We start from the raw sequence: 144,179 nt of genomic DNA on the forward strand, positions 1-144,179 counted from the left end.
CCCTGGGTCTCTGAGCACTGCGAGAAGCTGCATCCGGGCTGGACGGTCTCTTGCCTGATCCACTGGGATCCATTGTGGTCCAGAGCGAGGGGGGGGACTATTCCTCAGAGGGCGTCAGCAGCACCTAAGGAAAAGTTCGAAGAAGTTTTTATTCTCCTCTTTGAAAACATCAGGTTTTCCCTTTTTTTTGTTCCGATCAAAGGCCACATTGGAAACACCTCCATCACTGTTTGGAGAGGAAAGTTTCAACCCTCTGCTAATTGAGAAAGAGAAAGTTAGTTACCGCCTATCTGCATAATGATGAGGGTTAAAGTTGGAGGAAGAGACGCTCTGCGCTGCGCAGCTGCAGGCTGATCAGAAAACCACGTGACCAAACCGGGCTGCCGGTAAACCTTACTCAAAGTTACACAGAGAGGGTTCAACAGACGATAGAAGTATGAAACTTCATCCTACCAGCTTCAGTCCGCAGATCTGCTCGCGCGGAGGAGGAAAACTAGAGCTTCCACATCCGCCTCGGCCTGGTGACCACGTGACTCTCTGTGTGTGCTGCGTTCAGGTCCGGGTGGAACATTTCAGACTTCAGCAGTTTGCTGAAAAAAAACGGCAAAACTATTTAACCCACCTTTTCTTTTTATTTTTCTTAAGTTATTCCATACCTCCGGAAAGTACATCCCGAAGATTAACTGGAAACACGGACATAAACATTTAACAGACTTTCCGACGCCATTAAAGCCAAACCGAAACTCGAACACCGTAAATCATCAAGCCAACTTTGATCAGAGTAACCTGGTGAGGAATAAACAAAATGTACACATCAAAATGTCATTTTGAAGCTAAAAGAACATTAAATAAGCATTGTTTCATGAAACAACGGGCTAGTTTTATTTCACTCATACCCAGGGTTTATACAAGTGCATCTCAATGAATCAGAGTTTGTTGGGAAAGTTTATTATTTCATTAGTTTAATTTAAAAAAGTGAAATTCATGTACAGCTTCCAGGCCAGTATTCAAGTTTTAAGCAAAAGCAGAGGAAACTTACAGATGAAATATAGTTTATTTTATTTAAAACAAAATAAAATAGAAAAAAATCAAAATGAAACCTTTTTAAAGTTGTTATAATGGGGTGGTGTTTGCAGAATTATGAGTATTTTTATTTTGTTTTATTTTATTTTATCCCTTTTTTTTTCATTTTAGAGTGAGGCTTTAACATAAAAAAGTGTGGAATAAGTGAAGCGCTGTCCACACTTTCCAGATGCATTGTATGCAACCACACTTTTTTAGTTGTTAGGTTTAAAAAAGACTCCAGTTTGTCTTTTAATTGACTTCTGCAGACTATAGGCCACATTAAGATGAAAAGGTTCTGAGGTTATTTATCTTGGTCTTAATTTTTACACCACATCAGCCACATCACAAAAGGGGTGCGTCAACTTTTATACTGCATTTGGTTATATAACAAGACTGACATTAGAAGTGTGTTAGTTTTAACCACTCGGGTATAAGACTCCAAAGTTGTGTTTATATGTCACATTATCTGCACTCTTAGTTACATTTGTTTGATAACACAACTGTTTTTCTGTGTATTTGTACATTTTTGTGAGCATCTGGCTTCTGTGCATCATTTTCCTCTTTATTTGGTCATTGGTCCTACATGACGTCTGACTTGCACTTCTCATTACAAAGAGCTGAAATGCTGCTGAAAATTTTAATTCCCAAGATTTTTCATCCCCTGCACCCCAAATGCTCCTTGTCAATCCTGGACCACACCCACCAGACAACCCCTGGTAAAAATGATGGAATCTCCAGTCTTGAAGGGTCTTCATTCAGTTTAATTAAATAGAACAAAAAAAAAAAAAAAAAAAACAGATTACAGACATGACACAAAACTTCTTGACACAAAAATAATTTCAAACGGTTACTCTCTAGCTTAAAAAAATGAGACAAAATAAAATAAAATGAATAAATAAATCAAGAAGAAATATTGTGGTAGTCAGTAACAGTTTCTTTTTTAGACCAAGCAAAGGGAAAAAATATGGAATCACTCAGTTCTCCACCCTATAGGCCTCAGTCTTCCTCTTTTCCTCCAAACCTCAGCTGGAAGACAAAGGAAGCAGATATGTGAGTGAATCTGAACAATATGAACATTAATGTGAAACATTAATGTAAACCATTGGTAACACCAGGTACAAAAAAGTAGGACAAGAAATTTTTATAGTATTATAAAAACATATTAAAATACATTAAGCTCTAATTTATGTTGATTCATAACGCTAAGTGATTAACTGTTATGAAACTATGTTTTGGTTTGCAAAAAAAGATGCAAAAAAATATAAAATTGCTGCTCAGAAAGCCACCATTTTCGTATAATGACCCATTTATAAGATTTGATTTGTACTTTGTTTGGATTAAGTCATCTGAATCCATCCACCAAAAATGCCAAGACCTTACTGCAATAAAACCTATGGCTTCTGGAGTCATGTGTTTAAATGTGCACTTCATCATCATTTGTTCAATGTGCCAAAGCCATCCTTCACATAGTTTTTTTTAACAAGTAAACTCTAAATTTGACTGAAAGTAGTGCAAAGACTGAGTACATGGACGTTCACAAACATGATCATAATCACAATCATCCATCCATCACTCAGTTCGTTGCTAGGCGCTGCCCAAGTAGCTGCCTGTTGCAGTAGCTCGCTCGTCTTTGTCCGTTTCTTGTAATTTTTTTTGTCTCTTATTAGTCATCTTTGTATTTGGAGTGGATCATCACTTTGTATGGTTCATTGTTGGTCATGGACACCAAACTTTTTGTGGCTTTAGTGATATTTTTACTAATTTCCTCCTGTGTTTGTCTGGAGATCCTACATGTAACCATGGCTGCATTGTTTACATGTGAAATTAGCTGTTAGCAGCCTGTAGCATGTCAATGCTAACTGGTGTAGGGCTTGATGATTTCCCTCGAGGTGAGGAGGAGGAGGTGAGGACGACGTGCTGGTTCTCAGGTGTGAGCTGAGAGGTGACGACGTGGACCTGTCCTTCCATCCATTGTTGTTGTGAACGTGGGATCTATCTCCTGTGGGATGGAGGAGCTAGCCGTGCTAGCCCAGCGGCATCGTGCTGTTCACGGACGTGGCTGACGGAGCTGACATCGGACGCCAGCGCCACATTGGAGGAGCTTCGCCTGCTGTGAGCAGACAGGATCCAGGAGACAGAGACTGAACAGACTGCTGGGGAGGCTCAGTCCTGGACCCTGTGGAGGTGGAGACTGGCTGGGCTGGAGAGTGGTGGACGGGCTGTCGTCATTTATTTTCTTGTGGACCTTTTTGCACTTTCTTACTTTAGTTTTCGTGATTGCTGCTGTGACTCCTGAATTTCCCCTCAGGGATAAATAAAGTATTTTCTATCTGTCTATCTATCTATCTATTAAACAACAGCACTCGGCAAAGCCAGGGGCCCAGTTCCTGGAGTTTAGATGTTGACTCTGTAATGATAAGTGCTAACAAAGGTGTCACCAGTAGGTGGCAGTATGTCATCAGGAGGTCGCACATAAAGCAAATGTTTTGTAACAGGAAGTGTGGAAGTTACATGAGAGTTATCCACCACGAGCTGATGAATAAACAGCTAGCTGAAGCTAGCATAATGTTCTAAAGTATACTTATTAATGTATAGACACGAACATTACATGGTACCAGGAGTCGGGTCAAGAAAGAGAAACACAACAACATGGATGCAGTAAAACCGCCAGGTCCGTTGAAACTGACTGAAAACATGGATGCAAATTGGAGGACCTTCAAACAGCATTTCCAGCTGTATATTGCGGCAGTCGGAGTGGATCAACGAGCAGAGGAAAGAAAAATAGCCATGCTGCTCACGGTCGCCGGCTCAGAAGCAATGGAAGTCTTCAACACGTTTGTGTTTGCTCAACCTGACGACAAAGACAAGTTTGACATGGTCGTGAAGAAATTTGATGAGCACTGCCTGTCAAAGAAAAATGAAACGTACGAGAGGTACGTCTTTCGCTCACGCTTACAGCACCAGGATGAGTCATTTGATAATTTTCTCACCGACCTTAAGATTAAAGCACAGTCCTGTAATTTTGGCGATCTCAGAGACTCTATGATTAGAGATCAGATAGTTTTTGGGACTAATGAGAAAAAGCTCCGGGAGAAACTTTTGAGGGAGACAGACCTCACGCTGGACAGTGCTATAAAAATATGCCACGCCAGTGAGCTTGCACGGCAACAGGTACTGACTTTCAGAGAGCCTGCGCAAGGAGCAGCATACCAAGGAAATGAAGCAGTGAACGCCGTGGCAGTGAAAAGAAAACAATGGAGCAAAATTAAAAGTGACAGAGTGAAAACCAAAACCAGTGATAAAGAGATGTTCAACTGCAAAAGATGTGGTGAGAAGCACGGACCTAGACAATATCCTGCCTCTGGAAAAATGTGTGCAAAATGCAAGGGACAAAATCATTATGCCAGAATGTGTCTCTCAAAGAAGGGACAGGGTGTACACACAGTGCAGAAAGACACAGATGACAGTGATGATTTGAGTGAAACATTTTTCATAAAGATGGTGTCACAAGATGAAGATGTTATCACACCGTCATCAAAAGCCAGTGATACAGTTCAGACTGTTAATTCAATAACTAAAGATAAATGGACTGCTCCACTATTAGTTAATGGGACTATTGTAACATTTAAGATTGACACAGGGGCCAAAGCTAATTTGATCAGTGAGGAAGATTTCAGGACACTGACTGAGAAGCCTAGAAAATTCACAGAAAAAGTCACACCCCTGAAGGCTTATAATAATCAGCCAATACAAACGAAAGGTGGATGCAGACTAAAGGTGACAGCTAAAGGCAAACAGCATAACCTGCTGTTCACCATTGTGCCTAATGGACATGAGTCGCTCTTAGGAGACAAGGCATCTGAGGACCTAGGTCTAGTAAAGAGGATTTATCAGATAAACATAGACAGCATGAAAATAGTCAAACAAGACAAAAGACTGGAAAACCAACAGAGCCAGGGAGCCACAGACATCGTGGAAAAGTTTCATTCTGTTTTCAAAGGACATGGGACATTACCTTACACTTACAAAATTCAGCTCAAGGATGATGCCAAGCCCGTAGTGCATGCCCCAAGGAGAGTGCCAGCACCACTGAGAGTTGGCTTGAAAAAAGAGCTGAAAAGGATGACTCAAATGGGTGTCATTGAGAAAGTGGAAGAACCCACAGACTGGGTGAACTCCATCACATGTGTCAAGAAGAAGACGACAGGTGCCATAAGAGTCTGCCTTGATCCCAAAGATCTAAATGAAAACATTAAAAGAGAGCATTATCAAATCCCAAAACGGGAAGAGATAATGAGTGAAATGGCAGGTGCTACATTTTTTAGCAAATTAGATGCTTCACATGGGTTCTGGCAGCTGAGGCTGGACCCAGAAAGCAGCAAATATACCACCTTTAACACGCCATTTGGACGTTACTGTTTCCTGAGGCTCCCATTTGGCATCAAATCAGCACCAGAGATCTTCCACAGAGCAATGGAGTCTGTAATAGAGGGTCTGGAAGGTACCAGAGTCTATATAGATGACTTGGTTGTTTGGGGAACAACACAACAGCAGCATGACAAGAGACTGGAGAAGCTCTTAAAGAGAATTTAAAAAAGTGGACTAAAACTAAACAGGGACAAGTGTCTCTTCAGTGTCACAGAGATGACCTTCTTGGGAGACAAGGTCACAAGTGAAGGGGTGGAACCTGACCAGTCAAAAGTGCAAGCCATATTGGACATGCCTGCCCCCACTGACAAAAAGGGTGTCTTGCGAGCCATGGGAATGATTTACTTCCTGGGCAAATTCATCCCTAATCTTACAGCCAAGACAGCATGTCTCAGAGAGTTGCTACAGCACAACACTGTGTTTGAGTGGACAGTACGACATGAGAAAGAGTGGAAAAAATTAAAGGAAACTGTAACCACTGAGCCAGTCCTCACATTCTTTGATCCATCAAAACCAACAAAAATCTCCACTGATGCCTCGAAAGATGGCTTGGGAGCCGTACTGCTCCAGATGCATGAAGATAAATGGCAGCCTGTGGCATATGCGTCTCGATCAATGACAGAGACAGAGCAACGCTATGCTCAAATTGAGAAAGAGACTTTGGGCTTAGTGTTTGGGTGTGGAAAGTTTCACAGTTATGTGTACGGACTGCCAACCTTTACCGCAGAGACTGACCACAAGCCGCATATTTCAATCAAAAAAAAGAACCTCAATGACATGTCACCCAGAATCCAACGCATGATGATGGCATTGCAGCGTTGTGACTTTGACCACATTTACACACCAGGAAAACACATTGAACTGGCAGACACTTTGTCACGAGCACCAGCACCAAGCAGTGACGTGCTGGTCAGCCCTGTGTCTGATGATGCTGAAACACATGTAAACATGGTGACTGCTTCTCTCCCAACATCAGATGTTATACTGCAGCAAATTGTGCAGGAGACAGCGAAAGATCTACTGCTGCAAAAGGTGGCCCACCATATCCAAAATGGATGGTCAAGAGGAGCCTGCCCAGGTTTCTACCCTGTGCGCGCAGATTTGTGTGCTGCTAATGGACTGCTGCTGAGACAAAACAGAATTTTCATCCCACAATCCATGCGCCAAGACATGCTTCAGCGCATCCATGAGGGACATCTGGGAGTGGAGAAATGCAAAAGGAGAGCAAGAGAAACGGTTTATTGGCCAGGCATCAACAAAGACATAGAGGAAATGATACAGAAATGTGAAACATGCCTCAAGTTTCACTACAAACAAACAAAGGAGCCAATGCTTGTTGCAGAGCTACCCACTGCACCATGGCAAAAAGTAGGCACTGACTTATTTCATCTGCATGGCAAGGACTATCTTCTGGTGATGGACTATTATTCTAACTACCCAGAAGTTGCACAGCTTGACAGAACATCAGCACAGTCTGTCATCACACACATGAAAGGGTTTTTCTCCAGACATGGAATTCCACAGTGTGTAGTCAGTGACAACGGTCCACAGTATGACTGTAGTGAATTTCATGAGTTTGCAAAGCAATATGGATTTAAACACGTCACCTCCAGTCCCTTGTATCCACAGGCGAATGGACAGGCGGAAAAGGGGGTCCAGATTGTAAAGAGACTGTTAAAAAAGGCAAGAGAGGGTAAAGCTGACCCTTACCTGGCTTTACTGAGCTACCGGGCTACACCTCTGGAATGTGGAGCATCCCCTGCTGAGCTGCTCATGTGTCGTAAGCTGCGCACCACACTTCCATGCATTCAAACAAACAAATCAAACGATGACTTGACTGACAAAAGGATGAGACTTAAGCACAGGCAAAAGATGAACTACGACAAAATGGCAAGGGATCTGGATCCTCTGCAGGAAAAGGATGTTGTGAGGATTGAAGGCCAGAAAATGTGGGACAGAAAAGCAACAGTCCTCAGTGAAGTAGGACCCAGGTCATTTGTTGTTAGAACGGAGAATGGACAAATGTTACGAAGAAACAGGAGGAGTCTGTTAAAGACTCAGGACATTGAGAGTCAGAAAGAGGAGACCGTCTCTGAAGGTGTTACACAAGAAAGTGTTACACCAGCTATGCATCACAGTGAGCCTCCTTCACCTTCCCCGGCGACTGTCATACTCAGACGGTCTACCAGACAGAGGAAGCCTCCTGAGAGGCTCATAGAACAAGGATGAATTGTTCAACTGATAAACTGTAGCACAAAGTTCTAAAAAAAAAAAAAAATGTGTTGAATTTGATATGTTGTGAGTTATGTGTGAAGAGCTATTCAGTATTACAGTGTTTGAGGCTCATTTGCTCTGACCAGGGAGATTTATGTAATTTTGAAATACATACAAGCTAGAAGCAAGAATATATATTTTACTTTGCACTGTGTTCATATGTGTAGTTACAGAGAAAAGCTGAGAAGTGTAGTTTGTTCTGCTATTTGTGACGTGAATGTTCAGACTGTTGAGATTTACAGAATAACAGTACAGTACTTGAAGAGTTGTGATTGATGTTATTCTCACCTGTTTGGAAGGGGGATGTAATGATAAGTGCTAACAAAGGTGTCACCAGTAGGTGGCAGTATGTCATCAGGAGGTCGCACATAAAGCAAATGTTTTGTAACAGGAAGTGTGGAAGTTACATGAGAGTTTTCCACCACGAGCTGATGAATAAACAGCTAGCTGAAGCTAGCATAATGTTCGAAAGTATACTTATTAATGTATAGACACGAACATTACAGACTCGTTCCTGCCTGGTAGAAGATTTTCACAGTTCAGAGTCTCCTTTGTCTTCTTTCTCATTTCATGATTCTGCTAATGTTTTCAAAGGCTGACAAGTTGGGACTGCATTTGAATCATGACAAAAATTTAATGTCAAATAATCAAATGTTTTCATTTTCATCTTCATTTTCACATTATATGATATTCAAATTTAAATGAAAAGGCTGGTTTTGTTTTAAAAATATTTTTAAGAAATGGTCCTCTAAATACCGGCTGTATTTGGTTTCTTCATTTAAGCCACATGGGAAAGTATATCATTTAAACAGTCAGCAAAAAATTTTCACATTTTAGTTACCTTGAGTGAATTTCTATAACTCAGCGGCAGTAATTGTTCAGCGTTTTTGTTTTTTTTTAATCAAAAAATTCAAATTGATGTGATACAATCATTCACTGCCACAACCTCCAGGTAGCAGAAGAATTATCAAACATGCATACTACCAAAAAATGGGTGTAGGCTATGCTCATTTCCACACACAGATCGGCATTTATCAATCTGAACATGGACTAGGGTACGCCAAAATCCCACGCCAGATCAGTCTGTGTACGCATGTTTCATGCCAGAGGTGAGCATGTTGCAGTGGGGAAAATCTGTTTATGGAGAATTATTAGTAAGAGAGTATCATGAGAGTGCAAAGCATTTTCAGACAGACTAACAGAGATACACAGAGTAATATTTAAAGTAAAAAAAAAAAAAAGATATGACACCAAGAATGTATCTAACTTTTCACTCTTCTGCCAGTCTGTAAAAAAAATAGTTTATGAAAGAGCAGTGCGAGCTATCAGCTGGTTTCTTAGCCTAATGAACGTATGTTTTGTTCATCAGACTCATTCACCAAAGTGTTAGACATGATAAACCTCTGGAGTTTGAAGTATGTTTGAGCTTGATTTTCAGATCATGAGACTGAGAGATGTGTTAAAATATTTAGTGAACCACTCTCCCATGGCATCAGCTACAACTTCATTCTGAACTGTTTGCCGCCATTCTTTAAGCCCTGCCTCATTCATCTACCTATTAACCATCACCATGCTTCTCACCTTCATCCTCACCACTGAGGAGAACTGGAGGACTTTTGAGTTACCAGACAGTGCACATGCTATTTTATTTTATGCTTATATTCAAGTGAAGTGGCCATTTGAATAGGCTTTGTTCCGTGAATCCATTGTTGAGGCGGCCGATCTGAGCTGTGGCGGTAAGGTGGTGGACTGCCCTCTCCGGGTCGGGGATGAGATCCTGCCCCAAGTGGAGGAGTTTAAGTATCTCGGGGTCTTGTTCACGAGTGAGGGAAGGATGGAGCGAGAGATCGGCAGGAGGATCGGTGCGGCGTCTGCAGTAATGTGGACTCTGCACAGGTCTGTCGTGGTGAAGAGGGAGCTGAGCCAGAAGGCGAAGCTCTCTGTTTACCGGTCGATCTTCGTTCCCACCCTCACCTATGGTCATGAGCTTTGGGTAGAGACCGAAAGAACAAGATTGCAGGTACAAGCGGCTGAAATGAGCTTCCTCCGTAGGGTGGCCGGGCTCTCCCTTAGAGATAGGGTGAGAAGCTCGGCTATCCGGGAGGAGCTCAGAGTAGAGCCGCTCCTCCGCGTTGAGAGGAGCCAGATGAGGTGGCTCGGGCATCTGATGAGGATGCATCCTGGACGCCACCCTGGTGAGGTGTTCAGGGCACGTCCCACCGGGAGGAAACCCTGGGGCAGACACAGGACACGCTGGAGAGACTACATCTCTTGGCTGGCCTAGGAACGTCTTGGGATCCCCCCGGAAGAGCTGGGTGAAGTGGCTAGGGAGATGGAAGTCTGGGCTTCCCTGCTTAGGCTGCTGCCCCCGCGACCCGACCCTGGTTAAGCAGAAGAAAATGGATGGATGGATGGTGGCCATTTGTTTTGGTCTCTGTGCTCCCAACCAATGATTCAGACATGCAAAAGTTTTTCTTTTAGGGTTTAATATGAGATCAATTTTGTTTGCGGACAATATTTGTTTTAGTGGATTTTTCAAGTTTACTAAATTCCGAAAAAAGTGAATTTTAAGTGAAGTCTCTGTGTCACATTTGGCTTTTAAGGGTTTGTTTTTAACTTTGCTGAAGGAATATTCACATTGAACATTCTCATCAGGATTAAAATACACAAATTTATTTTATCATACTAGGTGAAGGCACCGCCAGTATTTTCAAGATTCATGAGACATTTTAAAGGTTTAAAAGTCAGTAATTTTCATGTAGTTACACAGGTAAGCACAGTTAGCATAAAAAAAAAAAAAAACTACCCAAAGCCTTGACCATGTTACAACCCCCTTCTATTTTTACTTCTATAGTTGCTAGGCGCCGCCCTGTTGGTTATGGCTGCCTTTTGCAGCAGCTCTCTCTTCTTTGTCAATTTCTTGTAACTTTTTTCGTGTCTTTCTCGTAATCTTTGTATTTGGAGTGAGTCAGTGTTGTTGGTCATGGACACCAAACTTTTTGTGGCTTCAGTGAAACTTTTTACTACTTTTCTCGTGTGTTTGTCAGGAGATCCTACATGGCTGCATTGTTTTCATGTGAACTCAGCGGTTAGCAGTCTGTAGCATGGCAAAGCTAACTGGTGTAAGACCTGATGTCTTCCCATAAAGTGAGGAGAAGGATGTGAGGATGACGTGCTGGTTCTCAGATGTGCTAAGAAGTGACGACATGGACCTGTCCTTCCATCCATCGTTGTTGGGAACATAAGATCTATCTCCAATGAGATGGATGAGCTAGCTGTGCTAACCCAGCAACAGAGGGAATACCAGGGGGCAGAGTAGCATCATGCTATTCACTTACATGGCTAACGGACCTAACACCAGACACTAACGCCATGTTGGAAGAGCTTCACCTGCTGTGAGCAGACAGGATACAGGAGACAGAGATGGAGCATGACTGAAGAAGCTCAGTCCTGGACCCTGTGGAGGTGGAGGCTGGCTGAACTGAAGAATGATGGACAAGCTGTCAGCATCTATTTTCTTATGGACCTTTTTGCACTTTCAATACACTTTCTTACTTTTGTTTTCTTGATTGCTGCTGTGACTTCAATTTTGTTGTTCTTGTTACAATGACAATAGAGTTCTATTCTATTCTATTCTATTCTATTCTATTCTATTCTATCATTGTATTGTTTTAATATTTATATCCCTACATGGGTCAGGTCACATGTTACACTTAAAATGAAGAATGAAATGTGGATTAAGCAAACTCAGGACCTACAATATTAGGGTTTGTATCAGTCAAAGATAATAACATGCAGCTAGCTTTTTCTTTCTTTCTTTCTTTCTTTCTTTCTTTCTTTCTTTCTTTCTTTCTTTCTTTCTATATGTGTGTGTGTGTGTGTGTGTGTGTGTGTGTGTGTGTGTGTGTGTGTGTGTGTGTGTGTGTGTGTGTGTGTGTGTGTGTGTTGGGGGGGTGTTGTTAAATGTTACCTAGCATTTTTAAATGATAGATATTTAGTCAAGCATTTGGGTTTTGCCACTAGCTCTGAGGGGCTTTACATCAGAGGGTTTTTTTATTTGGTTGTACAGTAACTATCAGTTTGAAACAAGTTTGTTGTTGTTGTTGTTTTGTTTAACGTGACTTTATGCACAGAATGTTGCTGCTGCATTTTGTCAAATATACAAGAAATTAATCAATTAAACATAGTCAGTTTGAGTTTGGGTTGTGTGAGTTTCTTTATTCTGTTGAATAGATATCTGAATTCTGTTTCTTCAGGAGCTGCTCATCTTAAATCTTATCTATAACTGCTTTTGTATCTCGTGCTTTCAGGTGATGACTTCAGTCTTGCTAAAATCTTAATCGATGCTCAATTAATGCTAAACAGGATGTAGTTAATTGGAGTGTTCCCAGCTTAGGTGTTACCTAAGGTGTAATACGTTACACTTTACAATTAGGGCTTAAAAAGCATTCAGTAGTAGTTAACCATGGTTAACCCATGGTGACACAAGTGTCACAAGACCTTTAAATGTTCTGGAAAGTTCCTTGAACAGCTTTAGCCGTGACTTTAACTCAGGAAGTCCCTGAGTGAAGCATGCTTAACATCAGGATGGGTGGTGTAACAGGTCATGTGATTTTGTGTTACAATGACAACATTTCCAAGATGGCCGTGTGCCAGGCTTACACATGTGTGGGAACTAGCTAAACTTAAAAAGCTTATTTTTGGTAGCTAAAGGTAATATTTAAATGATTTAAGACTTATAATGACTTCATTACATGTTCTTTACTGTATTTAAGCTGTTGTGAACAAATTGGTATAAAACAAATAAGATCAATATCGTTGTGACACATATGTCACATCGGGCCTTTAACCTTGAAATTGTCATGGAAAAACCAATGTGACATATAAGTCACAATAAGAAAAAAAAGTATGATTTGCACAGATAATGTAGTTGATTCTATAATATTTTGTTATAATATTTCATATTGTTCAGTGCAAAATATATTACAAACAAAAAACTCATTATATTAATTACACTATTAACAAAACTTATTTGGAAACCATTTTCCCCTTTCAAAAAAACAATAAATTGACAAAAAGAAATTCTACCTTATATTGGTCAAATTTTAATGTCAGTTATTTTATTCTTTTGGATAACAAGAAGTCCACAAGCCACTGAAAGAAAAGCTTCAAGGCAGAGGTCGCAGCTGGCCTTATTACCCTGCATTCACAAACGGGTCACCCACATCTCCACCACTACCTCCCTAAAGAGTTTGTGTTGGAGCACCAGATGATGTTTGTGTGGACCAGGTTGCATACTGGCCCTTGAAATGTGACAAGCCGGGCTGTTGCATATCCCTAAAAAGCAATGCAACTACCATCTGAGAAATGTGACGTGAAGGGATGGGTACCGAATTAGGTAGTTTTATAGGTACTGACCAAATTCTGTCAAAAGTACCAGGTACTGATTCATTTTAGACCAAAAGGTACCATGTTTAGGTACCTAAATGCATCCTTGTGACTGTGAGGGAGTGGATGAGTAGGTGATTTCCCATGTTGGACACGAACACAGCAGTGCAAGGTTATATATTGAAGAATGAATATGTTTAATTAAAAAAAAAAGTTTAATTATTAAACAAAATGATCATTTCTACCACATAAACACAAAATAGTACAGAGTTTTTTACCGCTGAGTACAATACCAATCGTCGGGTACAGGGCATCGGTACTGTATTGTTTCAAATGTGATAGGTACCCATCCCCAGTGACGTGGGTTTTTGTTCCACTGAGAAGACACATTGTTTCAAATGTTTCTATTTGCCTCAGGTGAAACCGACAGATGGTTGAAACATGGTGTTAAGGATAAAATTTTTTTTGTTTCAACAATGTTCTTTTCAAGTTTGCATTATAAGCATGTTGCTTATTTTTCTACAGCTACAGTTGTTAAGAAGACCTCAAATAGAAGACAATCTAATTTATTTTTATTCAGTTCGCAAATTTCTGTGTTGTAATACAAATCCAAAAAAGAGATTCTGTTGTTAAGCCTAAAAAGTAGTTTCAATTGTGTGGAATTCAAATTATAAGACTAAATCCACTTTTTTTTTTTTTTTTTTTGCCTAACAGAAAAAGTCTGTGGTGCTGACTTATTTTTACTTAGGGACGGGGAAATGTACTTACTGTTAAGACCCAATGGGACGTATACATAACTTTATAGGTCTTTCACACTGGTGGGTAGTATTTTGAAAAATAAAAGCCAGACATGTGTTCCAAGTGACCTATTTAGTCTGCTTTATGACACCCATAATGTTCCTTGAAAGTGAAGTGGGCCCAGGTTCTTTGTGCCCAATGTGACATATATGTCACTTTTCAGAAATGTGACACTAGGGGGTGGTATTCAGAAAAAAAATCTTCCAAAATGTGTTTAGTCTGTTTTTTGCCAACCATAATTTTCCTTTAAGGGGAAATGGGTCTGGGTTCTTATTTAAGTAATGCTTATAAGGCACTTCTATACATTTAATTTAGATTAATGTCTGGTTACGGATGTTAAAGGATAACGGAATACATAATTTAACTTTTACTACTGCTTAATGATGTATTAACTCTGAACAGTAGACATTAATTAACTGCTTTTTATTGCTTTAAGGTTAGGTAACACATTATAATGCTTCATAAAATTAGAATTGATGCTTAGTAACGCCTAAACTGACATTAATTAAGGGACTCACATAGTAAAATGGTACCTTTCTTGGTTTATTTTTATTTTTGTAATATGATTGCGCACAACTCATATTCTTTACTGGAGATTGTAACCTAAATGAAATACTCATTCATTCAATACATATCATGATAACTTGTTCAACATTTTTGCATGTGAAGACTAATGGGATGAGCTAATGACTTAATGTTTTGGGGGTCGAGACTGTTCAACTAAGACCTATGATAATCCATTTTGATCAACATGACAGAATAAATTGATAATGTTGGAAACAGCACAGACTCATCTCCAGCTGCATGGCAACTTGTTTGTGCATTCACAATCGAGACAATGTGGTGAGAGGTGTGTGCAGCTCTCCATAGGTCATTGTGATCAAAATCTGCAAACAGAAAGCTAGCATAGCAGTAATAAATAGGGTCTGTGCTGGCTTTTCTCTTAAAATTGTAAACATGGGCATACCGTTTTAAGTTCTATTTTGTTTTATGTTTTTTTTTTTTTTTTTTTTTTTTTTTTAAAGTTTTCAAAGCTTGTAACTATTCCATCTTGGTGTTTTATTTCCATAGGTATATATCTCCTTTGTTCCAGATCATGTCTGCTCCTGTAGCTCCTTCAGTAGACATATCCTTTGTAAAAACATAACAGTGTTTAATAAACATTGCAGTCATTCCTGTTTCTTTCATGTTTTCTTGTATGTCAATATTTAAAGATTTTTATGAAACAAGCACATATCTGTTAAGTAAAGTATTTTTTCAGATTTTTAAGAAAAGGAAATCATAAAGTTCGAAAACTTGACATGATAGCGATAAACTGAGATCAGGTTTGAATTCCACACCCAAAAATTATTTAAAAAAACAGCTGTCAGACCAAACTCAACAAATTGAGTTCCCTAGTGATGAATCATTTTTATGGATGTCTCAAAGCATTGCAACTTGTTCAGAGAAATGAGAAACTGTTTTTTAATGTTGACAAGTGACACAATGATGAAGATTAAACAGGTAGTTTGGAGAAGTGAACCAAAGCCACTGAGAATCACTGTGAGGTACGTAACTCAGCTCACTGTTTCATCAGGAGGTGGCAGCAGTGCTCTGGTATTGCCTGTAGCTGGCAGTTTCAGATACATGTCCATCACATTCAGGTCCATCACATGCTAAATCACAGTTTTATCAACCCTCTCTGCACAAATTCTGGTACATGAGACACAGTGACCACAACTTGTAACCCATGCACCAACCCCATGAACCAGTACTGCTAAACTACAAACACAATTTCTGCTTTACATTCAAACTGCAATTTCTAAAACAAATCTTTTTTTTTTTTTCAAAACATGTCACACAATTCTCTGCATTTGACTCAATTTTCATGTAGAAAATCTCTTCATTTCCACGCAGGTACCCTGTGCCTGGGGGGCTGAGCAAAGGGTGAGTCAAATTGAGCAGGTAGCATCCATCATCCGGACTTTCTGAGAATGGGAATAGATAAGAAATCTACTCTCACCAGAAAATTACAGTACTGCATATCATTGCTTAGTGAGTACAGTAGGACAGAAGGACCTTGTAGGACAGTAGGACTGTTCTGTAAGATGTGATAATAAAGTTTGTGTATTTGGAAAATGTATTCCTTCACAGTTTTTACATTATTTTACTGTTTGTATCTCTGAACTGAAAAATTACCAACACCAGGTGGTTGGGAACGTCTTCTGCTCCCTGAGCAAGAAACTGACATGAAAAAGAAAATGTGTGTAAACAATAGAGGAAAAACTGTGAAAGCAGAAATGAGCCTCTCCATAAAGCTTGTCAGCAGAAGGAAGTGCAAAGCCTTGGGCTTTGACATTTCTTGGTAAACAGCTGCGAGTGGTTCTCCACCCTCCCTCTAGGCCCTGGGTCTTTGGGTACATCAGAAGAGATTCTGTAGGTGGGAGTCCCAGCCCAGACAGCCTTAGTGTAAACTGTCATGGCTTCTGGTCTATCACAGCCTGAGACTGATGTGATAATGGATCTACTGGTAAATTGCGCTCACCGTAGGCTCCCGTTCTGATCTTAAAATAAAAAAAGGGATCAAAAATCTGTGGTTGAATGATTAATTTATTTAGAGGTGCATTTACTGTATAAAGACCCGTCTGTTGTTGGCGGCTTTTCTGTGAAGGCTGTTTTGGTTGCAGAACAGAAAACTTACTTGTTCCGGCAAAAATTCTCATAACAGTGAGACTATAAGGTGAGGATATACTTAACTCTTGTTTTAAAATAAATATTGCCTTGAGATCATCTTCATTGCACCTGCTGAAATGATGAGGTCATCAAGTAAAAATCGACTGCTCCTAAATCTACTAAAGCTCCACTCCCAACTGGCCCCAAGAGGGCTGGCCAATCAGAGGGAAGAGGGTTTGTGGAGTAGGGAGCCTTACAGAGACAGCAGCTAACACAAAAAGTCTTAGGCTCAGTTTACATATGACAAGAACACAAAAACTGCAGTGTCAAATTCTGCACTTACACAGAAAATGTGAGAGGCTGATAACGTTGTAGTATGCATGGCAGGCCTGTAGTTGGTGCTATAACGGGTACTCAGCAATTCAGCACACTCAGCAGCACAAACACAACATGGTTCTGTTTCCCTTATGGCAATTTAAGTTACCACAATGAAAGTGTAATGCACAAAGTGTAGTGTGAGGCCAGTGATTCCACTGAAAACTCCAGCTTACTGTTTACATACAAACGCAACAATACTTACTTTCATCCTAATAATACCCCTTTTTTTTCAAATAACAATGATAAACTAAGCATTTTGTTTGTTTGTTTTTGTGTTTTTAACACCTAATCTTAGGCTCTAATTTAAATTGTAATACAATGTGTGATAATATTCTATAACAGGAGAATGAAAAGAAATATGGATTAAATTATGAAAGGAAAAAGGAATGTAACCCATGATTTTTGTATGTTTGAAATGAAATCCTTTAATCTCCCAGAAGGGACATTTGTTTAATTTGCTTCGTGAAGTGATGAAAAAAGAAAAGAGATCAGAAAATATCTGTCTCTGGAAGAAAGAGAACATCAGTGTTTTTACAGATTTATTGAAACTTGCAACAATCAGAACAATAAATAAATATCATGTCGACTCTTTGACTGTTTGATATATTTAAAATAAGTGATTAAGATGATGGATGGAAACCACAACAATAAGGATTGAAAAAAAAGTTTTGTAAAGATTAAAAAAAAATTAGGCACAGATGTTAAGAGAGTTGCAGGAAAAATAGTTTTTCCTTTTTTCTCCCCACAGCAAATATTTGGGGTGAATGATATGTTTGTGCAAAGAAAGCATTCACAGAGGTTTGTCCAAAACTACTACTTGGACATGCAGGACACAATCTGCTAAGGTGGGACACAGATTTGTCCACATGGGGGCGCCGTCACAAACTGAAAGATCCTCACAGGAGTGCCAAAGGAAATCTACGCCCAGCATGCCATCGCAGCATTTCACCAGCAGAAGCAATCCAATGTTTTAATGACAGACTGCTCAGACTGCTCAGACTGCTCAGACTGTCACTGTAAGGTTACAGTAAAACGTTCTTCAGTGTTGGAAACAGATTTTTCTCTTTTAGTGAGTGAAAACTATCTGTATGTTAAAGGTGTGTTTTTGGTAATTAGTTTGTGGACATCACTTCTGAGCATGCATATCACAACAGTACTTCAGCCAATCTAGATCAGGTTTTTTTTTATAATTCCAAAACTCCATGAAAACGACACAAACTTGGAATCTGAAAACCTAGAAACCCCTGACCTTAGGAAATGAAAACCATCCACTCAGTCTGAATATTAAAACAACAACATGAATCTTTGTGAAAATAACAATGATTCCATCCGTTAATAATGACACAAAGGGTAATTTAGTGATGGGCTTCAAAACAAAGGCAGACATGTCAGACATAAAAATGACAGCACGGTCGCCACTGACCAGATTTCTTGACCACTCATAGATGGAAACAGGACTCCTTTCCAAAGATCAAAGAATAAAATAAGGCCCCTCATCTGTCCTCTCCTTCAAAGTGCTGACAATAAAAAACAAGCACAAATGATTTTTTAAAATGGAGCATAACTTGAGTTTGATGAGTCAAAGTCCTTGTTCACTGAGCAGCAGATTTCAGGGTCAGTTTACTTTGAATTCAAATAAAAACCCCATTCCTTTGATAAAAAAATCCTACCAACTGAAACCCAGGGATCTTTAAGAACTTTAAAACCCTCTGTTACATTAGGCTCCTGTTTTCTGGGAACCATCTTTACCACATGGGTAACACCTTGATTAAAAAAGAAGAACTATCATTCGTTCAATTTTGAAACATTTTGGCAACTTGTTGCCTGAGCTGCTGCAGTGTTCACGGTTTATGTTGATTTTAAAGTTGATCATCATCCAGGAAGAGATGCTCTGCTTCTTCACTGTCTTCATGTGTTGCAGCTCTCATCGTAAGTAGGAGGAGCCTCTGTATAATACACACACACACACACACACACACACACACACACACACACACACAAACACACACACACACACACACACACACACACACACACACACACACACACACACACACACACACACAGAGTTATAGTTTCTTCATTTTAACATAAAGTCTATGGTTGTAAATAAATGAGTAAGGAAGTAGAGTGGGAAAGTAACTATGTAAATAAATGGAGTTGCTCTGGAAAAAATGTTTTGTTGCTGGCTTAATATTTTTGTTTGTCTGTTTCGTTTTCAGAGCAAGTGTTAGGGCTGATCCCAATCGTCAACTGCCCCCCCAACTGCTCCTTTGCCTACCCCAAAAGGGGTTAAAATCCCTTTGAAACAAGACACCACTCGATCCCCACTATGTCATCGTCCTTAGTCTCTCTCTGGCTGTCAGAGTCAGAGTGACTGTTTCTTCTCTTCCAGAGAGAGCGCATTTTTACAAAGTGAAGATAAATTGATGTCAGATTACAAGCAACACAAACACAGCAAACAGACCTTACTACCATGATGCACTGCATCAATGAGACAGCTAGGCTATGAAAAGCCAACGTTAAGCTAATGTTACAGTACTCATGACATGCAATTTTAAAACACAATCAACTATTCAAAACATGGCTAATACTAACATGGAGTAGCAAAGGACTGGGTATCTGATGAAAACATGAGTGTCATGGGAAATTTGTCATACCCCTTGGTTGCAAGTGACGTCCTGGTTTTGTTTTTGTTTCAAGGGCTGTGTAGCTCTTTACCCTATTTACAAGATGAGCACGCACAAAACCAAGGAGTAAAACTGGGATTGGCCCCTGGAACTTCAGCACATGAAGCTCACATTTCAAGATCTTTCCAGGACAGATAAACTTAAAGCAAGAGTAAAGTTCAGCTGATAAGCTGAGTGGGCCCTCTTTTCTTTAGATCCTGGCTGGTACACAAGCTGCGTTCCATTTGTGCTCAGAACTGGGAAGTCTGGAGTTGGAGTGACGTCATCTCTGAGTTCAGTGTTCCAGTTGACAAGTCGGAAAAACTTGCCTGAACAGGATTATTTCTGTATAAAAACATCAAATAATACTATATATACGGCTGATTTATTGCGACAAACGCCAGCCAGAGATTCTAAAATAAACGGAGTATAACAGGGGTTCAATTACTGTTTACCCCTCAACTTGGAATTTCCGACGGGGAACTCGTGGGTGGGGTGGCTGCTTCAACTTAGAAGTCGGAAATTCCGATCTCCCGGGGTGTTCCTGCTCAGAACTTGGAAATTCTGACTTCTGAGCACAAATGGAACACAGCAACAGACACATGTGCAAACTGACCTTGAGGATAGGATGAGTTGCTGTAGTCTGGAGGCAGGATGTGTGGTGATGGCATGGCAGGGCCCCCAGCTGCAGGGTATGGTGCCGTGGCCACTGTGGCCCCACTAGGTGCTGTACCAGGCCCGTTCTGCTGGTTCTGAGGGAAGAAGAGACCAGGAGCGTAGCTGAAAGCGTGAGGGGACACCAGCTGAGACTGGCGCTTGTTGAGATAACCGTCGTTCATGTGAGCCCCCCCCTCGGCCCCCTGCTCAACTGGAGGAGCACTAGGGGAGGACATCCTGTTGCGAGGGGTGGGACGAGGAGCAGGTTTTGGGGCAGGGCGAGGTGGCAGTGAGGGGGTGCTGTCAGAAGGTGTGAGGGGGGCTGAGGTGTTTGGGATAGTGTCGGATGCTGGTGCAGGGTTGGGGGCTGGAGCAGCCTCAGCTGCGGGGGAGGAGGAGGGAGCCACCCTTTTGGAAGGTCGCAGTTTTTTGTCCAGCGAAACGTTCCCGATGTGAATGGGTAGAGTCAACATGACGTCTGGAGACTTCAGATTAACCTGATCCAACAAAAGAGAGAGGACAGAGTTCAGGAATGAGACGATGTTAGGACAGCTTAACCTCAAGACACTGTTTATCATATTTCAAACACACCATGTAAAATGTTGCTTGAATTGTCAAATGATGACTTGAGTCTTTCAGTCATGAAGGTCCTGGCTTCAGGTAGTGTTTGATGGGGTGACTAATGTTTGGGGACAACGTGTGCAGCAGTCACTCAGCAGGATATCAGATGTTAATCTAAGGGAACACACACTCCATGCTTTCTACTTGACATGTCTTATAAACAGGGTGGCTTATTAAATTTACTATCCCCAATCCTCAAACTGAAGTTTGACCTCTGACCAGTAGACGACTCTGAAGGTAAGAAAACACCAACACATTCAGGAAAAAGCCTAATAATGCACTTTACAGAGCCGAGCACAGGATCACAGATACAGCAGGTAAACTGTGTCAAAGAGAGTTAGCAGAGTGGGGCTAACGTTAGCAGAGCTAGAACCACCAGCCCCCAGTGTCCTCATGCCTGCACTGGTTCCTCATTGCTTCAGTCAGGTGGTTTTATGTCAGTTTAAATAGAGACAGCCTGCATACAACTTTGCCTCCATTTACTAGATCAACACAAACTAATCATCAGTGCATCAATGTTTTTCCAGTAACAAGTAATCTAATTAATCACTATTTCAAACGATATGACGGTTACCATTACCAATGAGACACATTACTATGCATTCAACCTGGCTCAGTCAGCCAGGCACAAGAGAGGAACTGTAAATAAAAAGTGGGGAAAAGTGGCAGACACACAACTAACGCTGAGAACAATCATGTTGACACGTCTTTAACATAGAGCTGAGACTAAAGTCAACTTTTCAGCAAGAAATATCACACAGCTCCCTGTCTGTGTGAGTCTGTGTAATCTGCAGTCACAGAGGATCTCCTGCAGCATCTTTGGATCAAACCAATTTCAGGGAGAGGGGGGGATGCTTTTCCAGGTTTAAATGTTAGGCACAAGTGGCTGACTTGTTTTGACTTGGAAAAAAACTCTCCAAACCAGAAGAAAAAACATTTCTCAGTAGGACTCAGTATTGAGCAGCTTCACCGTTCTTATTAATCACTTCAAAAATTTGTTTGGGCTTGCTTGATGCAAGTGTTTCAAGGAAGCTTTTGGGAACATTGCTCGAAGAGGTGAAGATGGCTTCACAAAGTGGTTTTTGTGTAATTTGATGGTGGTATTCACTATTTTACCTAATTCATGTTCTCAATTTGACAAATATGTATCCATTTTGCATAAATATAGCAGCAACAAAGGTAACACCTAAAACAAAAGTATGCAAACTTAGAAAAAAATGGGCATTTTCATGTGGGGATGATTCCTCAAACACTGAATAAAACGGTGGAAAAAAAACAAATCCAAATGTTTTTTGTCACACTTCCTCTTCTTACTTTTGCATATTGTAGCTCTACTTAAAACCTAATTAAAGTCCAAATGTGCAAAATGCATATTCTAGCAATTTTTCAACTGATCTAAAGATTTTGATCAGGTCTGTATTTATAAAGGCTTAAGGCTAAAACACAAGCTAAAGGCTAACACATGAGCTAAAGGCTAAACCCTGTGTTAATGTGTTTGAGCTAATGTTGGCTCCAACCCACAGTCAGGAGTTATTCTGCAGTGGTCGTCTGTCAGTAAAATGAAGAGCCAGGTTACGTTAGCTCTGCTTGGTGAGGTTGGAGTTGGTAGATGAGCTCTGGTAGGACAGAACCAGGATTCACTAACATTACACATTACAGACACGTCTCAGAGCAGCGGGCTGTGAGTAGAGAGAATTATAGCTGGATACTAAACTACGCTACAAACTGACGAAGTTAGCTTGTTGTCAGGTTTCAAAGCGTAGCTCTACCTAACTGTTGATAAATACCTTACCTGGTGGAGTTGGATCTGGTAAAAAGTTGACTTCAACAAAGAAAAAGTAGAGTTAAAAAGAAGATCTGATTTCCATTCATTTCCAAAACAAACACACTCCTTGTTCAGAGTCACGTCTTCACCACAGTGTGTGGGAGACTGTGACAGAGTGACTCCTTCACTGCAGCAGACGGTGCAAACACACATGGATTTGATTGGCTGGTCTCAAGGAAACTGAGCAAAGGGGAGCCCTCCTGCCCCAGCAGAACGTTTGCAGCCGAGTATATGATTGACTCCTGGGTGACTTGGAGGACCGTATGCCTGTCGATCCTTTCCGTCGAGGATGTTGAAGATGTCTATGTCTATATTTGGAATTATGATATCAGGCTCTCTGCTGTTTGGAGCAGTTTCCTGATATATCGCAAACTTCAGAAGGTGCAGACAGTACCTTTGGCAAATGACAAGCAGACGGTCATTGAGGGATTGTGCAGGACTGTCAACACTCAGACTCAAGTGACATGCAAACTTAATCGCAGGCTGGATAGGATGAATAACAACTTGGAGAAGTTGTCAGCTCGGCGGTAACGGGCCATCAAATTAGGTCATTTGGCAGAGATGACCAGAAAACTCTAAGGAACGAGAGTTTCAAATTGCACAGGCTGCGATTAAAGAAAAAAAAAGTTTAATGTAGTAGATGGCGGTAATGCACCTTTCAGCTGGTTTGCGGGCAAAAAATCACAGAGGTAGAATGAGCCACGTGCGGGGGGTGAAGTGAACAACTCCAGCCACGCTGAGTTTTGAATAGTTGTTTTGTTTTTGACATCTTTAAAGTGGCCTCATCAGAAGAACCGAGCGTGGACACAGAAGAGGCCACTTTGGTACCAAAGAGGAATAGCACGTCAGTTGTCTGGAGATATTTTGCATTTCGAAAAGAAGATTCGGCACAGTGTAAGGTATTGTGCAAAACATGCCTAGCTACCGTAGCTACAACAAAGGGCAACACTACAAACCTGTATCAGCATTTCAGAAAGCACCACAAGGCTATGTATGACGATTGCATGGCTGAAACCCCCACCACCAGTGTGTCAAGTGGGCCGAAACTCCCCCGACAGGGTTCACTGACTGACATGTTCGCGAGCCACACTCCATATGAGCGAGATTCAAAACGAGACAGCGAAATAACTCGGGCCATAGCTGAGTTCATAGGGAAAGATATGATGCCCCTCAACACTGTGACTCAGGCTGGGTTTATGGCTTTGGTGAAGACGCTGGATAAGCGTTACAACATGCCATCCCGCACAAATTTTAGCCAGGCTGCCATACTGGAGCTGTACCAAATGTGTAACGGAGTTAAAAATGCATTTTATTTTCTATATATTTTTGTAATTTATTTTTAAGAATTTGTATTAAATTTCTTTGAATATTTTAATGGGTATTTGTGAATTTTATCAATCAGTTATTTTTATTTGGAGTTATTTTATTTCTCCTGCAGAAATTGCCATTTCGGCCTTTCATGCTTTATGTACCTCCTAAGTTTCCGTAGCTCCTCCGCTATGCCCCTCACAGTGCTAATCCGCATTGATGAGGGTAAGTTGTATGTAAAAATGCTCCGATATCATTCTGCTGTTTATATTATGAAATAAGCTATATAAACTGTACATTTTAGTGTGTAGTGCTGCCTGTTCATAATATTAGCTTGTCCTGTTGTTTTGGCGCTGTTTTGAACAGTTTAAAATAGAGTTTAGACGATCTTTTCACATTAGTTTTAGGCGCGATTCCCTGTACTGCGTCCCGCCAGAAGCTTTGTTTTCATTCAGAGCAGATTTACCGTTTAATTTACTGTTTAACATCTGTCGTTCAGGAGCTGACGAGCAGAGTGAGGTGCAGAAAGAAAATGGTGTGTTTTGTGTCTTCTGCAGGTATGATTTTTGTTCGATTTCTTTTTATTTTCTGGTGCATCTGTGTAGTTTTCCTTCCACGGTTTTTCTTTCTACTTTATCCACAAGGTGTCGCTGTTTCATTAACATAACTCCAGTGTTTTGGCCACTCACTACATCTTGCCATTAGTACGTCGACTACTTTTATTTTGTGTGTGTGTGTGTGTGTGTGTGTGTGTGTGTGTGTGTGTGTGTGTGTGTGTGTGTGTGTGTGTGTGTGTGTGTGTGTGCGTGCGTGTGTGTGTGCGTGTGTATGCGCGTGCTCGTGTGTGTGTGCGCGCGTGTGCATGTGTGTGTATGTGTGTGTGTGTGTGTGTGTGTGTGTGTGTGTGTGTGTGTGTGTGTGTGTGTGCGCGCGTGTGTTGAGAGAGAGAGAAAAGGAGAAAGATTAAAAACAGAATGGTTTACTGAATGATTACATTTGTTTTCTAGTGTAGTTGTGTGTGTTTGTGTGTGTGCCAGCTTGTGATAGCATGCTTGTGAATGTGTTTCAGAAAACTCAATGAAGGATGACAGAGTGACAAGAGCTACAGTGCTGTGCAAGAAGCTGGTGGGGCACTTCTCCCACAGTTGGAAGAAGAAGGCTGCCATGACGGAGGTACAGAGGGAGCTCAAGCTTCCAGAGCACTCCCTCATAACAGAGTGCCCAACAAGACATGGGGCTCCAAAGAACTGATGATAGCAAGAGTCCTGGAACAGATCAAAGTAATATTCCAGGTCTTGTCAGGAGATCGCAATGCTCGCCACCTCGTCCCAACAAGAGGATATTGACATGCTGGTGTCAATTTACAAGGCACTACATTCCCTCCAGGTATTTACAGATGCTCTCTCTGGTGAAGAGTACGTCAGCATCTCCTACCTGTTCTCCATCTTCTGGCCACATCAGAAGATGATGAGGACACCGAGCTGACCAAGTCCATTAAAACCAAGGTCTTAGCATACCTCAGTGACAAATACAGTGACTGTGACACCCAGGAGCTTTTGGACATTGTGTCATTTCTGGACCCAAGGGTCAGAACACAATACATCAAGGCACAACACATCCCTGCCATCAAGACCCGACTGAAGACTGAAATAGAACAGTCAGCAAGACAGGTGAGATAAAGTTTATTAATAATAATAATAATAATAATAATAATAATAATAATAATAATAATAATAATAATAATAATAATAATAATAATGTCCATATGCTACTCACACTATTATCCTCATCCCTTATTGCAACTATTTTTTAATCTGGCAGGAGAAGAGGTCCCGTAGTGAACCTGACCCAAAGCCTCAAAGTGCAAATCCCTCTGTGGAAAAAGCTAAAAAGACTCTTGGCAGCTTTTTCAAGACCAGTGTAGCATCTCCTGCTCTACCTGTGCTACTGGAAGATGTCGTGAAGGTTGAGCTGAATAGCTACCTATCGACCCCTACCATTGATGGAGAAGAAAGCCCCCTGGCCTGGTGGAATGTGCACAAGATAAACTTTCCTCATCTGAGCAAGCTTGCCCTCATATCTTTGTGTACCTACCACAAGGTCACCCTCAGAACGCCTGTTTGGCACTGGAGGGAATATAGTAACCTGTAGGCGCTCATCTTTAAAACCAGCAAAAGTTAACATGCTGGTTTTTCTGGCAAAAAAACCTTTGAGCCACACAGCTCAATAAAAAGAAATCAGTAGAATGTTTGTGGCTGGCAGAGCCATACTTCCTTTCACTTTATTCTTTGTGGTTTTATTTCTCTTACTGACTGGAGGTCAGTAAAATTGAAGTTTTCATTGTTGATTTTCAATCAAAGTGCAATCCATATATTTACATATGTCTTTTTGAGCCAAAACTTTGTTTTTATTTGTATTTGTGCACTTTAAACAGCTGAGGTCATTTGTCCCATCAGCTGTTGTTTTTTTAAATAAGTTCTAGACATTTTGATACCATTGCATAAATTATGGTTGTTGGGCCTTTTAAACAACAAAGATAATATAGACAAATGCTGCCTTTCGTACACATTGCATATTGTTCTTAACTAAACAGTGCTGTTTTTTTATCTATTTACTCTTACTTTTTAACTCACTGTCCATGATATGATCCATGAGTTAGACTAACCTATACATGTATGTTTTTTCTTGTTTGTTTGCTTGTTTCTGTGGATGTATGTACTACGGCTGCAAAACAAATCATCCCTCTGATACAATAAAGGTTTTCTAATCTAATCTAATCTAAATTTTTTGTTTTATCATTGATAAGTAGTCAGTAAGAGTTTTATACATTTTCTATTTACATTAATGTTCATACAGTTTCTTTTTCATTTTATAAAAAAAAAGTTCAAAATTCTGCGCTTTAATTTGTGTGTTTTTTTTATATAATTGTTCTATTTTGCTGCAGTGCTTTGTTCCTTTTTTGATATTATTTAAGCTAATTAATGATAATCATATTAAATATAAATGCAGCATTTTATCTAATTTCATTATAACATGTAGGCCTGGCCTACAGGAAAAGAACTGTTTGTATGTTTACAGTACCCTTTGTTGTGTTGGTCAAACTACAGAATGATTCTTTTGCTTGTGTTAAGCGAATAATGCACAAGATAAACGTCCCCCCCAAAAAATCGCATGCAAAATCTTTTTTTTGGTCCAAAAAAATCGCAATAAGATTATTTTCCAAAATCATTCAGCCCTACTGTGAACCTGTCTCTGGATCAGAACTCTTCATGGTCATCTCCACAACAATGGCTGTGGCCTTGCCATCATCAGACGACACGAACAATGTTGAGTCTGGGTGGGGATGTAGTCCATGGGCTTACACATTCGCACACATGAAGTCACATGGCACACACACAACCTTAAACTCAATGCCTTCTTTGGTTCCGTTACAGTTTAGCTGCTGAGGGTTGATGCACACGTGCCAGAGTAAGGCTGCGTGTGCATCAACCCACGGTGTCTATGCAGTGATATATGTGCAGGTCCTTGAGTTTTTTTTTCATTTCTTGTTCATGTGCTTATATGCTGAGGTTTTTTTCCCTTATCTCAAACTATGCCCTACTCTTAGAGAGTATAGTCTAAAATTGGCACTTTTTCTCTTCTCTGCCTGCCTCTTGTATTCCCTTTTCTCACCTGAATGGGGCGCTGCGCACGCTGCTGTCACCGCAGTTCTCCCGCTCTCTTGGAAGTAACAGAGTGAGCAGTGAGCAGAACCCCGCTACAGAGACTCCAGGCCAAAAGGTGGCGCTGCAGTCCAGTTAAAACAGATCCTCCTCACAGCATCTTTAAATCTTCCTTACAGTTGTAAAATGTTGTAAAAAGGTCAATTTCAAACACTGCTGGTGTGAAAGATGAGCATCTTTTCTTACCTTGACATAATATTCAATCTTGATAATATCACAGCCCACGAGGGAGGACTGAGGGAGAGGAGGGATGATGATCTGCTCCTTCCACTCCACCTCCTTCCCAGCTTTCACCACACCACCCTCCACCTCTGCTATGGCTCTAAGATCATGGACTGGCTTCTTCATCTCGTAGGTCACCCTCTGAAAAACAAACAAGAGTTGGCTAAAGATAAGCTATTGTAGAAAATGTTCCTCATGTTTTTCCTTGTTTTTCTCTAGAGCCTGCAAACAGAGCTCGAACTAACTCGACTCAGCTCTGCACCTTCATCTGCTTTGACTACCGTGTTGTTTCCACATTCAGTGTGTTTGGTTTACACAGCCACAGGTGAGGTTATTGACACATGAAGCTCTACAGTAACACACACATTGACAGCTCACAGAAAACTAAGAACACAACTCAGAGCAGAAAAAGTTAAAAACTAAACTCAGAAAAAAGGCAGTGAAGAGACAAAGCTGTCTCTTTAGAGGAGACCTAGGTGGTTGTTAATGTTTGGACGATGTTCTCTGACACATGGTTTGACTAGGAAAACAACCTGTGGGTGGAACTGAAGTAAGTGTTTACCTGCATGAGGCTGGCGGCCATGTTGCCTGTGTTCTTCCCTGACTGGTTGTGTATGGAGGCCGTCACCTGGATGACCTGTCCAGGTGTGTAACCCTTCATGTCAGTCTGAGCCTTCATAACCACTGTGCCTGTTTTCATCAGCATGTAGGTGAACTGCTGAGTCACTGCAGACGAACAGGTGCCCTGTGCAGAGGAGAAGCAGTGTGAACACAGCATGACTCATCAAAAAGACACTGAAACACACTCATACTAAAGACTATTATAAGCCCAACCCCTCTATAAGCCAAGTGACTGTTATTGGTAACAGTTCCTACCCTGTGCTCCTCCTGGGTGAGATCAGAATTTTTTTTAATTTAGCATACTTATTATGATTATAAAACCTTGCAATGCTGTGTCCTGTGTGGAAAATCACCAACTCTTCCATTTCCTTACAGTCACAGGGATGCATTTAGGTACCTAAACATGGTACCTTTTGATTTTATGTGAATCAGTTCCCAGTACTTTTGACAGAATTCAGTCGGTACCTATAAAAGTACCTAATTTGGCACCCATCCCTACAGCCTTATTTGATCATACGCCCTCTTCTGGTAAAAACAGGGTCAGTTTTGGACTTATGCCCATACTCAACACATTTTTCAATTTTTAGAAACAAGACAATAAAACTGGGAACAGAATGTTTGATGTTGTCTAATGTTTTTTGTCACTGTTCAGTGATTCAGAGAGAATCTGAACCTCAGTCCAGACATTCTGAAGCTATAACTAGTGAAAAGTAATTGTCTATTAATGATCATATAAACACACGTTTTACTGCATGTGTTTTTTGTTTTTTTTTAGATTTCTGCTTAAATGTTTAATGACAAGAGAAATGACTGTTGTCATGCCAGCCCACCCTGTCAGCAGTGATGGTGTAAAAGAAGAAGATGGTGGTTGATGTAAATCTGCAGACTGTTATGGCTGTTAATTTTTTGGTAAACACACTTCTTAGAATTTCTATGACCACCAATGGGGAAATGAACCAAAAACTGCAACATCATAGTTTTGTTTTTAATGCAAAAATGAAAAATTGGAAAAAAGTCACTGAAGTAGTAAAGTCTTGTTTTGTCCTACTACAACAACCTAAGGTTGAACATTCGAATTTCACGGTACCCTTTTTTCATTGAACTGCTGCTGGTGCTAGTTCCAGGCCCGGCCTGACTTGGCCCTGGTTCTTTGTGTTTCCACTGACAACGAACTGGCTCCAGGGGCTCCTAACCTGTGCTGAGCAAGCACCAACTCTTTGTTGAGCCAGAACTGAGCACTGACTACGTGGGGGGGAGGGGCTATAGTGACCAGCGATCAGCGTGAAACACGGTCATTGTTAAAACTGCTGGGAGAGTCGTCCATTGTTTTGAGTTTCCTCATGATTTGAGATGGAGGCAAAATGAAAACACTAACGCCTTTCCTCTCTCATCGATCAGGGCCATACCTTATTATTTTAGCAAAGAGACTAAACAGCCTGATGTTATTTATCTTATTCACATGACAGGGGTCACTTTTGCGCGTTCAGATTTCTCCCCTGCTCTGTATTACACAAACACATGCGCACAGACACACAAACACACACATAGAAAGAGAAAGGGAGGGACAAGCAGACTCTGTGTTACAGACATTGGGAAAAATGTAATGTAGAAACTAATCTTTGCCTATTTGTTAACGCTCCCAGCGCCAACTTTGTTGGATGCCGCCTCCTCCCAAGAGTGGTTACGTATGCAGTGATGTACTGACATTTTACAGTGACCCAATGACATGGCCCGGGTCAGAAGAGGTTGAAATACGTTCAAATGGAATACTTCGTCTGATTAATATGGGTACACCCCTGGCTTTAGAAGAGAAGGTTGAATGATATGTTTGTGAGATCCAACTACATTTCACTTTCCCCTGCTCTGCGTGTTTGATATGTGTCTCTTGTAAAAAAAAAAAAGACATCTCCGGATAACGATTTTAGGTGTGAGAAAACCTTGCCTCTCTTTAAATTTGACCTTGGGCCTCTAACATTCCAGCTAAGCAGCGTGAAGCTGCCACTAAGTGGCAGTGTGGGAAAGCAACTAGCAGACACAGACAAACAGTGAGATTACATTAGTGTAGTGGAGGCCGAGAACAATACAAGCAATAATGAAAGTGGGAAAAAAAAGAGAAAACAAGCAAACAAACAACAACAACAACAAAAAAAACACCCACATACAGAAACAAACTGTGATTCCTTCCCTCCCCTTCCCTCCAAGGGAGCTTAGCAGGGAAAAGAAGGCCATGTTCAATTCCCGCACCCCTGAGTTTCTTCTGTGCCACATCAAAGGCACGGCCCTGCTCAGTGACTTCGGGTGAGAAATCCGGGTACATGCTGATCCGGGCTCCGTTGTAGGATAGAGGAGACTGCAGACGGGTAAGTTTCAGAATTTCCACCTTCTCTGGAAAATGGTGTATCTTTGCGATCATGAAGTGTGGACGTGTCGCTGAAGTAAGGATGGGTACCTTTCACACCTTTCTCAGCTTTTTCTGGTAAGCCGGTAATTCTTACATTTGAGTAACCTGGATCGGCTCTCGAGATCAATAAGCTTACGCTTAGTTAAATTGCTCGTCTCCATTAACTCTGCACACCGCTTCTCAAGCTCTGTTATGTGGGACTCGTGGTCAGCTGCACATCCCTCTAGGTCACTGATGCGTGCAGTATGGTCAGCCAGGGAAGTCTGGACTTGGTGGAGCTTTGAGTCCAGTGTATTGAATCAGGAGCGCCCCCCTCCCTGGAGTAATGGTTGATGCATTGGACATCAACAATGGACATCAACATGGGACACTAGGCTGTGCTGAGAAAGACCAGAGGAGCTGGAGATCCAGGTCACAATGTGGCTCAGTGGTAGAGGCGTTGTCTCTCAACTGAAAGGTCGAGGGTTTGACCCCAAGCTCCTGCAGTAATACACCTAAGTGTCCTTGAGCAAGACATGGAACCCCAAATTGCTGCCACTGTTGGTCAGTGGTGTGTGGCTGGGTACGAATGGCTTAAATAAAATCGATGGTTCCTACCGTAGAACTCTATCTGCTATTATATCAGTGTGTGAATGTGGTGTGGATGGGTGAAAAAGACTAGCAGTGTTTGAGTGCTCAGAGACTAGAAAAGCACCCTATAAATACGGATCCACTTGCCACAAACTGTTTTGGAAAATATCTACCGACAAAATAAACCAAAGCAGTTTGGTGGTTTTTTTTTACTTTGGTGGACATCTTTACATCCAGAACTCCTCTGGCCACCAGGAAGAATGTGCTGATAATTATTCTATTGTACTGTATACCATGGGTAGACGCCCTTTCCATGACTTGCCAATTAAAAATACTCCAAATTCCAAAGAGCCGATACTTCCTTCTTTCATAAAATCATTGACACTTGGTAGCTAAGTCTCTATTATGTATTCCCTGTCAGTGAACAGTTTTCCATGTTTTGCCATGCAGTAAGACATGTTAACTTCTTTCTGTGGCCTGGTGTTTAATAGTACAGAACATTTTGAATGTGTTGCTCTGTTTAGCGTACTTTGTAAATACCATTTTTACTGACTCCTATTTATCTCATTTATCTCTGTCTCATCTCTCAAGTTTTTTTCGTGTTTGGTCTCAAAAAGACGCTGTGCACTTGATGTCCTAACATACCACACTTTCACAACAAATGGTTTATATCCCTTGATTGCTGTCAATCTCTGGCAATGAATCCATACTCCCTTGTCCACCTATGTTGGAAAGAACAATTGGAACACGGTCTGTTTGCCTGCAACACTATGAAATAGATGCAATTGTGAGCTAGCTGACTGATCTCCCAAGAAATTTGCAGTGATGCAAAAGCAGGTCACATTCAAGCACTTGTAACGTCACACTTTAAATTTGTTATGTAAAGTTATTTGTCAAAATTTTACAAAAAAAAAAAAAAATTCAAAGTGCGCTCATTTCTTGTGAAGTTTTACGTAGAACATAATGCAATAGTTTGTTATAATTTATTTTATCTATTTATTTATTGATTTTGTCATCTGCCTGTGCCCTAAGTTGCCTACCCCTGCTGTTTACTGGCATGCTATATTACTTTGGCACTGGTGTTTTGCAAAACCAAAACTTTTGTTGTGTCCTAAATTGTGTACCTCTGTTTTTCCCCTCTCTTTTTAAAGCTGGTGCACTCAGATCAGTCAGAAAGCTGGAACGGTGAAAACTTTTCACACACAGCAGTCGTCATATTGGCTACGTAGAGGAACAGGCAGGAATTGATGGAATGAAAGTTGATGGGTGTGACTAATGAATAATAGAAGAACACCACAGTTGTGACATAGGATGATAGTTTTTTGGTGAGTGCGAAGCCACACGGTTTGATCTTGGACAACACCACCTTGTAAGATTCAGTGCAGTGTTCCAGTCAGAGCAGAATGTACACAGTGCACTTTGTGTAAATGTACTTATGGATTTATACAATTTGAGTCACAGCGTATATGTGAAATATATATCTACATAACAGAAACACAGTCAGTGGTGATGGACAGCAAACCTCAATGAGGCTCCACATCTGTGTTAAAGTGACAGGAAATATTATAAAGGCCCCGTGTTCCTCTGTAATGCAAGTCAAAAATCAGCATGATCTTAGTTGACGAGTTCTTGACTTACAGATTTATTATCACATACTCGCTGCACAGATGTGCTCTGAAATCATGGGGGAGGAGACAGCTTCACATGTGTTGATGTGTCAGGGTTCCTTTTAGGATAACACTGTTACACATTCAGAGATGCCAGAGTACATGTGCAAAATGTCCAGTCAGTGCAGGTACTCTAAGATAACTTTAATCACATGCCAGTCTGAGGACTTCTCTGCCAAAGTGTGGCCCAGCCTGCAGTCAGTTGCTGTTATCTTTAAGCTGTTGTTCACTGCTAAGAGGCTTTGCTCACTCCAAAATGGTGCTGTTGACTTTTGTGATGCTGTGGTTGACTTTCAGTTATCTGATCTGCTGCACCTGTATGACCTTTACTATACTGCACCTTCATCACCAATCAAGATAGCTTCCCGCTCCTCACACCTGAAACATCATTCATACCCTGGTTCTCCAGTCTGCCCACTCTCCCCTAGCTCTCCCTCAGACCTTGAGCCTGGTGGTGGCAGCTCAAGGTCACAGCTCTTGAGTGATATTTGAACTCCATTTGACACAACATGTAGGTTACTTTTGATGTGTTATATTATGTGCCCTCTGGTACGGTGGCCGGTGGGTGTCAGATGATATACAAAAGCGACAACACAAATACCAACGCCACAACACAATGGAAGTATGGCCACAATGGAAGTAAAAAGAGGTTAGTTATCCAAACGAACACAGAAAAGTTGTAAAGTAAGTAAATGATTAACTTCACCTATGATAAATATAGCTTCGTAAGGGTGTCTCTCTGTGATATCCTTCATAGGACTAATATTTCTTTATATACTTTAGCTTTAGAGTTATATTCATCACAGCTTAAAAAATAAAACAATCATTACCTTACTTTCACAACCTTTCTTTCTTTTACAAACTTTTTTTGTGTCTGTTAGGATAAATGTCTCCTAACTTCTGTTGTGGCAGTGCTTCCATTGTGTTGTGGCTTCTGCATTTGTGTTGTGGTATTTGCATATCATCTGACACGAGAAACGTTGCAGTGAAATAAAAAATGACTGACTGATTACTGATGCACTGCAGGCTCTATGAAATGACTCTACCTTTGGGATGGAGGAGGCTGAGAGGATCAGTCAGTGCAGCCACTCACAGGAGTTAACCCTTTATAAAGGCACTTGTTTACTCCTTTTCCACCAGTGCTCGTTCGGTGCTAGTGCCAGTGGGTTTAAACCACGTTCATTTTAAGGACCGGTTTGGTTTTCCATCGGCAAAGAGCCAAGTCAGAACAGTCGCTATCTCATTGTAACAGGCCATATTTTATCGAAACATGTAACTGTCTTGAACATTCATGCACCTAACTTTGATGACCCTGGATTTTTCAGGAAAGTATTAAATCTTATTCCAGATTTAACAGCCACTCACCTGACAGCAGGCGGTGACTTCAATGCAATAATAGACTGCTTTCTAGACCGACTTTCTACTCACCCTGTTACTCCATCTAATTCTACAACTGCACTAAATAACCTAATTACTTCAATGAACCTTGTTGACATCTGGAGACTACAGCACCCAACTGATAAAGACTTCTCTTTCTTTTCAAATGTACACAAATCATATACAAGAATCGACTACTTCCTGACTGACGGCAATTTGACCCCCAATATAATTTCTTCCAAATACCACAATATATCTCTGATCACTCCCCTGTTGAATTGAAAATAGATTTTGGAATGACAAAACCTGCATTCAACTGGCGGTTTAATCCTTTGCTACTCAATGACGTACAATTCTGCCAACAAACAGCCAACATGATATCAGGTTATTTTTCCCACAATGACAACTCTGAAGTAAGCGACTCCACTCTTTGGGAAGCTTTCAAGGTTGTTGTGCGAGGACATATCCTGGTTTACGAAGCCAAACAGAAAAAAGATAGACAAAAAGAACTATCTGAAATCACCACTCAGCTCTCAGTGCTTGAAAGCGATTATCAGGCCAATGCCTCACCTTCCAAGCTATGTGAAATAATTAAGTTGAAATACAAATACAACTCTATTCTTTCCAACTGTGTCAGTTTGATGCTATTTAAGGTTAAACAAAAAAAAAACTTTGAACTAGCTGACGAGCCTGATAAATTATTAGCACGCCACCTTAAGTTCAATCAGGCATAGAGGATGAGCATGAGGTCTTAGAGGTCTTTCAGTCTGGTTTTAAAACTCTTCATAGCACCGAGTCAGCTTTATTGAGAGTTTTTAATGACATTCTTCTTGCTAATGACTCTGGTCACTAGTCATTCTCGTTCTGTTGGACCTAACCGCAGCCTTTAACACTGTGGACCACGATACCCTAGTGGCTCGGCTAAGCCATTTAGTAGGTATTGGTGGTACGGCATTGCTGTGGTTCAAATCATATCTGGCTGATAGGAGCCTGAGTGTAAAACTTGGTAACTCCGAGTCCAGCCCTGCCCCTCTGCCGTATGGGGTACCACAGGGGTCGATTTTAGGGCCCCTGCGTTTCTCTTTGTATTAACTGCCCCTGGGCTCTATTCTCAGGAAGCATGGCATCTCTTTTCACTGCTATGCTGACGATAGTCAGATATATGTGGCGTTGAAAAAGAGTGACACTTTCTCTGTCACACCACTTCTGGCATGTCTTGAAGACATCAAAGCCTGGATGTCTTTGAACTTTTTAAATTTTAACGAGGAAAAGACAGAAGTAAGGTGTTTGGCCCCAGTGGCCCGTGTGACCCTCCTCCTGTTGACTTGGGCCCTTTGGCAGACTATTTAAAGCCAACAGTGTCAAACTTGGGTTTTAAGATGGACAGTGATTTTAAATTGGATCGTCAGATTAGCTCAGTGGTGAAGTCCAGCTTCTTTCACATAAGGCAGCTGGCTAAAGTGAGGCCTTTTCTTGCACAGCAGCACTTTAATACAGTAATCCACGCTTTTATTACATCTCGGCTGGATTACTGTTACGCACTGTACCTGGGAGTCAATCAGGGCTCCCTCGCACGTCTCCAGTTACTGCAGAACGCAGCTGCTCGGCTTCTGACTGGAGCACGTAAGAGGGAGCACATAAGACGAGCCCCCTCACTGTCCGCTTTTAAAACAAGTCTTAAAACCCATTTTTATTCTTTGGCTATTAACCCACCTTGAGACTCTGCTCATGTTTTATTGTTTTTACGGTTTGTTTTAGTTTTTTATTAATTGTTTCATTGTTTTAAATTATTTTTAGAACAATGTCACAATTTATTTTACTATGTGCACCTTTGTTTTAATGATTTATTTGTTTTATTTACTCATTTATGTCTGCACTACTTTTATGTACAGCACTCTGTTCCAGCTGAGGTTGTTTTAAAGGGCTTCATAAATAAAGCTGAGTTGAGTTGAAAGTTGAGTATAGCTACCATCGAGGACCTTTATATAAATAAACTTTTTCCCACTTTCTCTCAAATTAAATACATATATAATCTACCTGGTACACATTTTTTCTGCTTCCACCAGATTAGGGACTTTATCAGCAAGAATATTTTTCATTTTGAATCAATGCCAGCTGCTGTTGAACTTGACACCCTTATGAACCAGGACCCCGACTCAAAAAGACTCATCCCCAGACTTACTCAACTTTTCTCATCATACAGTGCTGTTTCCACACAACATATAAAGCTAGTGAGGGAAAAAGACCTGGGTCCAATAATCAATGACAAGGACTGGGAAACTTATCTCAGTTATATTCACATCCGCTCTATAAATTCCAGACATCAGCTCATTCAGTTTAAAGTTCTCCACAGGCTTCATTATTCTTGCACCAAACTACAGTCTTTTTATCCCTCTGTCTCTCCAACTTGTCCAAAATGCAAGTCAGCTGAGGGCACTCTCGGTCATCTTTTCTGGTTTTGTCCCAAACTAAATCAGTTCTGGTCTGATAACTTCAAGTGTTTTTTTGAAGAGTATAACTCTATCATTCCTCCTGACCCTCGCATGTCAGTCTTTGGTGACACTCAACATCTTTCTGTTCTTACTCACACCGGAGAACAATACAATATGGCATGGTCATTGCAAAAAAAAATGTCTTAACTCAGTGGAGGGGTGAAGATGTCCCTTCATGGCTGCATTGTTTACATGCAAAATTAGCTGTTAGCAGCCTGTAGCATGTCAATGCTAACTAGTGTAAGGCTTGATGATTTCCCTCGAGCTGAGGAGGAGGAGGTGAGGACGACGTGCTGGTTCTCGGATGTGAGCTGGGAGGTGACGACGTGGACCTGTCCTTCCATCCATCGTTGTTGGGAACGTGGGATCTAGCTCCGGGGGATGGATGAGCTAGCTGTGCTAACCCAGCGGCATCGTGCTGTTCACGGACGTGGCTGACGGAGCTGACATCGGACGCCGGCGCCACATTGGAGGAGCTTCGCCTGCTGTGAGCAGACAGGATCCAGGAGACAGAGACTGAACAGACTTCTGGGGAGGCTCAGTCCTGGACCCTGTGGAGGTGGAGACTGGCTGGGCTGGAGAGTGGTGGACGAGTGGTGGACGGGATGTTGTCATCTAATTTCTTATGGACCTTTTTGCACTTTCTATACTCTGTCTTACTTTTGTTTTCTTGAATGCTGCGGTGACTCCTGAATTTCCCCTCGGGGATAAATAAAGTAATTTCTATTCTATTCTATTCTATTCTATTCTATTCTATTCTATTCTTTTAAGACTTGGCTGGCAGAAATGACCAATCAGTTACACATGGAGAGGATCAGGCACAGTTTCTCTCAACTCTGCAACCTTTGACAAGATGTGGCAACCATTTCTGTCTTACCTATCAGGGAAAATTTAAAGTAACTATTTTTATATGATATGCCTTCTCTCTATTAGAAATGTATAATGTATAGGGTTATATACCGTTAGAGCAGGTTATTTATTTATTTATTTATTCTCTTGAGTTCATGTGTAGGTATGTTTATGTATGAATTTATGCTTGCTTTATTTACCTGCCTCTGTTTTTCTTGTTGTTCTTGGTCTAAACATTGAAAATCTATAAATAAAAAATATATATAAAAAAAGATGAAAATAAAAAATTAAAAAAACAGTACTCCAGGGAGAGGACAAAAGACAATGAAGCACGTCATGCTTCGGGGCAGGGCTACCTTGTGACTGACAAGTCATCATGGCAAAGAGGTGTCAGCCATTATAGAAACATAATTATATGTTTCCACCATAATTAAGGCCACTTTACTTCAAGCACCAGGACATGTGGTCCACAGAGGGCTTAACCAAAGCATCCTCTCCTTTTCATAGATTCTATCTAATGAGACACCAACAAAAAGTGAAGTTAGTGTTTTTGGACTGATCTGTATCTTTCTTTGTCCTCAACAGTTAAGAATAAATCTGGCCTGGTGAAGAGGATACCTTTAATCTGTGTTTTAGTTTCACTCACACACTGCTCTGCAAATCTCCTCAAAGAGATAAGAATCCTAGTCTTTTTGGGCTCACTCAGAAAAACTGTGTTTTACCTCAGTAACAGCTGTTTGAAGTCTCTGTTGTTTTGATACCTACTGTCTTTAAAAGGGTGTGTGGTCCTTTCTTAAGGCTAAATACTGTCCCGTTAGTACCACCATAGTATCTAATTTAGTCTCTGTCAGAAACACTTTGTTTAAGCTGCTGTCTCTTTAAGGCTCTGAAAACCCTCTTCCCTCTGATTGGCCAGCCCTCTAGAGGCCTGCCCTACCACCGTGTCATGAACCAGTTAGAAGATTCTTATGCAATGACACCAACAAGTCCTGTTAGGATCAGGTGAAAATCTCACGACAGTCTGGTGCTTTTAGATCAGTGTTTTGATCAGTTCACAGACAGATTCAGGGATTTCTGCAACATATAAATATGTAGAGGTTTAAAAAATTGCACATGCTCAGTCTAAACATCCAGCAATAGTACTTTAGATCCATCTTTAAAATATGTGAAAGCAGAATCTCCCCTCTCCAAGGTAGCACAGGAACAAAAACGAATGACTTGGTCTACTTTTGAGCCATTTTGACCCAGATAAACATCCTAATTTTAAAAGAGTGGCGCCATCTACTGCCATGAATGACATACAAAAGTCTAACCCCTGGTTTTAAGACTGTCCCTGTTTGTCTGATAATAGATATGATTCTGCTCTCACCCATATGTCTGGCACTTCATTCAGGTTTAGAAGACGCAGCATGTAGAACGGTTTTTCTGCGCTGTAGTCCTTTGAAAACCGGGGCGTGTCGATAAACGCCCTGACTCTGTAGATGATCCGGCCGTAGTTCCCTTCAAAAGATGTTGGAGCCGTTTCTGTGGGAAAGAAACAGAAAATGTGTATCAACTTGATACCACAATGACAAGTACAAAACCTACTGGAAGATAATTATGCAACAGAATTTCTGGCAGACGTTCATTTTGTTATGTAAACATCATGAAAACCAAGTCCTGAGAGAATGGACGGTTTAAATACACAACAGTTGGAAAACCTTTCAATGAAAACATGTTGTTCAAACTCAACAGGTCACATAGTTTTGTGACTTTTTATTTTGTGCGTGGAAAAAAAAACTCCAGGAAGTTTACTGACACGTCCGCTCTCACTGTCATGGTAAAAACTTGTGCTGTCTTTAGATTTACAGAACCAAACAGACTGGTTGAGTCGCTTCTGAGTTTCACTGTTCTCTCTCTTCAGACTACAAACAAGGCTTCACCTGGAGAGTAAGTGACTGAGCAAAGGGTAAAAATGAGGATCGGCCTCTGTTGTGCATAAAGGACATCACAGTGAGTGACTGAAAGAAAGGGACAAGGTGTACACTTATCCAACACTCCATCATGACTGTGCCCAATAAAATCAGAATCTAAATACTGAGTTTGAATTCAGAAACATTTAAATTAGTTAATAACTCATCGTAATAACACACACAACTGTCTTTCCCAGTTTGACGTCAGTTTGTTCAAAAGAATCCAGGTTACAGGTTTCAATTAAAAACATAAACATCTGAAACTAAGCCCTGGTGTCAAACTGCATTCTTGTCGTTTCCTGACATGTCATCAAGGAGTGCTTCCTCATCACCCTCTCATGAGAGAGTGGATCAAAGTGACAGCAGCTGAGATCACTGTGGACGTTAGGAACAAAGTGACAGCAGCTGAGATCACTGTGGATGCCAGGTGACAGGAAGTGCGGTTGGCAGATAAAAACCATGAGGAGAACCAGCACCATGAGAGTTACACCCATCTCTGATGACCACGGTGGCACCAAAATATCATAGTGAGGATAAGAAGCTCAAATCCTGTCGTCATATCTGACAACTTCATCACAAAGGTCATGTGACAAATGATTTTACTGCATCTTAACTGATCAGATGATGAAAGTCATTTTTAAAGGTTTCTTTGTTAGAGGCTTGACCATTACAGGACTACAAGCTCAATTTTTAGCTGCAGACCGGTGAAAGCGCTAACCACCAAATTAACCCTTTAACTTTCACTTTATAAATGCAAAAGATATTTTTAACAAATAACTTTTCATACAGTTATTTTTGATGTTGTTGGAGCACGAAGAAAACTACAGAAGAGAATTAGGGACACCAGAAAAAAAAAAAAAGTAAGCTTACATTTTTCTATTCTTATTGCTTTAATTCTGAAAAAAGTCAGAATTCAGAGAAAAAAAATAGAAATTAATTCAGAATTTAGAATTTTTCCAGGATAACAATAAAAAAACATTCAGATTTTTTTCCTCCAGTGGCCCTAATTGTCTTCTGTAGATAAGAAACAAAAAAGTATCAGAAAAATGATTCCAAGCTGTAGAGCTGACCCAATCAGGTTTTACTTTTGGTATATTATTAATGCATAGCGACTCAAAAAGTGCTCTATCAAACATTTGAGCAGCAAGTTATAGGGTTAGAAGTAAAGGAGCATCAAACCCTGTTATCTCTGTTAAATAGAAACCCCAAGATCAACTTGTCAGCTGCTGAAAGATGGAAAGTGTCATCCTAGTTTTTGCTTTATTTTTCATGAAAAATTATGGAATCAAATAGCTCTTTATTTATCTTTTAATTCAAAATATACAAGCCTTTTTTTGGGAAGAGGTACATTCAGCTAAAAGAAGCCAGTTAGCAGCATCACTCTGCCAGCTCAAATAATCTTTGGCCAGAGATTTGAATCAATCAGTGCGTTTATATGCAGGTTGAAAGAGATGTTGGTGGCCAGAAGTCCCACTCATTTATACATAGACAAGGTTTAGGTTAAAGCTGGTTCACATTACAGGATTCTCGAGACCTTCAAACATTTACAGACCACACACTTGATGATTACAAAAGACGGATCGCACAAGATCTTTCTCTTCTGATCTTACAGTGTGTGGTCTGCACTCTGAGGACACCACACACTAACAGATTCTTCAGCAGAGCTTCAGCTTCTTCACGCTCACTATTCCAAATCTTGACAGCTGAGTCAGCTCGTGTCTTGATTGGCTTTGCTCCGGTACATGTGACATTACACACTGTACATGCGCGGCTCCTTAGAGCGCCCCCCACACTGCAGGATTTTTAGTCACAAATATGAAACATGTGCATCATCTACCATCTGTAAATCGGAGGCCTTCCAAGCAGCTCTGACCAGAAAAAATCACTTTTAGCACACCCCACACCACAACAAAATCCCACATGATGTCATTTGCAGACATCAGACGATCGGGCCTTTGCTGCCTTTGAGCAGGACAAAAATCAGCCCCATTATCCTGTAGTGTGTACCTGCCTTTGGAGCTATGAGCTTTGTTTGCCCGCTGTGTCCAAACATGCTAAATGAAAAGTAACATTTAGAGACATTTCTAGAACAAGCACAATGTATTTTGTGAAGATAGTCCACCTTGGGAAGAGAAAAAGGGTGCATGCTGCAGGAAGTAAAGCAAACTTTAAGCAACAGATTATCCCGACGTTAAACTATGACTGTGTAAGTTTCATAGTGGCTCATAAAATCATACAGCATGGGAAGGGGGACGAGAATTAACACTAAAATGGGCTATCAAATAACCAAAACCGAGAGCTCCAAAACAAACTGAAGACAAAGTTGAACACACAGTAGGAATGGGTAACTTTGACATTTGACACAATACAGTACCAATACCCGGTACTTGGCAATTGGTACCGGTACTCAAGGGTACCAATTTTCAGTACTTCTTTTTGGGTTTATGTGGTAAAAAATATAAATCTGTTTAATAATGAAATATATATATATTTTTAACTTAACATATTTATTCCTTAATATGTAATCTTGCAATGCTGTGTTCATGTCCCTACTTTTCCACTTTATCACAGTCTTAAGGATGCATTTAGGTACCCAAACATGGTACCTTTTGATTCTACGTGAATCGGTACCAGGTACTTTTGACAGAATTCAGTCGGTACCTATTAAAGTGCCTAGTTCAGTACCCATCCCTAACGCACAGATCTGGAAGCCGTCGGCTTAGACCCCAAACGGGTTAAATATAGCTCCTTAAGGGATTTGACTTATAAACTGTCCAATTGTCAAAATCCTTGCTGTGCCCTGCTCACATTCACAGCTCCCTGTCTCTGAGGCACTTGACCACTCACACTGCACGCCACTCTGTGCAAAACAGCAGGTGAGATGACAGGTGCTTCAACTTTCCAAGTTGTTGCATTTAATGTGGTAAAATGTATCAATGGATGCTCATTTAGATCCATTAGTAATCTGATTGGGCGTAGACAGGAAACTCTACTGTGCATGTGCGCATGGTGATAAAAGATGTAGGAGATGCAGAGCCTCCGTCAGCGCACAGCGCTCTCTGGGAGTGGAGATTTTTCCTCATCAATATTCCTCACGTATGAACTTAGTGATCTTTTCCCATGAAAGTATCCAATAACACAGCACCTCATGCTGTGAACTGAAGTTACAAATGAGTATTACCCCCTGGTGTTTGATTTCACCATGTGACAACAACAATAAAAACAAAAATACAATGCGTCGGCTACTAAAATTTGCGTCGATGAATTTTTATCGTCGACATGGTCGATTATGTCGACTAATCGTTGCAGCCCTAGGTCGCAGCGAATGTATGTCATCGATCATATGGAGTGTCTGCGTTTGTGAGCATGCATGAAGTGTACCGTGCTGAAGCCCACCTCTCCTAAGGTGCCAAAGAGAAGAGAGTCTTGTGGTCACACTGGTCAAACAAAATGGACTGTGAAGAGTGTATGAAAACAGTTCAGATAGCCAGTGTGACCGCGACGAGAGACTGCTGCGAGCGAGACGTCCTTCTGTGATGTGTGAGTGATTTTGGGTAGGGGAGGGGCTCAGCACGTGCGGCTCGTTGACAAGCAGCTGATGCAGATCAATATGTGCTTTCATATCAGTCTCCAAACTCCAGAACAGAAAGTAGATTTGTTTTCAGTCGCTATTTTATTTTAAAAAGAGGTAGCTTGAGGGGTATGAAAACTCTCTAAATAGGCCGTCAGCTCTATTTGAAATACCACTCTTTGATCTTTTTTAAAATTTAACAGTTCTTCAAGGTGGAGAAAATCCTTCAAGCATTTTTTGAAATCGAGTACCTCGAATTATTCAAGGAATCGTTTCAGCTCTAGTTGAAATGATACCTTGTAGCCCAACCTTCCAATCATCCACGTTTTATGGTTGTAACCTGCGCCTCCAAAGACTAAGCTGGAAGAGGCTCAGCTACAAAAATCAACAGTAACAGTAATAGGAGGGTCAGATCCTGACATCTCACTGAGGATCACTGAGGATCACTGAGGATCAGCGAGACAGACCCTATGTGCTCTTCAAAAACAACATCTGGTGAGAGTTCATGGGAGCTCTGAATACCTGACAGGTTTAAACAAATACTGTAAACCAGTGTTTTACTCGGCGCTCTGAAAACCCAGTGAATGATGGGATAAGAGTCCAATCCCCAGCAATCTACTGTCAGCACATGAGGGTAAATAGCAACAGGCTAGGACTTGTCCATCAGATCGAAAACACAAACAAAAGACAGAATGAGAATTTATCCCATCACTCCCAGCCCTTACCTGGTATGAGAAACTTGAAGGGGAAAGTGTGTTCTCCCAGCTTCAGGGTTCCTGTACAGGAAACAAAGAGCACAGATAACATCCATCAGTGGAAACAAGAACAATAGTTGCACTGTTTCCCACCAAGCTGATCTGCCCCGTGGCTGTATGCAGAATCCACAGTGGAAAATGGGTACCTTCGGTCCACAGACTTTGTGTCCCTTTTTTATTTCCAACTCTTCACAGAGAAAAGGGAAAATGCTGTTCCTCTGGTTATTCAAGTTCTCGAGAGTGTGTTTCTTTCCAATTCTCATTAATTTAATTCTCATTAAAAGCCAGGTCACTCCTGTGATGTGACCAAAGAGGATAAGCTCTAAATAAATAAACTGCCCCTGCATCATTCTTCCTACAGCATAGATCACAGTGAACATACCTTTGTCTGCTACAGAGACGGTGCTATTGAAGTACTGCTCCTCCATGGCCCAGGCCGTGTCGTTTACCTTGTTAGTGATGCCACAATAACCATTGCAGTTCACTTTCACAGCTGCAGATAAGACACAGACAGGAGGTTTGAATATTTCATCAGTGTCTTGTTTGGTAGAGCCAGATTCAAACCAGACACCAAAAACACAGGGTCACTGAGTCAAACGTGACAAGAAACAGAATGTGATTCTTTGCAGAAAATTGTAAACAGGTAAAACTGAAGTGAAACTGCAGAAAAATAAAAAAATAAAAAATATAAAGTAGAACCTGAGAATATTGACTGATTCTTGAAAACTCAATAGTCATTCTGAATTTAATGTAAGATATAGGTGTAAAAAAGCTGGTATACCAGGCATAAGGCAGTGGAAATGTTAAAAACAAGCACACAGGTGTAATATCCAATGATTACTGAAGCAGGTGGGTTACATGAGTGGGTTTAAAAAGGGGGTTCTTTGCCTTTCAAAATACAACTTATACAAATTCATTTGTTAAAAAAAAATCCCTTACTTTTTCTGATCTTCACTTGCTATAATAACAAGGTCATCACATCAGGATCTTGTGACAGATTCAACACACTAAAGCAGGGATCTCCAACTCCTACCCTGGAGGGCCAAGAGGCTGCAGGTTTTCTTGTAACCAAAAACTGCCCATACAATTTGCTGGGAGGACTAGGAAACTGCTGCTATGATGTGGTCAAATGACCAAATGTCGTGGAGATTGAACTCACATTCAGGAAAATTTTAATTCTGATGTGAGAAATGCACCAAAGCCACTGAGGAAAACTGTAAAACAACAGGTCTGTGGGTGACTTCTCTTTGGCCTAAACCTGAGTCCAAAACAGACAGAGACAAAGTGGGGAAACTACCAGTGGGCTGCCCAATCCAAACTTGACACTCTTTTTGGAAAGCATGGACACCATGTCATCTGCTCTAAAGAGAAGACAGAAATCACCCACATGGCTCTTTGGTGCTACATGGACCCTGCCAAGTGGCAACAAGACTAAGTGTGACCCCTGTAAAGTAGTAATACACTCAGCCTCTTGTATGTTGTTAGGCTGCTGTTCTCGCAATATTTTGGCGTTGTCTCGCGAGAACTCATGGGTCACGTGAGAGTAGCCTCATGTGGTTTAATCATGGTGGAGCAGTTAGATGGGGAGGCAGTGAGGAAGTGGTGTAGTGGGCTGCAGCAGATGTATGACAGGACTTGAACAGAGTGGTCTGAAGTGAACAGGATTTCAGATTGATCACCTGGAGTTGGCCGGGTTTTTTATCCTTCCCTGGAAACAAAGACTTGATGAATCTTGATGGCGAGCTACCCAGAGCCCAAACTGTGAACTACAATCATCATCATCATCATCATCATCATCTTCTCTGGCTTTGTGTTCGGAGGTATTGAGCCTGTGCCCCACTACACATCTTTTGCACATGCATTCAGACAAACTCTCATAAGGACCTTTGAATAACAGACAAACACTAACTCACAAATCAACTCTGAATCTCATGAACCTTGGGGAGGGATTATTTATTGATTTGGTTCCACTGGTTTTTGGTGGTTGTGCTGCCCATTGTTGTATCCTGATACAACTTCAACTGATCATGATCAAATTTAGAAATGTAATATCTGACTCCATTCCATGTGTGTCATATATTTTCCCTGCATACACTTTGAGACTCATTTTGTGTTTATTATATTGGTCTTAAACCTCCACAAGGGAACTCCTAGTCCCTGATTTTAGCCCAACTTCTTATTAATACTTACCTAAATTATAACATGACTTGGAGTAAGTGCTACATCAGCCAAACACCATTCTGTGCAGATTACACAGGGCTCGAGACTGCAACCAAAATGCAACCTTTTTTTCAGCATGTGCAAGTCAAAATCTAATCGGGCCGCGCTTGTGCAAGTACATAGCCTATGTCTTAATACTCCATCTATCACGAGCACTGTATAAGACATTGTGGATTTAATTCGCCTTCCCTTTCACTGGGTCAGTCAGTCTCCTCCACCTGCACTCTCTCCTGTTCGGAAGAGAGACCGCTGTCACGTACTCGCCTAGCGCGTATATGCATCACACACTGAAGACAGACAGAACTTCACAACGACACTCGTTTCACTATTTTAGAGTCAGCCTCCTCACTATAAGATTCATGCTGCTCTAAACTGTTCTGATCAAAGAGGGTTCTACGTTAGAGCAGAGCTACGTTACTTGAACTCACATGTCATTTCAACGCCAAAGAAGAAAGATAGAAAACGGATAAGGCTCTGATAAACTCTTCATCAACGAGTGCTGTAAGGCTGCAGCTATCAAATATTTTAGTATTCGACTATTCTACTGAAAATTCCACCCAATAATGGAGTAAAACCAGATAAAACACATTTTCGTGTACTTAAACAGCAGTTATTTTCAAATGGAAATTTGTTTCAATCAAGTGTAAAATCAAGTCACTTTGGGTGATAAATTTTAAATTCTGACTGTGACATTGTTACTAGGAATAAGACATTCTTGAAAGATTTTGAGTCTTTGCAGTGTTCAGACTAAAATGATGACCCCTGCTGTATTGGAGCACATGTGGTTCCATTACTACTTGATATTTGTACCCTTCATTGACCTGTGAGCTAAATTTGACACCTGCCCAGTTAGCTCTATTATAGTTGCTATTTTTGTTTTTTAATCTTCTTCACTCTTTAGTGCTGTGTTTGACAGATTATATACAACACTAAATGACATCAACTAATTTGCATAACAAGTCATTTGCATGTAACGTTTGTGGACACTGATGGAGAGAGGAATAACATGGTATGAGGGACGGAAAGCGTATAATAACACACCAGTGTTTCCCCTGGGTTAACGGTTTGGGGGGGCAGCGACATTGTCATCAGCGGAGAAAGCGTTGGGAGATTTTTCTTGTAGTAGTGTGGTTTATGTGTCCTCTATAGGGAATGAGCTTGTCTGTGTGTAATTGCACGCATATGTTCGTGTGTCTGTGAACACGTTGGAGCAGAATTTCGCCATGTGCTAAAGATCACACGCTCTTTCACGCACGGTGAAGTTCTGCGAGGAGAAATGTGAACCCAACGATGTAGAAACAACATCCAGTCATGAAAATTAGATTAGTAACATCAGGCTATTTAGTCTGTTAGATTAAGAAACAATGTATAGACCTGATTTATGAGAGAGGGAACTCTGAATCACTTCTGCTGTGATCTGGCGCTGTATGGCAAAAAAAATTAACTCGACATTCAGGGGGGCCGCGCCCCTTATGTAATAATAGGGGAAACACTGCACACTGTTAATGTGTTTACACAATGATGCGCAGAGAACCCTGCAACAACTTCAGTGTCTTTTAGGCTCATATTAAGTCGTTTAGGTGGGACACAGCCCTCTAAAACCCTGCTGTGTTTAAAATGACTGTTGAGAGAAGCTGTTGCAGCGAATGTATGTCATTGATCATATGGAGTGTCTGCGTTTGTGAGCGTGCATGAAGTGTACCGTGCTGAAGCCCACCTCTCCTAAAGTGCCAAAGAGAAGAGAGTCTTGTGGTAACACTGGTCAAACAAAATAGACTTTGAAGAGTGTATGAAAACAGTTCAGATAGCCAGTGTGACCGCGACGAGAGACTGCTGCAAGCGAGACGTCCTTCTGTGATGTGTGAGTGATTTTGGGTAGGGCTCAGCATGTGTGGCTCGTTGACAAGCAGCTGATGCAGATCAATATGTGCTTTCATATCAGTCTCCAAACTCCAGAACAGAAAGAAGATTTGTTGTCAGTTGCTATTTTGAAAAAGAGGTAGCTTGAGGGGTATGAAAACTCTCTAAATAGGCCGTCAGCTCTATTTGAAATACCACTCTTTGATCTTTTTTAAAATTTAACAGTTACTCGAGGTGGAGAAAATCCTTCAAGCATTTTTTGAAATTGAGTACCTCGAATTATTCAAGGAATCGTTTCAGCTCTAGTGTGCTGCACAGTTATCTGTCTCTGTCTCTGAGGTGTCCTGCAGCGTCTTTGTATCAAACCAACTAAGAGAGACAGGGGTGGATGGTTTTTGAGGTTTTTCATATAACGCCCAAGTACAGGACTTGATTGACTTTGAAAAATAATAGCGATCACAGGAACATACTTAAAGTAGGGGGATAATCAGGAGAAATCACAAGCCAGGAGAACAGCGGAGGAAAGGGTTAAAAAATGGGAGACTCCCTCCATAATCAGGAGTGTTGGCAGCCTGCCAGCACTCCTGATTAGTAAAAGTAACGAGTTTATGTAAGACGAAAAGACGAAAACTAGAGATGTGTTCTCTATCATTTGAAGTTATTTTTGAAGTTAAGTTTTGTAAACTCACTAAATGATTTTAGTCTTTTTTTTATTTTTTATTTTATTTTTTCAACGAAAATGTTTTTAACTATAATAACCCTGATATGAACAAACATGCATGTCTGTTGTTATTGTTATCTTTTATTTAAGAATCATTTTTATTGTCTTCTTTTTAAGTTACATAAAAGAAATAACCTGTTTTGTCAGCCAGAGCTTGTTGCAGACAAACTTCATATTTACAGTAAAATATTTAGCAAAATCATAGCTAGAGTAACTGCACAGAAATAAATAAATAAATAAATAGATAAATAAACAAACAGATAAATAAAGAAATGGTGCAACCAACTTATGTGCTGGTGTGACCAACTGAGAAGGTTGGTTTCACCAGTGCTACCACCAGTGAAAAAGTTCGTGTAGACCCCTGTTACAGTATGTGCCCATGGCAGGAGAGGAGTCTCTGTATAAAAGTTGTTTGTGCAATGAACAGGACCTGAAACTTGTCTACGCCACCTTTTACATTTAGTTTGTGATTTATTAAAGATGAGAAGGTTTGCAGCCGTAGGCAAGAAGTGAGGTGGAGGTGAGAGGGTGAGCTCAAGTCAGATCATTCTTGATGCGCGCTCCACATCTTATTTAATGAAATATCAGCAGATTCATAGACCAACGTCATGGTATTCACTGAAATCAGCAAATTCTACTTGAACATGGAACTGTGGCTAAAAGGTTGAGAGATGGAGGAATGGCTTGGCTTGGCTGTAACAACACACACACACACACACACACACACACACACACACACACACAGACACAGACACAGACACACACACACACACACACACACACACACACACACACACACACACACACACACACACACACACACAGGGGCCCCTTCATTTCTGTGTTGTAGCTTAATTTTCACCACCTTCATCTCTGCTGTTTCTGTAAGTCGCCATCAATGGTGGCAAGGTGTTAGAAGGGCAGAGCATGAGGCTGAATCACATGTGCATATTCCCTACAGTTTGTGATTTATAAAGAGAAGACTGCATGAAGAAGTGAACGCATTGGGTTTTAAAAATCTGTTTTTTTTTCTCTTTTTCAAATGAAAACAGATGAATGAAAATTTGTTTGGTTTTCAATGTCACGTTTGTTCATATAGGTCAAATAAAGGAAAGTTGAGTTATAGGTGAAGATATAGATCATTTTCTGACTGATATTTCCTGATATTGCTGTGTATCTGGCTTTGAGAGAAATTCAGCTTCTTCCATGCTCTCCCCGTCTGTTGTGTTCACCATCTTACACTGATGTCACTCTACAAAATCCCAGAGCGCACATGGCTACTTAATATGCATGTATTGATTTGCATTGACCATATATGGTTATGTTTGGGCGTGCTGAAGGCGGGAAAAGAGGTGTTGTTCACATCACCACATTCACACCTTTCTCAGCGCGGTGTGATTTATCACGGGGAATAGTGTGCAGCCGTGTGTACGCAGAGTCTGATAGATCTGAAAAAAGTGTATATGTTTTGGTTGTATGCACGTTTTGCCTTTTCGTCGTAAGTGAAATTTAAGAGGACTTTCACACGCTGTAATAAATGAGGCCCCAGGTGAGGAGAATATGATATAAAAAGCCGTCAGCTCGTTGGTATGGTAACAGGTGATTGTACTGTGTGCCTGCACTGAGTCTGAGGATGCGGTCACACTGGCCAATCATGCCGTGCCTGAGCACGCTTCAGCCGTAAAGCACGTTTGGAATGGCCAGTGTGACCGCAACTGTACCGTGCTCAAGCACGATTCCCTACCGTGCTTCGGCACGCTTCTAAGAGGTGGGCTTCAGTCCGGTTTACTTCATGCACGAGCACAAGCACGAGGACAGCGCGTGCGATCCATTACGTATAATCACCACGAGCGCATCTCTCGACAGTCATTTCAAACAAAGCGGGGGTGCTGGAGGGTTTTGTCGGGCGAAAACGACTTAATATAAGTCCGAAAGTCTCTAAAGTTGTAGCAGTGCTCTCTGTGTCTCACTGTGCTGACTCTGATGAGATTGCGCTTCATGTAAACAAATGCTTCACGATGACGTAAGCCGGCTGTGCGCGTGTCTGATACCCGCTAAAGTCTGGTTCATATTGGGGTAGTGTGACCGCCGGCCGTACTCTCCAGCTGGGGAACAGCGCTGCAGGAGGGCAATCGTGCTTAAGCACGACACGTTTTGGAGGGCCAGTGTGACCACGTCCTGAATGCGCGGTGATAATGAAACAGTGTGGCCGCTCTCGTCACTGAAACTCTGGAACCGAGACATGCTCGGTGCAGTCATTCCTCTTCCCAAGAAGGGAGGCAGAGAGCGCAGTGAGATACTGTGTCCACGGCCGCAGTTAGCATGGGCGCTATTGCACAAAAAAGAAGTTCCACTTACTTCAGAGTCAGACGTCCCGCTCCACAGGGGGCCGCCACAGTCTCATTGATTAATGGGAAACACTGAAGCTGTAGGTGTGACATGAAACTCAAAGAGTAGGAAGGTTCCAGAAAATGAAGATGAGACTGTGTGGATTATCTTCATGAGGATAACACTGTATGAATCAGCACTCATATGTCAGTATTATCTTGTAAACTGTTACCATTCCCACACAGAACTACTCTCACACGTCATTGATGTCATTGATGTCATTGATCATCCTGAACAGTCACTTTAGCCCTGCTGATCTGCACAGCCAACTATTTTCACCAGTAGAAATGTTTTACTGTATTTGAGACAGCAGGATTTAATGAGGAGTCTGCAGATTTCATTAGCATTAGCTTTCTTTTTTTAGACCGGGTTCCAACAGGCAACAGTTTGTGTAAAAAGACATTCTAACAACATAATCAGAGTCATGTGAATGGCAGAAACACACACACAAACCATGAGACTGGAGAGAGGGAGGAAACCACGGACACAAAACACACTGCAGTCTGAACTGTCTCTGATTGTTATACCGTCAAGATTTCCTTCATTAGAAAACAAAGTACAGACCAGGGGTTAACTTCCTCCAGCGTGATGTCCATGTTTGTCCAAAACAAATGCTGAGGACCATGGGCACTACCACGGCTATTAACAAATAAGATCCTGCTGCCCAAAATAAAACGCCAACATTTCATCCTTTATCTCCATCTACAGAAATCATCAGTGGAACCTGAGTGTTTGTAATCAAGACAAGCCACAAACATGTATACAAATCATTTTAACCTGCAGGCTTAAAACTTCTCCAGACCTGATTCATTCAGTGTTTTATCACTTAAATGTCTGCGGAGGTTTGGTCCGTTTGTTTGGAGAGGGTTATTTCTGTGGTTCAATCAGCAAACAACAAATGATGAACACTGTAGACACAAATACAAACTGATATAGGGCTACAAAGAACGACTGTTCTCAATGTTGACTAATCTGTTTTTTTTTTTTAATTGGTCCATTTATCAGCGTTATTTTGAGTACATGACCACTGTGGACTCCGTTTTACCTCAGTGGCTTTGGAGTGCACACCTGTAAAATTCAACCTGTGTAACTCACCCCATGGTAATGAATTTTAATGTTATTTCTCCTTCCTTAAATGTCAAATATTTAGCCCCAAATAATTGAACAGATAATTCAGCAACTGACATTACATAATCAAATAGTGTTATAAACAAGGATCACTTATAGTGGTCCAACTCATCAACGTATAAGACCAGGATAAGTTTATCAGTTATTGTTGCTCATCTACAACACAAAGTGGTGGTTAATGACTGAATATAGCGATATCTACCAGGTGTTAACCCTTTAGACCCCAAAGTTTTCATTCTATAAAAATTTTTAATCGTAGAGTCGGATTATATAGTTTTGTTGATTCATACAGTTTAAAGTATTTTTACAGTATTTCCAGGGAGAAATATTCACATAACTCTGATAAGTATTTGTATTTTAGGAGGTTTGAACATTTTTCCTACAGCACCTCATATCTGTTGAATGTGTTTTCATAGTTTTCACTGCATTCATCCCAGACTTAGGTTCTCGCCCCTGATTGGTCAGCTCTGTGTCGTGTAAGCAGGTAAACAAGAAAATTCAGTTGTTGTTTATGCCGATGCAGTGTGCGTCATCAGATATACATTCTCACCTTTAAAAAGTTACATGAGTTTCGACATGAGTTGGTGATTCACATCCAAAAATAAGTCCTACAGCGGGAAGCAAAGAAGATACCAGTCAACTTTTATTTTACTAAATGTGTTATCAGGCACTGGGAGCTGCCTAGCTATCCAAGCAGGGGATGTACAGCCTCCGTCAGCGTGCAGTGACATCGAGCCATGCAGATATTCCCTCATGTGAATGTATGAATTGAGTGATCTTTTTCAATAACAGTATCCAGAAACACAGAAGCTCTTGCAGTGGAGTGAAGTTACAGACAAGCATTTACTGCCCAGTGTTTGGTTTCACTGTATGACGACAACCAAAAAAAGTATCAACTATTAAATCCTGCTTTGATGAATTTTTATAGTCGACCTAACCGACTGTCGACTAATCGCTGAAGCCCTGAACTTTTATACATGACTGTATTTATAAAAGAGTGATGTAACAAAATCGAGGCTATATTTTTTGCTGTTTGTTAATCTCTTAACTGACTTTTTCACACGGTACACCTGCTCTCTCCTCTGCCCTCTGCTCAATTCAAATGTTTATCAGCATGAAGTTTTCAAGACTTCTTGTTCATGACATGAGTCAAAGAGACAAACGGTAACTTAGAGAGTTAGACTCTGAAAGTTAAGGATGACACAACACCTGTTATTTTAAGCTCATTAGTATCAGAGAGCACTGAAATCCTGCCAGAAACTATTTTCTGATCGATTCACCCGTGGAAGTGAATTAATCTCCTGAATACACCGACACCTCTGCCCAAACACGCTAAAAGTTGCTTCACTCTGTCTACCGTGTGTCTCTCCACTCTGCCTTCTGTCACAGCCACTACACTGCAGTCAAACCAGTAAAACATTGAAGTTCAAAGTTCTGGTATCATGATAACTCTTTACAAAAGCAGACAACATTTAAGACAAAAGGAAAAGCCTTCAAACAGCAGCACGAGAAGGTTAAGACAGAAGATATGACGCAGATCAACAATCAACATGTTAATGAAAGGGATGTGGAGAGTATGTGTTGAACGCCAGAACTGAAGCCAATAACAGCAGTTCCTTAGTTGTCCACTTGAGACTGGCTTCAAAGGCCAACAGAGTCTCCACCAGAGCCATGGAGGAAATGAAACATGTTTACAACCAGCTTCAAAATACAGGTACGTAGCTTATTCCTGGATTCAAAAAAATCGGAGCTAATATGATCATGGCAAGACTCAAAATAATCATCTTATACCAGTATTTTTGGCAGAACTCAGAGACAGACAACAACAGATCAAGTTTGGCATGAATTGGTTCAAAAGTACAGACTGACTGATTAAATGACTAATTGACTGATTATCCATTCTTAATGTTCAAAGTGCTGTTTGTGTCATAGTGATGCCAACAAACTGTTATCAAGGCTAACTAGCTGCTGCAGCTGAGCTGATGTACGGATGGGGTCATTGTTGTTGTTTACTTGTTAAGGCTTAAACCTCCACCTCCTGTCTGTTTCAACCATAGTCTGCATAGTTAATGGACAAAGTCCCCCTGACGTCACCCTGTTTCTGACTGTTTCTGAAATTGATTCTTAAAGCAAATCGTCTGGTGCAGCCATATTGGAAGTGACCCAGGCTTTGGGCTTCCCCACTAACAGCTATAGAGCACCCGTCAGTCACCTGAGCTTAGCTGTGGCTCTGGTTAGGCGATTGGTTTGGTAAGTATGTGACTTCCTTCCTAGCCACCCTCAGGCAGATACTCAGGACACAGCAGATTTTAGCACTTCAGCATTGTCTTATTTTCTTAGACCAGAGGTTGTCGCTTGGTTTCTACTCAAAGTTCCAATGAGTCAGCATTTCCATCATGGTGCTAGTTATTGTTAGGCTTAAAACACCTTAATGGGTGACATCACTTACACCCTGTTGGCAAATAAAGTGGATGTAATCGTTTACACACGCCTCTGTCATAAAAGAAAGGTTTGCCACAATCAATCATAAAAGAACTGTTTCTATTCTTAACGTGACCTAAAACTTAGCTATGGTACAACAGAGACATCACAGAGAAATGAACATCCCCCAAAACTGATAAAAAGAAGAAAACTGGTCAGGGAGGCTGCCAAGAAGCTGACACCAAATTTAAGGGGGTGCAGGACTTTCTGGAAGCAGGTACTGACTGTGTAGTTCATGAAACAACAACTTCTGTAATCTCCAGCTGTCTGGGCTTTTTTTTTTTTTTTTTTTTTTTGGGGGGGGGGGGGGGGGGGGGGGGGGTCATCCATGTCAGGCTTTAAATGCCAAAAAGAAGGCATTTATAGTTCCCTGAAGCATGATGGGAACTATAAATGCTTTATAGTTTTCACTGCATTCACCCCAGACTTAGGTTCTCGCCCCTGATTGGTCAGCTCTGTGTCGTGTAAGCAGGTAAACAAGAAAATTCAGTTGTTGTTTATGCCGATGCAGTGTGCGTCATCAGATATACATTCTCACCTTTAAAAAGTTACATGAGTTTCGACATGAGTTGGTGATTCACATCCAAAAATAAGTCCTACAGCGGGAAGCAAAGAAGATACCAGTCAACTTTTATGTGTTCTGATCTGATGAAACCGGGGTTGAAGGTTGCATACCCACAGCGAAGCATGGTGGGGGCATACAGCATCATGCTGTGGGGCTGTTTGTCTTCAGCTGGAACTGGGGCCTTAGTCCAGGTGAGGGGATTATGAACAGGTCCAAATAGCAGTCAGTGTTGGCACAAAACCTTCAGGTTTCCGCTAGAAAGCTGGAGATCATCTTTCAGTATGAAAATGAGCCAAAGCAGATATCCAAATCAACAAAAGAACGACTTCATCAGAGGAAGACTCAGGTTTTGGGGTGGCCCAGCCAGAGTCCAGACCTCAGACCTGTGGGCACAGGAATGGTCCTCCCAGTCCGACAGCTTTGGACCTCTCTGCATCATTTTAGTTTCAGTTTGTTTTTCAGGTGAGGTGTTCTGGTTTTAGGTCACACTGAAAGTGGAAAAAGTTCTGAAATGATTTTCCTTTGTCTGTTTTTTTTTGTGTCAAAAAAACCCACATTCTAATAGAGGGGGTAGATAATTTATATCTACTCTCCAATCTCTGTGTGAGGAAACACTGACACTGGATCATAGTCTGGACTTGTGACTAATATTAAAGCTGAGTTTCAGGTGAAACTAGAACCCAAACTGATACTGCTCTCAGTGTCAGTACAGCTGAAGTTTACATGTTCTCACTGTATTTATTCATGTATTTACTAGCAGGACACCATGGCTGATCTGTAATGTGATGTCAGTGTCTGCTCGGTCATAAACACCTCTCTAATATCTCCCAATCCATCAGGGACTCAAACTGTTGCCAGGTCAGAAATTGTTTCCTGAAAGGCGGCCCTGCTGTGGGGCCGACGGTCGGACCGGCTCTGCCTGAAATGGAATGCAAACAGACCAGAGGCTCCACAAACGTTCAAACAGAAACTCCTGAACACATGAAAGCTGCTGTCAGTGAGGGGACACACAAAGGAAGAGAGAGATCTGAAGGAGAAAGGGTCACTTCACGAGTACAAAAAAAGCATTTAGGCTGCAGTGGACTTTTTTTCATTCTGACGGTGACTCTCTCACTTCCTAAGATCAAGTTTTACACATCTGAAATCAAACAGTTAATCTGGATAAGATGCTCTGAAGTGACAGCTGCCCACTTTTCCGCTTCCTTTTTTCTGGTCTCATATTGTTTAATTTCAGTTTGTTTTTGGAGCTGTCAGATTTCAGAGAACTCACTGATGTAAACATTAAATTCTCAATTTTTTTTCTTCACAAGACCTCTGTCATTCTCTCTAAACCAGCACTCCACTCCACAACAGATGGCGCATTAGTTTGAAACTGCCAGACTTGAATTGAAGAAGAAACCACACCAGTGCAGTCCAAGCTGACCTGTATTCAGGAGTTAATCTTAAATGTCAGTCTGTTTAAAGGCTCCTGATTGTTTAGGACGGGCATAAATGACTAATATTGCTGGTTTTATAATCTCTCACAGTCTCTCTCAGCAAAGGAAAACAGAACAGGCCATCTTCGTCTTTTGTTTTATTTGTTACCAGGCTCTTCTGTTGCTAGCTTTGAGCTGTGGCTATTATTGAGAATGGAGCCTCAGAAAGTTGCTTGTGCACAGAGGTTATTCTTTATGTATTTGTGAGACAGAGCACTGTAGTGGACAGGAAGCTTCTCTTCTCTCTGTCAGCGCTGGAATTTGTGGATCAGACAAAAACTTGAGGCGTGGCAGCTATTTCTGTTGTTCTGCTTTGAGTTACAGTAATAACAATCCTGTCAAAGTAAATACAGCGCTGGCACTATCACAGTAGGTAAAACCCATGTAGTAACTCAAAAAACTCTAATGGTACGGCCACACCGAAAGTGAATTTGCGTCGAGATTACATACAAAGTCAATGCAAAGGCGCATTTGGACGCTGATTTGCCCCAGATGGCGCTTTAGACACGTTTGCATCGCGTTTGGGGCGTCAGACGCTTCTACGCTCAACTTGAAAATATTGAACTATCGACGCGGATTCGTGTGAGGCTGTGCCGCAGCAGCCAATCAGCAATGACATTCCCCCACAACATCATTGTTTTGATGCCGTTGGGGGAGAACCACCACCTGCTCCGACTCCAACCCCGCCAGGAGATGAAGGAGAAAATAATCTGTGCGGTGTGTCATCATCCAGAGATATACGATACGACTTGTGAGTCGTAAAATCCAGATTTAAAATTGTCAAACAAAAAATTGCAATACTTTGATACTTTGATTTTTTTCTCCCACCCCTACTCAAATGTCTACGACTGCATCCCAAATGGCTTGCTCCTGTTCTTACTTCAGTTATTTGAAGCGCACAAGATTTTTCTGACAGTACAGAAAAACATAGTACACTTTGATTTCTCATGTGGAGCACTCACAACAGTCAGAAAGTTTAGTGTGGAACGGTATATTTTTATACTCAGCAGTCGCCATCTTTAGCATCATGTCACTACGTTTATCTTTTTGGAGTTTCACTTTGGTTGTTTTTCTTCCCCCGTGCTATGTCCACCACCATAGCTGCTCTGATTAGCGTGATCATTAACACAAAAAGTCACTTGTGCACTGGGTGCGCTGTGATTGGATCTATGGAGTTGATGCGTTAGAGGCGCATCTGTGACCACTACGACTCTGATAGCGCCTCACCCGTTCATTGAAGGTTCAGGAAACCCATCTTTCTGAGAGTCACACCGACTGTTTATTACATCCCTTGGTGAATGTTTCCAGACTTTAAAACGCTGACTGAAGCAGCTGCGGTCATTCTAGTCTACAGTGTAGCAGCAGAATGGAGGCCTCCATAGAATCAAAACAGACGCCAGAAGTCGGCCGTCTGAGGCAAAGACACAAAACCTGATGCTGATCTCCTCTGCAGCTGTCTGGCTTCATGACCTAGATTACACCAAAACAAGCATACACTTTTAATCCATGCAGCCCAGGAGAAAAGGTTAAGCTCAGGCCAATTAGGAGTACAAAAAAAGCAGGTGAAAAACTTAACTTGACACTTATCTTCAAAACAGGTTTGAGTTTTTTCTGTTTAATTTAAAAAAGCGCATTACACCTGCTGTGAGAGCGATTTTTTTTTTACTTTACAAAGCTCTAGACAGCAGGCTCAGTATCACCATTCCTAATTTATATTATTTAGCTTTTATTTTCTCTTTCTGCCCAGATAATTGCCCTGCACAACCAAAATATGTAGCGCAACCTCTGGTCCTGACGCAACCAAAATATCAACATCCAGGCAGAGGGGGGGGTTGAGGCAGACACTGACACTGGCACACATGTATAGAGGCCCAGAGGAGATGATTGAGGAGGGCTATTCCTGTGAAAGGAAATTCCTGCAGATCCTACTTTTTAAAAACAGGACAACTGCGAAAATTTCAGACTATTCATCAACTGTCTTAAAACTAAACTTACTATCTAAAACTAAGGGTTGCAATGTTACCATGATTCATACAGCATTGAGAGTATTGCCACTCTTCCCTCAACAATCTTTGTCACAGACAAAGTTATATCTGCTCAGGGGTTCACCACATTCTGACCATCGATGGTTGCTGCGGTTTGTGTAAACGTCTGACGCTGTTTAATACTCTGGGTCGTGTTCAGCACTTGTTGTATTGAGGGGTTCATTGATTGAGCCACTTTCAAACCAAAGAGGAAAAATATTTACTGAGTTTCGGAAGGGCAAACTTTGCTGAAACTTATCCTGATGCATACACGGATTAGAACAATGTAACACAGTGTTTTCCAGCAGTACTAATCTCGTAGTTCATTATAAAGACATATTTTTAGCCTCAGGGGGTGAGTACACATAAAGCTTTTCGTCCTTTTGTCCCACTAAGAGCTGTTGTCAGTCAACACCTGTTTGCTATCTGATCCTCCATCTCCAACAACATGTGTCGTGTTTCAAAATAAACTGTCTCTAACGTCTCTCTGGGCACTTTACAAAGAGCAACACAATGCAGAAACACAAAGGACTGAAGGCATTAGAGCGCACATGAAGAGCCCACAGAGGCATGGAGAGATCAGCCTGGCAAAGAGCTGCAGTAGAGCCAACATCAGGTCCCAGTGTGAGGAGCTGGGGCTGGAACATAGGAGAGGTCACATGCTCTCTGGGTTTCCTTCAGATCTGGGTTCAATACGCGCACTTCTTAGAGCCATTTCATCAAGAAACACAACTTACATTGACCTGTAAATTCAACACCTGACAGGGCAGTGGTGTTTGAATTTAACAACTTCATGCTGTCAGATAAACGGTTGGAGCAGCTTACGCACAGTAAACAAAGACAGAGATGATAAAATAAGCAAACTTGTTTGAGTCCCCACAGGGATCATTAAGGAGTAGTTTCAAGAGTTTAAGAGTGAGTGCTCTGAGTCTTCTGGAGCAAATAAAGAATTAAGTTCATATCAGCTCAGTTTCCCAGAGGACCAGATCTACCTGACGTTCTGATGTATTCTCTCCCAGAAACTGAAACCCATTTACCAGGATTAATGAAGTGCTGTTCATTGAAAAGCCACTCTGAAGACATGAAAACATGTTTATCAGTGGTTCTTAAATAGGTCGGATTATGTCCTAGCGGGAAAGGCCAGAGTTACACATTACACAATCTCCCCGGGGTTGAACCTTACTTCCTTGTTAGCTAAGCGACGTTTCCCACCAGGTGCGCACCTATTAGCGGGATAACCGCAGATTGAACGTGGTCTCACCTTTACACTGCAGCGGCTGAGTCAGTTTAATCCTCACTGTCCCGGAGATGGACTCCCCCGGGCTATAAACCTCCTTTTTGTTATCAAACGTGATCTCAAACTCCTGAAGTCTCCCCATGGTTCCCTCTGACACTCTGAGCGGAACTGGAGCTCAGCTCACCTGAGCGCACAGCTCAACAACAGGCACGTTGACGACTCTCGGCCCCGCCCCTCACTAATTGACGTCATCGGTATCTCCAAGGACGAAAATGAAGGAACATCAGGAAAAGTCAGGGTTCGAGAGTTGTTCATGGAACGATGCATTACGTTTTAAAAACAGCTGTGACAAGAGAATATTTACCATCTCTTCAACACTCTGTGTGTGTGTGTGTGTGTGTGTGTGTGTGTGTGTGTGTGTGTGTGTGTGTGTGTGTGTGTGTGTGTGTGTGTGTGTGAACCCAGAACACTGCAACTACACAAACTGAGACCACGAGGACCAGAGGTAAAGGGACAGGAGTCAGGGACAGACGGGGGCGGGAATAAAGATGAAAGCAAAAATGATAAGGGATAAATAAGTAAAAGGAGATAAAATTCATGATAATAGAAGTGAGAGCCAGAAGTTTGAATAGCAAAAAAATATAAGGTTTATGTGATTAAACTAATGAAGATAAGCTGGTAAAATGATAGAAAAGGAGGAATGTTGAATAAAAATTGATACAACCGTAAGATAAAACAGTCATTAGATATGGAAGAGAATAGAACTAGAGTGAATCAAATAAATAAATAAATAAATAAATAAATAAATAAGGAAGAAAAGTAGAAATTGCTGCTATGAGGAAGATCTGTTTTAATTGGACTGCCATGCCACCTTGTGGCCTTGGAGTCTCCGCACACTGTCAAAAAATGACTTTCAGCGAAGTGTGTGTTTATTTTGGAATTAAATGGAGATCCGATCGAATGTAATTCTCTTTGTTTAATACAGTCAATCAGTTTTTATTTGTATACTACTAAATCATAACAAACATTATCTCAAGACACTTTCCAAAAACACGAACAGGTCTAGACCCATTAAAGGGATAGTTCAGTTTTTTTTAAGTGGGGTTGTATGAGCTCTATGTGACCTCTATGTGGCACGGACTGATACACTAAGCGGCGAGCGCCTTGTAGCCAGCTGTGGCTCTGCAGCGGAGGTAGCGCCGTTTTATGACACGATGAGAACAAGAGCCTTATTTAGCGATGTTTTTGTGTGAAAGTAACGCGCTGCAATTTTCTAAATAAAGCGTGAATGCAGACCAATTTTTTGGGTGGGAGTCCGTTTATTTGTGTTTTTGGTCAAGTAAAATATGGCCCCGTCTGAGTGCAGAGGAGCAGGGAGGGGGTGTTTGGTAGGTATTTACGAATCCCGGAAGATGACAGGAAATGATCCCGCCCACAACTCAACAAAATATGATTGGCTTAGACAGCTGTCATTGTCAAATTGTATCCACATTCGCCTGAGTTACACAGGCATTCGTTGCAGTTACTGAAGGCCCTGCGTGGCAGAAGGTGTCGCTGATTTACCCAGATACCATCAAAAGGAAAATTGTGATTGGTCCATTTTCCATTTAGTTATATTAACCCATTGTTTGCCAGGACAAGTTTATAAAAAATAATATAAAACTCAGTGCTATGATTTCATTGAGTAAAATAAATAAATAAAAACAAAATATAACAAAATAAAAGAATAAAGTATTTATTTAGGAGTACAAAAATTCTTTCAATATTTTTTATTAGGCCTTCACTGAATACCTTGAAGGCCCAGAGGGTTCCCCTCTGGCACAAAGGGGAAAAAAAGTAGAAATGTGAACATGGAACAGTCTCTTTAGGGAAAACTGTTCATGCTGTGCTGTGAGAATTACAGAGCAGTGCAGTCTTCCTCCACCTCCTTATGTTCCTGGATGCTGGGACGCAAAGTCTCATCCACATCACAAAAAGGATCTTCTCTGTCCACAAAAAGTCTGCATGATTGAGGACAGCATTCAGCCAGTGTTGCCAACAACTCAGTATCGAAAGTAGCTAAAGGCCCGCCCAATAGTAGCTAGAAGTCCCCGGATCTTTTTTTCTGTCCAACGGTGGGGTCCATAGCACTTTCACTTTAAGAATCTATTAAATTAGTAATTAATAAATTAATAATTAATAATTGGAATTAAATATTGGAATTAAATCTATATATTTAAAACATTTAACTGAAAGTTAAGATAAAATGATGACAAAACTATACTATTAGGAGCAAAAGAGACAAAAATGCGGCTAAAACTATGAATCTAAAATGCTGCTGAAATGAACTACCCCCCAGGTGCTGATGGCTGGATTTTGCAACCGTTGGCCGCCAGCTCATGGTTACAGTTTCACTACTGTAACAAACCAGAGGAGCTCTTTCTTTTGATTCTCAGCACAAATCTTTATTTAAAACTCTTCCTGTAAGTGAGTGAGCACAATGGTACAAAAACAGGTAGCAAGAACAAAAAAAAACTGCTCTCTGAGTTGGTGAAATTGGTGATTAATGTTACAGATTTGAAGTCATTTCTGAATCACTTCTGTTGGGACGCTCTCCAGGCCTGATTCTGAAAGACTGTAACGCATCTTTAAAATTCTGTGAACCAAAGCAGTACAGCAGAGGATCCATACAGCTTCTCACTCCCACCAGAATCCAGGACGCGTAATACGTCGTCTCAGCCTGCAGGAGAACATGACACCGCTGAGGGAAGAACTTGATCAGCACCACAGCCAGAGTTCGCGCCACATTCAGAGGCAAGAAGCACAGGCCGAATATCAGCAAACACACCCCTATCATCCTCTGGGACCTCTTCTTCACTTTCAGACCTTTAGCTGTGCTGATGTTCAGACGAGTTAAGCTGTTTGCCAGGCGGCCATAGCAAACAGCTGACACGAGGAAGGGGAGCAGAAAGCCCAAGATGAAGAGGATGAAGTTGATGACAAAGTGGGAGTCTTTGAGGTTCGTCTGGTGGATCGAGAGGCACTGATTTTTAGAGCCCTCTGCGCTCATAGGAAGTGTGAAAGCGTAGATTAGAGACTGGATCAGAAGCACAGTCCACACTCCTGCACACAGCCACCTGACAAACTGCTTCTGTTTCATGCAGGAGCGCTGGTTATAGCGCACCACAGCTATGTACCGATGGATGCTGATAAGAGTGAGGAACATGATGCTGCCGTACACATGAGAGCTGAACAGGGCGATCTCTACTTGGCACAGAAAGCCACCAAAGGGCCAGTCGTAACCCCTCACAATGTACACCGCCATCATCGGAGCGACCGGGGTGGCGATGGTGCCACTGAGGGCCAGGTGGAACTGCAGGATTGTTCCAGAGGTCCAGCAGGGCAAGCGGCAGCAGAAGACCCAGAGGCAGAAGGTGTTGAGGAGAAAGCCCAGGAGGAAGACGAGGCACACAAGGCTGGCGATAGACATGGGCTGGCTCTCCTGGAGGCACGAGTCATTGCTGCTGTTTCCGGGCTGGGAGGGGACCTGAGGCTGCATCCTCTGAGAGGTCTTCTTCTCTCCTACACCTGAGGGGACACGATAGGATCAGCCACATATATAACAAACACTACTCCAGCAGTATGGAGGACTAAAAGTGCCAAAATTAAATAGATTAATACACCATAAATTTAATGCTTAGTTAACTGATAATTAATTGTGTCAATAACTATTTAAAATCAGAAATGAATCAATAAAAAATGTGTTTTTAATAAATTAGTTAAATAAAACTGTTATGAAATACTTAAATAATTTATTAAATGTGTCATGAAAATGTTTGTCTAATGTAAACCCACATTTAATTAGTTATTAATTTAATTACTTATTTAATTAATTACAGAATAATTTATTTAGTTATTTCATGGTAACTGCTCCTGCAGCACATCATGAATTAATTTTATCTTCACTCTCATCCATCAAACTCAGTGGGCGGGACTTACGATGGCGGAGTCACAAACAATACTTTTATCTGCAGGGTTTCCAGACTTGGGGGTCTCCTGTCAAACAAACCAACACAGCAGCTATCACTGAGGGTCTGCATGAGCTCTCCTGTGAGTTAATAACATATATTTTAGACCTGGCACAGAATATTGACACTGTAATTTTGGACTCTGAACATGTGGCTTGCAAAGAGGGCTTTAATAAAGCCCCTAGAGTTATATGCTTCTCCCATACTGGGCTGCAAGACACACACGTGGACCAGAGCCCCGTTCCTCCAGGCTGCCCCAGTCAGGTGAATGACTCCAGGATCATCGTACCATTGTTCTGTGCCTCGAAGCAGGTTAAGCTACATGACTGTGGCAACAGATCAGTACATTTAGAGGTTTATTTCATGAAACTGGATCTAAAGACACCTCCATCTCCACTCCCCTTCGGCATGCTGCATTCATCAGCATTTTATTTTTTTATTTTTTTATTTAGATATTTCATTTTGGCACTTTTAGTCCTCCATACAGCAGAGATTCTTCGAAGCAGGACTGTCTGAGTGAGCAGCCAGTTGGACCAAAAACTACCTGACTGACTGGACCCAGGGTGAGCTCAGCTCACTGACAGCAACGAAAGGAAAACCTCAACAGTCAGTGTTGGTACCACTGCTTGTTCTTTATATAAGTGACATTAATCTAAGTTTTTCCAATGCACATTTACATGCCTACACTGATGACACTGTGATGTATGGCTTGGCATCCCCTCCAGCCCTAACTATCACGACACCATCTGCCCTCAGTTCTCACTTCTCAGGGTTCACAGATTGAGTATAGGTCTCACCACAGATATCTTTATTTTTAGTGATGAATCTTTTTCTTGTAAACCTAATATTTAGCAGCTGGTGAGAACACACCGATGGCAGAGCCTGCTGTGGTGGGAGACCATCAATATGAGCTAATCTCATTCATACACATTCACACATGGCTGAACAGCAGTGGAAGCAGATAGGGGGTTCAGAGACTTGTTTAAGGGAACTGTGGCATGTGACTGCAAAGGCTGGGACCAAAACCCTGACTTTCTGTTTGACTCTCTGGCAGCCAAACGTAACTAAAGCAGCTCTTCATGGATTTTAAGTGTGTTTGCTCAGTATGTTTAAAATGTGTCAAAATGGACAAAAAAGACTCAGAGTAACGGCAAACATACTGTTTGTGCTGGCATGGGGCACCGCCATGTGCACCTTTTCTCAGGGTCAGTGCCAAAAGTGTATTTCAATGTGCCCAAAAGTATCTTGTTTGTTTACCACAAGTGAGGGTCACCTTTTTTAAACCACCACCTCAGGTCTCACCACTTCTAAACAAACACATTTTCTCATGAGTCTCAAAGTGAAAGGAACAATGTTTCACTGTTTAGAATTAATTGATCTCTCCCTCTGTGTGTGTGTGTGTGTGTGTGTGTGTGTCATCCCAGACTTCCAGCTCAGAGGAAGCAGAAGCTATCAGTGTCCTCTCAGCTGGATGCTAAACAGAGGAACTGCTGGGGTAGGATGCATGTGGAGTCAACATAGGGAATTTCATTTGTATATTTTCTTTTATTTTTTTTCCCCTTCCTTTTTTTTGAGATCTCAGTATTGCAAAGAAAACTGAAGAGGAGTTACAAAACTTCAAAGAACTTTTCAAGCTAAAAAAAAAAAAAAAGTTAAAAGAGAATCGAGTGACATTTGAAAGGGATACAACTTTTGAATTAGTTCATCTGAAGTTTTTTTTTTTTACCTTGGAGGTTTGTTGTTGTCTATGATTAAAACAGGTCATTGTATTTAAAAAGAACACGCTGTGGACACAGGTTAAGAGTGTCACATTCTTTTAAGTTTTTCCTCTGTACTTCATAAACCTGTGTATCCATATGTTGAGTGGACTGGATTCATTTTCTTCAGGTGGGTCAGCTGACTCAGAGCTGATCTGGTAAACAAACGTTTGACGGTTGTCCTTACCGGTTTGAGCCTGAGTACACGGACGAGGAGCTCCATGAAAGAAGGATGCAGAGGGAGAGAGACGAAGAGCTGGCTGGAGAACAACAAACAAGAGCACGTCCACGACTCAAAGCCAACTGGTGGTGCGCTTGTGGACAGTGTTTGCCTATGGCAACAGAAGACGAGCTGACTTTATGATAACACTGGCGATGGATGAAAAAATATAGCCAAAATGAGCGATTTTGCAGAGATTATGTCCCGCACTGAAGCACCCTTGCAGTGGTTGGATTTAAATAATTTCTGAAGGACTCCGAGCTGCACGATGTTTGTCTGAGTGAGTATATGAGCATGAACACAACTATAAACAAGGTCCAGGTGTCAAAAAACAGAGTTGCCCTTTAACCCACGACTAGCTTCCATCCTTCCCCCTGACCCAGTGAATCCAGTCCAGAGCACTTTAAACACGTTTCCCTAAAATATCAAACCCAGAGGTATTTTCACTCCCTGTTAGAGGTAGACCTATATGGGTTTTTCAGGGGCAATTGTTACTAGCCAATGAGGCCATTAACTGATATTTGGAGCTGATATTCATTTACCGTAAAAGCAAAAATATTGGCATCAAAACTTTGAATAATACAAACTCCAGCACTTAACTTTGTTTGAATGTCTTCAAGCGTATTCCATCAAACAGCTCCCAGGCTCAGCAGCATGCCTTACTAAGTTAAAGAAAACTTAAAACTGCACTGTGCAGTCACAGCTTCCACTGCTGATTGGCTGTTTTATCTAAGCCATGGCTCTGTGTGTAACCAATCAGGTGGTACTGTGGGCGGGATGATGCTGAACACAGAGTAGCCACTGCAGATGGAGAGGCCTGGGTGCATCACAGCCTAAATAACACAGTTTGAATTGATTCCTTAAGCCACATTTCCAAACAGTCCGGATTCAGTACGGTTTGGCACGGTTTGGTACAGTTAAGCCTGATCCCGTTTGCGTTTCCACAGCAAACTGTGCCCTCTCGTGGTAAGCGGCCTGTAAGCCGGGTGTCGAAAGCCGCAGCTGTTAAACGATAGAGTGACGCCATAGCAGCTAACCCCGCTCCAACAAAGAAGAAAAATGCGACACAGTAATCAAAGAGCATAGATGGAAGACATACAGCATTTCGTCCTCTCTGTGACTGTCATGTAGCTCTTTGAACAAAATGCAATCAACCTTTGTTTCAGAGGTTGATTCTCCTGTGTGCCGCCAGGAGAAATGCAGCTGCTGTCGTGGTAAGTGAGGATTCTTTTGACCAACCAATGGTCTGCAGTGTGTTGCTCCACCTTCCGAAAGTGGATCAGTTCAGTCTGGCTCCTATACAAAAGGGTCCCAAAAAGTGAGACAGCTAGCCTCGGTTTTTGGGGATCTGTCCCGGGATAAGTCAGTGGAAAGGCAGCAGAATGCGCGCCTAACTGGTCTGCTTGGTGGAAATGTGGCTTTAGTGTCCCTTAGATTAAAACAAAAGATGATGCTTATGGGCCTCAAAATGCCGAATACCGGCTAGGCTATCCCTGCTCTGCAGTGGTGGCTGGCCAATAGAGGGCGCTAGGGCGCCGCCCCATCATCTTTACCGTCAACATTACCTTGAAGAATGAGACATTAAAAAAGAAAAACAAATAATAAACTATAACATTCTAAACTATATGTGTGTGTGTGTGTGTGTATATATATATATATATATATATATATATATATATATATATATATATATGTATATATATATATATATATATATATATATATATATATATATATTTATATTTATATATATATTTATATTTATATATATTTTTATATGCACAATGAATATTATATATTTCATGATGAGTAAAGTTGTTTCATTCATCTGCGTTCATCTGCGACCATGTTGGGGCGCACCTTTCTTGCCCTCAGAGCTGAATGCAGCTGGATTTGCATACCACCACCCTCCTGCTATGGAGCTGACTTCACAGCCGTTGGTTATAAAGTGCAGTTGAATGACAGGTCGAGCTGCAAGAGTAGGAGGCGATCAGGCAGACGTAAAATGGAGAGAGAAACATAAATAACACAGTGAAGTCGCTCATAGCTTTACCTTTTGAGAGGAGAACGCATCAGGAGAAGGTGAACGTGAAAGAGCACAGACCTTTACAGTATAATGTTGCTTTTTTGGTCTTCATTGATGTAAATACACAGGCGTGATACCCTAGCATGTTTGCTTGCTTATTAGTATCTATACTAATATATCTATATTTAGTAATATATATATGTATATATATATATATATATATATATATATATATATATATATATATATATATATATATATATATATATATATATACATATATATATATATATATACTAACAGACATATATGTCTGTTTTGGAGGCATAGCCCCCCCCCCTGGATAAAACTCAATCAGCCGCCACTGCTACTCTGTAAAACTGAACTTCTGTAATACGTGAGCTTCACTTCTTGAATTACAACCACCGAAATAAATAAACTCTTCCACCATATTCTAATTTATTAAGATGCTCCTTTAATTTAAGAAAAATGAGTTTGAAAATACCAGCATGTCAGATACAGTGGGTAAAATGAGGACTGAACACATCCCTGTTTCCTCAGTAAGTATATTTCTAAAGATGCTGCTGACATGACATCTTCACCAGATGTCGGTATCAACTCATACAATAATAATAATAATAATAATAATAATAATAATAATAATAATAATAGTAATAGTAATAGTAATAATAATAAAAATAATAATAATAATAATACATTTTATTTTCAAAAACTCAAAGACGCTTTACAAGGTGCAAGCAGTTTAAAGAGCAAGTTTAAAAACAGATACAAATAATGAAATAACCTTACAAAAAAAACATGTATAGAAAAAAAAAACGAGGCAAAAACAATTCAAAGGTGCAGAGAAAAAGCAAGGTCGAGACAGGGGTTTGTTAGTTTCAGTTAAAAGCTTTGCAAAATAGGTGAGTTTTGAGTTTTGTTTTGAAGGCGGTGGGGTCAGCAGTGTCACAGAGGTGTTGCGGGAGTGAGTTCCAAAGGGAAGGGGCAGCAGCAGAGAAGGCTCTACCCCCCCCGGTTCGGTGCTTGATCCTAGGGACTGTGAGGAGGTTTGCAACTGAAGAACGGAGGGTGCAGGAAGGGGTGTAGGGGTGAAGCATGTCAGTAAGGTATGGAGGGGCCTGGTTGTGGAGTGCTTTGTGAGTAAGAAGGAGGATTTTAAACTGGATACGGTAACAGACGGGAAGCCAGTGGAGATTTTCGAAGAATGGGAGTGTTCACGGGAACGGGTACGGGTGAGGAGGCGGGCGGCAGAGTTTAGGATGTACTGAAGTTTGTTGAGGTGGTTGTTGGTTGTGCCATAAAGAATGCTATCGCAGTAGTCGATACGTGATGTGATGAAGGCGCGGATGAGGGTTTCAGCTGCAGAGAAGGAAAGAGAGGAGCGAAGGCGGGCAATGTTCTTAAGATGGAGGAAGGCTGTTTTTGTAATTACTTTGATGTGATGAGAGAAGGTGAGCTTGTTGTCGAAGATGACTCCGAGGTTACGGCAATGGGAAGAAGGTAAGAGGGTGGAGTTTTGAAAGATGATGTGGAAGTCATTTGCTGTAGAGGTAAGGGAGTTTGGACCGATTAAAAGAATGTCAGATTTTGAGAGGTTTTGAGTTTCAGAAAATTACTTTGTATCCAGGAGCTGGTGTCGGAGAGGCAGCTAGAGAGGCTGACTGGGTCAGAGAGGTTATTGATTCGGTGGATATGTAGAGTTGAATGTCGTCGGCATAACAACGAAAGCGGAGACCATGACGTTGGATAATCTGACCAAGGGGAAGGAGGTAAAGGATGAAGAGGAGGGGACCGAGCACCGAACCCTGAGGGACACCTTGGGATAGGGGGCCAGTAGAGGAGGAGCAGTTGTTGATCAAAATGAATTGTTTCCGGTCACTGAGGTACGAAGTTAGCCAAGTGAGGGCGTCGTCTGTGATGTGGAGGAGAGATTTAAGGTGGGAAAGCAGGATGGAATGGTTGATTGTGACAAAAGCGGCGGTGAGGTCCAGGAGAATGAGGATGGAGAGAAAGCCAGGGTCGGAGGAGAGGAGGAGGTCATTTGTGACTTTAAGGAGGGCAGTTTCAGTGCTGTGGTGAGAGCAGAATCCAGATTGAAACTGTTCGTAGAGGTTGTTGTTGGTGAGGTGGGTCTTGATTTGTGCGGCAACGGTACGTTCAAGGATCTTGGTGAGAAAGGGCAGGTTAGATATGGGGTGAAAGTTATTGGGATCGTCAGGATATAGACCAGGTTTCAAGAGGATCGGAGTGATGGCAGCAAGTTTGAGAGAGGGACAGTGGAGGAGGTAAGTGAGGCGTTGACAATTTTAGTGATGAAGGGGGAGATTGTGGGGAGGCATTGTTTAATGAGGAAGATGGGATAGGGTCTAAAATGCAGGTGGATGATTTCATGGAAGAGACTATTTTTGATGGCTCAGTTTGGGATATGGATGTGAATTTGGAGAGAGGTGAGGTGACAAGAGGAAAGGAGGGAATGGAGGAGACATGGACAGGGGGTGGTGTTGATAAAGAGTGGTAAAAGGAGTCAATTTTTGACTCGAAGAATGAGAGGAAGGAGTTGCATTTTTCAGTGGTAAAGGAGTGAGAAGTGTTATCAATGGGGTTAATGAGTTTGCTAATGCTGGAAAAGAGAGCCTTTTGGTTATTAGAACTGGTGTGGATTAGGTTGGAGTAGTAGGTGGAGCAGGTGTGGATAAGGGCAGATTTGTAGTAATAGGTGGTCCGTGTATGCTTGAAGATGTACTGCAAGTCTGGTTTTCTTGAAGAGTCTTTCAAGCTTGCGTTTTTTTGCTTTCAGATGGTGGAGGTCAGGGGTAAACCAAGAGGCTGAGTGAGTATAAGTCACTGTTCTGGTTTGTAAGGGGGGTAGTTTATTGAGGCAGGTGAAGAGAGCACTGTTGTAGTGGTTGACATGGAGTTCTGGGCTAACTGATGATGGAAGGGGGTCGTGGTCATGGAAGTACAAATGGCGGCTGAAAAATCTTGAGGCAGGATGGAGTTGATGTTTCTGAAGGATATGGTGCATTTTTCTTTGGTGGAAGGGACAGGGAGGTGTACATCAAACACTATGGCGAAGTGGTCGGAAATATGGTGGTCGAAGCTGGCAGGTTGTTGAATGGTGAGACCGGTGGAGCAGACTAGGTCCAGGGTGTGGCCGTGGGAGTGGATGGGGAAATTAACGTGTTGTGTGAGGTTGAGGCAGTCCAGGAGGTCGAGAAAGTCAGAGACTTGTTTGCAGTTACTGTTGTCAATATGGAAGTTGAAGTCACCAAGAATTAGTACTGAAGCTGAGATGGCTGATAAATGAGTGACAAGGTCAGTGAAATCAGAGAGGAAAGATGGATTTGGCTTAGGAGGACGGTAGATGACAGGGATTATGAAAGGACTGGGCGAGAGTAGTTTGAAAGCAATGTGTTCAAATGATTCAACAGAGGGAGTGGAAACGGAGCTGGTTTTGACATGCTTCTTGTAGACTTTTTTGTATCCGGAGGGGGTGGCTTGGTTGGGTGAGAAGTAGTCCAAATGGCTATGCCAGGTTTCGGTGATACAGAGGAAGTCCAGGTTTTTGTCCATGATGAAATCATTCAGTATGACTGCTTTATTGTTGAGAGAGCGGGTGTTATGGAGAGCAAGTTTGAGGATGTGCTGTTGTGGTGGATGCTGTGTGAAGTGGGGGACCAGGGAGAGGTTTTGTCGGGAGCGCTTGACTTTTCTCCTGTTTATCTTGCGGCGGCAGAGGGATCTGGTTGTTATAATGGGGAGAATGGGAGCAACATCAGCAGGAGCATAGTGCTTAATGTGAATGAGGTGGTGTGTGTTTGTGGGGACGGGGCGGTTTTGAGACGGTCTGAGTGAAATGACACGCTGAATGCTGAGAGGGGCACAATGAGGCTGCAATATGCGCTGAGGCCTGTAGAGGGGGGTATAGCAGGTAGAGGTGTTTGGAGTTTGGACCGTAGATGAAGACAGGGGGCACTGCGGTTTAAGTGTAAACAGTCAATCACGTGGTTGAGTGTGGACAACATGCTGCAGGTTGACAGTTAACATATGGCTGCCCAGTTTGTTTGGATGGAGACCGTCGCCTCTAAAGAAGGATTCAAGGCCCCAAAACAAGTTCAAATTGTCAGTGAAGTTTATGGAGTGAGACGTGCAGGCAGATTTAAGCCAGGAATGGAGGGAGTTTGATTTGATTTCTTTGCATGTGTAGGTTATAGCTACACAGCAGCAGAGACTTCGCCTCCTGGCTTCTGCTGCTTTACTGTTCCTGTACATCAACTATCAACAGACTGTTTTTGGGTTCTTGCTGGTAAGTCTCTGTCTTCCTTGCTGGTCCTTCACTGCTTAACACTGAGCCACCCCACCGCTGCGGGCTCCATACTGGGAGCCCCTGCGTGTGCTATCTACATTCATGGCTCCACTTACCTCTCCTTCGGGCTGCACCAACTGCACCGTCCTCGTTGAAAAAGTTTCTGAGCTGGCAAGACTGGATGACTTGGACACCATTCTCTTCCATCCCTCGTCACCGGCGTCCAAGTCATCCAGTCTTGCCACCGGGAAATCCATCTTATTAAGCGGTCCAAAATGGAATGAGACAGGGAAAGAGTGCTGAACATGTGAAGAAATGGAAGTGTAGACAGACCAGGAAAGCCAAGACAGCGCTCCTGCCCCTCCTCAGTGCAGATTAATACCAGCTGGTTCAGTTCCCACTGATGGCCTATAAAGAGGTGTCTCACTACCAGGGTGTCATCTCATAGTGGGTAAAAGCAAAGAGCTCTCTCAAGACCTTCACAACCTTAATGTTGCCAAATATCCAGATGGCATTGGTGAAGATTTCTAAACCTATGAATGTTCCTGTCAGCACCGTCACTGCCAAATGCCAAAGACCAGATGTGGAGGTTGTCCTAGAAAGACCTAGAACTTATAGGCACAGTTGTTTCAAAGAAAACAACGTGTAACACACTACACAGCCATGGCCTGTATACACGCTCATCACGCTCCTGCTGAAGAAAAAACACGCTGAAGCTCATTCAAAGTTTGCTGCCAAACATTTAGATGAGCCTGTGAAACACTTGGAGAATGTGGTCCAGTCAGGTAAGACCAAAACAGAACACACTCCATGTTTGGAGGTCAAATGGCACAGCACATCATCCCCAAAACACTGTACCAACAGTGCAGTCAGGAGGTGGGAACATCAGGGTGTGGGGCTGTTTTTTTAGCATACAGCCCTGAGCAAACTTCATATGATTGAAGGAAGGATGAGTGGAAAATGTGACAGTGAGACATCCTTGATAAAAACAATTACCTGCTGCCATCTTTTTTTCATTGCTAGGCGCTGCCCAAGTAGCTGCCTGTTGCAGTAGCTCTCTCTTCTTTGTCCGTTTCTTGTAATTTTTTTCATCTCTTTTTCGTCATCTTTGTATTTGGAGTGGATCATTACTTTGTATGGTTCATTGTCGGTCACGGACACCAAACTTCTTGTGGCTTCAGCGACATTTTACTGCTTTTCTCCTGTTTTTGTCTGGAGATCCTACATGTAACCATGGCTGCATTGTTTACATGTGAAATCAGCTGTTAGCAGCCTGTAGCATGTCAATGCTAACTAGTGTGGGGCTTGATGATTTCCGTCAGGGTGAGGGGGAGGAGGTGAGGATGACGTGCTGGTTCTCATGTGTGAGCTGGGAGGTGACAACGTGGACCTGTCCTTCCATCTATCTCTGCTCTATCTCTGATCTATCTCCTGCTCCTCTGCTGGGGAGGCTTAGTCCTGGACCCTGTGGAGGTGGAGACTGGCTGGGCTGGAGAGTGGTGGACGGGCTGTTGTCATCTATTTTCTTGTGGACCTTTTTGCACTTTCTATACACTTTCTTACTTTTGTTTTCTTGAATGCTGCTGTGACTCCTGAATTTTCCCTCGGGGATAAATAAAGTATTTTCTATTCTATTCTATTCTATTCTATTCTATTCTATCTACCAGGATGATAAAGAGGAAGCGAGGGTGGACAGTTCAGCAGGACAATGATAACAAACATACCGCAGAGGAAACTCTGACATGGTTACAGAGAAAAAAAAATAAAGCTGCTGGAGTGGCTGAGCCTACCAAATGACATGAATCTAACAGGAATCTACGGACTGAACAGAACTCTCTAAATGGCTCACAGCCAAGCCTTCAAGATCTGTAGACTGTTAGTGAGGAGGAATGAGCCAAAATCACACCTGATCAAAGCAGGCAGCTATTTGTCCATACAGGAGGTGTCTTGAAGCTGGTTTTCCCATTTAGGGCTTTGGTACCAAGTATCAAATTTAAGTAAGAATGTCAATCCTTCAACACTAATTTTACCCACTGTACAAGCGAGGATGACATCTCAAAGGGTCCATTCCTCAAACAGACTTTCAGCTGTACCCACTTCAACAAGTCAGCTAAACCTTTGAAAATGGGAAAGTGGTGGGGCTGCCCTTCAAAAACAAGACTTGAAACCAGAATTCCTGAGGAACTGAGAGGATGTTTCTCAAACACTACACGAACATGGACGCATTTAGAAAACACATCAACTTGTAACCAGGCTTCCTGTGAATTCGACTCTTAGACGACTGAAGCGTTTGTCTGAAGGTTGTTTGTATCACACTTTAAATGAACACTTTCTCTGTGTTCACTCTCAAATGACTTCCATCTTCCTGTGTTTGAGCTCACATCTCTTTTGAATTCTGGCTTCAGATTTACCTGCACATGGTGTGGAGGTATTGGAGGCGTTTAAGGAGGAAAAACACAAAAAAAGAGCTCTAGTTATCAAAAATGGAGATGAGTTGTTTCATTATCTTCAATCAGGACTTGTGTTTCAAGCTGGGAGTGAAGAATTAATCACTCCTGTTTATGACAGCTCAGGAATATTGCAAAAGTCAAGTCTATAATTTCAACAAAAGATAGAACTACAACTCATTCATGGTTTCACTTCCTGTCCCCTCGACTGTTTGTCTTTACACACCTCTCTTCATCATACATCCATTAACTGCTTTCAGATGGTTCAAACACAGCTGCTCAACTTTTAGCTAGAAGCAGAAAAGTACCATGTTAGCTTAACTCTATGAACTAAACACTTAGATCCTAGCATGAGGATGAGGAAAGGGCTAAATAAAAGTGTCCTGAAGTCTTACCAGCAGTGTGAAGCTGTTGTGTGAATGCTGAGAGCAGTGAAACACACACCATCTGAATGTGGAGCTGCCTGTAGAGTTAGTCAGTGTGGTCTGCAGAAACCAGAGGGTTTTTTTTAGAGTCGGTCAGCTGACTGAATCTTCACAGATAATGGTGTGGTGTCTCTGGAACTCAATGAGATCACTTCCTTTTTCGAAACAAGTTTATTCACAAACTGATGAAGCTCAAATGAAACATTCTGAAAGCAAAATGATGAAATAAAAATGATGCAGTAATGAGGAAAATTAGAGCTGGTCTGCACACTCAGAGCTCCAAAGAGCCTCACCCAGACGAAGACGAGAAGATGAACCTTCAGAAACAGAAAGATTCATAAAAACAAGAATCAGTCAGAGACACTGAGTCTTTTTGGAGCCAGCTGTCTCTTTGTAACGCTCAGTCATATTTTTCCTCGGTCTCAGAGAGGCGTGGTTGGGGTTGAGGCTGTGGTGGGCACAGTCACCGGGTGCAGTCCGAGATCCAGGGATGGAGTTTCCTCCGCAGGTGGGGGGCTCTTCTTCTGGGCCTCCAGCTTCTCTGTCAACTGAGTGTACAGCTCCTTCACTGGTTCACTGCTCTGTAGTCACCAGGAACAGAACACACACACCCAGAGTCAGTACACACCACACACACTCCTCACAGTGAGAGTTTCAGTCTCATTCCTGTTGAAAATGTCTGATTTTTCTCTGAATTATGTCTGAGGGTCACCCTGGCCATCCGTACCAAGCCCAAGGGAGCTTCAACTTAAAATTCCAGTTTCTTTGGTCAGTGTGACACTTCTCTGCTTTGGCATACTCCATTGATCAGTCTCCATTCATGTTGGGCTGTAAAACCTCAAACCTGTTGGCTCCTGGTCTGGCTCTGCTCATTATGTCTGTTTATCATCAGAGTCAAGCTAAATACAAACTGATTCTGACACAGTCTGTTTTTATTTTGAAAGTCTCTGGGTGTTTTTAGGTAGTTTCTGGTCACGACGTCCTGTCCCACTCGATCTTCCCTACGCTGAATTTATGCGTCACAGCTTTGCATCCGTCAAAACTAGGATGGCTGGGTACAACCTGCAACATGACGGACCAGCCACGCAGCCAGACCGCAACGGAAAACGGATCCGCAACGGATCCAGTCTAGGTTGACCGATTGATGGGGCAGGAAGTCATGACCAGAAACTACCTAAAAACACCCAGTAACTTTCAAAATAAAACAAACCGTGTCAGAATCAGTTTGTATTTAGCTTGACTCTGATGATAAACAGACATAATGAGCAGAGCCAGACCAGGAGTCAACAGGTTTGAGGTTTTACAGCCCAACATGAATGAAGACTGATCAATGGGGTGGGAGCAGGAACTCCTCAGTCTGTGACTCCAGCTGTCTGTCGGACTGAACATGCAGTCGGTGTGAGTTGACAAACACAGTCAACACGCAACGAAGTGAAGCTGGACTGCATATGTATCTGGTGTTTTTGAGGTGTTAGAGGACAGTGTCTGACCAACACGACTTAACCTGAGTCAAAAAGTCAGTAAAGTTTTAACACTGCTCTCTGTGTCTCATTGTGCTGACTAGGACAAGACCGTGCTTTTGTGCAAACAGACGCTTCACGATGATGCAGGCGGGCCATGCATGTGCCTCCAGTCTGGTTCATATTGGATCAGAGTGACCGCAGATGGTCACTTGGACGCTTTGTATCTCTTCATTGCTCGCTGCTCTATTTCCTTCACTTGCTTCACTCTGATTGGCCAGCCTTCTGGAGGCCTGTAGGGGGTGGAGCTCTAGTTCAAGTTGTACTTAGTGTTTGATCAGCACGTTAAGTCTGCTCGTTGTACCTAGGGTCTCTTTATATCCCTGTTTAAAATCTGAGAGAGCGGAGGAAGTCACCACAAATGCAACAGAGTTAAAGACAGACCTGTTTAGGAGGTTCCAGGGTTTTGAGCAGGGTCTCCATGTAGGACGGCAGCACTTTGTGGTGTAGATGCAGCAGCATGCGCAGAGTGTGTCTGTGGACGTTCTCTTTACTAGAAAACATTCAGACAGACGAGCTATCAGGTCAGGCAGACTGCAGTGAAATCTTCATCTGTGAGCCGCTGAGTTGGGCTCACCTGGAGTAGGAAGTCAGGAGGAAGCTGTCAAAGACCACAGAGCAGAACTCCTCAGATCCAAACTCATCAGAGAGCAGGGTTAGGTGTCCAGTCAGCAGGTGCAGGAAGATGTCTCCAAAGGCCATGTCATTGTAGGTCTCCACTGTGAGGGGGCACACACACACACACAGACACAGACACACAGACACAGACACACACAGACACAGACAGACACACACACAGACACAGACACACACAGACACACACAGACACAGACAGACACAGACACAGACACAGACACACAGACACAGACACACAGACACAGACACAGACAGACACAGACACAGACACAGACACAGACAGACACAGACACAGACACAGACACAGACACAGACACAGACAGACACAGACACAGACAGACACAGACACAGACACACAGACACAGACACTCATGTCTGACTCATCTTTAAGCTTTTCTCCTCCTTCCTTTGGTGCAAAACTCACAAAGACTCCAACAAACTCACCCAGAGCCGGGAGCAGCCTCTGCAAGGCGTTCTTGTTCCTCAGTTTGGCGATGTGGAGGACGTAGTAGAGACCCATCTCACAGGCCACCCTGTTCTCCTGCAGGTACCTGAGGACAGACACAGTCAGCTCACCTGCTGCCGAGGTAGCGCTGCTTTGACCTGCAGGCTCTGATTTACCTGTTAAAGGCATCGGGCAGGGAGGTGGGGTACGACTGGGAGCTTTTCTCTTCACTGGGAAGCTTCTGCTCCACACTGAAGATGTGATCATCCACCACCACGGACATCATGGCGGGCAGGAAGCGGGTCACAACCTCCAGATCCTGAGAGGACACACACCCACACACAAGAACTTTTTATTAAACAAAGTTTGATAAAACAACGGTCTCATCAGAGGTGAGGTGTTGTACTTACCAGGCGAGGCTCTTTAAAGACCTGGCTGTCGATCATGTCCCACGCCCCCTGACCCAACGAGAGCATCCTCAGCAGCAGCATCAGGTCTGAGCTGTCCTGCTCCCAAACACAACAACCACTTCAGTTTGTGGAACTTCAGTGTGTAAATGAGGAAAAGCTTTGCTCTATCAGATGCTCTTTAATGAGCATGAAGGTTATAATGCTGTTGGTAACCCCGGTGTTCAAAGCTGAAGTCAGAAGCTGAAATGTCATGTCCTGTAAAGAGTTTAACAATCTGCCAATGCGGTGAGAGAAAAAAAAGTTTTGTTAAGTTTCTTAAAATCAGAATAATCTCTGAAGAACAGAAACTAAACAGGAACATTTTTCTCACACCATTGAACAGTTTTTACCCTTCAAGTAATCCAGGTGTCAACTTAGTTTTTTAATACCTTGAAGTAAGACATTTTTCTGGACTTGTCAGGTCAGTGTGGCTCATATTAAGTCAAATAAGATCTTTTTATTAAAATGAGACATAAAATCTTGCTTAGGTTTCAGTTTTTGCAGTGTGAGCTTTTCCCTGTTGATGTGTAAGTCATCTTTCTGACAAAGTTAATCTCTCATCCTACTGCTTTAAACATCTTGCTTGAGTTTTTGGTGTGGAATATTTGTCAGCTTGTTGTCAATCAACTCATCTGACACCCACTTGATGATAGGGAGGACAGGCACTTAACTTCAGAGGCAGTAATTTGTCACTGACTGCCTCATTACAGTGGTGGAAAAAAGGTTGTAGAAGTAAATAATGTTTTTCAGCGTGGGGAGGCGGGGTCTGGTCAGGGGCGAAAATCCCGTTTCATTGTTGGGGGGGACAATAAACAGTAAAATTTCATTGTTAGTAGTTGCGATTAAGTGTTTTAATGCACTTAATCGCGATCCTTGGCGCTCTGTAGTCTGTGTCTGTGTGCACGCACCACATCGGATGGAAAGCTTAATCAGCGTCTTTTTTTTTTTTTTTTTTCAAAGCATACTGTCAGACTTCGGACAAAGGAGTTGACATTTGCTTTTCATTTTCTCTGTGTGTCTGTTTAACAAGTGAAGTTATGATTGATAAGTCTTTCAGTGAAAGCTACTTACTTGACTGCAACCCTCCGCTCTTTCTGTATGCGTTTATTTGTGTGCGTGTCTGTGCGCGGCTGCAGCATCCGTGCCGGGAGAAACAGATTGGATCAAACCACTGCAAGGATTGCGCAGGGGTGTGTGTGTGATCTTTCAATAATTAAACTCGTCAATCTTTGTGTTTTAAGTAGCATGCCTTGTATTACACCATTGAAAAAGAAAACGTTTAATTAGAAAATTAATTACAACTGGATTTTTTAGGGGGGACAACTTTACGGAAGGGGGGGACATGACCCCTGCGTCCCCCCCGGGATTTGCGCCTATGGGTCTGGTGGAGCTTGTCAATCAAAATCCTGCTTGTAAACTACAGTGGGAGAGAGCGTTGTGCTCTTTGGATGAGAGATCAGCATGGATATGAAAAGTGTGAGATTACAGAAGCAAAGTGAGACGCTGCAAGTCAGAAAAGTTCAGGAGGCTAACGCTCCAACTAAGGATGTGTCGCAGTAGTCCCGAGAGAAAGAGCGACAGGATGGCGATAAAAGACAACAGAGATCATGGAGAGGATCAAAGGATGGAGCGACTGAGAAGAACACGATCAAAAAAAGTATGTTTTGTCTGTTTTTGGATGAAAAACAGGAAGAGAGACATGAAAGAGGAGAGTCCACTCTTCTTAGGTAGTTTGGTGTTTACAGAGTCACAGAAGACTAAATTATTTGGGTCTAGAAAGATCCTTCAAGATGCACTGGCAGCCAGTGAGTTAATTGTGATAATTTTTATAATGCATTAATTTGTGGTGTAATTAATTAATCTAATTAACGGGTTAAAGTGAAAGCCTTAATTCAAAGTTCTTCAGAGACCAAAAACATCTCAAACAAGGAAGCTAAAGCAGGAAAACTCCCTGAAGATACAGATCCTTAGCCAGGAAGGGAACAGCTGCTTACAGACAGCCAGGGAGTCTAGATGCAGACCTTCAGCAGCTGGATCCACTCTGCAGAGACACAGACCAACCAACATCTCAGAAGACAAACCAAGATCTGGGTGTCCCAGGGTTTCTTCAGCAAGAAATGACCAAACCCTGATCCACATGGTCAGAGAAAACCACCACATGACATCACAGGAGCTGCAGCAGCCGTTGTCAAAGCAAACTGGGGTCCAGTGTTTTAATCCTGCACTGTATGTGGACCGCTTTAGATCATGGCTTAAGGTCCTAGAAGGCTGTCAGGAAGCCCTGATCAATGAGAAGCAGAGAGTAGCCTGAACCACACAAGAACTGGACCACCAGGAACTGGAAGAAGACTCTGGTCAGATGGGTCCAGTTTCCAGCTTCATCTCCTTCCTGCTGGTGTGAGGGGACACTGAAGGCCAGGTGAAGCTTTACCTCCAGCAGGTACAGGACCTACTGTCAGCATGGTGGAGGCAGGATCAGGATTTGGGGATCCATGAGAGCTGCTGCTGTTGGTCCTCTCACTGTCTGATGGCACAGTGAACTCTGACAAGAACTGAACCATTCTCCAGACCTACAGGCTCTCCTCTGCATGTGCTCTGTTCATCCAGGTCCAAACTAAAAGCTTCATCAAGATAGGTCCCCTCATCACACATCCAGGACCAGGAGAACTGGGCTGCAGGAGCAAAGGATCCAGGTCTTATAGGGGCCAGCTCAATCCCCAGACATGAGCCCCTTTGAAAATCTGTTGTGGATTATCTTAACATCTGTTTCAAAGCTTAAACCAAAGAGTTTAGAAGAATTAAAGGAAGAAGAAGAAGACTGGGATCAGATGATGAGTCAGCAGAGTGAAGGATGCTGGGAACATGTCAGTCAGGACCAGATGATGAGTCAGCAGAGTGAAGGATGCTGGGAACATGTCAGTCAGGATCAGATGATGAGTCAGCAGAGTGAAGGATGCTGGGAACATGTCAGTCAGGATCAGATGATGAGTCAGCAGAGTGAAGGATGCTGGGAACATGTCAGTCAGGATCAGATGATGAGTCAGCAGAGTGAAGGATGCTGGGAACATGTCAGTCAGGATCAGAGCTCTGCTGCTGCTGCTGCTGCTGATGGCAGGACCACTAAACCTGGATCTGATGAGATGATGGTTTCTTCACCTATCTTCAGGTTTGTGATGTTTTCTGTTTTTTACTGACTTTGATACAAACAGTGTTGAGAACTGACTGACAGAAGCTGTCATTTTTTTTCTTGTAAACAAAGAAAAAACTCTTTGATTTTGTTTGTGTCTGTGTAATGCAGCCACACATTTGAGACTGTCAATTTTAAGGGTGTCTGAAAAATTTTTTTCCCACCACTGGAGCTACTTGGATCACAGAGAAGCATCAGCTTTGACTTAATTCAGGTTCATCTTTAGTGTAAAATTATTATGAATTATGAATAACATTTTTTACCTGAGCGCCTGCCAGTAGAACAGCCTTCAGCACGTACCATAGTGCACATATTTGACGAACTGTCAGACTCAACTCTTCTCTGAACTGTTTTTCAGCTCCCAGTTTATTTTTCAATGGCTGTGAAATCATTATCCTTGTGTTCCTCTATACTTGTTGGTTTCAGGTTTTTGCCAGGTTTTCTTCTGCAGCTATCTCCCATCTGTGGCACAACAAGCAAGAACCTTTGGCTCACACTCTCCACATGAATCTCCTGTGTTAGTGACATCAGCTTCATTCATTCAAAGATCCTCAAACAGCAGACATTGTGGGCCAAGGACATGGTTTCCAGCAGATGAGAGTCTGAAAAGTTGTTTCTGCAGATGAGCTTACAATGTGTAGACCCAGTCACAGCTGAGACACAGACCTGCTGAAGACATGTGAACTCCTAGATTTCTTTCTGAGGCCTTTTTGCTCTTCGCTTTTCAGTATTTTCACATTGATGCTGTGAAAGACCTCACTTAAAACCACCCGAAGAAGCACGCTGCTTTTGCTTCAACTCACTCATCTGTTTTGAATTGATTGTTCGGTATGCTTCTTTTCTTATAAATAAATTTGAGGTTCTCGATGCGTTTTCTTGTTTCTTCTGACCTCTGTATGGACAATTTTTCAGGTGTACTTGGTCAAACTATCACTTCTGAGGGAGAACACCACTGCTCCACTTTCTGACTTTCTTACCTCATCACTGCCCCCAACTGTTAACATGAAGCTAACACAACACCGTCATTGTGTCTGTGTTAATGTGCTCTGTGTGCTCACCCTGGGCAAACTGTCCTGACTAAGCAGCTCCTGCAGGTTCCTCATGATGCTCAGGACCAGGGTGTTACAAGCGAACGGGTCACACAGGATCATGGAGAGGTCTCTGAAATCCCACAGAGATAACCTATTCATTTATCTATTTTCTTTTTGAGTCACTTCAGCCAATATAGAAAGCTCTACTCTTCAACTGAAGCCACCCTTCTGTTACCCAAGCACTTGTTCTTGTCCTTTCTTCACTCCATCCAGGAAACCCTGCAGCTCCCTGGCTCGTTTGCCATCCACAAACTTCTCACGGATGCAGGCATCCAAACACCAAGTGAACTGAGGGTTCACAAGAAAAACAAAAGGAAAAGAACATTAAAGTCAAAAACAACACAAACACAGCGAAAACAGCGTTCACAGGGAAAAAGAAACACAGCAAACACAGGGATCACAGCAAACACAGGGATCACAGCAAACACAGGGATCACAGCAAACAGAGGAGTCACAGCAAACACAGGAAACTCAGGGAAGACAGGAAACACGGGGAACACAGGGAACACAGCAAACATGGCGAATGCAGCACACACAATGAGCACAGGGAACACTGCAAACAGCATCTGCTTGGATCCAGCATTAGTGTCTGTGCTCTTACCTTATGACAGGGGTCCACAAAGCAGATCTCGCTGATCTCCAGGTCGTGTAGAGACATTAGCAGCTCCGCTCTCAGCGTGCAATAGTGCATGTTTCGTGTTCTCAGGAAAAGAGTGCGTAAAAACTGCAGCACCATGTCGTACAGCTTCACGTTCTTCCCAATCATCTGTGTCAACTTCAGAACCACCTGCAGACAGAGACCTGATCAAAACAGCCACCCAGCAGCAGGATTCAGACCTGACACTCTCTAGGTGAAGTTTATCACACAGATTACACACTGACTGTCTCGCACCTCGCCTTGGCGTCGTGTTTTGGGAGAAGGGCTGAAGAAATTGTGCAGGATGGAGAGATCGCTGCTGAACAGGGCTGCCTCCTTCTCCACGATGTACTGCTTCAGGAGGGGAGAGACTTCATCACCAAACAGAGCCTGGTTGTCCTGCCAGATCTGCCTCTTCACCTCCACAGCACACACCTTGTACAGCTCTTTGTCAGCCATCACCATCTTCAGTTTCTTCTCGGGCACCTGCAGGAGGGAGCAAGTGATAGATATCATCTGCTCAGGGTCACATGAAACATAGAACAACCCTTGATTACTGGAGCTGACCGCAGCCTAGTAACCATCAGACGCCGTGCGAGAGAGAAGAGCTTTAAGAACAAGCATGTTTTCAAAGGCCTCGTCTCCTTCACAGCACAAACTCTCCTGTTTGGACTTTTTCAGAGCTCAGCAAACATGGGACACTGAAAGGTGAAGACAGTTTGATTCTCTGAGGAGAAAAAACTGAACCTTAACGGTCCTGATGGCTTCAACATTACTGACATGACGAGGATATGCAGCAATACTAACAAGAGTGAGTTTTTGTTTTTGAACCAGAGCAGACCACTGTCTGCTGTAAAGGAGTTTTACTGAAAACAGATCTGGAAACAGTTGGTCCCAATTTCTGAACTTCACACTGCAACACTTGCCTTGGGTAGATGTTTGAGCACCTGCATCACCACAGGCTGGATGGACGGCATTTTGACCAGAGGAAAACTTTTCTCCAGCAGCTCTTCCAGTTTTCCATACCTGAGAAAAGAGAAGAAACGTTAGCCTAAAACTGGTGGTGTCAGACTGAGAATCAGAAAAACAAAAAGGGGGACAAACCTGTCCTCTTCTTTCCCTTCTGCAATGGTGGCAACTCTCTCCATCAGCTTGTCTCGGAGCTCGTCAAAGACCGACTGGTGGAACTCCAGCCGAGGTGTCCCGTGGAGGTCCAGGAAGGGTAGAGCGGACTGCAGGGTCGGCAGCAGGATGCCATTTTCCATCTGCAGGGATTTATATTTTTCACTGACTCAGAGAGGAACACAAAATAAAGCTGCTCCACAAAGGGATGTGTAACGAATTAGGTACTTTTATAGACATCTGTGGTATCGATTCAAGTAAAACCAAAAGGTACCATGTTGAGGTACCTAAGCACATCCTTGTGACTGTGAAAGAGTGGAAGTGTAGGGAATTTTCCATGCTGGGCATGAACACAGCATTGAAAGGTTAGATACTGAAGAAATAATATGTTAAATTGAAAAATTATTATTATTATCTATTATTAGACAAACTGACCATTTTTACCACATAAACAAAAAGTACCAAAAGTTGGAAACATTGAGTACCGGTACCAATTGCCAAGTACCGGGCATTGGTACCATATGATTTCAAATGTGGAAGGTACCCATCCCTAATGATAATACAAAACTTCCCCCTGGGATTAATAAAGTATTCCTGATTCCTGATGTATTACCACATAAACACAAAAAAGCACCAAAAACTGGTACCCTGGAGAACTGACACCCATTGCCAGGTACCGGGCAATGGTATCGTATCACTGCAAAGTGAAAGGCACCCATCCCTAGCTCCATAATCAACCTGCAGAGCGGACTCTTGTTTGCAAACAACCATGTCAGGTAGAGTAAGAGAATAATACTGAAGAAAACAATCAATGTCTGAGGGCTGATCTTCTCTTTTTTTGGCAAACAGTCGTGCTGTACTTAATATCACAGGTTCACTGATCTACAAAGACTGTTTGGTTCACCCTGCATAAAACTATTTCACTCAGATTTTACACACCCCCTGGTTTATTCTTTAAAGTGACAAACATTTTCTGAAAGCCATCTAAAAAAAAGTTTTTTGCTAATCAAGTGCAATCAGGCAATGTGAGTCAACCCCCTGTATCCTGATGGATTTTATTTAGCTAAACCATTTCCAATTCAGAAGAAGCTTTAGTTATGTATGTACTAAAAATGGCTGTGACTAAAAGTTCATAAGACAGAGAGTGATAACTGGCCAAAAACTGACCCTTGAGGGACACCTTGGGTAAAGTATATGGGCTTATCACAGGCTTAGATTTTGATGTAAAAAAAGTGGACTGACCAACAGCATGAAATGATGTGACAGGTATGATTTATCGAGCTGACTAAGCAGTGGGGAAAAAAAGAGTGTAAACTTTTTGGCTGTTTTCCAAACCGCCTACAGCACCAGCAGTGCCTACAAATTTGGTGGAAATATACTATGTAGTTGGTGAAAAAGAGCAAAATCTGCAGTATGCCAGAAAATCCTGGATTTCCTACTGATCTGAAAAAAGCCTTTCCAAATGTCTTTGTCTATAAAAGCAGGACCCTGAAATCTTTCTCCAAACTTGTTTTTTTAAATGAATGTAAAATGTAAAATGTACCTTAAACCATTGAAGATAATGAAAGGACCAAAAACACTTTTTTTGTTTTTACAATTCCCTAAGGAACTCCTCACTGAAAATTATAACCATTTCTTTTCCTTCCTTGATTTTATCAACATTTTATCTACCTTTGATTGAACTTGTCTGTTACTGTATCATTCTTGTATCTTCATCACTAATTAATTTAGGTAAAATGCTCACTCTGGCAATCTCTTTGCATTTATAAATTACTGAAATGTCAAAATGTTCCTTAATGTTTGTTTTGTACATTTACAATGAAGTTGCTGTGTTTCCACTCTCTAAAACTGAAACCACAGTGCCAGCATACTACAGAAAGACCCAACAGAACAGTTATATTACTAACCACATGCCGCACTAGAGACTGGAGTACCTACTTTAAACCACATCCTTGTCCAGTAGGTGGTTTGGAAGACAGCCCTTGTGAGCTCACATACCCTGGTCACCTTTATCTGTGTCAGTGCCCCAGTTGGTCCACCAAGTCAAAACACTCTGGGAAAGCCTATGCACTACAGCCTGGGTTTAGGCCCCTGGGTCTGGCACTGAAGTTAACAAAAATCCAGCTGCTTCCCCAAGAAAAAACTCTTCAGTATAATCTCTTTTGACTCATGGTTCAAGACCAATGAATTCAGGAAGTAAGGCACAGGGAGGGGATCATTTGTTCATGTTGGGTCCTGCATTTTGTTATGGGATACTGAAACGTGTGACCTATCCCTTTAACGTAAATTGGAGCCATTAAAACATCGCCAGCACAGAGTGCTAAGTGAAAAAGCCATGTGTAGAGTGTAATCACAAAACAACCGCGTTAGCTGCCTGCTGATGTAGAGCACAGTTACAGCCGCTGGGTTCTTTTTGGAGGGAACGACAGGGTGCATAAAGAAAGTATTCAGAAACGACACTGTTTCATGATTTAGCAGCTTCTTTGCAGATATCATCAAACCTATCAGCCTCACCTGAAACTGATCGATCGCTTTCAGAGGCTCTGTGCAGTTGGTGAGAGTCTCTTTGAGATCCTCTCCGTTTGAGATCCCGAGCTCCGGCAGCCCCGCGAACATTTTCTGTTCCGTCCAGGCATCAACTCAAAGATGGCCGTGAGAAAGAGAGACCATCCACCATGCAGAAAAGAGAAGAGAATTATGGTGATTTACTCTGAAACACGAGAACGCATTTAATTTTTCCCTGTCAACGCTGATTTCCGGCCGTCCCACCTCGTAAACAACCCCGCCCCACACCAGCGAACAAAGGTTCCGGGAGCTCAGCATTTCTTCCGCTTGGGAAATGGATTACTCCTGTTCGGTCTATGGGATTACCTCCAAGTTATAACTTGTTGATTACAGTTTTTCTCGATTGTTTCCACACATTTTCTGAAAGGATGCCTCATATTCTCAGAACTCTACACACAAATCAAAAAATCACACACACATTTCTCAAAACCCCTCAATTCTCAAAATGAAACTTTACATCCAAAACAGTGTTTATTCTTCTCAAAAGGTTTTTTTGTCTCCAAATGACGCACACAAACCACTATATGGACAGACATTTATATGAACCAGTTGAACACTGATGTGCTCAGTGTAAAACACTGTGATTGTGACATAATATTCATCATGGCTTGGGCCTTTTTGAGTTTAGTGTGACACTTCTTGCAAAACATAGAATTGTTTGTTGTTGATGTTTTTGACTCAGAACACAAAATTACACAGAAACATTTTTTTTCACAGAAAAACAATGTACAAAGTGTTCATCACAGCCAACACAAAGTTCCACATACAGTGGTCTGCATCTAAATGTATACAGCTTCAGTTAAAGAAATAATAGTGATTTTAAAATATCAATAACAAAGCAAAAAAATATGCTACATCACGTCTTCTGTTTGGGTCAGGCCACAGCACCTCATCTACATCACATGCAATGTCTTCTCTGGCCAAGCAGCGGGGGAAATATCGTCTAGCATGGCGAATCCAGCCATGGAAAGCATCCGCTGGAATCTCTCCACATGCATCTTCCATAGCTTGGAGAAGGGGATTGAGTGTTTGTGGATTTCTGTCATACACTTTCCATCTCCAGACAGAAAAAAAATCCTCAATAGGATTGGGGAAAGGGGAGAATAAAAGAACAAAAGAACAAATAATTGTGGACTACTCACAATCCCCACTTCACGCCTCACAACCGTGGGTGCCCGAGCCTTCAGCCGCTCAGCACCCAGACTCTGGAACTCCCTCCCCCCACACATACGACAGTCAGACTCCATCAACCTATTTAAATCTCAACTCAAAACTCATCTGTTTAAACTGGCCCACTCACTTTAATTGAACACTGTGCACCTCACTTGCTTTTATCCCGATGATTTGTTTTAACAATGTTTTACAATGTTGTTTTTATCTTTTGTTGTAAGGTGGCCTTGGGTGTCATGAAAGGCACCTCCAAATAAAATGTATTATTATAATTATTATTAACATACCTGAGCTGCTCTGGGCCATCTATCTGATCTGGTGGAATTAGGGTGTTATGCAGAGTGTCCAGGAATGTGATCGGATGGGTAGTGTTGTAGGGGCCGAGGGGAGCGTGGTGATTGATGACACCATGCTGAGTAATTGCTGCGGACATGGTGATATTCCTCCACGCAGTCCAGGGACTTCAATGATGGCACGCTGGCCGATGATGTTCCTTCCCCTTCTTCCTCTTTTTGTGAGGTTGAATCCAACCTCATCAATAAAGACAAACTGGTGCTCCACTGCAGCCACCTCTAGCTCAAGGACTCTCTGAAACACACAGGATAATATCAGAAATAGGCATGGAGTGGTCACTATTGTGAAATACATTCATTATGATTCCAATACTAAAACATGTATAATATTTACAGTTTTCAGGGTATGCATCAGTTACAGGATTGTAGAGGATTTACTTGCGCATAGTTATATCGCAGTTCTTTGACTCTGTCTGAATTGTGTTCAAATGGAACTCTGTAGACTTGTTTCATCTTCAGAGAATTTCTTCGCAAGACACGGTCCAGAGTGGATAAACTTATTCTATCAACATTTGGAAAAATGTCATTGTTTTCTAGAACTTTTCTTTGGATTTGCCGTAATGTAATGGCATTATTCTCTAGGACCATGTTCACAATTTGATTTTCCTGTTCAGGAGACAGTAGACGCTCCCGACCTCCTCTTGATGGTCGTCTTTCAGCTCTGCAATACAGAGAGTGTAATATTGTAAATATTGTGAAGGGATAAAAAGAAGGAAAACATTTCTCAAATAAACACTTTACCTTTTTTACAGTCCTTCAGAACAGTCCACTGGTAATACTGTAATACTGTACTCATTGAGTCTTGTGTTGAATTGCAGTACAACAATTTTCTAATAGTAGTAAGACTAAATTTCTTACCTGTTTTCATTTCGGAAAGTCCAGATGATGGATGCTACTGTGTATCTGCTCAAATTTGGCTGCACCCTTTGCCCAGCCTCCCTCATTGTTAGACCATGGTTTATCACATGGTCAACCAAAGTGACCCTGATCTCATCAGAGATTATGGCCCTCATCCTTCCTCGTCCCCGTCCCCGTCCTCGTCCTCGTCCTCCTCGACCTCTGCGTCCTCCTCCTCTCATTCTCAAATCTCTGGCTCTCTCTCTGATTTCAATGTTGGCATCCATTGTTCCAAAACAGAGAAACTCACCCGTTGCCCTTTTATGCTAAAGCTCTGATTGCTAATTGTAAAAATGTGTGCCAGGTGTTTACCCATTTGATGAGTCAGTGTGCATTATAGGAATATTAATTTTACTGTTTTGAGTGGCATTGTGTTCTTTGTAAAAACAAGAAATTTACTTCATGAAAATTGTGCCAAAACTCAGAGAATTGTGTGTAGTGTTTTGAAAAAAGTGTGTTGTAGATCTGCACTCTGAGTGTAAAGCAGGAATTGTGCTTATAGTTTAGCAGACTTGGTTCATGGAGTTGGTGCATTGGTTATATGTTGTGGTCATTGTGTCTCAGGCACCAAAAAAATGTGTGTAAACAATCGAGAAAAACTGTGATACATTTGAAAATGATGTAGGACATTCACTTTTGAGGAGCCTCTAAAGGGAAATAGAATGAATATTGTTTAAATATTTATATACACTCAACAAAAATATAAACTCAACACTTTTGTTTTTGCTCCCATTTTTCATGAGATGGACTCAAAGATCTAAAATTCATTCCAGATAAACGATATTACCATTTTTTTCAAATGTTGTTCACAAATCTGTCTAAATGTGTGATAGTGAGCACTTCTGCTTTGCTGACATAATCTACCTTTTACTGCCCACAATAAAAGGCCACCCTGAAATGTGCAGTTTTGTCTCACAGCAAAATGCCACAGATGTCGCAAGCATAGAAGGAGCGTGGAATTGGCATGCTGACAGCAGGAATGTCAACCAGATCTGTTGCTCGTGCATTGAATGTTCATTTCTCCACCAGAAGCCGTCTCCAAAGGCATTTCAGAGAATATGGCAGTACATCCAACTGGCCTCACAACCACAGACCACGTGTAACCACACCAGCCCTGGGCTGTTTCCCAAAGCCCAGGTACCTTGCCTTGCCTTGGTCTGATGTGGGTGTGGGTTGGGCGTGGGCAGGCATCCACATCATCAGTCGCTGCTCAAGTGCTGTTCCAATGTTCATGTCCTCCAGAGGCATATGTCCTCCGTTTGGTTAGCATGTGGCTAATTGACCAAGGATACACTGGTGTATCCTTCGCTGCCTTGCCATGGCTATAAATACCCAACATGCAATGTGTGAATCTACAAAAAGGAAAAATAATGGAAGAAAAAAAACGCACCAGGGGAAGCGCGTGGTAAATTCCAATTCAAATATAAGTAACAAAATACACCTCTGAAAATAACAACTTATACTATGTCCAACACAACTCTTTTGTGTGTCACTCACTGTAAGGGAGATGTAATTTCTAGGGCAGATTCTTTTAGGTTTAATTCAACATCCAGGACGCGTGTCGGTCAGGACACAGGAAGAAGGAGGAGAAGGATGACTCTTCAGGCTGGGTTTATTATGTCACGCCCGTGTTCACAAATCAGTTCTGAAACAGTAACATTAATAAACAGTATTACTCCACCAGTCTTCTTTTGTATTTCTACTTAACAGTAGGATGGATTACAAAGTTATTATTCCTCATACACCCTTTAAGCTTTCTCCTACAGTGCTGAGACATCAATACGAACAGAGAGGTGCGTAAGCACGCTCGCCATAACGACACGGGTGTAGAAACGAGCACTCACAGCGGCACAACTTGGGACACTCAACAAGCAATGATGAGCAACACACTCGTAGATAACTTAATACTAAACACACTCGTAACAACTAAATACTAGGCTTGAACAACTTAACAGCTGTAGGAAAAAACTCGTAGCATCTGTAGCTCACATGAACAAACAATAAGGCACGTGGAAAAACACGCTTCACGGTCAATAGAGGAAAACATATATATGCCACCATTTAGCGATACTCACATTCGTCATTCACTGTAACACGGAGCGTCCACAAAGACATACATCCGTATGACAAGGCACTGAAGGCACTGAGAGACTCTTGACCCGTAGGCACACAATATTCACTCTGTTCTTTCGGAACTTTTATACGTCTCACTCTGCGCTACTTCTGGTGGGCGGAGGAGATTTAAGGTGGCAAAGGAAAATAGCATACCCTAACAACCGTAAGCACTAGCCTTTTATACACTCACGTAACTATAATTGCTGAGAAGCTGCACCTTCAGAGTGTCAATGATGTGACAATAAAAAAGCAAAAAGCGTACAAAAGTGGCAAGCCATGACAATATTTGTAACTGCTTGAGCATACGGTCTACTCTCACGTTTGTATAAACTTTCCAAGCACTGTCCACAGTGCAACACGTTATGTAAGACAGTGTAACTCCAATTACATAAACATTTGTGAAAGGAATCTGATGGTAAAATGTGCCTTTGTAGGCTGTTCCATTAGCATCTCTTTTTGAGCAGAGGCAGGACACTTGCCTTGGATTGGAAGGAAGTGGCTTCGGAGGCACTGCCTTCAAAGACAAGGCAAGGCAAGGTACCTGGGCTTTGGGAAACAGCCCAGGACCTCCACATCCAGCAGGTTCACCTCCAAGATCATCTGAGACCAGCCACTCAGACAGCTGCTGAAACAATTGGTTTGCATAACCAAAGAATTTCTGCACAAACAGTCAGAAACCATCTCAGGGAAGCTCAACTGCGTGCTCGTCGTCCTCATCGGGGTCTTGACCTGACTCCAGATCGTCGCTGTAACAGACTTGGACAAATGCTCACATTCGATGGTGAACGTAGACGTTCTCTACACGGATGAATCTCGGTTTACATTGTTCAGGGCAGATGGCAGACAGCGTGTGTGGCGTCGTGTGGGTGAGCACTTTGCTGATGTCAATGTTGTGGATTGAGTGGCCCATGATGGTGGTGGGGTTATGGTATGGGCAGGCATCTGTTATGGGCGAAAAACCCAGGTGCATTTTATTGATAGCGTTTTGAATGCACAGAGATACCGTGATGAGATCCTGAGGCCCATTGTTGTGCTATACATCCATGAGCATCAGCTCATGTTTCAGCAAGATAATGCACGGCCCCATATTGCAAGGATCTGTACACAATTCTTGGGAGCTGAAAATGTCCCAGTTCTTGCATGGCCAGCATACTCACTTGACATGTCACCCATTGAGCATGTTTGGGATGTGCTTGACCGGCGTATAGGACAGCATCAGGGCTTGACATTAACTTTTGTGCTCACCAGTCACTGTGGCTAGTGGTTTCACAGAGTTACAAGCCACATTTAGCATTTTCACTAGCCATAATTTTGTTGTTGGATAATTATGTTTAATATGATTAAAGAGGATGATGACATGCTAAAGTTTGCTTGAACTAGATTTACAATCTTTTAAAATGTAAATGACCCCCATGCACCATCATATCAATGTTTAGCACCACAGGTCATTATCAGCTACTCAGCTCTGAAACGGTTGTGCTCATTCAATGCAAACATATGCAGACTATTGAGACAAAGTAATAAAAGGAGGGGTTTATTAGTGCATTTGATTAAAGTTGTGGAGGTTGAAATTAATTGAAAAGATACAAACTAATAGTTGGGTCATTTTGGAGCGAAATGTGACCCCGGTGAGCGAAGGTCCGTTTCTCGATGGATTTGTCATCTAGGAGGGCTAAAAAAACAAATTTAGCTGGGGTGTATTTTTTAAAATGGCGGGGAAAATTTTTTAGAGGCCGAAATCCAAAATGGCTGTCATGGAAATTATCTTTATAAAAGCTCGACCTACAATGATGGACAATACATGATTTCAGACCTTATTTTTGTTGAGAAATACATATTTCAGGGTTACAGAATGATTTGACCTTATTTTAACCTTCAAATTCAAGATGGCTGCCACTTTTGGTGGTATTTTAGGGTTTTTGGGGGGAGTTTTTGGGGCATATTTTTTCAGTGCTGTTACAGAGTCTCTATGGGGTTATAATGGAAGCTCTGCTCATGATGAGTTGAATAATATACAGTTAAAGTTCACAGAAATAACATCTGAAGTCAATAAAGTAGATGTTTGTGTGTAAACAACACTTGTTGATTGACCATTTCCCATTGGAAAGGACTATGCAGAAATGAATTTTCAGGTCTTTATCACAATAGTAAGGGCATTTTATCCGATATTTGACAAATCTGGGGACTAAATCGTTACCAAGAAATTTCTCCACTCATGTGTTTCTAAAGGTGTCTTATAACATGTACTAAAAGTTTGAAGTTCAACTCCTGTGGGAAACCTCTCAAAAAACTCAAAGTTGGGGTACTGATAACCGATTTTCAAAAATTCAAAAGTGCTTAAATTGGACTTAAGTAACTTGTGAAGGCTCAAACTAGACATTTTTGATGATTCTGAGCTGATTGCAAACAATTAGTTTTCAGCAATGCAACTCCCTAGTGAAAAAAACTCCCAATAACACACACACTCACACACACACATACCCTGCAGGGTACACTTAAATAAAAAAAAACAGCATTTTTTAAAAATGGTAAATAGGGCTAGTTTCTGTTTAAAGGTGATTGCTGTAGTTGGTTGACATTCAAGTTAACATTAACACCAGAAGTCATTTTGGTCCTTTTTCCCTGTTGATCATGGACAGACAAATCTACTGCTTTAACATCCGATAGCATGTTTTTAATGCGTTCCTTAGAAGTAAGTGATGTTGTTTGTTTCCTTATCTTCATATATGTAACGTGTACATTCTATTGTTTATTCGAGTTTCATATTTATTTTGTAAGAATGTGTTTCATGTTTGAGTTATATTTTGATGTTTTCAGTGATATTTGGTGTTACTGAGACATATTGATATTACAAAATATTAAATATATATTTTCATTTTACTTTGCATGCTATGATAGTCTAAGATTAGGCTATAATTGCAGTGCTATGGATGAAGAGGTTACTCCAGCTCTGCTTAATTGTTTCATCTGTGAAGGCCCAGAGACACCAGCTGAGAGGCTTATACAAGGAACTCCTTAAGGCTACTCTACTTTTTTGAAACATGTAGAAGCAGTTGGAAATGCTAGGATTTTGGAGCTTATGCAGGGGTATGACCAAGAAGGAAGACTTAGGTACCACAAAAAGTAGAGGTGTCCCAATCCGATATTGATATTGGATATCAGTCCAATATCAGCAAAAAAACAAGTATTGGTATCGAATCGGAAAGCATCTAAAATCTCTGAAATAAGCAGTCCGATATAAGCAGTTTCTGTTACCCATTGGTTAATAATAAATGGGTCAGTTTTTCCTCATACCTACTGTTGCTGACTAATGTTCTTTCTTTGAATTATATCACTTAATCAAGCCTTTTCTAACATGACAGACATACTACAGAATAAGTAATAAAAGTATATATGTTTAATGCTGATATTGTATAAGATTAATATCGGTATAGGTCAATACTCAATGCTGCTGTATCGGTATCGAATCGGAAGTGAAAATGTAATATCAGGACATCCCTAACATAAGTGTCAAAATAATTTGTACAACAAGTTTGTCGAGGTCACGAAGAAGTCAGCTAAAGCATCAAAGGCAGAGAAAGAGTGAGCAAAGCTGCAGCGAAGACTCTCTCTGAAAAACAGAGACAATAGCTGATCTTTTCTCATGCCTTCACTGTGTGTGATACAGTTTCTGCTATCGCTGGCCATAGGAAAACAACTCTGTTTGACAGGTAATAATAATAATAATAATAATAATGATAACAACACATCATAATGAAATATTGATAAACTAAAAGGTCTGAAACAAACCTGAAGTGCTTTCTTTTGCAGATTTGCAGATTTGAAGCCAGCTGTGTAACTGTCTCTTATTTTTGTACTTCTATTAATGACAAAGGAACGGATTAAATCTGTCCTGGGAGCTAGGTCACACGGTGACGCGCTTCGTGTCCTCCGATGTGCCCCGTTGTCCATTCCCCTACTGCAGGGACAGCGGCTCTGACCGTCTCCGCTACCGGGTCTTTCCAGCATACTTTCCACGGTGCTGGGGATCAGTCAGACCAATCAGACGCTGCGCCTCGGCCGCAGCACATTTAAAGGCGAGGAGAGGCGCTCATTTGATTGGTGAAAACAGCCCTTGGCTGTGTTAAACCCACTCAGGCTTTTCTCCTCCCTCTCTGCCATTTGCGCAGAGGGAGGCATGGACGCGCAGCTTTGCGCTCCTCTGCGCCTTGACTGCGCCTCTCTTGGCACTGCAGGAAACTTGTCCACACAGCGATGGCCAGCACGGGGCAGGTGCACCTGCGCTTGCGCCTGGTCCATGAAATTAGAGCCCCAGGTGTTTATGGTTATGGGCCAGTTCCAACTCTAGACCCCATAGCCCCTGAAGAGCTACTCCAGTTTACAAGCTGCAATTTTAATTCTTCTTGCAGTAACCGGTGATGCAGCTGCAAAAAGGCGTCAAGTGAATCTTAGCTTGTGGAGTCTGTAAAGGCATTATCTGCAAGAATGCCATTCATGATGGTTTTGATGATTTAGACATCGACACCTAAAGCATTTCAGAGCATGGATAAGTATTTGCTCTAATTATTGTGCAACTAATTGAAATAAATGCAACTTTATATGTAAATGCAAAGGTGGGTGTGTCATTTTTTCCACTAAGGAACGGTTGTGGTGAAAAATAAATGATAGCAATCAACTCAGAATAATGAAAAACCACTTGTTTGAGCCTTCACAAGTTACTAAAGTCCAATTTAAGCACTTTTGAATTTTTGAAAATCTGTTATCAGTACCCCAACTTTAAGAAGTTTTTTGAGAGGTTTCCCACAGGAGTTGAATTTCAAACTTTTAATACATGATATTAGACACCTTTAGAAACACATTGGTGAAGAAATTTCTTGGTAACGATTTAGTTCCCAAATTTTCAGATCTTTCCCTTACTAAAATATTTTTGGCTTTATTAAATTGTTTTGCAGTTTCAGACCAATGGAAATGAATAGATTTCTTTATTTCACTCCCATTTAAATGAATGGAGATTTATCATCACCATGGAAACCACTGGAACAAAGACATATGTGTGATGTCACAAGGAAGACGCAGGCCGCTTTCAAATGTGCCCGATACATACAGTGTATGAAAGTAATATGTAGTAGGCACTGCATACTGCCTACTACACTTGAATGTAGTATGTACTATGACTGTTCTGTTAGGTTTATTCTGTAGCAAAGCAAAAATAGGATTTATTTTCCATACTTAATTTTGTACAATTTTGGTTTGTACAAAACAAACCATGAGTAGCTGACATGTTGACATTTCAGTTATTAATCTGTAAAAATATTGCCAGAAGCAGCATTTTATATGAAACAGTCAGTTGTTGAGAATACTTATTATTTCAGAGAGGAATTACTTATTTCGTGACGGCGTACAACGCCCAATTAGGGCCATTTAAAAGAAAAAAACACATCAAGGGTAAACATCATACACACAATTCAGTATTAAGAATCAGGTGAAGCGGGAAAATTTAAGGTTGTGGAAATGTAGAGGTGGCTCTTATATTTGTATATTTTGCTGCTCTGATTGTTAAAGCTTCGCTCTCAGTCATTTTCAATTGAGGCGCTTTGCATTGTGGGCAACAGTAGGCGAAGCAGACTGGTCCAATGTATACTGTGAATTGTTTACCGAATCAGTATGTCATCTGGGTATTATTTTTCATACTGCAACTTTGCTTTTGTTTGAATATTGTATACTACATGCTACATTTTGGGAAAATCAGTAAGCACTGCTAGTACAGATGGCAAATTCGAAAACGGCCGCAGTGTTCTCCTGTTTGTTTACATGAAAAAAAACTATGATGACTGGATAAAGGGACATTCCTTTTCTCTTGTGATATCATTATTTCTTCAAGCAAAAGTTATATAGGTCTCAGCATTTCAACATTCAGTCATTTGCATCTTGTCGTGGTAAGGGAGCTTAAATATCTCAGTGAACCTTAAAGGGATAGTTCAGTTTTTTTGAAGTGGGGTTGTATGAGCTCTATGTGACCACTAAGGACATTAGATACAGTTGACAGTTGTCTCCTCTCCCTCAGTAAGACACAAACTGTAATCGATGGTGACGAGGAAATAGACACTAACAGGGAGAGACTGTACCAGATTCAAAGGCTATTTTCTCTGCTACAAGAACTCAAATCAAAAAGTAATACCGCAGTTTAAGAGTACGATACATAAAATAATTTTTAAGTGCATTAAGTCTTCGGAAATATAAACATTTATCCGGACCTAACTAATTGGTTATGTATCCTTCCGCGCTAGTGCGCTCCGTCCCCACTCCTCCTTCCAGCTGTAGGGAATGTAAACAAGCTATGCTTCGAGCGCTGGTTTTAGCCTCGTGTAAGTTTGATCAAGTATTGTAATTCTTTTGTTTGGACTCCAAGGATTGTGAGGCAGCGTAGGAAATTCAAAATGAGTGACTATGACAGCGACGATGAAGTTTCATTCACTTTGGAACCAAAAGGATACCTGCATGAACCGGAGTACACAGAAGAGGAGCTGCTATAGATGGCGACTGAAAGGAATACAGAGGAAACATACGCGGACGCTGCCTCACAATCCTTAGAGCACAAACAAAAGAATTACGATACTTGTGACATCACACATATGTCTTTGTTCCAGTGGTTTCCATGGTGATGATAAATCTCCATTCATTTAAATGGGAGTGAAAGAAAGGAATCTATTCATTTCCATTGGTCTGACAATGAAAAACAATTTAATAAAAAAATAAGCCAAATATATTGTGATATAGACCTGAAAAGTAATTTCTGCATAGTCCTTTTTAACGGCAAATGGTCAATCAACAAGTGTTGTTTACACATAAACATCTACTTTGACTTCAGATGTTTTACTGTGAACTTTAACTGTATATTATTCAACTCATTAGGAGCAGAGCTTCCATTATAACCCCATAGAGACTCTGTAACAGTACTGAAAAAATATGCCCCCAAAACAGCAAAAACTCCCCCCAAAAACTCTAAAAAAAACACCAAAAGTGGCAGCCATCTTGAATTTAAAGGTTAAAAATAAGGTCAAATCATTCTGTAACCCTGAAATAAGTATTTCTCAACAAAAATAAGGTCTGAAAACATTTATTGTCCATCATTGTAGGTCAAGCCTTTAAAGAGATAAGTTCCATGACAGCCATTTTGGATTTCGGCCTCTAAAAAAATTTCCCCGCCATTTTAAAATGTACACCCCAGCTAAATTTGTTTTTTTAGCCCTCATAGATGACAAATCCATCGAGAAACAGACCTTCGCTCACCTGGGTCAAGTTTCGCTTCAAAATGACCCAACTATAAACTGAATCAGAATCAGAAAAAAGTCTTGCTGGAAACACTGTCTGCTTCAATATTTATTTACAACAGTAATTTTTCAGTAATAAAGTAAGTACCATACTTTCTGGACTTTAAGTCACCCCGAAGTATAATCATGCATATTTTGGAAGTCATATCGGTAAAAAAAAAGTGTCATGAAGAGGAAAACAATACGTTAGTGACACTGGGCTTGAAGTCACATTTATTTGTAGTGATTTGGTTTGTTAACAGTATTCCCAGAGTGAACTTTTAACATATAACTTTGATAAATGTTTGTATATTAGGAGTTTTAGATATTCTTCCTTCACACCTCATATCTGTGACCATTTTCTCTTCTCTATATGCACTTCTCAATCTGCTCTCGTGTTTCCTTGATCATAGCTTCTCCGATCAGTCTCATCTCTCCTCGCTCCTCTGAGCACAGTTATGGCTTTGGGACAGTCTTAAAAAAAGGCGACTCAGAAAGTATTTCTGGTGCTGCAGAGGGGAGAGGAGAGAGGAGGTATTCAGTTTATCGCTTTGAGATGCACCCTGGGTTTACTTTTAAGTTGAGGAGCTCATGAGGTCGGAATGTATCAAAAGCTGAGCTAAAATCTGCAAATAAAACTCTAGCATAAGCCTTTGGGTTTTCAAGATACCTGCTTATAAGATGAGACACACAGAGAACCACATCCTCTGTGCTATGACCCTTCTATATGCAAACTGCAAAGGGTCAAGAAGAGGACAGATCACAGGTTTGATCATATCAACAGTGACTCTCTCAAATCACTTCATAACAGTACAAGTTAATCCAATTGGTCATAAATCCTTGCTCTCAGAGGGACATGACACTCAAGGAATAGGATCAATAGTAGACAGGGCACCAAGCCTCAGTTAATTCAGTGTCTCAAAGCGTAATACGGAGTCGTTAAGATCATTTGCCCTATCCAAGTCATTCTTTGTTGTATGAATAAAGTAACTAAAATGATCAGATTAAGAAAAAAGGAATACAAAAAACAGGATTAAAGAGACAATATGAAGGGGATGGAATATACTGAACTATATTATTAGGGATGGTACTAATCAAAAAAATTTACCCAATTTTTTTGTTATAAATGATACTGAAAATTATTGCATGGATGAGGTGGCAAGCAGTTTCAATCAGTTCTTTGTAAATGTTGGTCCTTAACTCACAAAAAGCATGCCAAATCCAGGGCCGAGTTGAGCCCATATGGATAAAAAAATAGAGAGGAATTCCCACTCAATGTTTCTGAAAGCCCCTCCATTTGTGAGCTACCACCTTATCGTGGTGGAGGGGTTTGCGTATCCCAATGATCCTAGGAGCTAAGTTGTCCGGGGCTTTATGCCCCTGGTAGGGTCTCTCATGGCAAACAGGTCCTAGGGGAGGGACCAGACAAAGTGTAGCTCACATAGACCCCTAATGATGAAAAACAAAGATGGTACCAAGTTTCCCTTGCCCGGACGTGGGTCACCAGGGCCCTCTCCTGGAGCCAGGCCTGGGGGTGGGGCTCGATGGCGAGCTCCTGGTGGCCGGGCCTACTCCCATGGGGCCCGGCCGGGCACAGCCCGAAGAGGCAACGTGGGACCCCCTTCCCGTGGGCTCACCACCTGCAGGAGGGGCCATAGGGGGCGGGTGCGTAGTGAGTTGGGCGGCAGCCGAAGGCAGGGACCTTGGCAGACTGATCCTCGGCTGCAGAAGCTAGCTGTAGGGACGTGTAACGTCACCTCTCTGGTGGGGAAGGAGCCTGAGCTGGTGCGCGAGGCTGAGAAATTTGGGCTGGATATAGTCGGTCTCACCTCGACACATAGCAAGGGCTCTGGAACCAGCCTTCTCGAGAGGGGTTGGACTCTCTTCCACTCTGGAGTTGCCGATGGTGAGAGGTGTCGGGCTGAGGTGGCGATACTCATTGCCCCTCGGCTCAGTGCCTGTACGTTGGAGTTTACCCCGGTGGATGAGAGGGTAGCCTCCCTCCGCCTTCGGGTGGGCGGATCCTGACTGTTGTTTGTGGCTATGGTCCAAATAGCAGTTCAGAGTATCCACCCTTTTTGGAGTCCTTGGAGGGAGTGCTTGAGAGTGCTCCGTCTGGGGATTCCCTGGTCCTACTGGGAGACTTCAATGCTCATGTCGGCAATGACAGTGAGACCTGGAGGAGTGTGATTGGGAGGAACGGCACCCCTGATCTGAACCCGAGTGGTGCTTTGTTGTTGGATTTCTGTTTCTAGGACACCCTAGGCCGCAGTTCAATGATCAACTTTGTAGTCGTGTCATCGGACTTGCGGCCGCATGTCTTGGACACTCGGGTAAAGAGAGGGGCGAAGCTGTCAACTGATCACTACCTCGCGGTGAGTTGGCTCCGATGGTGGGGGTAGATGCCGGTCAAACCTGGGAGACCCAAACGTATTGTGAGGGTCTGCTGGGAACGTCTGGCGGAGTCTCCCGTCAGAAAGAGCTTTAACTCCCACCTCTGAGAGAGCTTCAACTGTGTTCCGGGGGAGGTAGGGGACATTGAGTCCGAATGGGCTTTGTTCCGTGCCTCCATTGTTGAGGCGGCCGATTGGAGCTGTGGCCGTAAGGTGGTTGGTGCCTGTCAGGGCGGCAACACCCGAACCCGCTGGTGGACACCAGTGGTGAGGGATGCCGTCCAGCTGAAGAAGGAGTCCTATCGTGCCTTTTTGGCGTGTGGGACTCCTGAGGCAGCAGACAGGTACCGACAGGCCAAGCGGAATGCAGCTTCTGTGGTTGCTGAGGCAAAAACCTGGACATGGGGGGAGTTTGGTGAGGCCATGGAAAACGACTTCCGGACGGCTTCGAAGAGGTTCTGGACCACCATCCGGCATCTCAGGAGGGGGAAGCAGTGCACGGTAAACATTGTGTTCAGTGGAGACGGTGCGCTGCTGACCTCGACTTGGGATGTTGTGAATCGGTGGAAGGAATACTTCGAAGACCTCCTCAATCCCACCTTCCTTGGAGGAAGCAGGGTCTGGGAATGATGGGGTGGGCTCTCCCATCTCTGGGGTTGAAGTCGCCGAGGTGGTCAAAAAGCTCCTTGTTGGCAGGGCCCCGGGGGTGGATGAGATCCGTCCAGAGTTCCTTAAGGCTCTGGATATTGTGGGTCTGTCATGGTTGACACGCCTTTGCAACACCGCGTGGACATCGGGGGCAGTGCCTCTGGATTGGCAGACCGGGGTGGTAGTCCCTCTTTTTAAGAAGGGGGACCGGAGGGTGTGTTCCAACTACAGGGGGATCACACTCCTCAGCCTCCCTGGTAAGGTCTATTCGGGGGTACTGGAGAGGAGGGTCCATAGGTTAGTTGAGCCTTGGATTCAGGAGGAGCAATGTGGTTTTCGTCCTGGCCGTGGAACTGTGGACCAGTTCTATACACTCAGCAGGGTCGTCGCGGGTGCATGGGAGGTTGCCCAACCTGTCCACATGTGTTTTGTGGACTTGGAGAAGGCATTCGACCGTGTCCCTCGGGGAGTCCTGTGGGGGGTTCTCCGGGAGTACGGGGTGTCTCTGCTGACGGACTGCTTGTTACGAGCCGTCCGTTCCCTGTGCGATCGGTGCCAGAGCTTGGTCCGCATTGCTGGCAGTAAGTCGGACTCGTTTCCAGTGAGGGTTGGACTCCGCCAGGGCTGCCCTTTGTCACAGATTCTGTTCATAACTTTTATGAACAGAATTTCTAGGCGCAGCCAGGGTGTCGAGGGGGTCTGGTTTGGTGACCTCAGGATTGGATCACTGCTTTTTGCAGATGATGTGGTCCTGTTGGCTTCATCAAGCCGTGACCTCCAACTCTCTCTGGATCGGTTCGCAGCCCAGTGTGAAGCGGCTGGGATGAGAATCAGCACCTCCAAATCCGAGTCCATGGTCCTCAGCCGGAAAAGGGCGGAGTGCCCTCTCCAGGTCGGGGAACGAGATCCTGCCCCAAGTGGAGGAGTTTAAGTATCTCGAGGTCTTGTTCACGAGTGAGGGAAGGATGGAGCGAGAGATCGGCAGGCGGATCGGTGCAGCGTCTGCAGTAATGCGGACTCTGCACAGGTCTGTCATGGTGAAGAGGGAGCTGAGCCGGAAGGCAAAGCTCTCTGTTTGCTGGTCAATCTTCGTTCCCACCCTCACCTATGGTCATGAGCTTTGGGTAGTGACCGAAAGAACAAGATCATGGGTACAAGCGGCCGAAATGAGCTTCCTCCGTAGGGTGGCTGGGCTCTCCCTTAGAGATAGGGTGAGAAGCTCAGCTATCCAGGAGGAGGTCGGAGTACAGCCGCTGCTCCTCCGCGTTGAGAGGAGCCAGATGAGGTGGCTTGGGCATCTGGTACGGATGCCTCCCGGACGCCTCCCTGGTGAGGTGTTCAGGGCACGTCCCACCGGAAGGAGACCCCGGGGCAGATCCAGGGCACGCTGGAGAGACTATGTCTCTCAGCTGGCCTGGGAACACCTTGGAATCCCCCGGGAAGAGCTGGACGAAGTGGCTAGGGAGAGGGAAGTCTGGGCTTCCTTGCTTAGGCTGCTGTCCCCGCGACCCGAACCCGGATAAACAGAAGAAAAAGGATGGATGGATGGATGTTTCTGAAAGCAGAGGATGACAGTGAAATTATCACTTTCGTAAAAAGTGTAAAAATAAACCATCTAAAGACTATAATGGCATGGATATGACATTAATCAAACAAGTCATTGACGAGTCATCCAAGCCAATAGCACACATCTGCAACACACTGCCACATCTATAAAAAAATATTGGAGTCAGAAATCTTCAAGGAGCTCCTGTGCGTGGCCTGTTGATGGTAAGGTGGTGCTTCTTCCACTTGCGAATAATGGCCCCAGCGGTGCTGACTGGAATATTCAGGTGCTTTGATATAAGTCTGTAACCAGTTCCATTCTGATGCTGAGCAACAATCAGGTTGTAAATGTCTTCAGAGAACTCTTTGCCTTTACCCATATACCCTTATTTAACTGCTTGGTGAAAAAAACACCTTTTTTATAGGACCATCAATTTGCTCTAAGCCCAGCTGATGTTGGTTTGTACTAATTGGAAGTTCAAGTAATAATTACTGACAGATTTCAGGTAGTAAGGTGCATTTCCTTTCCAAAGTATACAGCCTTTCCATTGTGTGTTCAATACTTTTTTCCTGTGTTATCATATTTAATTCACCAAAATCATTATTTATGGACCTGAACGTTGTGATTTCTTTTCATGTGTAGATTATTTGAGTTAATAACAATGTCTGGAAGCTTGCTGTCTGCAGCTTTGGAAATAAATGACATGAAAATGCTAAATGCTCAATACTTGTTTTCCTCACTGTGTATATGAACATATATATGTAAATATTTCTTATGATTAGCTAAAGGGGTGAGAGCTAACAAGCTTCTGCTCGTTTCTGCGCACTCCTCTTTGAATATGAAATTTATTTGTTTTGCTCTTTTTCTTTGTTTTATTGGTATTTGGATTTCTTAATTTTCATTTATGTATTATGCTGTGTAAACAAAGTGCTGGGACTAGGAAGCTCTACTCTATTGCATATTTGAAATAAATTGATAAAAACAAAACAGCTGTTATTTTGCTGGGTTCATGATAGTATTATTCTCCATAGAATCTCAGAGTTTTCCATTGTCCATAGGTGCTGCAGCTTTGTCCAATGACAGCCTGATGCTTCTCTCCGGACACATGAAGCAACATTTTTATTTCTTTTTGCCCCCACCTGGTCATTGTTTTTAAAGGCATGTTTTTTCTTGTTTAGCATCTGTACAGATGACAACATTCCCAAGCTCTCTGGGTAGATAACAAGGATGCATGGATATGCAGAATGGTTCATGGCAAGTGGAAGAAGCCCCACCTTCAAATACTGTACAGTATAGTATTTTCTCTTTTCTCTAATAAATTTCTCTTTAACTCAAGTGTAACTTCCCATACTGAATAAAAAGAATTATGAATAGTCTCCTGAGACTTAAAACCTCAGACATCATAAGTGTCTTTTAAACAGTATTAACAATCATGTTACCACAATTATAACTCATCTCTTTTCAATTATTATTTCCTTATCATTCAAAAATCATACGTAGCATGAATATACATTTTTTAACCAATATACATGAATTTAAACATCTTATTTATGAAATAAAGTCATAAGAATCCATATTTACAACAATTCATGAGCATTAACTTACACAAAGTGTCAGGCGCAGAGGAAGGAAACCAACGCAGGGACAGTCAAAAAATGTTCACAAGTCTTTAATCGAGGGAAAACTCAGTACACAAAGACAAACAGCAAGGCGAAACAAAAATCCGACAGACAAAAAATCAGAAAACCAGGTTCGGGCAAAGGGACAGAAACACGAAGATCTGATAGCTAAAGCAGGCTGGATGTATCTACTAGTGAATAGTGATAATCTGGCAGAGAAGTGAGGGAACCCCAGAGCTAAAGAAGGAAAGGGGAGTGAACTAAACAAGACACAGGTGCAACACATTAGTGAGGGGCCAGGTGATCATCGGTGAGGAAAAGCAGGTAGACTGGAACTGAAAAAGATGAGAAACAAGGATTAGCCACATGCAAAAACAAAAAATCTGAACAAATCTAAATAAACTTGACAGATACTGACACAAAGCCCATTTTCAACACTATGACATTGAACATAGTGTCCAGAAATGACGCAGCAAAAATTAACATAGCTCATACATGAAAAAAAAGGAATCATAAGACACAAAATCAGTATATTCACTCATCACAACAACTTTGTAAATTCACAGTTAACTTTGAATGGTTTTTGATGCTAAATCAATAGTTTCATATCATTTCATCACTACTTTACAAAAGAAAATGTTCGTTTCATGTCCTATTAGCAACCTAGCATGCTAACTAGCACACTCACTGGAGTCCTCAAAGGTCATTGAACGGATCAGAAACTAAATCCTCCGGTCACAGCTACGGTCTGGAACTCTCAGGCAACAATTTCTCCAACATAAAAACTTGAAAACATAACAATAAAACTTTTTATTTTCTGGCAATCATTCTTATCAACTTCACTCGTGGCTGTATTATCGTCTTCACTAGCATCAGAGTTAGGGCCTTTTTCAAACCGCCCCCTACACACTCTCCCTACCCACTACCCCTCCGTTTGCGCATCCTCGCAGAGGGTCCACCACATTAAGGTCCATCCCAAACTGATCCGCGGGGAGGGGTAGTGGGCTTTAAAACCCTCCACAAGCAAGTCTGCACGGATGCCGACTCGCTGAACACGTGCAGTGCTAAATTGTATCCGGTGTCAGCCATGGAGGAAGCAACAGACAAATGTAAGTTCCACGCATATCTGCCTGCACAAACACTGTTGAACTAACACAAATATTTAATGAGTGCAGATGTTCACAACTTTAGATGTACGTGTCATTGATTAAGGCCTGCCTTGCATTTGTTCAGACAGTTCGTGATTATTTGAGTGTTTGATATTTACAGGGACTGTCACAAAAACAAAAAAATTCATTCAAATGAGAGTGAAACATGAAAAACTCTTCAATAAAAAAATAAATGCAGCCAAAGAAGCGTGGGAGTAAGTTTCTTTTGTATTTTCTACGTTATATTTTCTTTTTTTTTCTTTGTTTATCTGTTTCCGCCTGAGATCAAGTGAAGTTTCTGTCCCAAAGATGGATTTATACCCTACACCCTGATGAACTGAACTTCATTCAGCTGTGAGTGTGACTCCGTGACGGAGTACTCTGATCCCAGCATGCAATGCTGCGGTCTACTGAATTTCACTGCATTGTGCATACGCAAAGCACCATCTGGTGACTACTTTAAACCACTACAATATAAAAGAAAATATAGCTCTCATCTTAGATGGAGACATTCATAAAATATTGTTTGCCGTGAGGCTTAACAAAAAAACTAAAACTGTTTTCCATTAGGCTAACAATAAATGGCATCTTTAACCCAAAGCTGCACTTTTATGGGGGTTACACAAGCATGGGATGTTTGCCCGAAATTAGCCCTGTCTTTAAAGAGCTTAGTAAATACACATCTATCATAGAAGTTGTGGACCTCAACATCCTTGTGAAGTTTGTCATCAGCATGTTTGACAAGCACAGCACCATAGGCAGGGTTGATGAGGTAAGACTGGACTTGTTTGCTTGGAAGCAAAGCTCTTATGATGCTGGTCCACTGACATGTGCAACTCCTCGTTCAAGGTGTGAAACGTCTGCCTTCAAGCAACCTGCACATGGGGCCAGGCAACAGTATGCAAAGTGCAAATGGAAAGCCCTGTCAGCTGGGGCTAGCAAAAAGGTAGTGAGGTCTGACAAGTTTTCTGGACAACCCTTCCACCCATAGCTCAGACTTGAGAGCAGTTTACAAAATGCAGCTGCAAGACTGAATGTCAAGGGCATTGCAAATGCTATTGCTTTAGCCTGAGGTGTACACAGTTTGGGGCCTGTGAATGTGAGGACTACAATAAGAGCAGTCAAAGCTGTACCTCGACAGCGAGTCATCTTTCAACTCAAACAACAAACAAGTCAATTATATTTTTCACATTGTTGGTCAAACACAAACTCAAAGTTTCCATTACCTTATATATCAAAGTGTGACCAAATATGTTAGCACCAGTCAACCCCTGGTGAGCCATACCACATCCTTCTGCAGTGTTGAAATACAATACGCACAGTTTAATGCCCTACCTCGTCTCTATACTTGGTGGTCACGTGCCTAGAACTCACATCAGAAGGGAGTTTTTCTTTGTTAAACTCCTATTGTTTCATCATAATATTCAATAATTTGTTTTTTTCAATGAGAACTGGATTTTTGGTACTTAAAACATATATTTCATTGTATAGACCATCAAAATATGGTCCTTCATTGAAAATATAGCTCAAACACTGTTTAAAACCACTGCGGATGGTGACCATCTAGAAGAATGGCTGCCTTTTTGTTTTGTTTTTTCCCAGTGGATAACATTCTTTTCTGATAAGGTAGATTGTGAAGCACTTGTGTGCCAAATTTGGTGCTTGTACCACAAAGTGAGAGATTGTTATATTCATCTGCTCTACTATAAAACCTTTGGTGAAGATTTCAAAAAGACCAATCATCTACCTGCACTTTGCCTCTGTGGCTGTCTCTTTGTTCTTGAGATCCCAGCTTAGAGAGTGGCATTAAAAGGCTTTTAAACATATTTTTTCCATGTTGACAATTACAGCCTCTGACCAACAGAGGGAGCTCAAACCCCTGTGAAGCCATGCAGGAATTAAAGCAGAGAAAAAACTATTGTGGCCTTTTATCATTCTTCTCACTACCAGACGTCACCCTGCATCAAACAACAGAACTAAATCAGATTTTTTATTATTATTATTATTTTAAATATGGAATTGATGCTCGGACATTCACTCACAGAGTCAGATAAGCCTTACTGATGAAGTATACAGGTAAATCCCAAAAATATAGAACTCATCTTGTCATGTTTTATTACATCAGCGAATCAAGGATCCAGAGTCTGGGGTAGAGCACAGAGGCTCATAGTCCAGAGTACACTGTAAAATGAAAACAAAGTAATATGATAAAAATATGAGGTGTAATTCTGCAGGGGATGGTTTAAATGTTAAAGTGAAACATTTCTCCAGGTTAGAATATTGCTCACTGAGTTACTGTCCAGTACTATCCATGAGGAGCAGAGTGTTCCCACTGACCTGTTATTGAATGTTTTCCTGTCATCAGGTTAATAATAGATCTCATTACAGTTTAATAATAAGAGACACATTTCCCTCAGTCAATGTTAATTCATGGTAAGACCTCCATCTTCTTTGTCTGCCAACTTAATTAAAAGAGCTTTATTGTCTGGCTGAACTCCAAATAGCATTTTTAGTCATCAGAGCACTATGTCAGAGAGATCAGACTTTCTGCTGTGAGACACAGGCAGCGCTGTTTGTAATGACTGCCAGTAGGGCTGCACGATATGGCCAGAATCCAATACTTCCATATTTTCTGGCTGTATCACAATACACGATATTTATCTCGATATTCTGATTTCTCATCTCAATTACAACATAAATGTTTAATTCAACCCTTTGATGCATAAAATAACACCAGTACGAAGATTCAAGCAGACCCTTTAGTTGAATTTTTATAATGTGAATTATAAAAGGGGAAAATCTCAACAAGGTTATGTTACTCTAACATTTTATTTCTAACCCAGCTTCATGTAGTAACTTATTTTCAGTTCAAGTTAAATAATTCATTCAGATTAATTCAACTGGCTGATTATTATATTTTCTATTATATTGTATTGTATTGTATTGTATTGTATTGTATTGTATTCTACTGTATTATATTACACTTTGAAAATAGCATTAACTGAAGTTGTAGATAACTTAATATTACTTTAATTTTCATAAATCTCTTCTCTTCTCTTCTCTTTACGGTGTGTTATTACATGTTTGTGTGGCAAGTGGGAGATGAAAACACTAATTTTAATTGGAAACCAACAACGCCACCTGGGGAATTTCACCCCAGGAAATAATTTAGCTTAATCAGGACACACAGGCTCGAAATTACCACAGGGCAAGAGACAGGTTATAGAAAAATATAACAAATCTTTATTTCAATCATGACATAAAAAACAGCAGCTGCAGATCATGCTTTTCCTTGTACCTGAAGGTGGCACTAAAGGGCAACAGAGCTGGGGCTTACCGTGGCGGCCCAAACTCAAACTCATGGAGGGAGGAAGAAACTAAGGACGCGGTCACACTGGCCATCCAAAACGTACCATGCCTAAGTACGATTGCCCCCCTGCAGCGCTGTTCCCCAGCTGGAGAGTACGGCCGGCGGTCACACTACCCCAATATGAACCAGACTTTAGCAGGTATCACAGACGCGCACAGCCCGCCTACGTCATCGTGAAGCATCTGTTTACATGAAGCGCGATCTCATCAGAGTCAGCACAATGAGACACAGAGAGCACTGCTACAACTATACAGACTTTTGGACTTTTTATTGAGTCGTTTTTGCCCGACACAGCCCTCTAACACCCCCGCTTTGTTTAAAATGACTGCGCTCGCGGTGATTATACGTAATGGATCGCACACGCTGTCCGCGTGCTTGTGCTTGTGCATGAAGTAAACCGTGCCGAAGCGTGCCGAAGCGTGCCAAAGCGTGCCAAAGCGTGCCAAAGCACGGAAGGGAATCGTGCTTGAGCACGGTACAGTTGAGGTCACACTGGCCATTCCAAACGTGCTTTACGGCTGAAGCGCGCTTAGGCACGGCACGACTGGCCAGTGTGACCGCGTCCTCAAACACCTGTGACACCACACACACGCAGATCTGTGAGCAAAAAGAAACCCACCACCAGGGTTGGGTCGCCACCTTGGGCCCACAGCACCTGTCCACAGAAGAAAAAAACACTTAAAACAGGCCACAATGCTTCGTACAGCTGTCTAAAAAGGAAACACCCACACACGCACGCACGCACACAACTAAATAATAAGGAAATAAACAGAATAAACAGTATTAACAGAACACAATTGAAACGTACGGAAGCGCATTGCATTCACTGGATAAAAAAAAAATAGACACCTTATGTCGTAATTATGAGATCCTGATCTCGTAATTATGAGAAAAGATCTCGTAATTACGAGAAAAGATCTCATAATTACGAGAAAAGATCTCGTAATTATGACATAAGGATCTCATAATTACGAGATCTTTTCTCATAATTACGAGATCAGGATCTCATAATTACGAGATCTTTTCTCATAATTACGAGATCAGGATCTCATAATTACAAGAAAAGCAAAGTGGAAGTTTCTTCTTTGTGGAATATAATACGGAAGTACAGAAGCGTAAATCCTACTGCAGTGATGGAGCTGTCCCAGTGCTATGTTCTAACCACCTTCTCGGTTTGAGACACGGGGAAATGTTTCTGAAAAATGAGAACGAAAAACAGAAAATTCACGATTTTCTGTCCTGGTTTTAAAAATGGAAAAACGAAAAATAATAAAAGATTGTGTCAAAATTGTTTGTGTGATATTTTGATATTAAATGTGAACATCTCTCTATAAAAATTAGACGAATAACTCACATTGAAGGTTTATACTGACATGTTCCTGAGCTTTTTCTTTATAAGTAACAGATCGCTGACGATTCACTCCCTCTTATCCGCGCGCATCTGCGCACTCCCATGTGTTTCAATGAGACAGTCAGTGCACAGTCTGCTGCTGTCTGATCTGCTCTCAGATAAACCAACAAACATCAGAGAAGATGATTAAGTCATTTCATGCGTAACGGCTTTGCCTTAAATTCTCTTCCGCAGCGCTCTCTCATCAGTAAAGAGGCTGCATTTAGGAAAAAGAGAATTTAAGTATACCAATAAGTAATCTTATAATGGCTCACTTCATGCTTAACGGCTTTGTGCCTTTATTTCTCATCCGCACAATCATCCGATTGTGTTATGAGAACTTCTCCAACATTGCGCAGCATGTTTTTGGTTTATTCATGATATTTAGCCCCTCTTCACATCAGCCTTAAGACTCTTTTACCACCGCAGAAGCACTTTGGTTAATCAGATGTGCCCTGATCAGTTTCATGACTTTGATCAGGGCTCTAAATTCGTAGACCAGACGCAAACGCAGGCGCACCTGCCCTGCGCCGCACGGACAGGGTGTGACCGGCGCACTTTGCAAGTTTCCTGCAGTGCCAAGAGCGGCGCATCCACGCGTCCCTAAATGCTAGAGGGGAGAAAAAGCCGTGAGTAGGTTTAACACAGCTGAGCGCTGTGTTCTCCAATCAAATGACCACCCCTCTTCGCCATTAAATGCGCTGCAGCTGAGGGCTGATTAATTTGACTGACCCCCGCCACCGCGGAAACTGTGCTGGAAAGAGCCGGTTGCGGAGACGGTCAGAGCCGCTGTCCTTGCAACAGGGGAATGGACAGCGGGGCGCATTGGAGGACACGAAGCGCGTCACCGTGTGGGCCAGCTCCTCTCTGATGTTTCTTGGTTTATCTGAGAGCAGATCAGACAGCAGCATACTGTGCACTGACTGTCTCATTGAAACACATGGGAGTGCGCAGATGCGCGGGGATAAGATGGAGTGAATCGTCAGCGATCTGTTACTTATAAAGAAAAAGCTCAGGAACATGTCTGTATAAACCTTCACTGTGAGTTATTAGTCTAATTTTTATATAGAGATGTTCACATTTAATATCAAAATATCACACAAACAATTTTGAAACAATCTTTTATTATTTTTTGTTTTTCCATTTTTAAAACCAGGACAGAAAATCGTGATTTTCTGTTTTCCCTTGGTGAAAAAAACAAAACAAAAACGATTAGCCAATCAGATGAGGCCGCGGTAATGACACTGCTCATCTGTGATTGGCCAAGACTGTGTCAAGGGTCTGCTTAGTATCGTCATCAACAAGCCACTGAATGAAATCAGGGAGGTTAGCACATTAGCAGTGTGCATGAAGCGGTCGGTTGTGTGTTTGAATGGGCGGTTGAATGAATTAATAAGATGTTTAAGCTAAATCAAGAGGACAATGTACGTGTGTGAATGAGTGAGTGAGGGAAGGGTGTGTGTCGTTGTTCAAAGTAAGTAAAATAAGCGCTCTCTGGGCGCTCTAACAGGTCGCTCCGTTACATGAAATAGCGATATACAAGCTGCAACATAGTCTTTTATGTACCACACTCCCTAAAAATCATACAGATTAGAGGCTTTGTCTCACATGGCTTCTTCAAAAAATAAACAAATAAAAAAATCCCTACGCCACGCCACTGATAGCACTGGGACAGCTCCATCACTGCAGTAGGATTTAGGCTTCTGTACTTCCGTATTATATTCCACGAAGAAGAAAAAGAAAAGATTTTTTTTTTTATCCAGTGAATGCAATGCGCTTCCGTAGAAACGTATTGCACCAAAAGAATAATAAGCAAAAACAGAAAATATAAAAAAAAGACTTAGAATTAGACCTAAAGCTAAAGAAAATAATAACAATGGGTGGGCTCGAACCAGAAAATAATTAGGACGAAGCCCAATTTACAGAAGAAGGCAGAGCTAAAACAGCAGCGCAGTTCAGGAGCTGTCGCTTGGAGATAATGTGACTTGAGCCACCACCAGCGCAGCACCACAGAGCCAATGGACAAAGGCTGCAGCAGAAAGCACCACTGTCAGCCAGGAGCGCAAAATAAAACAAGGAAGGAATAAGGCGGACATCGCCGACTTACCTATGGGAAACACGACCACACTCAGAAAGGCCCCCAGCAGGGCAACCTGACCCCACGGAACCAACAGCCCTCACTGAATCGAGAGGGAGATCGTGTCACCATTATGTCATTTTTGGCACCTTTACGAGTAAAGAGAGAGCCTCGCGGCATGTTACCTGTGCGCTGCGGGGGAGGGAGTTTGTGCCTCGATGCCAGCCACGCCAGCAGACAGCCAGCCACACACAAAATTCCAGCCGATATGCCTGATCCCACACCACCAACAGTCCCACGCTGGACAAGGAAAGAAGCCCACTATAGAATAGAAAATAGAAAATAGAAAATACTTTATTTATCCCCGAGGGGAAATTCAGGAGTCACATCAGCATTTAAGAAAACAAAAGTCAGAAAGAGTATAGAAAGTGCAAAAATGTCCATAAGAAATTAGATGACGACTTCCCGTCCACCACTCGTCCACCACTCTCCAGCCCAGCCAGTCTCCACCTCCACAGGGTCCAGGACTGAGCCTCCCCAGCAGTCTGTTCAGTCTCTGTCTCCTGGATCCTGTCTGCTCACAGCAGGTGAAGCTCCTCCAATGTGGGGCCGGCGTCTGATGTCAGCTCCGTCAGCCACGTCTGTGAACAGCACGATGCCACTGGGTTAGCACGGCTAGCTCGTCCATCCCCCGGAGATGGATCCCACGTTCCCAACAACGATAGATGGAAGGACAGGTCCACGTCTTCACCTCCCAGCTCACATCCGAGAACCAGCACATCGTCCTCACCTCCTCCTCCTCAGCTCGAGGGAAATCATCAAGCCCTACACTAGTTAGCATTGACATGCTACAGGCTGCTAACAGCTAATTTCACATGTGAACAATGCAGCCATGGTTACATGTAGGATCTCCAGACAAACACAGGAGAAAAGTAGTAAAAAATATCGCCAAAGCCACAAAAAGTTTGGTGTCCGTGACCGACAATGAACCATACAAAATGATGATCCACTCCAAATACAAAGATGATGAAAAAGAGACGAAAAAAATTACAAGAAACGGACAAAGACGAGAGAGCTGCTGCAACAGGCAGCTACTTGGGTAGCGCCTAGCTGTCAATGTATGTATTGTCAATGACTATGTCATTGACAATACATTTTGCACACTAAAGGAACGGAAAAAGCGGTGCGCACTTTACCTGTTGCCAAGACGCGCACCTCGCTGGCGAAACACGCCGATGGCACTATCGCCCGACCACACAACCAGCTCATCCACGGCACACGCCACGCCACACCACGAGGAGCCGCGGATCCATATGGAGAGAAAGAGGGAGGGCGGCCGAGATCCAGCCCCACTATATAGCCGTGCAGTGCCGCCCATCAATCAGTGCAGGTAAAAACAGGTGCTGTGCCCACAGTGGGAGGGTGCTCACAGCCCTTCTGCCACATTTGTATAAACTTTTGGTGTTGCCACAGAACCTTATTTGTTTTCTAAGAACATTGCAGCTTACAGTATTCAGCACCAAACCGTGTACACTTCAGGCCGATATTCAGCTGTAAAATAACACCAAACGAAGCTCCTCTTTGCCACCATGCATGCACAGCTGAGTGCCGTGACTGAACGGAAAGTGGGAGGGGCAGAGTGCGCAGAAAAGCGAAAGTGAAAGTCAAGAATATATTTGTGGAGAGCTGGGAGAGATTCAGGGATCATCCAGGCAGCAAAGCAAACACCAAATAAACAATTAAACTTTGGAAAACATGCCCACAACCCACGACGGATGACACATGCAAGCAACTTTTTTCTCTGCTCTCCTAATACAAAAACATGCATGCGCAGGACGTTTACGTTCCCACGTCTGAAAATATTGATCTGACTGTATGGTCATTTTATACATCTCACATGCAAAAACCCGCGATACATCAGGTTTATTCGATATATCGCCCAGCCCTAACTGCCAGTCAGTCTGATATTTCACCCCCAGGTTGGTTTGGCTTTGTGTAGCTTCCAGTGTTGTTGCTGACACTTGTACTTCATTCGAACAATTAATCAATCAATCAATCAATCAATCAATCAATCAATCAATCAGTCAATCAAATAATCGATCATTCTTTATTTATATAGCATTAAATCATAACAAAAGTTATCTCAGGACACTTTCCAAAACCATCAACAGGTCAAGACCCATTAATGTTGACAAAATCTAATTAGCAGAAACCCAGCATCAACACAGCAAATTCCCTGGTGTCAAACCTCCAGTGTTAGGCCTGTTCAGAGTGAAGTGTTAAATTTGTGGTGTTGTTTTGAGGTATTGAACTCTATGCTTGAGTGAAACCATACTACTGTGTGAGTTACTTTGACGTGTCGATGGAAAATGACACCACACAGTGTTTCTTTAAACACTCTTGGTTGTAATAATTATGTTTTTACAAAAACCTGTCCCTTGATCTGCTCAGTTAACCCAGAAGTTGTTTGTTAGCAAACCTTCCAAGTAGAGTTTCTACAGAGAACTGCACTGTTTTAGAATTGAGGTATGCGATCGCACTCAAATGGTTTCAGTCATGATGAACTAAGAGAAAGGTTCAACTTCAATGCTAAAATTAATGGACTTAAACTACATTGCACTGCACACTGCACTGTACTGTCCAACTTCATAAAACTGTTTCTAGTGGTAACACACCAACAGTTTTATCAAATAACTGCTTTATGTTGGACTAACATCATTAGACTTAGTTTCATGTGCTTAGTAAATCAAATCATCACCTTGTAGAAATCTGACTCAAAACAAGCTAACTTAAGTTCCCAAACTTTTTATTTAAATATTTATGTTGTTATGGCTAGGTAGTCTAGGCCACAACAAGGAGGGGATGTCCACATGGAAAGCTTTTCAACAAGATTTACATTTTATTTGAAATAGTACTCAGACAAATCGTGATGGGTGAAGGAGGTCTTCCATCCAAGGGAAAGAGAGCGTAAAAACTGAAAGGCTCAGGCTTACATGCCTTTCCACACAGGTGCAGCTGCTCTGCAATCATACTGAGCTCTGCCTCCAAACTGCAGTGCCAGATACCCCAAACTGACCACCAACAGAGGGAGCCATTCCTGAAACAGAGCACAGTGGCAGCAGTGCAAAGCCAACCATGCAAATGCCTCCACGCCCCATGAAAAAGACCCACTAAGGCTGGAGTGCCCAACCAGTCGACCACGGTCTACTGGTAGACCGCCGACTAATCCCGGGTTGACCGCCAGGGGGATGGGGAAAAAATATATATATATTTTTTTATGCGTGTGAGTGTGTTAAATCATGAATCCTTGCCTATCAGTCTCTTAAACGGTCGGTCGGTAAAAAAGTAAACAAGTAAATAAAAGAAAATATATGTATATCCAAAAAGAAAAAAAAAAAGGTTGGTCACCTTTAACTACGGTAGCACCAGGCGCATGACAGGACGTTGACAGCTGTCCACAGTAGCTAGCCGCTTGACCAGAGGGCAGTAACGCACTCACTCTTGGACGTTAGTATGGCTCAGGCAAAACGAGTAAAGACTTACCATTTTCACTCTGAGTGGGAGGAGGATTATTTTTTTGTTTATTCTCATTCAAAGCCTGTTTGTTTGATCTGCAATGCTACGGTGGCATTAGCAAAGAAAGCGAATCTGGAGCGGCATTTTAAAACTGTACATGGGAGCTGCGAGAAGGAGTTCCCTGCAAAATCGCCTCTACGCACCACGAGAGTGAGGGATTTGAAAGCACAGCTTGCAGCACGGCAGTCTATCTTCACCAAACTGAAGACCCTGGGTAAGGCAGCAACTATTGCTGCCTATCGCATCAGTTATGTCCTTGCTAAGCACCAGAAGCCATTTAAAGACGGCGAAATTGTGAAGGAAGCCTTTCTTGAGGCAGCGGATTGCCTTTTTGAATGCTTTAAAAATACAATGGAGATTGTGAAGGCCATTAAAGATGTGCAACTCTCCCGCAGTACTACTACAAGGCGATGTGAGGGGATGGCTGAGGACATAGTGGAGCAACTGAGGACGGTATTGACACATGTGAGTGCTTTTCCCTCCAATTTGACGAGTCGACTGATACGGTGGACACGGCACAATTGTGTGTTTTCATCAGGATGGTTTTTGAGGACATGAGCACCAAGGAAGAGCTACCCACAATTTTGCCATTAAAATGACATACCAGAGGTGAAGACATTTTTAATGCTTTCATAGGATTTGTTAGCGAGACAAAATTGCCCCTCTCCAAGTTGAACTCCATCACAACTGATGGAGCGCCTGCTATGATTGGCCACTCCAACGGGTTTATTGCACTGTGCGAAGACAGTGAATTTTTGCCCGGATATTTGGAAATATCATTGTATAATTCACCTGCAAGCGTTGTGTGGAAAGATTTTAAATATTGTAACCGAGCTTTCAGGGTTCTTTGAGTTTGGTATGTAAAGTATATAGATGATAAAAGAGCACGTAGGCAGGGAGCTTCGGCATCCACAGCTACCACTTTATTCCACATACATACAGAGAGACCGCCACTCGTTTTACCACACCAACCACGGCTTTACGGCTCCTATGGCAACTCATAAGGAACATATGACTGAAAAGGCGAACTAAATACCTGATACAGACAGACTAATAGAACAATCTGTTACAATATGAAAGAAGTGATGAATGTCACAATGAAGATTGTGTGTTCAGTTCGGGCCAGGAGTCTACAGAGAAGGCTTTTCCATGCCCACTTGGAGGAGAACGATGCTGACCACACAGACCTGCTTCTTCACACGGATGTTGGGTGGTTAAGCAGAGGTAAATTTTTGGCCAGATTTTCGGAGCTGTTGCCTGAAATCAAGGACTTTCTGAAGCTTACCATAGAAATCTAGAGGACCACCAGTGGCTTTTAGATTTAGCTTTACTCACTGATCTCACCGGCGAGCTCAATGTATTGAATTTAGTGCTGCAGGGTAAGGGTAAAGATGTGGTCAACATGATTAGTTCAGTGAACATGTTGAAAAGCAAGCTACAGCTGATGTCAAGTAGCCTGCAGCGTGGGATCCTGTGCAACTTCCCTCACATGCAAGCAGAACTACAGCGTCAAGGTAAATGTGTGACACAGCTTGACAGTGCATGTTATGAGGAGTATGTTCAGAGCATCCTTTTGGAGTTTGAGAGGAGTTTTAAGGACTTTGCATCCATTGAGCCTGCAACCAGCTTTATGTGTTATGCATTTGGTGTAAGTATTGAAGTTGATGACATTGCCACCAAAGTCAAATCACTTTTTGACTTGGAAAACTCAGCTCTTGAAGATGAAATTCTGACATTACAAAATGATATGGAGATCAAGGCCAGATCAACATCCACTCAACCTGGAGAGCATGTAGTGTTCTGGAAACTACTGGTGGAGAAGTATCCCAATCTAAGGAGATGTGCCTTGAACCTGACAGCTCTCTTTGGATCAACTTATTTGTGCGAGTCTGCTTTCTTGCACATGAAAATCATCAAGTCCAAGTACAGATCAACAATGACCGATGACCACCTTGCACCCTGCCTACGCCTTGCAACCAGCTGCTACACACCAGACCATGAGAAGCTAGCCTCCTCCTCCCAGTGCCAGGTCTCTCACTAAGGTAGGAAGTGATTTCCTTTTTATCACTTTGTATCGGTTTTCTATTCTGTGTTTTGTGTGTGTGTGTGTGTGTGTGTGTGTGTGTGTGTGTGTGTGTGTGTGTGCGTGCGCACGTGTGTGTGTGTGTGTGTGTGTGTGTGTGTGTGTGTGTGTGTGTGTGTGTGTGTGTGTGTGTGTGTGTGTGTGTTAAAGAGTACAACAGTGCACAATGCAGCCCAGCAACGTGTGAGAGGAATGCAATAATGAATTTTGGAATTGAATGTGATGTCCAGTGGTTGAAAAAAAGGGTTGGGAGGTCAGTTATTGCAGACTGGAGATGATGTGTGTGGGTTTGCGTTGTTGACATTGGACTGGTAGATCTCGCAAGGTTGCCTACTTAAAAAGTAGTTCTTGGGTCAGAAAAGGTTGGGCATCCCTGCACTAATGTCTTTGTTATCAATTAACACCCTGGAAAGCGCATCTGCCACAACATTTTCATGACCTTTTATGTAACAAGTATTAAGATTGTATGGCTGCAAGAACAACAACCAGCACATTAACCTCTGATAATATTCTGCGTGCTCGTCAAAAAAGTCAAAGGATTGTGATCAGTAATATTGTTACTGGTTTTAAACCTGCGCTTACATACACTTCAAAATGCTGAAAAGCATAAATAAGTGCCAACGTCTCCTTCTCCACCACCAAATAGTTTAACTGGTGCCACTTAAACTTATGTGAGAAGAAGCAGACTGGGTAATCAATGGCCCCCTCCCCCTTTTGTAGCAACACAGCTCCTGCACTGACTCCACTTGCGTCCACCTGAATCTTAAATGGTTTTTCAAAGTTTGGAGCTGCAAGCACTGGAGAACAACTGAGCAGGATTTTTTACAGTAACAAATGATTTCTGACACTGAGGAGACCACTCGAAGTCAACTCCTTTACTCAAAAGGTTTGTCAGTGGGGCTACAACAGTAGAAAAGTTTGCATGAAAACCTCTGTAATACCCCACTAAACCCACAAATCTCTCCAACTCCTTCTTAGTCTTTGGTACCGGGTAGCTATCAATAGCTTCAACCTTAGCTCTCATAGGTTGCACTTCTCCTTGGCCCACAACCTTGCCAAGATAAATAACCCTGGCTCTGGCAAACCCACATTTTGACAAGTTCACTGTCAGGTTAGCCTCAACCAAGTGACCGGACAGCGCAATGAAATGTTGAACATGATCATCCTAAGAGTCACTGTTTACGACGTCATCTAAATATGCTGTGCAGCCTGAAAGTCCCTGCAAAACTATATTCATTAACCTTTCCAAGGTAGCTGGTGCATTTCATTATCCAAATGGCATGACATTATAATAGTACAATCCCTTTGGTGTCACAAAACTGCAGATTTCTTTAGCTCTGGGGGTTAACAGTACCTGCCAGTAGCCTTTCAGAAGGTCTAGCTTTGTGACAAACTTAGCGCTTCCAACCTCATCAACACAGTCTTCAATACGTGGCAATGGGTAACAGTCTGGTTTAGACACAGCGTTCACCTTTCTGAAATCAGTACAAAATCAGTCCCTGACATCATACTTTGAAACAAGAAGGCAACCCTCTGAGGCCCAGTTCGAGGCTGCAGGTTCTGCTATACCATTTTCAATCATGTACTGAACCTCCTTTTCCATGCGTTGACGCCTCTCAACAGGAACCCGATAAAAGCGCTGCTTAATTGGTTTGGAGTCTCCAACATCTATACCATGCTCCACAAGACTGGTACGCGACGGAGTGTCCAAGAACAAGGGAAGATGGAAATTAATCAGCTGTACGAGATCATTCCTTTGTACATTTGACAAATCTCTCAAAAGAAACTGTAAGTTGCTCAAATACACTGAGTTGTTAAGTTTTCCAGCAATACTCTGCTCAGATGGAACCAAAAAGTCTTCAGATGGAACAGGGACAGTTTTTGCCACACCACTTACAGCTCAAGCCTGAGACCGACTCACGGACCCAACAGTGATCCTCTTGTCCACACCAACAGCCGCCTGCCTGTCACAATACAGCTTAAGAAAGTTTACATGACACCACTGGACTTTCTTCTTCCTATACCTATGGGGTATGGACAAGATAGTCACACTCAGACATACGACTCTTAACTGTATATGGCCCATGAAACTTGGCCTGAAAGGGCTAGCCAACCACAGGCAACAACAGAAGAACTTATTCACCTGGTTCAAAACTCTGAGCTTTAGCTTCTTCATTTTGTCCTGAGCCACACCAAGATTTTTGGGAGCAGCTGCACAAACATGGTACAAACAACAATAGAAATCATTCACATAATTCAAAATATTTTCAGGAGGGTCCACTGTCTTCCAGTGATCACTCAACACTGCCAAGGGACTGCGCACAGTATGCCCAAAAACCAACTAATTTGGAGAGAAGCGTGTTCTCTCCTGACAAACCTTTTGGACGGCAAGCTAAAGCCAAGGAAGACCTTCTTCCCAGTCATGTGAATGCTCAGATCGCAACATCAACCTCAGAGTCTGGTGAAACCTTTGTAGTGCCCCTTGAGATTCAGGATGGTATGCACTCGACACATTATGTTTGACCTTAAGCTGCTTCAACACCTGGGCAAAAGTGCGAGACATAGAGTTACTCCCCTGATCAGTTTGTACTACTTTCTGAATCCCAAAAGTAGACATGAAGCTAGTGAGGGCTTTCAAAACTGGCTTCACTTTGATTGAGCGTAGAGGAAAAGCTGCTGGATATCTGGTACACTGTCACATCACAGTAAGCAAGTAACTGCTTCCACTTTTACTCTTAGGCAGCGGACCAACACAGTCCACCAGCAAATACTCAAATGGATTTTCAGAAACTGCAATTGGACACAAAGGAGCCAGCTTAATTTTCTGGCTGGGCTTTCCAGTCATCTGACATGTATGACAAGTTTTACAGTACGTTGAAACATCTCGCTTCAATCAAGGCCAGACAAAATGCTGCAGACATGATCATAAGTTTTCTCAACACCCAAGTGACCAGCAATTCCATTGTGGGCTAGACTCAACACCAAATCTCTAAACTTGGATGGCACCACAACTTGAGTGACTTGGTCTACTTTCACGTTGTCAACAACAGGAGTCCACTGCCTGCACAACACTCCTTCATGATGGAAATAACCATTTTCCAGCTCTTTTATTTATCCCTCAGAAAAAAACCATTGACACAAAGATGAGAAAGAAGAGAGACTTCCTCCTTTCTGATGTCTGGATAAGGCCAATGATATCCTTGAGCTTGTACTTAAACCTCCTCAGAATTCAAGTCCTCACCTTTCTCACCCTGCTCATGGCTTGAGTCACTGCACACACAGCGAAAACCTTTGGAAATTGTTTGACACACTCATCTGAACTTCCGGAGTATTTAGGTGATGCACTCACTACAAGGGATGGGGGACCATCTTTCCAGACTTTTGCTTCAGCCAAGTCATTAACCAAGATAACATCCACCCAGCCATAGGCAATGATTCACGTACCCCCATAATCACTTCACCATTAATCAGGTCTGACCACAAAGACAGACGGTGTAATGGTACAGAGAGTGGAACCAGACTAATGCAGAGAACTGGAGTTGTATTGCTTGTGTCTGTAGTAGCTGAAAAAGGAAGCAGTTGCTCCAAAACGAAGCTCTGCGATGCCCCTGAATCCCTCAATATCCTAACCGATTTCCTCTCACCATCCTTAAGAGAGACAAATCCATCTGACATGAAAGGAGCATAAATCCCATCCACCACTTTCAATGACTGCTCAGATAATGTATCAGACACCACTTGACTGCAGCCTGAAGACACAAGACCAGAAGGCTTCACATACACACTGGGCTCAAATGATTTCTGATCAGCATTGACATTAACACCAATTGGGCATTCCCCTTTCCAATGGCCTTAATTTCTACAAGACTGACACACTTTTCCTGGATCAAATTTTCCATCTGTCCATGGCACGCTTCTGTTACTGGTCTGTGAATTCTGATGACCCCCAACATACTTGCCTAGACCAGACTTGACATTGTCCCTATTTGTACCATTTCTACTTCGGCACCATTCTGAACTACTTGTATGAATTAACACATACTCAGGGACCAGTTCACATGCTATAAGTACTGCAGACTTTACTTTAGCATAATCCATACTATCCACAAGACCAAGGGCAGAATACGCTTCCTGAGCCATGCCTGTGAAAACACATTGAAGCATCAAAGTCTTATCAAAGAAAAGAAGGTATCTGGATCCTTCTCATTAAACTTGGGTAACAAGCGCAGATTACCACCAACATCAAACCCTGTACAGCCGCTAACCGACTGTCCTGAGGGACTAGAGCCCAAGAGAAACTCAGTGGCTTTCCCTTCTCTCACCAGCTCAAGTTTTAACTGCTCAATTTTTAACCTCTCCCTTTCTAAAGCTACCTGCACCTCTGCTTCTCTTGTTTTCTGTCCCTGCGCTGCTCTGAGCCTTTCGTGCTCTAACTCAAATTGCAATCTTTCCCATTCAAAGTTAGCCTTTTCCCTCTCCAACTGCATAAACTGCTCAAATGACAACTTTTCCACAACTTCTGGAAGCTTAACGTCACTGGACTTACTTTCAACTTCCAAAATGCCTGCTGCAACAGCAAGACCTTCAACAACTCTTAAATCAGCTTTCTTCGGAAGTTGTTCAGGTTTTTTCCAGCACAAATGTACCGCCAAGTCAACCAAATCTGCCTTTGTGAACTGAGCTAATGTGGTACGGGACGCTTGTTGCAAAAACTCTGCAACCAATGGATTCCGGTGTTCTGTCGACATTGTGTACAAAAACTCAGACACTTACCAACCCACAATACCTGTCTAATATCTAAGAAAGATCAAAGAAATGGTCAACTGTACACTACAACTCAACCCCTAGTCTTCATGAGGTTACTTGCAATCAGGTACTTGTGCACTTAAGACCGATGAGATGGAAAAGCAACCAGCTAGGCTGACCACCAACAGAGGGAGCCATTCCTGAAACAGAGGACAGAGGCAGCAGTACAAAGCCAACCATGCAAATGGCCATCACACTGTAACCAAACTTCAAAAACTGCTCCTTTACATTTTAAGATGATGGTTTCAGCATAGTCCTTTTTGCTGTGGCAGCATTTAGTAACTGTGAGTGAGGAAGGAACAAAGTGGATATGAGACCCTGTACATGAGGCCACAGGCTGTTTGTGCTCAACGCATCAGACTGATTGTCTGCCCTCCACAGCACGGGTTGGGCTGTCTACACTCTACACAAGGAATTAACACAACTTAGTGTCATAAGAACACTGAATGGGTGATGTATTAACACAGTAAATGCTAGAAATCAACCCCCCCCCCCTCCCCCTTCCCTTTCTGTTCTGTCTCCTGCAGGTATGTGAGTAGCAGGGGGTGTGGCTGGCTTCTCCTCTCAGCAGCAGAGGCACACCTGGCTCCACTCTGTTAATCAACTCCCCTAAAAAAGCCTGGTCTTCACTTCTCTTCACTCTTCACTACTCTGCCAGATAATCCCGTTCTACCCGGTAGTGTCTCTGTGACTTTTTTCCCGTGGATTTTTCAGGAACATGTTGCTGTGAGTTTTGGTGCTTTTGTAGTTTTTGTTCTTACCTGTGTTTTTTGTGTTCAGATGTGCCTCGCTGTGTTTTTGCTCAACCACACTTGTGTTCCTGAATCCCTCAGAGGATTACCCGTCTGGCCAGCCAGCCAGCTCCCTGCCTTCACTGCCTTCTCTTTTTGTCCATTAAAGGCTTTTGTTTTTTCTGCTTCACATACCTGTGTCAGTCTCCGCTTTGGGGTTAGATTGAGCTGAGACTTCTCACTACTAAACTTGTCACAGAGACTTTAGTCCTGTTTCCACCAAGCGGTTCAGTTTGGTTCATCTCGGCATGACACACATTTTGTGGCATTTCCACAGACTAATATCAGAACAGATCCCCAAATAACCACTCCCTACTGTCCCACTTTTTGGTATCCTTCTGTTGGGGTGCCGGACTAAACTGATCCAATCCTGGAAAGTGGAGCTAGAAACACTGTAGTCTGCTGATTGGCTTCAGAATGGTCACTTCCTGTGTGACAGCAGCTGCTGTATTTCTCCTGGTGGCTTACAGTCTTCTCTGAAACAAAGCTTGATTGTTCTTTGTAACAAAAAGACACATGCCAATCACAGAGAGGACAACCTGCTGGATGTCTTCATTGTTGCTCTTTGTTTACTGTGGTGCGTTTTTCTTCTTGGTTTGCTTTATTAGCAGGGTACACTGTGTCACGCTGCTATGGAATCACACTAGTATGTAACCGATGTGGCTGTCGACATCTGGCTTACTCACCCCCTACCACGAGGGGGCACTGTTGCCCATGAAAACACAAACGGGATCAGACTTAACCGAGCCAACTCGTACCAAACTGTCCTGATCAAAGCCAGACTGCTTGATGCGCTTTAGTCGTGCCAGAAATTAGTCGGGTCTTGTTCGACCATATCGGGAAGCTGAAGAGGAGCGATTAGTAATAACCCATGTTGGTGCTGATAATCTTCTTTTGTCTCCCTTAAAAAACTCTCATTAATTACAACTGGTACAGAAGTCTACTGGCCATGTCATCACCAGGACTCCATCCATCAGTCACAACTGTAAACATATACCAGTAAATCACAGCTGAAGGCTACATCTCTTCTTCGTTCCAGAGGATTGTGGGAGAAACACAACACAGAGTAAAACCAAAGTAAAAACTGAGGAGCAGAAACGCTGATCTGAAGCTTCGTGGCTCATAAAAACTCTTAGGGCTGTGAACTTTGTCCCCAGAGGTTTGCAGATCCTCATCAGTGCATCATTTAAAGTCTTTTATTAGGGTTTCAGCCGCTGCATGTCATGAAGAAGTGACAAAGAGTTTTTCATACAGCGGCTTGTTCCTCACCAACCTTCAGTGGACACAGACACACAGGACCATTAACCCATCTTTTTTTACTCTCTTTCAGTATTTACATATGATCATTTTACAATTTTACTTTAATTTCATGGCTTTGAACCATCTTTTACCTATATCAAAAATATACAAAAATAAAACTGCATCTGTTTCTTCCATGTGTCACAGTCCTGTCATCAGTCCTCTGCTGTTTCTGTGTGTTAGGAAGAGGTAGGAGATTTCCTGTTCCGCTTCGCTCGACGTGTGGACGGAAATCGGATGAACTCAAAGTGTTTGCTTTGGTCCGTGTTGGGGAAGGGGGGCGGGCCTGTGTGCAGCCTCTTGATGAAGTGGACCTCCCTCTGGTTCTCTCGCGTCCTGGAGGCTTTGATGGGCCTCCCTTTCCTGGTGAAAGCCACATACCAGCCTTCATACTTGGCATTCTGGAAAGCTGTGTAATTGTTTTCCAGTACTTTCTCTGTGAAAATACAGTCTCTGCTCCGGCCGTTGGGCTGCACGAGGAGACAGAAAAGGTTTCTTTGGTTAGAATAGGTGGAAGGAATTATCACAAACAGGTGTTTCTCAATGCTTTTATTTATCAATTGACTATTACCATGAAATGTCCTGAGGTCTGAGAGAAAGAGGAGGCTGAGGGCTAACTGACAGCTACGAGGAGAAGAACACCATAAAGCCTAACTGATGGTGATTTATTGTACTGATGTCAGTCTGTGAGCTTCACACATGACGGTTTCAAGAAACGCTCAGGAAATGTTTCAGGAGCTCATTCTCACACGTCCCTCACGGCTTTACGTTGTTTAGAGGATGAAGAGGTGGATCGGGATATTATGTTGAAAGCTTTCAGAGCAGGGATGGGCCAGTACCGATACCTGCTGTCAGAATACTGGCCTTATTTTAAGGTATGGGGTAATCATGAAGGCAGCCGAAACTCAAGGTAAAAAATCCAAAGTCCTCCTCCCCAGTAGTTAGCACTGCACTGCTGTGGTTTGACGCCCCGGCAAATGTGCGTCAGGTCCTGTTTAGAAAATATGAATGAACGAGGGAGAGCTTAAAGTGAAACTGTTTTATTTTCCACTTCAGTTTATTTCAAAAGATGACTTAAACTCTGACAGTTGTTAGTTTTGTTTTGCACTTTAGCTAATTTATCCAAAACAAATCCTAAACTCAGAGAGAGCTGTGTGTGTTTGATTTTGGACTTAATGTCAGAGTGACTGTGCTGTATGTGTTTAAAATGAACTGCCACGCTTCATTGAAATTTTAGTGATCAAAAATACTTGTGGTATCAGTAGTGGGTATCAGTGAATGCTAAAGAGGGAATACTCGAATTGGTATTGGTCTAAAAAAAAGTGGTATTGAACATCCATAATTCTGGGGAATATTTCTGATCTGATAGTGAAGGAAGCCACAGAGAGGTGACGACGGATAAGTGGACATCTTCATCTCCTCATCTCTTGCTGGTGGTTAACTGTCCTGAACCTTTCCTGCTGTGCTCACTCTGACCTCTCGTGGACACGTTACCTCAGGGTTGGCGGGGAATGGTCCTGGTGAAAATTTCTGTGCTTTGTGTTCATTCATGCAGCTCACTCTGACCTTCTCGGTGGAGTTTTTCTACGACTTTAATTTAAGCCCAACCTGCACCTGCTTCACTCTGCAAAGAGTCAGCTTCCTGTTACAAATCCCTCTTATGAAAATGTGTGGTACAATATTTTTACAGCTGATCATTAGTCTATGCTGCACTGCAAAACTTCATTTTTTCATTTTATTTTATTTCTATTCTTAATTTAATCCTTTTTCCTTCACTAAGGTTTTAACACATAAACACTTTAATGGGCAGACATGTTGTTTCAGTGTAAATCACACTGATCTGCTTTGTGCATACTCTATAGATAAAGCTGCTTTGCCTAACTGCAGTCTGCAGTATGCAGTATCATTTCTGCTAGCCATGCGATGAGAGCGGAAAGCTTCACACCGTCCACTCAACAAACTTCGTCATGGCACCCTGCTGGATCACATGACCCACTCTATGATCAGCAAAAAGCTTCTGTGAGAAAAAAGAAATGAGTCCACATGCCGGGGAAAAGAGAGCGTCCAGTAATTCATGGATCTGTGTGGTCAGTTACTGTCAGACCTGCTCATTTCACTAAAAAAAATCACCTTTTAGACATTCACCTGCCTGTCCAGGAAAACTTCTGCTTTCAAAATACTGAAGGATAACAATGAATTGCTTAAAAACATTTAACAAGTTAAAATTGACCAATGAGCCTTATATTGAGGCTAATTGGTAAATTTTTACTGAAAGTGAGACAGAAAAATGTAATCAGATTTCAGGTTTGGTTTTTCATTTTATCACAAGAAACTGACAACAAACTGAAAAAGCTTACTCGTACCAAAGCAGGAGGGCTGCTTTGATGTGGGGAAAAAAAAGCAAGATTTCTTATTGAACAAAAGAGAAGTTTCAATACTTTGCCACTAACATGAGTTTTCTAGCATGATGAATACATCCTGTGTTTGACGTTAAGTTCTGAAGGTTGTCTTTGGGTTATGGTTGGTAAGCAATCCTAGTTTCAGCTGCTGTAGATGTTAAACCCCCTTAAATCTATAGCAGGGTCACGGCTGTGTGATCGACAGACCCTAAACATCCATCCATCCATCCATTTTCTATACCGCTTATCCTGTTTAGGGTTGCGGGTGGCTGGAGCCTATCCCAGCAATCATTGGGCGAGAGGCAGGGTACACCCTGGACTGGTCGCCAGTCAATCGCAGGGCTGACACAGAGACAGACAACCATGCACGCACACACTCACACCTAGGGACAATTTGGTGTGACCAATTAACCTGGTAAGCATGTTTTTGGACTGTGGGAGGAAGCCGGAGTACCCGGAGAGAACCCACGCATGCACGGGGAGAACATGCAAACTCCACACAGAAAGACCAACCGGCCGAGGTGGGGATTTGAACCGGTGACCTTCTTGCTGTGAGGCTGCAGCGCTAACCGTTGCACCACCGTGCAGCCCTTGCTGTGAGGCTGCAGCGCTAACCGTTGCACCACCGTGCAGCCAGACCCTAAACATTAGAAACTAAAAGATTAAACAGAGGTTAAACAGACCTTACTGTCTTCAAGCTGAAAAGCACTGAAAAATCTGCTGCCTCCACGATGACAAACCAATTTACGAGCTGTCATGTCAGCCAGACGTGTGAATCTGTCTTTTCCATTTCCATAAGGGAAGTCCAGAGTTGACTTATGACCAAACACGCAGGCAGTGCATGCTGGGAGGGAACTTTCCCCTTATCACTATGAGCCAATCAGATGGGGCGACCACCAGTCAGAGCTCTGAGGACTCCTTGTTTCCAGCACATCATGTCCTGGGCTGATGGACGGGTTATGAGAAGACAATGACAGTGGCAATGACAGTTGTTTTAGTGGACCCCAGATCTGATAAGAGTAGGGTGTGGAGCTCCCTGAGAGCCCTCAGTTGGACCAGCTTGGCTTTTTTCCACTTTCTTGAAAGACTTTCTCACTGTTAGAACTGAGGTTTTAATAAACACCTGTCTCACCTCTTCAGTCCTCTGTGGGAGCCCTGACGGGGACAAAATTGTTCACCAGCTCGGGTCAGAAAGTTGATTATTATTATTATTATTTTTTATAACTTGAGATTATATCTTGTTTTTCTCTAGAAGCCAGCTCCTTGGTTTATTTTTTATGTGTTAAACAAATGAAAAAGATTTCAGCAGCATTGCTGTTTTTTTCCTTTTGTGATCCTTCTGTAATTCTTGCTTTGGCCACAGGGGGGTAAAATGAAGCACTACCCAGAGTCCTTAAAATGACTTCAGGCATTCCTGTTTGAGTTATCCAGCTGCTCCAAACACAGTCCTGACTTTATGACCACCTTTGAAACAGAATGAGGACTCTTAAACCCTGGAGACAATTTGTCCACTTCATCTATCCACCCATCCGTTATCTCTACACTTTAAGCCTTCACATTAACACACCCTAGACACAGTTTTCACCTTTTTAAAATGCAGAAAATAAAACTCTGGCACTAATTTTCTACCAATTTCAGAGGAACCAGGAGGAAAATTGCAGAACATAAACATTATTATGAAGTCAGGGGAGGTTTGAAGCAGTTAGTATTTCCCACCTGACTTTTGAAGCTCTGTACTGATGAAGTCGGACTTAATCCCCTTAAATATCGACTATTTATTACAAATCCTCCACTGTAATAATAGAACCTGGCTGGATCTCACCACAATCATGTTCAAGTCTTTTCTTCAAGTCTCTTTATGAAAAGTTAAATGAAGAAGTGTTTGTATGTCCCGTACCTTTCCAACCAGTTTCCCCTTCCTGTTCATGCAGAGGTAGCATCCACTCTCTGCTCCTCTTATCCGCACTCGACTGCCAAACGTGTCAGTCTCCACGAAAAGACGGGCTGCGAAGAAGCAGAAAAACGAGGGTGAAGAAGCTGGAGTGTTAACATGAGGAACATGCAGCTGCAGAGAGGCCTTCACCAGAAAATAACCATGTTTGTTTTTTTACCTTTATGCTGAAACTCTAGCCTCAATTTACAGAGAGGTGTGGCATACGAGTAGGAATAAGGTCATTCCATTTCTCTGTTAAAGATAATTTGTGTGTTGAACCCTGACTGAGCTTTATTCAGACTCCTTATTCGGACAGCTCCTTGTTTTATGAAGCTCCACCTCTTGTGTGTTAGGATATGGAGAGAATTTTGTTTCTTTTTTTATTCAATCAAAAAGAAGAGATTTGAAACAAAAAAGTTTTGAAAGCAAAAGAGAATAAGTGAGAAATGAAAAAAAATGAGATCAAAACAAAACGGGCTGCAACTAAAAAAATGGAGAACATATTTCTTTCCATTTTATTTGTAAGATAAGATAAGATAAGATGAGATGCTTTTATTGTCACAAGATAATGTACAAGTACATACACTGTGAAAAACTTGTGTTGGGGTCTTTGCTCAGTGTTTTTAGTTTACGTGGAGCTCCCAATGAGTCGCCCTCACCCTCCTCACGGCGCCACAAATCAGTCCTCTTTGCTTTCAAGTTGAAAACCTCTTGAAAATCAGTCCTCTTTGCTTGCAAGTTCTAAAATTTTGCTCGCAAATTCTACTGCACTTAATGGGCGGGGCCTACGCTGGTGGATGAAAGAATAGTTTCTATTGGTTGGTTTGACCTGACTTTACCAAGTGTGAGCGCCAGCTACCACTTCCCTCTTACACAACGCCTGGAGTTAAGTTGATAGCTCCTTGCGACAGTCTGCTGTACACTAACAACAACAACAACAACAACAACAACAACAACAACAACAACAACAACACAATACAATATGATGAATTATAATGCCCTAAGTTAGCTAAGTTAGTGAGTGATTAAACATTTTGTTCCACGGTACACGTGCTGTCATGGTTCCTACACAACAGTACAGGGTTTCCCCCAGTGTATTACAAGCCTGACAGGCCGCCAGGCTAAGCATTGTTAATTAATTTTTTAATTTACTTTTCACATTCCATCAACACATGATAAGGTGCCTTTTTCATCACCTGGCAATGTCACAACTTGGTTGAGCATAGTTGCGTATAACAGGACATGTCACGGACGTCATGCTCATCAGACCCCTGCTTCACCAGCTGACCAGGTCTGCACCGAGCCAACAGCGTTGCTGTTAACAACAACCGAGCCGCGGCTCCACAAGGCTCAGCCAGCCGCTGTAGCATGGCTGCTAGCTGTTAGCACAGAGCTCAAAGCCTCTGTGCGCTTAGATGCTTTCACCACATGTGAAAATGATCTATCGTCTGACTTTTCATCTCTCAGTTCTGGTGTACATTAACCAACCAATAGAAACTATTCTCTCTTCCACCAGCGTAGGCCCCGCCCATTAAGTGCAGTAGACTTTGCAAGCAAAACTTTGGAACTTGCAAGCAAAGAGGACTGATTTTTAAGAGGTTTTCAACTTGAAAGCAAAGAGGACTGATTTTTAAGAGGTTTTCAACTTGAAAGCAAAGAGGACTGATTTACAGGCAGAAAGCCTGAAAGAAATATCCCCCCCCCCCCTTTTCAGTTGCAGCCTGTTGTATTTTGATCTCAACTTTTTTTTCAATTGCTACCTGTTCTGTTTTGAGCTCAGTTTTTTTTTTTTTTTTCATTTCTCACGTATCTATTTTGCTTTCCAATCTTTTTTTGTTTCAAATCTATTCTTTTAATAAATTTCTCTCTCCATATTAGGATGGTTTAGACACTTTTCTCCCGTACACTGCTCAGGTCACGTCATCTTTCTTTCAGCAGATTTCAAAAACAAAAAATCATGATTCTTGAAATGTGAATTTCTGTTTAAAGTCGGTGGAATGATTGGTCCTGAGCTGAAACTGCAGCCTGCTCTCACAATGGGTTGATTTAATGAGGAAACACCTCTTGGCATGAACCCTCTAACACCTAATGATTACCCAAATGTTATCACTCCACACTGAGAGGCAGAATAAACATCCACTGACTTTCTCCTGCTCTTAAATGATGCTCGTTGGCATCACAACGGCTTTGTGTATTGGAGCAGCAGAGACAAAGAACTCCTCCTAATCAGCCATTAGTTTGCCAGACGATGACTTCATGGATACAGCAGGGAGTGGATTAGCATACAGGTCCGAGAACATCTCTCAGAGGGAGGGAGGGACTGAAGGCGCTTCCTGAGCATGCCTGAGGCCAGCAGGACCTGCACATGGATATCTGTTCAACCCAAACTTTCATTCAACAAGTGTACAGAGTCAGGACCACAAACCTCTGCAGCCAGTGGTACTGAATGATCCATGGGTTTCACCAAACGCATCCACACATCACAAACAAGTAGTTTGAGTTAGTTCTTGAGCTTATTTTAACACTGCTTGAAAAAAGTATTACTGTTTTAGACAGGGAGCAAATTTTGACTCTCCACCACCACAAAAGGTCAACGCCGAGCCAGCGTTTGTCTTATTTCTATTTTCAAAAAGTCTTACTCATAATTTAATGCATGTTCCAGTCACTGAACAAGGACAGAAAATTGTCTCATTTTCGGATAGAGGAAGTAAAGATTAAGGGCTGTGTTGCCTCGAAACTACACATGTCAATGTGTCGTTGGTGGATTTTCTCTTTTTACGTATTTTAGAAAATCAGGTGACACCTTGAATATCTTGAAATGAGATCATTTTCTGTACTAGCCAGATGAATCTAGTTCACTGTAAATCTTTTAAGATGGTTTTTGCATGAGAACGTGAACTACAAAAAGGGATGAGAAAAAAAAGACTTGTTCATGTTGGACTTTTTGCTCAGAGTACCAGCTGTAAATGTTTTCTGGGTGCATAATGATAGCTGCAGGTTTGTGCATGCCTGAGTTTCTGAATCACACTCTCAGACTAGAGTGAAAATATGACCTGAGTCCTGATGGAGTGTGAGGCTAACTTTAAAAATAACCTTTCTCTTATCAAACATCATGCTCATGGAAAACTTTTGTTTGCTGTTTTTTATATATGTATTTAAGCTCTTTGTGGCTCATTCGCTGAATAATCTGTTAGAGTTGTCATTAATACAGTTTTTTAAGCATTTAGGCTCTGATGTTGGCAGCGCCCTCCATGGGTGGTGTGCAGAAGAGCACCAGCACTGTAAGGCAGCTACCATCTCTGTTTGGACCTCCGTAAACCGTGCTTGAGCAGGGCACGGTTCGGATGGCCAGCGTGACCTCGCCCTCAGATTAAGATGATGATGTTAACCTTTTGGAGGAAGTTGCTTCTGATTTTTTTTCACCGAGCTGTGTCATAGCTGATCCTCTGAAATCATAAAATGTTTCTGATTGGCTGCCGCAGAAAACAAAAACACTTTTAGTCAAGAAAAGCTGAGAAACTACAAATCTTCCAGTTCTACCTTAATGAAAACTGGAGGTAGACGATCACATTTCACGACAGCTCAGGGGGTTTTACGATACAATCCAGTGATTTCCATGATGTTCAGAAGTGTCATTTAGCCTTTTAGGTCTATTTGAAAGAGACAGATTTGTTCAACTTTTGTTTTTCTAGGGAAAGATGATTTAGAAATTAAAAAGACAGGTATATCTTTCTTTCTTTTGAGATTTTGAGGATTCCTTCCTAAGTGACTTGTTTCTCTGCAAATCTGTAAAGATGAGAAAAGAGCAAACTCTTCAAGAGGCGCAGCTCTGAGGTTCTGAGGTCTAACAGGACTCCTCTCTTACCGTACATGTTTCCGTCCTCGGCCGTGGCGGTCACCCTCTTGCCCTGAATCTGGACGTGTTTCCCGCTGGTGCGGCTGTAGAGCTGGTACACCCTGACCTGTCTGCGGCTCAGCTGGTCCGTCACTGCGCCCTGCGTCCTCACATACTGCTTAAAATTAGGAGACGGGTGATTCTCCCCCTTTTTATGCAAAGGGAAAAATGAAATACATCATTTTTTTCTTTCTAATCTGAAAATCTGAGACACAAACTGAGAGAGCCAATTTCATAAACCTTTGAACACATCAAGTCAATAACTGCCGCTGTGTATTTCCAACTGTTGAGCATAACTTTGATTCCTACTCTTCAAACATTCTTTCTGTGATGGTGAAATGGGAAAAGCTGTGCGCTTACCTGAGCATGGCACCACAGCACGAAAAAATGAAACGATCTGCAGCAGTGAGAGGAAAGAAAGCACCAAAAGTATTCAGTTAAAGAGAGACACATCTGCAACATGGACAGTAATTTAAAAAGTCTTCTTACATGTAAACACAGCGCTGGTTTATTCCATACATCCTCCTTTTTATTTCATCCGATCAGAGAAATCCCAGCAGGATGCGCTAAATAAATCCAGACAGTGTCGCGTTGCCCCCCCTCCCCCCCGACCTGTCCATCCACACCAGCAGAGTCTTCAGTGGAAATTATTTCCCCTCACTTTGACCAAAAACCTGATCCGGCCGACTGATGAGAGCGTCTTCCGGAGATCCACGCTGTGCGTAAAAACCAGATCCATCCTGATGCGTCCCACAAAGCTGCTCAGGGTTTCTTCCACATCCCCGGGTTCAACCTGAGAGGGATGCCCGGCTCTGTGAGGGTCTGCTTGGGTTGAAGTCCAGGTTTTTGGAAAGCTGTCTGTGTCCCAAAGATCAGGCTGCTCACTGTTAAATGTAGAAAGAGAGTCCCTCCCTGTGTGCAGCCTGTGGTGGGTGGGCACAGCAACACGACCCCTAATGATGATTTAACTGGAGGGGGCTGATATGTGTTAGATAGAAACCACAAATAACATCATTTAAGAAACAGCAGTTTGAAGCCTTTCAGAGGCGGAGCAGAGTTTGAAAGGGTCACTCCAGATATCCGAGCCGTCGATCAGTGCCGCAGCTTTGGATTTAAAGGTCAGGAGCTTAATGGCACCTTATGGGTGCGGCAATTAGGTGTTAAAGAGCCCCGCATCCCTCCCCCCTTCATGTCCCTTTTATCTTCTGTTAACTGGTCACACTTCCAGCCCATGTCGAAGGAGGCCGAAACAAATCAGAGACAAAAGGCCCGTTTCATCTCCACATTAGAAGCAATCAACATCCTGAAGATGAGCAGGAGATGCCTTTGCTCTCACTCCGACAACATTCAATCAACACACAGGAGAAAGAAGAGCAGACCCTCTGTATCTTCCTCTTCTTCAGTGTCTGTGGGTGATTCCTGACACAGCCTTTGACAGCTCATAGAGTCCTGTGTAAGAAAGTGTAAGAGCCTGCAGGGTTACAAACACACTGTACTCTTCTGTCTCTGTTCAGCCATGCTCCCCCTCCCTGCTCTGGTTATTGTTATTGGAGCTTTATCTCCATCTCTTTTCAGGTGATATTTTGTTTGTTTGAATTTTTTGCACTACTCAGAGATAGTTTTGTGGTTCTTGTGTTGAGCATTTTATGCAAGTGTTTCTGTTTTATTTCTAGTTAAACAAATAAACAGACTCAGCGTGAGCCACTTTTACCTGAGAAGTCCTGAAAAAAACTCTGATTTAGATGTTGCTTATAAGGAGGGAAAAAATCAGCCAGCGAGGAAAAGAAACTGTTTCTTTAATCAGACATTTTGATTTAAGAAAAGAAGGAGGAAGCAATAGACAAAGCTTCTTCCCTAACTGGAAGACTTTCTTACTCCAGGCCTCTTGTCTTTATTTCTTGAAATAAATCGTTTCCTGGGCGTTTTAGGAGGTTGTGGCTCATTTTCAGTCTAAAATATCATGTTTTACTAAAAATAAAACACACACCTGCGTAAAAAGTATGTTTTGCAGTGCATGCTCCTTTCACCCCTGTCGGTTGTTTTAGTGTCTGTGATTATTTTGGGTCTCTTCTGGGTGTTTTGTGACCTGTATTCTTTTTGCATTGTATCTATGACTCTTTTTTCTCCACTTGGTCATTTACTTTGTCCTAACATTGCATCTGTCAATGCCTCTACTGTTGCCACCTTCTAATTTTTGTCTGGTAATGTTTGTTTTTGTTGATAACTTCTCATTTTGCTTACCTCACATCCCCAACATGTTGCTTGTGCATCTTTTTATTGATGCATCGAGTGTTTTTATTCCCATCTTAACTAGAAATCAAGGGCTGCTTCCAGTAAGGGCTCTGGCCTCCCTGACCCCCCGGGCCCCTGGACTTTGTGGAGCCCATTGGCAGTGTCTGTGTCCATGAACAACAGTGTAACCTGAAGCTTCAAGTGCCTTCACATCTTACCATTCTCACGTTCTCTTGACCTCTCCAGCACCTCCGACACCCCCATCCCAGGCAATAAAGTGATAAAATGCAGCAGTTAGGCACCTCCGACATGTTGATCTGCTTCTGACAAGAGCAGCATCTGATTCCACTCGTCCACGTCACGTCTTCCAGTGGGCACGCTGTCAGCCAGTCAGTCCATCACTCTGCACTCCTCCTGTAACACAGCCCGGGATGCTCTTTACAGCCAAACACTCAGAGATGTGAGAGGGCCGTATCATGACTGGCAGCGTGGTGCAGGGTGCAGGAAGGTGTTTTAATGATGAGTCATCACCCATTGATAGAGTCAGAAAGTCATTCAGCCTTTTCACACACACACACACACACACACACACACACACACACACACACACACAGACACACACACACACACACACACACACACACACACACACACACACACACACACACACACACACACACACACACTCACACACACACTCACACACACACTCACACACACACACATGCAGTCGGATCAGATCTGCAGTTAGGTGGGCTCCAGTCTTCATTTAAAGGGTTTGCCTTGAAATCTATAGGATGTAGATGTGAGAGTTAGTCTGAGAGTGTCCTGTTTCTGCTCTGAGTAGTGTCAACCAAACAGGTGTCAGCAGGCCTCAGTGTCTGCAGGACAAATCAGGCAGAGCACAGCCCACAGGGAGAGTCTGAGGGGGACTCAGGTCCCTCTCTGCATGTGGAGCAGCCAACAAGCTATCAAATATCAATCAATCAATCAATCAATCTTTATTTGTTTAGCGCCAAATCATAACAAATGTTATTTCAAGACACTTTACAAAAACATTTACAGGTCTAGACCCGTAAATGTTAATACATTTTGTTAGAAGAAACCCAACATCAAGACAAGATAAGCAGTCTTATCTTATCTTAATCCACCATGAGTACAGGACTTTGCAGCATTTAGCAGATTGATTGATTATAATCAATCAATATTGACACTGAGACACTCATCTGCTGGGTCACTAAAGACAATCAGCGTTTAGATTTCCCGACTTCCCTGAATGCATCAGAAATGATGGATCCACCTTCAGTCAACAAACATCTTACAACAGTTATTTCCCCTCCTCTGGAGGTCAAGCTGACAAAGCTGCACTTTTTAGCTTTCTACTGTTTGTGTTTCAGCTTCAAACCACGGTAGGTGGACAGAGTGATGCCTCTGTGTAACTGACTGTTTACAGTGAAACTGTGACTCACCACAAACAGATGAACAGCAGTTCTATCAGGGGCACCATTGCCAGCATCCCCTCATGGCATGCCCAGAGCTGGTGAGGGGACAGAAACAGGGATAAGGTTCACCTGTGATGGCTGTCATGGCTGCTCAAACAGTTCAGAAGGTTGTCTCCATCAGGAGGTTGTAGTGCTGAGTCAGAGGGAAAACCAGATCAGGATTTGAACCTCTTTTCTAAACTCAGCCAAGATTTGTTGTGTCCAAACTTTACTCAGTGTCTGAAATGTTCCTGCTCTTTGAGTTTATTCACATTTTCCAACAAACAAACAAATATAGAGCAATGAAGTACGAGCTTGTAGATGACGTAAAGGAGAGCCACAGCCAGACGAAGGTTTTAAAAATCAAAAAGACTTCATATTCCTTATACTGGCAAGTAAAAGTAAAAAGGGTTAAAAGAGGCGAAAATCAAAGTAGAAAACCTCTTTTACTGTGTAAATATTTAGGATTATCTATAATCTTAGGAATTTCTACCAAAGAACAGAGGAAAAAATAATTATACCTCAATCTATGGGTGATTTAATAACTGACAATTTCTTATCAAGAAAAAGATAAAGATAAAGATAAAATAATCAAAAAAAAAATAAAATAATAATGATTAATAATAAAAAATATAATAATAATAATAATAATAATAATAATAATAATAATAATAATAATAATAATGATAATAATGATAATAATAGGATAAAAATAATAATAATAAAATAATAGATGGCTACTGCTTCAGTTGATATGTTTTTTTTAAAGCAGTTGTTCTGAAGCAGTTTTGTCTGTAAGGAGACTCCTCCATATCACACTGAAGATAGTCAAAGACATGTTTTATTCGCATGAAGCAGGAGATATCTGGACTGCCTTGTGTAGTTAGAAAAAAGCTTTTTATATTCACATTACTGTGGGTCCTGTTCACAGAGGCTGACATGACAAACGGCCATGTTTGTCTACAGCAGATTTTGTGGGACAGAAAGAGCGAAACATGGTTTTCAATACAAGCCTGGCTGCTGGTCCTGAATCACCAGATTTTGGTCCAAAAAGATCAGGAAGAAATGAAGAGAGCCCAGGACAGACACAGACTAAGGAGAGTTTCAGAGCTTGGAGTCATCAATGAAAAAGTTGGGTCTGAAGGACGACGCTGAAGTGGGTTGTTTTCTGCTCCACAGGTGAAGGATGGCTGCCCCAGTGTAAAATAGAAATAGAAATAGAAATAGAAAATACTTTATTTATCCCCGAGGGGAAATTCAGGAGTCACCGCAGCATTTAAGAAAACAAAAGTAAGAAAGAGTATAGAAAGTACAAAAAGGTCCATAAGAAATTAGATGACGACATCCCGTCCACCACTAGTCCACCACTCTCCAGCCCAGCCAGTCTCCACCTCCACAGGGTCCAGGACTGAGCCTCCCCAGCAGTCTGTTCAGTCTCTGTCTCCTGGATCCTGTCTGCTCACAGCAGGTGAAGCTCCTCCAATGTGGGGCCAGCGTCCGATGTCAGCTCCGTCAGCCACGTCCGTGAACAGCATGATGCCGCTGGGTTAGCACGGCTAGCTCGTCCATCCCCCGGGGCTAGATCCCACGTTCCCAACAACGATGGATGGAAGGACAGGTCCACGTCGTCACCTCCCAGCTCACATCCGAGAACCGGCACGTCGTCCTCACCTCCTCCTCCTCAGCTCGAGGGAAATCATCAAGCCCTACACCAGTTAGCATTGACATGCTACAGGCTGCTAACAGCTAATTTCACATGTAAACAATGCAGCCATAGTTACATGTAGGATCTCCAGACAAACACAGGAGAAAAGTAGTAAAAAATATCGCCAAAAAAAGCCACAAAAAGTTTGGTGTCCATGACCAACAATGAACCATACAAAGTGATGATCCACTCCAAATACAAAGATGACGAAAAAGAGACGAAAAAATTACAAGAAACGGACAAAGACGAGAGAGCTGCTGCAACAGGCAGCTACTTGGGCAGCGCCTAGCAACGGAAAGGTAATTAAGCTCCTGTTATATTCCCTTTATTTTAGCAGTTCTGACTAGTTTTTGTTGTAATACACCAACCGTATACACAGTATTAAACTGCTGTATTTATACAGAAGTTTTGTTGTTATGGCAAGTTTTCCAGACTTGGCACCTGGAATGCTTTAACTTGGAGATGACGCCGTTCCCACTCCCCACTTCTCAGGTCCCATGTAAATGGAACGCAGCATTACATCCTCATAACAGTGAGTGATGGTGCTCATGGGAACCAGAGTCTTTATCCTAGGAAAACACAACCATTCAATGCCATAGGTGTTACTGCAGTCAAAGGTTATTCCTCCAGTTATGACTGAACCTTTTTTATTTTGTTTTCCTTTTTCTTAATAAGAAAAATCTTCATCCTCTCATCTCTTTGTTGTGCCCACACAAATACTGAGTGTTTGACTGTATTCTCAACATTTCGCATTGAATTCACTGGTAATGATGAGTTATTATTAATTATTTCTATTGTTTTATTATTGTTTCATGGCTCTGTTTCACATTGTGTGTCTGTGTTACGAGGCCATGTCCTCTCGTCTTTCACATGCAAACATCTGTATTTTTGACTTTATTTCTGTCCCTGTGCTCTCGGACTCGTAGAAAAGAGTTTCTCTCCTGACGTAATCTTTTGTAGGTTTGCCAAGTTCCCCGAGACTTGGAAACTGCGGGGCTTGTTTCCCAGAGAGCTCAGCCTCCTCTGGGCGGCTGTGGCTGCGGTGACAAGTGAAAGGGGAACTGGTGGTCTCCAAACAGCTCTGACTACATCGTAAAAATCTCTGCCATAAAGAGCAACTGGCCACTCTTTCTGACCCTGCAAAAATAGAGGCAAGGGTTCAGAAAGTGGGTGGTCACCTTTATGGATGATCAAAAGAAGGGACAAGTTTTTCTTTCTGTTTCTTTTTCTTTTTTTGAAATAAGGAAAAGACAGGGCAGAATCCCCAGGATGAGCAGCCTGCTCCTCAGCAGCAGCAGCAGCAGCAGGCGCAGGGCTCTTCTTGCCCAACACCACACAAACTCAGGATCAGGTCAGGGATCAGCTGACTGGTCCAGCAGCCTGCATTGTCTGTGAATACACTTTAGTTTTTCATGTGAATTTATCCAGAGAGAGGTGAAAACATACAGCTCTGTCCTTTTCACTGAGCTGCTGACCCTTAGGTATCGCCCTGCCATTTGCAAGCTGACCATTTGAGCTTGCCAAATTTGACACAGCTGACGCAGGCAATAAATTTGAACTAGTTTCCCCACCCCCCAACCTTTATCCATAATGAGTGCTGCCCTGCAAAACCTTTAAACACACACAAACACACTCATGCACACATAGCACAAACCCTAATGAGGTAATCACAGGATCAAGCTGTGATATGAAGGACAGTCAGTAAAGCTGCAGAGAGTGAGGAAGAACAATGTCTGAGACCAACCACTGAGTATCTGGGAGGAGATGTAAGACTTATAGGTGACAGACATCATTGTCAGGGGGACCAGACTGTGCAAATCCCCTCCAGCCCTGGCGCGCTGCGATGTCCGACAGGTGATACCCAAGCTGCTGATCTGTGATTAACACCCGCCAGTTGCAGACAGGCGCTGGCTGCGTCATCTACAAGCCAAGAAACTGGGAACATGTCAGACTTCAAAACTAATCAAGTCCTTCACACAAGTGCCCTTCTGGAAGGCACAGAGACCCAGCTTGGGTGCAGGGGGGGTTTGGGCGGTGGTGGTAATGAAAATAGCCGGACATCCAGCTATGGACAGGCTTCACAGCCAGACAGGGCCCAGCATCTGTGTTATTTTTAAGGAGCAAAATGTCACTGAGCAATGAACATGCTCAAGGCGCATATCTAACAGGGTTAGATGCAAGGTCAGGCTACAGCCAGATCACTTTCTGAAGGCAGATGCTGTTGTAAATGCTAGTGACACACATGCTGCAGCTTTGAAGTGGTAACTGAAGATCCTGAGAAATTCATTGTTAGCTTTAATTGATTGTGCTGGTATGTGCAGCCTCAGAAGATTGCTCAGAGTCAGGACCTGTCACAGGAGACTCAGCAGAGTTAGGACTCAGTCACTGAAGTGCTGCTCAATCACTGACAAAGATCAATTTAGATGTTTGTGGAATACATACTTCTTCTGATTGGCCAGCTCTCCAGAAGCCTCATCAACTGCTGCCATGTCTCAAACCTGTCATCACTGAGTTGACCAGTTTTGTATCCCTCAGTCTGACTTTGTGAGTTTAAATTTGTTTTGTCATTATTGTGTTTATATGTCACCCGTTAACGGTGCATTGAACACATGTTGTCCGTTCCTTCTCAGAAGGCCCATTAGTCAAAAAGTCAGAAGGCCTATTAGTCAGCAGGCCAGTGAGTCAGAAAATCAGACATGATGTTTCAAAATATGAAACATGACATTTTATGAGGTTATATTTGTTCCACCACAAACTGAATTTGAATTAAGATATTTGTAAAGCATGATGTGTAAAGGAATTCAATCATTTGAAAGTGAATTCAGTGTTTTGAAATTTAATTTATTTTTTTTTAATTGAATTTGAAATTATATTTTGCCTTAGAAAATTAAACTCTTTCTATTCTTTAAATTCAAAATCACAGACTTCAACTCCAATTCACAAAAGGCAGATTCAGTTTTACAATTCAATTTCAATTCAGAGCGGTACGACCGTTACGTCATCTTATGTCTGTAGGGAGACTAATTGAGCACAGATTCACAGACACCCTCTACACATCCCTGAACTCTCATGTGTTGTGTCTAGCTGTACTCCTCCTCCCCTGAGCGGGACGATCGTCAGTTCAACGATGGATGAAGACCAGCGGTTGAATAATCAAGTTTGAAATCACTTAATATGCATGGTTGTCTGTCTACTATGTTACCCTGCAGTCGACTGGTGACGGGTACCGCCTCTAGCCCAGTGACAGCTGGGATAGGCTCCTGCACCCGCCCCGCAACCCTGAAAGGGATAGCCGGTATAGAAATGAATGAAATCACATACACGCCCCTCACCACCTCCGAGTTAACGATCAAAGATGGCTGCCCCCCCATTCTAAACAGTTATGAAGCTCCTGTAATAATCAGTTCATAAGCACTTTTGACAAATGTTTGTAACACTAAATCAGCTGTATACATAGTATTGTTCAACTTATATTTGTAGAAATGCTGCCACAGTGTTATTTACATCCCTCGTGTGGTATTTGTGAACTAAACGCAGGGCGTGCTAACAACAGCTAACACAACAGCCCTGGTTCAGAGAAGACGTTCCTCCCAGTTCCTTCTTCCCATTTTCAAGGTTAATAGAATGCATCACCACAGGAGAGTCCGTGGACGTGTAGTGGGTAAAATTGATTTGTAAAACCGAATCTGCCTTTTGTGAATTAAATTGAATTTTGGGTTTTTGAATTGAAAGTATAAAAAGAGTTGAATTTTCATAGTTAAAATACAATTTAAAATTCAATTAAAAAAATTAATAAAAAAAAAATCATTTTCAAAACATTAAATTTCATTACACATCATGCTGTTCAAATTCAATATTTTAATTCATATTCAGTTTCTGGTGGGACAAATATAACCTCTTAACGTTCCATTGTCAGGTGACTTTTTGAAAAGGCAGAGCAGCTTGTTGTTTCATCCAGGGATCAGTCAAAAACATCTTTAGATCACAGTTTGAAACTTTTCCCACCTTCAGAACTTGACTTTTTAAAGTTTGTTTTCCAGGGGTTGGGGGTGGTATTTTCTTTGATTCTGAGAGAACAGTAGAGAGGAGGAAACAGGACAAGAGATGGTAGTTATGTGGGGAAAAGCCTGCAGGTTGGATTTATCCACACATCCATCCATCAAACTGTTTCAGTAAATATTTGATTTTTTGAAATAAAAAAGCACAGTAACACTCTATTTATAATTCAAACTCACAAGCTTAGATGCTATCCTGTGATACAACAATGCAATGCCTAATGCTTGATTCTCACTGGTCTGTCACTCTCTGGGGTTTCTTTTTCTGTTGAGCAAACCTTGCCAAGGAGGACAGAAGCTTACAGCTTGTGTGAAAAGTTATTCATACGTTAGAAACTGATAGAAATCAGCAGGGTCAAGGTCAAACAGATGATAAACACCACTCTGATTTTAAAGAGGGGGTATTCTGATTTTTCATATTCTCAATATGGATATAAAGTATTAATGCTGGATGTTCAGACAAAATGTGTGCAGATTTTCAAACGTCTTCATTTTCATGTGCTGTAGCAATTACTGAACAGCCTGCTGGGTGGCTAAGTGGCCCTTTCCTGGCTTATTGCATTTCCCCAGGCTCTCTGACCACTTTCCTGTCATCTCCAAATGAATACCAAAACCAAAAAAGTTATCACTTCAGATTGTTTTGTTCTAGATACAGCACAAGGTCTT

At 42.3% G+C, this 144,179-nt stretch overlaps 5 protein-coding genes and 1 long non-coding RNA gene across 8 annotated transcripts in view; all 6 read right to left on the reverse strand.

The window, feature by feature from the left end:
* Window positions 1-553, reverse strand: part of LOC141790891 (histone-lysine N-methyltransferase EHMT1-like) — a 38,070-nt gene extending 37,517 nt beyond the window's left edge. For 2 of the 3 annotated variants that reach the window (XM_074671043.1, XM_074671041.1), the window contains exons 1-2: window positions 454-553; window positions 1-124 (exon numbers count right to left, since the gene is read on the reverse strand). The exon at window positions 1-124 is cut by the window's left edge and continues 209 nt beyond it. In XM_074671043.1, the coding sequence (XP_074527144.1) occupies window positions 1-73 (73 nt within the window). In that variant the 5' untranslated portion in view covers window positions 74-124; window positions 454-553. Of the gene's footprint in view, window positions 125-283; window positions 433-453 lie in introns of those variants that run through there. The other variant, XM_074671042.1, reaches the window with a different exon arrangement.
* Window positions 554-17,570: 17,017 nt separating this feature from the next.
* On the reverse strand, window positions 17,571-60,573 carry arrdc1a (arrestin domain containing 1a). The gene is made up of 8 exons (XM_074670558.1): window positions 60,386-60,573; window positions 44,645-44,755; window positions 44,233-44,283; window positions 39,354-39,508; window positions 28,570-28,752; window positions 27,972-28,148; window positions 20,269-20,806; window positions 17,571-18,929 (listed from the first exon to the last, which is right to left on the reverse strand). The coding sequence occupies exons 1-8, from the start codon at window positions 60,501-60,503 to the stop codon at window positions 18,892-18,894; spliced, it is 1,371 nt and encodes a 456-aa protein (XP_074526659.1). The 5' UTR covers window positions 60,504-60,573; the 3' UTR covers window positions 17,571-18,891.
* Window positions 60,574-62,909: 2,336 nt separating this feature from the next.
* LOC141790372 (P2Y purinoceptor 2) lies at window positions 62,910-63,899 on the reverse strand. Its single transcript, XM_074670197.1, has one exon. The coding sequence runs from the start codon at window positions 63,897-63,899 to the stop codon at window positions 62,910-62,912; it is 990 nt and encodes a 329-aa protein (XP_074526298.1).
* An 11,857-nt stretch (window positions 63,900-75,756) lies between these two features.
* On the reverse strand, window positions 75,757-87,900 carry nelfb (negative elongation factor complex member B). Its single transcript, XM_074670939.1, has 13 exons — window positions 87,172-87,900; window positions 84,640-84,800; window positions 84,462-84,561; window positions 83,791-84,021; window positions 83,500-83,685; window positions 83,074-83,186; window positions 82,866-82,968; window positions 78,582-78,677; window positions 78,348-78,490; window positions 78,171-78,277; window positions 77,668-77,809; window positions 77,475-77,583; window positions 75,757-76,151 (listed from the first exon to the last, which is right to left on the reverse strand). Exons 1-13 carry the CDS (start codon window positions 87,271-87,273, stop codon window positions 75,993-75,995), a joined length of 1,752 nt encoding a protein of 583 aa, XP_074527040.1. The 5' UTR covers window positions 87,274-87,900; the 3' UTR covers window positions 75,757-75,992.
* Window positions 87,901-90,572: 2,672 nt separating this feature from the next.
* Window positions 90,573-91,854, reverse strand: LOC141791071 (uncharacterized). Its single transcript, XR_012598297.1, has 3 exons — window positions 91,718-91,854; window positions 91,140-91,287; window positions 90,573-90,994 (listed from the first exon to the last, which is right to left on the reverse strand). It is a non-coding gene; the product is annotated as an uncharacterized LOC141791071 (long non-coding RNA).
* Window positions 91,855-125,992: 34,138 nt separating this feature from the next.
* fgf17 (fibroblast growth factor 17) lies at window positions 125,993-134,561 on the reverse strand. The gene is made up of 5 exons (XM_074670641.1): window positions 134,530-134,561; window positions 134,401-134,437; window positions 134,011-134,188; window positions 130,110-130,216; window positions 125,993-126,283 (listed from the first exon to the last, which is right to left on the reverse strand). Exons 1-5 carry the CDS (start codon window positions 134,559-134,561, stop codon window positions 125,993-125,995), a joined length of 645 nt encoding a protein of 214 aa, XP_074526742.1.
* Window positions 134,562-144,179: the final 9,618 nt, after the last annotated feature.

The sequence above is a fragment of the Halichoeres trimaculatus genome, unplaced genomic scaffold (genome assembly GCF_033239565.1).
Source record: "Halichoeres trimaculatus isolate MK-OKI-2021-1 unplaced genomic scaffold, fHalTri1.1 fHalTri1_scaffold_5, whole genome shotgun sequence".
Taxonomy (NCBI): domain Eukaryota; kingdom Metazoa; phylum Chordata; class Actinopteri; order Labriformes; family Labridae; genus Halichoeres; species Halichoeres trimaculatus.

What these genes read in the sequence shown, in the direction of transcription:
- arrdc1a (XM_074670558.1), bottom strand. Translation starts at nt 60,503, where the DNA reads ATGGGGAGACTTCAGGAGTTTGAGATCACGTTTGATAACAAAAAGGAG. An exon ending in TCAGCCGCTGCAGTGTAAAG is followed by an intron (nt 44,756 to 60,385) that starts GTGAGACCACGT and finishes TCTTATCTGCAG; the next exon opens with CTGTGAAAGTGAACTGCAAT. An exon ending in TGGCCGCCAGCCTCATGCAG is followed by an intron (nt 28,149 to 28,569) that starts GTAAACACTTAC and finishes TTTGTTTTTCAG; the next exon opens with AGGGTGACCTACGAGATGAA.
- nelfb (XM_074670939.1), bottom strand. Translation starts at nt 87,273, where the DNA reads ATGTTCGCGGGGCTGCCGGAGCTCGGGATCTCAAACGGAGAGGATCTC. An exon ending in CTCCTGACTTCCTACTCCAG is followed by an intron (nt 77,584 to 77,667) that starts GTGAGCCCAACT and finishes AATGTTTTCTAG; the next exon opens with TAAAGAGAACGTCCACAGAC. An exon ending in CCCTGGAACCTCCTAAACAG is followed by an intron (nt 76,152 to 77,474) that starts GTCTGTCTTTAA and finishes TGGTGACTACAG; the next exon opens with AGCAGTGAACCAGTGAAGGA.
- LOC141790372 (XM_074670197.1), bottom strand. Translation starts at nt 63,899, where the DNA reads ATGCAGCCTCAGGTCCCCTCCCAGCCCGGAAACAGCAGCAATGACTCG.
- fgf17 (XM_074670641.1), bottom strand. Translation starts at nt 134,561, where the DNA reads ATGTATGGAATAAACCAGCGCTGTGTTTACAT. An exon ending in AACCAGCGCTGTGTTTACAT is followed by an intron (nt 134,438 to 134,529) that starts GTAAGAAGACTT and finishes TCACTGCTGCAG; the next exon opens with ATCGTTTCATTTTTTCGTGC. An exon ending in TGCTGTGGTGCCATGCTCAG is followed by an intron (nt 134,189 to 134,400) that starts GTAAGCGCACAG and finishes TTGCATAAAAAG; the next exon opens with GGGGAGAATCACCCGTCTCC.